General features: G+C 45.9%; 3 protein-coding genes and 1 long non-coding RNA gene across 7 annotated transcripts; 2 read left to right on the top strand and 2 right to left on the bottom strand.

Moving 5' to 3' along the window:
- Positions 1-826: 826 nt before the first annotated feature.
- Positions 827-12,687, bottom strand: TRIM45 (tripartite motif containing 45). 2 transcript variants are annotated; one of them, XM_079760732.1, is made up of 6 exons: positions 11,890-12,687; positions 9,526-10,259; positions 7,891-8,020; positions 7,197-7,311; positions 5,412-5,538; positions 827-4,043 (listed from the first exon to the last, which is right to left on the bottom strand). In XM_079760732.1, the coding sequence occupies exons 1-6, from the start codon at positions 12,375-12,377 to the stop codon at positions 3,895-3,897; spliced, it is 1,743 nt and encodes a 580-aa protein (XP_079616858.1). In that variant the 5' UTR covers positions 12,378-12,687; the 3' UTR covers positions 827-3,894. The 2 variants fall into 2 exon arrangements, with proteins under 2 accessions (XP_079616858.1, XP_079616859.1); XM_079760733.1 differs by having other exon boundaries at positions 3,824-4,043; positions 5,412-5,572; positions 11,890-12,546.
- Positions 12,688-13,280: 593 nt separating this feature from the next.
- Positions 13,281-111,580, top strand: LOC307093202. 2 transcript variants are annotated; one of them, XR_013812946.1, is made up of 4 exons: positions 13,281-13,582; positions 23,506-23,638; positions 107,550-107,712; positions 111,299-111,580. It is a non-coding gene; the product is annotated as an uncharacterized lncRNA (long non-coding RNA). The 2 variants fall into 2 exon arrangements; XR_013812947.1 differs by lacking the exons at positions 107,550-107,712; positions 111,299-111,580 and adding an exon at positions 67,177-67,359.
- Positions 28,900-64,052, bottom strand: VTCN1 (V-set domain containing T cell activation inhibitor 1). 2 transcript variants are annotated; one of them, XM_079761642.1, is made up of 6 exons: positions 63,938-64,052; positions 41,854-41,918; positions 34,844-35,191; positions 33,861-34,139; positions 31,010-31,179; positions 28,900-30,707 (listed from the first exon to the last, which is right to left on the bottom strand). In XM_079761642.1, the coding sequence occupies exons 1-5, from the start codon at positions 63,967-63,969 to the stop codon at positions 31,055-31,057; spliced, it is 849 nt and encodes a 282-aa protein (XP_079617768.1). In that variant the 5' UTR covers positions 63,970-64,052; the 3' UTR covers positions 28,900-30,707; positions 31,010-31,054. The 2 variants fall into 2 exon arrangements, with proteins under 2 accessions (XP_079617768.1, XP_079617769.1); XM_079761643.1 differs by lacking the exon at positions 31,010-31,179.
- A 23,735-nt stretch (positions 111,581-135,315) lies between the features above and the next one.
- Positions 135,316-136,018, top strand: LOC307093736 (10 kDa heat shock protein, mitochondrial-like; the record flags this gene model as incomplete). Its single annotated transcript, XM_079762029.1, has 1 exon — positions 135,316-136,018. The coding sequence occupies one exon, from the start codon at positions 135,316-135,318 to the stop codon at positions 135,739-135,741; it is 426 nt and encodes a 141-aa protein (XP_079618155.1). The 3' UTR covers positions 135,742-136,018.
- Between the last annotated feature and the right edge of the window lie 7,695 nt (positions 136,019-143,713).

Consider the following 143,713-nt stretch of genomic DNA (forward strand, 5'->3'; position numbering starts at 1 on the left):
TGGAGTGATACCTTTGTGGGACGCGACCCATTTCTCTAGCAGTGGTGATGTAGAATGACTATTAGGAGCGCTGGGTGGTTCCCTCCCTGATGGTCTGTGTTGCCCAATGAAGTGGCTGTTAGCAGGCCTCAGGTGAAGCCAGATTCACCTGTGCTAATGGGAGGACCATGGAGACACCAGTGCTCAGTGTGGCCTTTGGGTTGTCTGAAGTCTTGCTGTCTACCATAATGTCTGGAGAGAATTGGGTTTACAAAGTGGGACATTGTACTATGCTATGCAGCATCTAGCCCTAGGAGAAGACAGAATTAAGAAGCGTAACTGCAGTCACAAAGTGAGTTATAGTAGGAATTTAGAATTCCTAGGCATATAGCTTAGATTAAAATGTTTTCATAAAAATGAAGTGCGGGTCAGTTCTAGACCAAGTACCACAGGACTCGGTAGCTAGGGGACAAAACTAGCCCCTAGGGAAGGAACGGGGACACACACGTGCAGCTACACGGGGTCTTTGCTAGCTTGAGTCCCTTTTTCCAGAATCTACAGCTGAATCTGAATGTAGGTAGAGATTATATGTGAAAGAAAAGGTGGGGAGAAGACTCTTACTGCTTAATTATTTATACATTAATTAAAAATGTATATTAAATGTGTCAGGCACTGCTGGGCATTGAAAACATAAAACCGAAACCAATCCCCATCCTCCTGCGGCTACAGTCTAGGAGGGGGACAGGCGTTACTCAGATCCCCATGGATGACTGTGATGTGCAATGGTGAGATCCGCATGAAGAGGTCTGTGTAGCTGGGCGGCGGGGGCGGGGGCTAAAAACTAGGATTTGACCTGCTTAGGGAAGACTTCTCCGAGGAAGTGATGAAGGAATTGGAATCAGTATGTAGAAGGTAACAAGGCCAAGAGGGAAAAGCCTCTTCCCTATTCTGCTTTTAATTCGCATTCCCTTCACCCAACCGCCTCTTCACTGAGACAGACCTAACACACGGGTGTACAGCCTCTGCTCTGGAGTGAAGCTGAGCGACTTGCACTTCAGAGATTCGAGAATGGGTGGGCTGGCAGGTGTAATGTGTATGCTTGTTACCCAAGACAGCCGAGGTGTTTATCCTGTTACAGTACCCCAGGGGACGAAGGCTGTAATTAGGGCTCTTTTTTCTGACCTGTTAACACCAGAGGTATAACTTACATCATAATACTGCATCGTGTGGATGCTTCAGTGCTCACAACTCAAAGGTGACTTCTGAAGCCCTTTGTTACACTTGGGGACAATTCCTAAATGCTCAGGCTTCTTTTTCTCCTTACCTTGGAGTCTTGGGCTCTGCAGCTCACTCATCCTTTGCCAGGTTTCTCAGCTGGCAGGGCAGCTAAATTAAATTGAGTGTAGATTCCACTGTAGTGTAGGCCAAGGAACACCCCCGCCCCCACCTGCACAAACTTTCTTAATATTTGTAATGGAACTGTTGCCATTAATATTGCTTAAGGGCTAGGGCATTGGCCAAAACCTAGGTATATTATAGAAGTTTTCTGTTGCTCATCTACGGTAGTGTTATCCAATTATTGAAATCTTTCCAACTGAAATATATAAGCTTTTTATCCTCATTTCTGAAATCTGATTCATTAACAGACCGTGGGGGGAAGTGGGGAGAGGGAATGATATAAATACAATAAGTTTCTTCGTGGCAAGCAATTCCCTACATGTCTGAGGTCATTAGAAAATTCAAGGCTGGTCCCTAAGGTGCATTTAATTTATCCAATGTGTTTGAGAGAGGCTGAGATTTTTTTCTAAGTGGTATTTGATTAAATGGCAAATATTGGAGTTTGGGGAAGGGAAGTCTGGCTTGTAAAAAGATATGAAGGAGATCCAGACTAAAAATTCTATCAATCACATTTTTATTCAACAAAATATTGATTAAGCTCTACTGTGTGCCAGGAACAACGTAAAATACACAGGGACAATATAGTAGTTAATAAATGCCAAATCTCTGCCTTCATAGAGCTTACAGTCTAGTATAAGAGGACAGACAATAAACAAATAGAATATATATGATAGTGATTAAGCCGAGTAAGGGTAACATGGAGTCCTGGTGAGGGGAGGGTTGCTCTTTTATATGATGTACTTAGGGTCCTCTCCAAAGAGACACTTGACAAAGCAGAAACCTGGTGGTGGTGGTGGGGTGATAAGGCTGCAAGACAGAGTACTTGGAGGGTTTGAGAGCACCAGGCAGGCCAGTGTGGCTGCAATAGAGTGATGGGCGGTGGGGCGGGCAGGTAGGGAATGAGAGCAGGTCCTGCAGGGTCCTACATGCTGATGTAAGGACTGGCTTTGTTCTGAGTACCATGGGAATCCATCGGAAGGTGTGGAGCAGAAGCGTGATTGTCTGGCAGGAGCAGGACTGCAGTAAAGGTATGAGGTTCTATTTCAACACCACTTCCCTTTATCTACTTACTACTTGTGTGCCCTTACCAAGTAGTTATCTTCTAGGCTCTGGGGGTACGAGATGAACGTGGTGTGGAGGGGGAGGAAGGGGACTTCCATCTAAACAGCAAGATCACATTATAATCCATTGAAATTGTGCTAGTGAAAAGTGGATACGATAAAAGGAGGTGTGTGTTTCTGTGGAAAATATCTATATAAAATGTACCTCGGAGAAATAAAAAAAGGTTAATTACCAAAAAGTAAGGAACAAGGTTATCGGTGGGGTGTCCTCCCTGTCCCCACTGGTTGCCAGTGGAAATGGGCTTCTTGTAATGTAACCAGAAAAGGAATTTTCTAAGACTTGCATGGGAGAATGAGGGATACTTATTGGCGTGGAATTAAACCCCTGAGTTTTCAAGGTCCCATCTCCCTCTATCCCGCCAAGAAAAAAGTCCATTTTGTCTTCAGCAGAGCTAAGATTAAAGCCAGTGTCCAGAATTTCCACTTCATATTTGCACAGACCAATCCAGCATCAGGCTAGCTGAGCTCGTATTCCCAGCTGCAGTCCATTGCGTGTGGGGTCCCATGGCCACAGCAACTAGGGCCACATGGCTATGGAGGGAACATGGGAGAGTGCAGGGAAGCAGGAACGAAGCAAAAGAAACAAGAGGAATAAGAAAGAGAATTCCTGCCGAAACCGGTTTGGCTCAGTGGATAGAGCTTCAGCCTGCGGACTGAAGGGTCCCAGGTTCGATTCCGGTCAAGGGCAGGTACCTTGGTTGCAGGCACATCCCCAGTAGGGGGCGTGCAGGAGGCAGCTGATCGATGTTTCTAACTTTCCCTCTCTATTCCTCTCTGTAAAAAATCAATAAAATATATTTTTTAAAAAAAAGAGAGAGAGAGAATTCCTTTCAGTTTAACCTTCTTAAGATTTTGTGCACTCGCAGTGATTTCACCCTCTAGCCAAGGATTCTGTTCCGAGGTTTGACTGACAGGCAAGCATCTTTCCTGCATCACCCCGACTTTACTGTGCATGTGTCCATCTTCCCCTCCCCCCAGTGATCTGCAGGGAATGGAACGGTGGTCCCTGGAGAGTGTGAAATTGCAGCTTCCTGGCGAAGCTGCCCAGATGACCATGCTTACAATGTCTGCCCTCCCTTTTGCTCCTTTCCTGTTATTAACTAGCTGGTGACAAGAGTAGCAACTGTCCCCATGATCTTGAAGTTTAATGGCATCGGTACCTTCATACCCATAGAAACAGAAGACAGCCTCCTTTGACATATAGTGGTGGCGTCTTGTGCTCAACCATCCACACATACCATCAGTGAGTAACTCACAAAAAGTATTTGCGCTCGAGCATCTAGGTAAGGCACTTTGTGTTTAATTCTATCAGTTTCTTCAGAATTAATCGAGGTCCGGGGTCTGGTGATCTGAAGCCGTGCTGGCCGCAGCTTTAGCGGGTTGACCTAGGAAACCGTCAGAGTGCCACCGTCCTGAGGAGACTCCTTGCTGTGCTCTGCCCACCTGTCCACGTGCATTCTGACTTCTCAGTAAACTTCCCGCAGCATGACCAGTGGGGACGACCTGGGTGGCCTTTGTGTCCATGGCCACAGCCTAGGTACCCACCTGTGTCACACAAAGAGGAGAGGGGGAAACACCATCAGAGTGAAGTCCAGCAGATCCCATGGACATTAAAGCTGGCAACATTCCAACTCCTGGATGTGAAAACATCTAACAAAAACCCAGTGAGAGGAACAAACTATCAGATGGCCCTATAGTCAGGAGGACTCCCAGGACTGATGACAGCAAGTCAATTAAGGTTAGCTGATGTTCTGAGAAGAGTGTTATTTTAACATTGTGCTAACTCAAGGAGATGATCTGGTTTGGATTTTAATTCTGAAATAATACAAATAAAAGAGTAGTGGAGCCCTGACCAGTTTGGCTCAGTGGATAGAGCGTCGGCCTGTGGACTCAAGGGTCCCAGGTTCAATTCCAGTCAAGGGCATGTACCTTGGTTGCGGGCACATACCCAGTAGGGAGTGTACAGGAGGAGGCAGCTGATTGATGTTTCTCTCTCATCGATGTTTCTAACTCTCTATCCCTCACCCTTCCTCTCTGTAAAAAAATCAATAAAATATATATATTTTAAAAAGAGTAGTGGAAATAAAAAAGAAGATAGATCCTAAAATGTTTATAGCAAAGGGTGCAAAAGCCACACTTGAGGTCCACCATTGGAGTAAGGACACAATAGAATGCTTTTAAAAACAATTAGATCTCTTGCCTGAGCTGACTGACCCCTTTCCCCAGAGAAGAGTCAGACCTGGTTCAGTTGGTTTAATCATCCATGCACCCATCCCTGCCTCGCTTGGAACTTCTTTAACCTTTTACTAGTAAAAGGAACAGGATGGGTTAACATTTGTTATCCTGCCAGGTTGCTGGAAAGAGCAGAAACGGGAAACCAAGCTTCCAGGGAGAAGCAGGGCTCATGGGATTGGTGAACTGTATCAAAATGAAAAGAGCTCAGAACTTGTAAGCTTGCTGTTTCAGTGTTCAGAACAAAGAAGCTTTAAATGAAAGTTTTAGAACTGTGGTACTTGTACCCACAGACTATATTCTTTTTGTTTTGTTAATCCTCACCCAAGGATATTCCTCCATTGATTCTCAGGGAGAGTGGAAGAGAGAGGGGAAGACAGAGAAACTTCGATGTGAGAGAGACACATCGATTGGCTGCCTCCCACATGCCCCCTGCTAGGGCCCAGGCCAGAGAGGAGCCTGCAACCAAGGTAAGTGCCCTTGACCGGAATCGAACCTGGGACCCTGAGGTCCACAGGCCACGCTCCATCCACTGAGCCAAACCAGCCAGGGCCACAGCCTATATTTCTTAGAAACAAAGCCTAAGGCGGAATATCCCAAACGTAGTGTCTGTGCTAATTCCCACTGCTGGGAGACGGTCCCAGAGGGGAAGGACTTTCAAGAGCGACTGGCCCTCCTTACCTGGCATGGTGCCCCCACAGGCACAGCGAGCTGTTTTCTGGCCTCCACTGGAGCAGAACGTGCAGCAGTGAAACACGCCTGGGTGCGGGTGGTGCCTTTTCCTCACGGTCACAGTGAATGGCGAGCCCTTCGGTGTTCAGACCAAGAGCAAAGAACAGCACCTTATGTATGAGCCAACAGGGATGTGCTGAGCATCCCATGTGCTAAATGGAGTGTAAGTCACAGGGCCTGCCCTGAGAGGGAAGCACTAGGGGACAAGAGCTAGCTGGGTGCTTAGCTGGGTGGGCCAGATACAAAGGCAGGGACAGCCAGGAGTCTGCGCTGCCCTCCTAACACCTGGACCACGTGACACACTGGTAAACCCTGCCTGTGCTTTCATGCCACTGACTCGGTCTTAGCTTCTCCGTTCTTGAGGAATCTCGGGTAATTAGTGGAGCGCCACAACCACAGGCCCGGACATCCTGTGATTCTTTCTCCAGTTTCTCAGCCTCACACGTCCTCCCCTCATATACTGAGCTACCTCCTTCCCTTCCACCTCTCCATCCTGGACATATTTGTGTACCTATCCTTTTATTCTGGGACAGTGAAGAGATTTGCAAGGGAGAAAGGTTAAGAGCGTGGTTAATAATTCTCAAGTTAGAAACTCTACCTGCCCCCTTTCCTTCAAGGATAACTTCCATTCTCCAGTTGCTAGCCTATGTTAAGCAACAAATATTCAGTAAGTGTTGCTATGTGCCTACCCCTATGTGAACCATGCAGTCAGAAAGTACAAAGTCGAGAGTCTGGCACATTAAAGCCTTTCAGATGTTAAGTCTCTCTGCCTTTAGAGAATTTACAATCTATCTTAAAAATAACTTGGAGTTTAAAAAAATGGGGTCAAATTCTGGTTTTGCTATGCAGGTACTGTACGCTTTGACACGTTTGGTGTCTCAGTCTAATCAGATGATGATCTCCATACCTAAAAATGGTTCGGAGGAAAAATGAAATAAATGTATGCAAAAACACTTAACCCACTCTGGCACACTGGTTAGGCAATCAACGTGTGGCTAGTGAACAATGAATCTTCTAGTACGCAGACCACAGGCCTGACATGTCATGACTCTATGTATTCGTGTCCCTGTCAGTGTTGATTTCTGGTTGGGGGGGAACCTCTGATTACTCAAATGTCAGCAGAGAGATTCTGCTGGACATGTTGAGTATGGCCCAAGTTTTTAAAAATTCATAATCTCTAGCCAGAAACTGTTACACTTGTCTGTGGAGGTGGTATAGTAACCATGGTAACAGTTAAGCATATATGTCAACAGAGAATCACATGGGCAGCAGACAGATGACTAGGCAGTTGAAAGGAGAGGGTGTATGTCGCCCAATCGTATTCCAGTAAGTCCACCATCTGGTCATCGTCTGAGCAAAGCTGGAAAACCCTGAGCCAGATTATATTTCTTGGGTGTGTATTCTTGTCTGCTAGTAGATTGTCCCCTGTGATTAAGGCATCTTTCCCAAATTCAGAGTTCCAACAAGCCAACTGGGAGAATGAGAAAATACAAGCATCACTGCCCAGAGGTAAAACAGGGCTCCAGAATTCTTAGGCACCAGCATCCTCTGGTAAGAATGAGTCACAAAATCTGGGGCATTTCTAAAGGGAAGGACAGCAAGAAAGAAGAGAATCCTATTCGGTCCCTCTGTACAGCGGATGCTATGGGAAAGGACTCCATATCCGAAGGTGACAGAACCCACGAGGGCCAGGTGAAAGGAGCTCAGGGAAGCGTCCGCACAGGTCTTACTCACCTGCACGTGCTGCTCTTTGACGCAGACCAACACCTTGTAGATGCCAGGTTCCTTGGGGGTGTAGGAAACGCCGTAGGTCCCATCCTTGTTGTCTTGCACCATTGTTCGGACTGGACTGGACGGAGAGAAGAGTTCCAAAAAGCCACTCACTCTCACAGCCTGCTTCCTTGCCCACTATTTTAGGATGGAAACTACACCATGAAATTCAATCAACTTTTACATGTCCCCCAAACAAGATGCTGCTCCCACTTGTCTCAGAAACTAATTTCACAACAGAGGGAAGCAAAATAAACGCTGACTTCATCTGCTGCGTGGGTGAGTTCCTTGAAGACCTTATGGCTCTGCTGTGCCCTCCTGTACATTGTCCTTCCCTTCCCTCACCGGAGCCACATAGCTCGGCTCCCAGTACCATTCAGTAGCCAAGTGGGGCTGAATTTTGAGAAGGGCACCATTCAGTCAAATATAGACTATTTTTCACTCTATTCAAAGCTTGGGGGTGAAGACAATCAGGCAGATCAGACCTTTGGGAGAGAACTGCATATAGGCATAAAGCCCAGAAGAGACATCTGGTCCAATTGGTCGTATTTTTAGTAGCACCATGGGGAGGCAGATAGTAACCACTGCCGTTACCACTCCACCATTACTTCAAGCTTCCAGTTTCATCACCCAGGACATGTGACTGTGTGGTACAAACCTGTCTTTCTTATCTTTAGGGACAACTGCGACTTGAATGTTGTCTCCTCCCCTGCCCATGCTCTCTCCCGCTGCGTCCTTACAAAGCAGGGTGAAAGAGGCCGTCTGTCTCTCCCGGGCTCGGTGGAGATCTGCAAGAGAAACGCGCCGTCCTCACCTTCATGGCCGATGCAGTGACTCCCTCCCCAGGTCACACAACCATCTTGCTTTTTCTCTCCAGAACAAAAGGTTGTGCTTCCTGTGCATGGTGGTCACCCTGTCCCCTTTCTTCTCTTCCCGTTTGTCTCCCAGCGCATGCTCCTGGGAGTCTCCTAGTTCTCTCGCAGCAGCTGCTTTTGGGTCACAGGATCCTGGACATTAACGTCAGCCCCAAAGAAGCTTTTGAAAATATTCAGGATTGGCCTAAGTATTCAGAGAAGAAAACCTCTAGACCGTGGGAGGGCAGCTGGTAACCCCAACACTACCCTTTCTCAGCTGCAGATACTGCCGGAATGGGCTTGGACTCCATGCTAAGGGCCTCCACAATGCGGTAGCTCGTGCCAAGGTGCTGGGATATTCAATAGCAAGGACACAATAGAATACTTAAAAAAAAAAATTGGACCTCTTGCCTGAGTTAATCCCCTCCCCCCCCCAAAAAGCGCCAGACCTGTTTCTGTTAGTTTAATCATCCACCCCCCACCCCCCAATCGCTGCAGCCCCTAGTCCAGTAGTCAGATGAATGGGTTCAGGAACTACTGTGAGGTCTATGGAGGGTCTAAGAATCTCCTCAAATTGCCCGAGGTAGTGGGTGTCTCTTGGGAAAAGAGCATTCTCAAAGGGATCTGTGACCTCCAAACAGTTCCCAGTTCCTGTGCCCGAGTCAGGAGGACTCCAGGATACAGCCTTCCTGTCAGGGCTGATCTATGACATACGTGTGAACATCATGTTTCTTCTAGAACAGAACATTGTGGTCGATGATTGTCTTCCCCTACTGAGTGAAATGCCTACTGTCTTCTTTTAAATGCCAATGGGAACCAAAAAGGATCTAGAAAGTAAACCATAATCCCTCCCTCCCTCCTCTGAAACTCTTCAGAACTTGATCCAAGCAACCTGCTCCCTTCTGAGCACTCCAGAGTCCACCTGCCCTGAAGTCTATGCTGTTATCCAGGCGTCCTCAAACTACGGCCCGCGGGCCACATGCAGGTGTTTTTGCCGTTTTGTTTTTTTACTTCAAAATAAGATATGTGCAGTGTGCATAGGAGTTTGTTCATAGTTTTTTTTAAACTATAGTTCGGCCCTCCAACAGTCTGAGGGACAGTAAACTGGCCCCGTTTAAACAATTTGAGGACCCCAGCTGTTATCTCTGAGGGCTGCCATCTCGGCTTTGTCTTCTAATAGAAAGAGCGTGATCCTCGAGTTCCTAGGTGGTTACTACATTTCTCAACTGGAAAAGGACCAAGCCTCACGCCTGCAAACTGTACCCTGACCAGAACGAATCGAAGGATAAAGGCAAGAAAGGGGGTCATTGTCCTTTAGTAAACTGGCCAGGAGGGAGCTCCTCCTAGCTGAACAGAGGCCACGCTGAAAAGCTACACATCTTGAAACACCCTGTCCCTGCCCACTGCCCCCTCGGTGCCGGCGGGCAGTGCTTTCCTACCTTTTCCTTGAAGGACACATTGGGCTGGATCGACCTCTTTGGTATTGATGGCCCCATAAACTTCATAGCCACGGCACCGGCCTGCTTTCTCCTGAGGAGAGAAGCATATCTTATCGTTGACTCTGGGACGGGTGCTGTACTCGACTTGGTTCAGCTTCGTGAGCCGCTCCACTACCACCCCCTTGGTGATGAGGATCTCCAAGTCAGTGCCGCTGGTCAGCAGGTGCTCGGTGAACTCCACTCCAGTGCGCATGTCCGCCAGCAGCTGCTCCAGCTGTGCCTTCTGCAGCTGCAGGGAGTTCTCCTGCTGGAGCCGTAAGTCTTCCAGCTGCTTCAGCAGCCTGTCCCGGTGCTCTTCGATGGCCTTGATGTAGCCCTCGGAGAAGGTCCGGATATCGGCCGCCACGGCCTCCACTCGCTGCTGGAGGGCACTGTTTGTGCCTTTGACCTGAGCCAGGGCTTCCTCCAGGGCCTCCACACGGGGCTGGGTGTCTCTGAGGAGCTCCCGCACGGAGTCCCCGTGCTTGTGGATAACGTTGCTGGTGAAGTCACAGGGGTGCTCCCGGTGCGCCCCCACCACGCAGTCTCGGCACACGGGCTGGTCACACAGCTCACAGAACAGCCTCAGCTCCTCCGCAGGGTGAGCAGGACACAGAATGGCCTTCCCAATCCGGCTGCAGCCCTTCAGGTCTTTGAGGTCCACCATGGTGTGGTAAGTCGTTCTCTTCTGCCTCCTGGGGGCAAGCAGAGTCAGGAACAGGAAATGAGGGGACATTCTAGTGGGGAAACAGCCCAGCAGTTGTAAGAGCATGGTCTCTGACGTCAAACAAACCTGAGATCAGTTCCTCGCTCTAACCTCTGAATAGCTACATCATCCTCTCTGATCCCAGTCCCTCACCTGTGCAGTGGGGATAGCATGTACCTGAGAGGGCTGTTGTACAGAATACATGGTAAACTAGGGCTCTCTGGCTCAGGACATGGCATTGCAAAAGGTTGCGGCACTAAGTCTACATCTTAGAACTTTCCCCAAAGAGTTAAATTGGCAAGTTTAGACAAGAGCCACAGCCTCCTCCTCCAGCAAGCTAGAGGTGAGAGCACGGTGAAAACCCAGCCCCAAGAAACAACTGAGCCGAATGGCACAGCGGTAAACCCCGGGCCACCGAAAAGCAGCCAGCTGGCCCCCGAAGTCTCCCTCAGCTTTTATCTAAGGTGTTGGTAGAGCATTTCCTTGGACCAGTGCCTACATCACCCAAAGCAGCAAGCTAGAATTTTCCTCAAGAGTTATCAACATTAGAAAGAGTAAGATCAATGATCAGACGCAAAGCTCTTTGAACTCCTCTTCTCTGTAGCTCTCCAGAGACTCAGGGGAACCCCTGGGAAGCCATGGTGCCTGTTGGGGCAGAGGAGTGGCTGTAGAGAAAACAGGGTCAGCTGTTCAACTGACAGCAAGACAGTCAGAGTTACAAGTTAAAAATAGACCGAAGACTACTAACTTGTTCTGTGGGTGAGGCCAGAGAATAAATGGAAGGCAGAACTTAAAAACTACCTGAAGCTAACCATAAAACCTTGGTTATTTTTTATTCTGATGTGTTGGAATGAGCACCTGTGACTTCACCTTACACTGGGAAGGCAGCATGGACTAGCAGAAAGCAAATCTGGATTTAAAAGTCAGTTGTTATATATTACTTACCAACTGTGGGGCTGTGGCAAGTCATATATTGAGGAGCTAGTTTCCCCAATAAATAGGGGTGGAAGCAGTGCATACTCTTTTTTTTTTTTTTTTTTTTTTACAAGAGGTGCAAGGATCAAATGAGATTGAGGCAGGAGCTATGCCAGGGGTCCTCAAACTTTTTAAACAGGGGGCCAGTTCACTGTCCCTCAGACCATTGGAGGGCCGGACTATAGTTAAAAAAAAACTATGAACAAGTTCCTATGCACACTGCACATATCTTATTTTGAAGTAAAAAAACAAAACGGCAAAAACACCCGCATGTGGCCCGCGGGCCGTAGTTTGAGGATGCCTGAGCTATGCTACTCTATTCATTCTCTTTCTCCAGCAGCACCCAGTACCATTACCCAGTATACAAATAACTGATGAGCCAAGGACCCCGTGAATGTGCTTTGCAAACGAAAAAGGACTATGCAGGCCTCTGATGCTGTTACTGCTGTGGGTATTGTCTAAGGCTGCAGGAAGATACTACCACTCGAGAGTATTTGCTCTCAGATTGTCGGTGGCTCTTTGACCTCCCATGGCATTTGAGAAAGCTCTCCTTCCCATCTGCTCACCAAGGAGGGATGTCTGTCTCCACACCTCTTTCTCCTCTGCTCACAAGCCACACCAGGTAGGGGTAATCCCGTCGTTACCTATGCGCCTGGCAGCAGAAATGGCAGAGGTTGGCTTTGCAGGTCTGACACCTCTTCTCCACGTCCCTGTCGCTGCACAGGTCACACACCAGGCCCTGGCCTTCCCCACGCAGACTCTCCAGCATCACATCATTCATGGCCAGGTGGTCTATGGTTAAAGCTTTCACTCCACCCATGGGCAGGTCCACCTGAGCATCACATACTGGGCAGAGGATGCCGGTCTGCGGCTGCAGGCAGGGAGGCTTGAGTTCCTGGAATAGTGACCCCTCAGAGCTTGTGTCAGAGTCTCCCCCTCGGATGTCCACTACTGAGAAGGGTTCCAGCTGCTCCAAACAGGTGGTGCAAACTGTGTGCAAACAAGGCAGGAGCCTGGGGGCTTGGAAAAGCCCCATGCACGAAGGGCAGTGCGTCTTGCCGGAGTTCCCAAGGGCAGGCCCACTGGGGAGTTTGCCCATGAAGCCCAGCAGCGGCTTCCTCTTTTCTGACATATTCCCCACGTTTATGCCCAGTATCAGAAAAGGCCCCGGGCAGTTCTGTAAGGAAGTAGTTGATTAAGCCCACCCAAAGAGAAAGCTCCCAGAGCGTGAACAGAGACCATGGGGAACCGCTCTCCAGCAAATCAAAGGGCAAACGGGGAGAGGATTCCTCCGAGGAAGGACCCACAGCTCTGCTCAGGAGTGCCCCCTCCTTTCCACGGCATCCCATGCCAGACACGCCCACGCCCGCCTCTGCCCCCCAAATCCTCCCCGGAAGCGCTTCCAGGTCTAGGTCTGGCACTAGTCTCGCTGCTTCCTCCTGAACCCCTCCCTGCACCTCTCTACCCCACCCCTCCCTCCCGCCCCACTGGTCCTGCGCCCGACACGCGACAAGCGCCCCCCAAGCCCCCGTGATGAGGTAGGGGGCCTCCTGCTCCTCCCCCCGACCCGGTCCTGCGGGGAGGGCACACAGCGGGCCAGGACGTGGCGAGTCCGCACCAGCTCCTCAGCGGCCGCAGCCTCCCCAGGTTTGGACCCCAGGTGCTGAAAGACTCCGGCCCCTCTTCGCACCAATCCCAGCCCTCCACTCAGGAGCGTCCAATCACCGTCCGAGAGGGGCGGCCCGAGGCCCTCTAGATTGACACCACCAACACCCAATAAGCTTTGGAAATCCCACATCGCCTGTCCACTCAGGCGGGGAGGGGAGAACCAAACTGAAGGGCGGGGCGGTGGGAGGGCTCGGGCCTCGCTGGGAGGAAAAAAAAGCAAGGTGGGGAGTGAGCGGCATAGTAGAGCCAGCGTCACCATTTTACGGGGATTGTCCTCTTTATCCCTGTGGCGACAGAGCGGCCAGAGGACCACTTGATATGCCTCGGGGATGGCCTCCTTGGCGCTCTCAGGTTGGTCCCACAAGCCCAGACTGGGCCCTTCCATTGGTGGGTGGAGCTGTCAGTCAGTCCGGGCATGCTGGGAGTTGTAGGACGAGAAGTTTTCCTGTTTCCGGAAGTGGCGACGGAAGTTTCCCCTCAGGCCTGCTGTGCCCGCTCGTGGGCCCCTGTGGCTCGCTGGCACCGGGCACTTTCTGGGACGAAGGGCCCCTCCCCCTGGGGCTGGAGAAGCCGCTGTTTCACCCCGTACGGCCTGGGGTGAAAATGACCTAAGGAGTTGGGTGTTTGTCGCCCAGGACGCTACAGTTATGCATAACAGAAACGGAGCAGGTTTGTCCCGCCGTTTTTATCAGTCCCTCCAGGAGGGCCCGCGACTGGTCACAATGGGGTAGTGGAGGATGCCAGGGAGGGTAGAAATAAGCCCTTTGTGGGCTCACGAACTAATGGGGCAGATGGACTCATTGAACACCCCTTAAAATGTCTGTGTTTATTAGTGCCCTTACCAGTCGTCTCCTGGTTCGGCCATGTGGGGCCTTTGCTGTTCCTGGGATCTGGAATCTCTCTCCCCGAAACTCCACAAGTGGCAGCACTAGATCCTCACCTCCGCCTTCTCTCTGTCTCCAGTCGCTTAGGCCTGTCGAGTAGGTTCCATCTTATTTGCTTTGTTCATGGCCTTCCCTACATCGATTTGCGCCCAATGAACAGCTGTGTCATTGATGTCTTCCTTATCCATAGCTACTCGAGGCACAGTGCCTAGAGCACAAGCTTTTAAAAATAAGGTCATCTGAAAAACAAACAAACAAAAAAAACTTGTCGACTCCAAAATATGAAGAAGAAAAAAAAAATAACTATTTACAAAAATTCGAAATGTTTAGCCATTTCCAAAATAGATACAACGTGTCCATGAGTCCAATGCCACTTATACAGGGTGAGGCAAACGTAGGTTTACAGTTTGTATGGAAAAATAATACAATAATTAATAAGTAATAATACCAAAATAATTTTTCTATACTCATCTGTAAACCCCTCAAGACCTTTGCCCTCACCTTGTATATGAAAATTACACGTGATTTCCAAAAGTAAGCATGCCTACAAGAATTCTTACCTAGGTTTCTTCACCTACCCTGACTCCGAATCCGCTTTCTCCATCCCGGTGTGCTGGAGTTAAGTCACACAAACTGTGCAGACTTGGGTTTGCTATATATTCCAGCTTGAACTTCACCTTCACCTGATGCTTGGTGATGCTTCATCTCTTATTCATGCCCTATCCCATTTCCCAGGTGGGTGTTCTGAGCTTCTCTTGTTTAAGAAGTACTTTATAATTTACGTTAGCATTATCTTGTTTAACCCTTGAACAATTCTTTGAGGAAAATCTCAGCGAAGTCTGGTGGTCAGCCCAAGGTAATACATCTGAAGACTTGAACTCAGCCTTAAAATGCCTTTTCTAAGATTTTACTCCAACCACCTCTTTCTTTCCTTTCCCAGTTGGTTACGCATCTCAGCAGGTTCTTAAAATGTTTAATATTTTTAAGATAAAGTATTTAGCCTTTAATTGAGAAAAGCAAAGCTATTTGGAGAACGCCCTTGCCTTCTACTTAAAAACCTGATTTATCATACCTCCTTTCATACCCCTCCTGCTTGCCTTTCTTCTGTTGCAAGGTTAACCCCTCAAGACCTTTTTGCTCTTTTTTAAAAAAATATATATTTTATTGATTTTTTACAGAGAGGAAGGGAGAGGGATAGAGAGTTAGAAACATCCATGAGAGAGAAACATCGATCAGCCGCCTCCTGCACACTCCCTACTGGGTATGTGCCCGCAACCAAGGTACATGCCCTTGACCGGAATTGAACCTGGGACCCTTGAGTCCGCAGGCCAACGCTCTATCCACTGAGCCTTGACTTCTGAACTCCTCTCCTCTCCTGGCCTTCTAACCTCTTGGGCTGCTTCTCACACTCTCCCTCCTCCCTCCCCTACCTTATCCCCTACCTTTTCTCTCTGCATTTTTCTCTCATGCAGGTGACTCCCAGGTCCACACTCTCAGTACTGACTTCTCCCCTGAGCTTTGGTCACAACCATCTATTAGAACTCCGCACCCAAATGTGTCCCCATCACTTTAAGCCCCACATATTTTAAACTTCTATGAACTTTTCTGCTCACTAAACTGTGCTTTCTGAATTTTATTCTCTCAAGGATATCATCATTCTCCCTTCCCTCCAGCTTGAAACCTTATAGTGCTCCTGGCCTCCTTGATCTTTTTCCATATCCAGGCAGGTACCAATTTCTTTCCATCCTCACTGCCAACACCTTACTGTGTAGACTTTTAGGACCCGATCATCCTGACCTCAAGTATCACGATAGTCTCCGAATTATCCCTCCCCTCCGCTTTTTTTTCAAGCAATCCTACACAGCTTTTCCAAATTAATTGTAAACACATGGTACATGGTCAGCCTTTATTCTAAAAGCGTCAGTAGCTCCTTATCTCCACAGGATAAAATCTGGATTCCTTAATAGATCCATAAAACTGGCCTGTTAGTTATTCCCTGAACATTGCTAAGCACACTTCTTGGTCTTTGCCCATTTTTTTCTGCAGAATTTGTTCATCTTTATTTAAACCTCCCCTTCCTTCTGTGTCAGGCCTGTTTGAAACTTTTTCTATTACTTCAAGGCCTCAGATTTGAGCTCCAATAGCTCGTTGCTTATACTTTTCACTTTCAAGTTTGTGCTACATTGTAGTAGCAGGTGTTTTTATTTATTGTGTATAATGTATGCATGTGCATCTGTATTCACATGTATACACACATATATTCCTTATCTATTAATATGAAATGCCCTTGGTAACCAGCCCAGTGTTTCACAGGAGGCCTCTAGTAGAGTCCTGTTATTGAAGAGGCAGGGAACGATGACCTCACATAAAGGAGAACAGACAGGACTACCCTCAGCCGAAGGTTTTGTGGATTGTTGAGACCAGATGTGATATGGAGTGAGATCATGGGAGAGGATGAAGGATGAAGGATGAAGGATTCTGCTTGCTCAGAACAAAGTTCAGGGTGTTAGTCTACGCTCACGTACTGCTTCATCTTTCTGGGGACCCCAGGCAGCAAACAGTGCCAGGGAAGTACGAAAGCCATGGAATCGGAGGAACAGGATTGATGAAAATGGCCAGGTCCATCAAGGGGTCTGCAGGATTCAGCCCACTCTTGCAACCCCAGACAGGGCGAGTCCCCAAGGCAAGAAGGCCAGGAAGGGAGAACGACTCATCAGGAAGGCCGGCAGATCTGGACTGGACGTTGTGCTTGATCAGTACCACCAGAGGCTGAGTGAATAGAGAGCCGTGTCAGGTTTGTCTTGGACCTCTTAATCAGAATAGTCTCCACTTGCTCTCTAACTCCCCTCACATTTTGCTCCGAAACAGTACAGTCTGGCCTCTGCTCTCACCGTTCCTCTGAAATTGCTTTTGCTCAAGTCCCGGATAACTTCCTCCTTGCTAACTCCAGCGGATACTTTTCAGTTATTATTTAAGAGAATTTTCTATAGCTTTGACACTGACAAGTTTCTTCTCCTTGAAACCTTGTCCTCCCTTGATTGCCATAGCGCGATTTAACCTCTCCTTTTCTTTTTCCCACACTTCCTTCCACCTGGCTCTTAAACGTTGCTATTGCCCAGGGTCCTTAGCTCTCTCTCTCTTTTGGTAATAATTTTTAAAAACACACCAAACCCCCTCATCCTCCCTTGATTGTTGTGGGATTTGGAGGTGACGTATACAAACAACAGCCCCCTTTCTATATGGGGGGGCTCTTTTTATTATATTATTGCTCATATCAATTCTCTGAATTTACTCCCCTTTCTTCTGTACTATTTCTGCTTTAGCTCAGATTCTTTCTTTTTTTTTTAACTCAGGTTCTTATACTTTGTTTGGATTACTAATTAGGTTCCCCATTTCCAGTCAATACTCTCTAATCTTATGAGATACATTTCTGACATTTCAGTTTGATTAGGATCTCCAGTAGCTACTCAGCACCTTCATTTATTCGTCAAATATCCTTGAAGCACCTGGAATATGTTTTCCCCAAATGTCTTCATGGCTCGCTCCCCACTAGAATAGTAAGTTCCCGAGGGCAGGGCCTTTTGCCTATGTGCCAGGATCTGTCATTGTGCAGAACAAGCAAAGACCCCTGCTCGCATGGAAATGGTCTCCCAGGAGCGGCTTCCCCGGACCCTGCCTCTGCCAGCCCGGCCAGCCTCATTTCTCACCGCCCCACCCTGACCCCAGCATGCACCCTGAGCTCAGCCTTTTCTGTGATTGTCCCAGCCACTTGCTTTGCTTTGGGCTTCCTGCCTGCTCTCCTTTGCCTCCTTAGCCTCCACCCATTCTTCAGAGCTCATTTTCGAGACATTTTCTCTAGGAGTCCTCCATCGACCAAGTCTGTATTAGGCGCCCCTCTATGTGGTACTGGTGGTGCTCTGTGATAACCTCTACTAAGTCCTTAACATTGTACATTTCTTTTTGTAAAAAATATATTTCAATTGATTTCAGAGAGGAAGGGAGAGGGAGGGAGAGAAACATCAATAATGAGAGATAATCATTGATCAGCTGCCTCCTGCACGCCCCCTACTAGGGATGGAGCCTGCAACCCAGGCATGCACCTGACCTAGAATCGAACCGTGACCTCCTGGTTCTTAGGTTGATGCTCAACCACTGAGCCACACTGGCTGGGCAACATTCTCTATTTCAATTGTTTTTCTAGTTGTTCAATAAATATTTGTTGAATGAATAGGTCATTGCTGTTTTTTCTTCCTGTATTTTTTAAAGAAAAATAAAATCACACTAAAGTAAAAACTGGCATCTGTTCATTATAAAGAATTCAGTAAAACATGCTGAAATCCCAAAGATGGAAGTGAAAAAACAATCCCAATCCCACCATCCATAATAACCAATCACATTCGGTGAACATCATTTTGGACAACTTAATATGCAAATATAAGAAGAGAAGCATGGGTAATGAAAAGATGGGTAGAGATACTTTTTTAAAAACCAGAACAATCATAATTCGGATACAATTTTAAATTTAATTTTACTTGAATTTCACAAAAGAAAAAGAAAGAGAAGTTGATGGAATTGCTAATTCATATAAATATTTCCTCTAACCCTAGCTGGTTTGTCTCAGTGGATAGAGCGTTGGCCTGCAGACTAAAGGGTCCCAGGTTCGATTCCAGTCAAGGGCACATGCCCGGGTTGCGGGCTCCATCCCCAGTGGGGGGCTTGCAGGAGGCAGCCAATCAATGGTTCTCTCTCTTCATTGATGTTTCTCTCTCTCTCTCTCTCTCTCTCTCTTCCTTCCTCTCTGAAATCAATAAAAATAAAAACAAATAAATAAAATGAAAGCCCCAAAAGAGGGCTCTATTTCCTGAGGCTGCTGCTCCGATGACTACAGACCGGCCTAAACCAACAGGAACAAGTGCTGTCCCCGGCTGGGTGCCAGAATCTGAAATCAGGGCGTCTAGGCCTGTGCTCCATCAGAGGGCTCTAGGGCAGGGTCCTTCCTGCCCGGTCAGCTTCTGGGGCTCCTGGTGCTCCTGGCCCCATCCCTTCACTCTCCCCTGTCTTCACGTGGCTGTGGACGAAAGGGGCGACATGCTGACCCGACAAGCTCAGGGGAGGCCTGCATGGCGGTCTTGCAAACTCAGAGACCTAAAGTAACCACAAAGGATGGTCTGAAATTAAACTTTAACTAAACGCAGTGATGGTGGGCAGTTATGTCCTAGGCCGGTATCTTCACTGACAAGGTCAACCTTTACCTTAACTGAGCCTATCTGTCTTTTTGCATCTATGATAACATGCCCTTGAAATATCTGGGTAACTTGTAACTTCCCTTTTTCTGGAGCCCCTGGGACACAACCAAATGTGCTGGGTGCCAGGACAGATACCACAAATTCCTTCATTATCATGTTAATTGTTCCTGCACCCACCTAAGTATGTGTCCATCATTTCACTTTTTATCCAGTCCCAGGGGTTTCCCACCACTTTGCTTTATCCCACCTCCTTAATCTATCACCAATGAGTTTCATGTAACCCACCTATGTCCCTCCTTTGATTGCAATGTATAAATACAAATGTAACCCGCCATTCTCCGGAGCATTATCTCAATTCGTTGAGGTTCTGCTCCCCGGCATATGTCGACAGTTTGGCTCAAATAAACTCACAAAAATTCTTTACAGGTTTCAGTGGTTTTTATGTTAACATGGCCTCTCCTCTATCTTCAGTTGCCCCCTACTCCTTCCTAACAAAACCCCACACTGTGTTCACGTGCGCACTTCTGGCTGATCACGTGGCTCCGCCCCCCTGATCACGTGCATACTTCCGGCTGTCCACGTGGCCCCGCCCCCTGTTCACGTGCCCATCGTACAGGTGAGGCCACTGTAGCACAGAGGGGGCGAGTGGCTTCTTCCTTCGAGGGTACACAGCAGTGAAAGGACAGAGCTAAAAATGGAGCCCTCGGCAGCCCAGAGTCTCTGTCTCCGTGACCTGTGACCTCTGGGTAAGCGGCCCTTCACCCTGTGGCCATTTGCTCTGATGGGCGTCACCCTTCCCCTCACCCCCTCCTCCACCCCCAGAGGACAGGGGTCCTGCCATGGCACCAGTGCCTCCGGGCGGCTGCTCTCTGTCCCTCTGTCCCTCCCAGCTGGGAACCTTGGCGGAGTCCGCTGCCCTGGGGCGAGGGCCTTGCGTGGAGAACGTCCCGCCTCCCCTCGCCGTCTGTGGCTTTGATTACAGAGTGCCATGATTTTTCCCGTCTGGCTTACGCCGCCTGCCTCTCCTGGCAGATTTTGTTTTCCCTCAAAATGAAGTTGATTCCGGGTCTGCAAACCAGCAGACTTCCTGCATTCGCTCTGAGACGTGGCTCTGCCCCGGCGTCTCCTGGTCCAAGTCCCCGGTGCCACCTCACCTCCGAGGCAGCATCTCTCATCCCCTGGGCCCCCATTCAGCACACGGCACCCTCCGCGCTCCCCTGCAGCTCCCGGGACCTGCTGAGCCCGGGCCCCAGCGGGTCACCAGTTCCCCAGGTCCTGCCTGCAGCCCCAGGTCCTCAAACCAGTCTGTGAGGGGCCGGGGGGTTGACCCCTTAGGCAGAGGGGTGCAGACACCAGGTGGGCACTCCGCCCCCACACCCGCCTCCCCTCTTCCCAGAGGAAAAGCTGGGAGCACTGAGTCTGTGCTGACGTCCAGCTCCTGGAGGGCTCAGCCTGCGCAGTGCGGCCACCAGAGGGGACCTGTCTGCAGGGTGGTAGGCAGAACAGCCTCCCAGGGCAGCTGGGTGCCCACCTGGCTTCAAAGCCATCCTTCAGCCTCCCCCTTGCCCCTTCTGAAGGGGAACCAGGTGTGGTTTCCTCCCAGCCCAGCTGCCTGCCTTGGGAGGCGGCAGAGGCGGTCGCCCTCTGCTGGCCAGTTCCTGTTTCTGCAGAAAGTAAGAGTCACCCTGCCACCCAGCCCGTGCCCGCTGGGAGCCGGCCCAGCACATCATTCCCATTCCACAGGTCAGAACCAGGCCTCGGCGCTTCCCTCAGCTGGGATGGAGCAGAGCTGGATTGGGAACCAGGACGGTCTCTGCAGCTGACTGTGTGTGGTCCCCATTTTCACGAACCCAGGAGGCTCCGGGGCCCTCTGTGCATTTGTAACTGGGGCTATGTCGCTGTATTACCAGAGACCCCTTCAGGGCCCAAGTTGGGACGTGGTGGCCAGGACTTGTACACAGCCTCTAGGATTGGAGCCCTCTGCTGTTTCCTCCACACGCTGCAGGGACACCCTGCCAGGCGCTCCACTCAGATAGAAGAGGGTACCTTGCCTCCAAATGGGCAACAGACTCAGGCCTGCGGGTATGGAGACTGCTTCTGAGCTGCCATCTCCCTGGGACCCAGAGCTACAGAGGGTAGGGGACTCTGGTCCCCTCTCCCAGGCACCCTCAACATACACCACTTTGCCCCCAAGCAGCTTAGTTCCCATCTGTTTTATATAATGGCCATCAGGTAAGGCTTTGTTTGCAGAAAGTACTCAGTGTGAAAACCCTTTGAAATCCCTGCTCAAGGTCAGCCCTCGGGCCCTTGCAAGCTTGCATGGTCCTGGATTTGGGAGAATGGAGGCCTTTCTCCCAATTCTCCCAAACACACGGAGCTCCTGATGAAGTCAAGTGCACGTCTGCATCCTGGTGTGATGACCTTGCCTCCAAAGGGACAACAGACACAGGCCCGTGGGTATAGAGAGGACGCCTGAGCCGGCTCCAAATGGGATGAGGCAGAAGGTGCTGCAGCCCAGGCTCAAGTGGAGGCGGCAGGAAGGGAGTGGGCTTTGCTCCGTGCCCAGGCCTGTGCCAGGTGCTCACGGTCCAGATCCTCCAATCCTACGAGAGATGTTTCTTTGCTTCCTTCCTTCCCACCCTCCCTCCCTCCCTCCTTCCCTCCTTCTCTCCTTCTCTCCTCCTCTCCTCTTCCTTTTGGCTTTACTAGAGCACCTGTCTGTGCCAGGGGCTGGGGTACAAAGGCAAAGCTAGCATCCCAAGACCTCATCACCCCGGAGAGCATCAAAACGGCTGTGACTGGGATGGGTGCAGGATGCAGGGGGAGCCCCAAGGGACTCAGGGAAGAGTCTCCAGTGGAGTTAAAGCTGAGCTGGGATTTGAAGGCTGAGGAAGGGCATTCCAGGTGGAGGGAACTGCATGCGCGAAGGCATGGAGGCAGGAAACAGCCCACCTGGTCTGGGAACTGTGGGAGGGCGATGGAGCCCGGGTCCAGGGAATCTGCTGGGTGAGGTTGGGGTCCCAGAACCCACTCCCTGGAACCTCTGCCTCCTTAACCTCCTTTGCTCTCGGCTGCCTGGCCAGGAAGAGATCCCCGCCTACCTGCACAACAGGAGGCTTTGAAGCTGAGAGGAGTGAGGAAGAAGGGGCCAGCTGGTGTGCATTTTTGGATTGCTTCTCAGAAATCTCCTCCTCCTTCCTATATTTCAGTTTTATACTTGCTTAGCTGATTCTGCCCTTGACCCTCACAGTACCCCTAACCCCTTCCCACTGGGAACTCTTAAGGACAAGGAACCGTGTTTTATTTCTGCATCCCTAACATTGGGCACAGTGTCTGTAACATAGTAGGGTTAATAAATAAGTGAATAAACTGAGATTCATGTTAATTCCTAAGAAACTGGTCATAATGGCAGAGGACCTGGGAAATTTATTCTTTATTTCAAGATAGATAATTTTTGCCTTTTGATTTTTGAGTCTGATTCCTAAAACACAGAGTCTTTAGTGCCACCTAGTGGCAGTAGCTGCAATAAAAGGCTTATGTAATTAAAAAACGCTTGAACCTTGCATACTTCTGTTTTATTTATTTTGAAGCGAGACAGAGAAGGGAGAACTTGCATTGCATTATGGTACTTTGATTTTTTTATCTATAAATTCTCTGGACCATGAGATAATTCTAATTGTGAGACCTAAGAAGCATAAATAGTCCCTTATAACGGATATTTTGTGAAAAACAGGCAACTCTTCAATTTTGAGAAGGTGCAGGATGAAATGGGCAGAATGATCTGAACTTTGGAGCTCTGCTTGCGTAGCTCTTCTGGGTCAGAGTGGAACTAAATGAGACATAAGTTCCATTATTACTACCCTTTCCCAAAAGACTCTTCACTGTCTGATCCGAGGTCGTCTAACGCCTACTTTGTCTCTTCACTTGACTCCTAATTGCCGGACCAAACCCCTGCCATGACCCCAGACTTTCTGCAATTGATATAGTGAGGAAGCTGCCCCCAGTCTTAGTTGGTTTGGCATAAAGATATTCTTAGACTATTTACACTTTATTGTACACTCGATTCATCTCTTTCTGTGAATCCTTTTTTTCTGTTTGTCAAGTAATAAAGCTCATTATAACCTTTTTGAAATAAATATTTTAGGAAGCAACTGATACATTATATTAATGTGTTTATTTAAAAAATTATTTTGGATGAATGCTTTGTGATTACACGATCTTTTATATAATTTTATCTTCCCTATAAAATATACACTGTTAAATGGGTAATAATGTAAAGAAAATGGCACATTTATAGACTGGATTTTGTGGTGCAGATGGCAATAATTCCCGTGATTAAAATTAGCAGCAGTGTGGAGTGCTCTTACTGTTGCATTAAAGAATGGATCATAAAAGGCATGCTTTGCACTCTTCAGTAGTGCATTGTAATTTAACATACGCATTTTCTCTTTTTTCCTTTTAGGATTCTTCCATTCTTATACTTGATGAACATGTCATCTTGCAAGATTCATCATGAAAACGTTGACTTAGAAAAGACCCTTTGTCTGGACTACGTTGGCCCCTGGTATCTTCGTGGCTCGCCCCTAATCAGAATAGTAAGTCTATTGAATTCTCTGTGTATCATGGTATCTAGATGCATGCCTGGCCCAAAATTGGAGCCCAATAAATATTTGGTAAATGGATGTATGAGAAAATTGAGGCACAGCTAGGCTAGGGTGTTGGCCTAAGGTCACACATGAAGTTACTGGCAGAAGTGGGGCAAGAACCCATGACTTCAGACTCCTACTTTGTTGAGTGGTTTAATATAACATCTTGTCTCTCATCAGTACTGCTTTTCATCCAGGCACCTGAGTCTCCTGACCTGGGCCTTTTGCTTTGAAAGGACCCATTCTGGCCCTTTTCTAGTCACGGTTTTCCGCAGGGCCTACGGTATTCTAAGAGTATGTCTCCCCACTCTCCCCTGACACGCCACACACATTCCAGAGTAGTTTCTAGCAAGTCAGGGATTGTTGAAATTTCCTGACAAATAGCTGGAGCCCACTCCCAGGGGCTGGGCATGTTCTTCTTCAGGTATAGACAGGGTAAGTATATGCATGCCTAGGTCTCAGGAGTGGTCAAAGGGCAGTTGTTGGGGGTGGTGGGTATCTACACACATAAGTGGGAGGCCCCTCCGTTTGGAAAGAAGAACAGACCATAGGCTGGGTGTCTGTTTCTCCTCTTGCTTGTGGTGCCTGCAAATGTTAGGGGTGGGCCTACCTCCAAATAAATCTGGTTCTTCCATATATTGTCATTTTATCCAACACTAAATGAATACCGGTATTATGCCAGGCACTGTGCTAGGTATTTTCAAATGTATTTGTTCATTTAAATGTTATCCCTACTTAAGACTCAGAAGTAATTTCTGACTCTAACTGCAAAGGCTGGTAGATAAGTAGTGCGATTATCCCTTTTCCTTGATTGAGCAGACGTATATGGGGGAGTGGGAGGCGGGGCTGGAAGCCCTTGGTGAGAGAACAACCTAATACTAGCTCCTGAGCTTGGGGGGTCCTCTTCCTAACAAGGCCATTCCTTAACTGGGGGCTTCCACAGCCTCATAGTTGCCTACTCTTCTTTTTCCTTTTGTAATATATTTTTATTGATTTCAGAGAGGAAGAGAGAGGGAGAGAGAGATAGAAACATCAATGATGAGAGAGAATCACTGACTGGCTGCCTCCTGCAGGCCCCCCACTGGGGATTGAGCCTGCAACCCGGGCATGTGTCCTGACTGGGGAATCGAACCGTGACCTCCTGGTTCATAGGTCGACGCTCAACCACTGAGCCATGCCGGCAGGGCTACCTACTCTTCTTTTTCTACAAATATGTAGAGCATTGCTGTGGGGAAGGGCCACTCCCGGCTGTAACAGGGCGGGTGACCAGTCTCTACCTGAGCCCCGGTGAGTCCAATGCAGCATGCATGTCCTGAGCTGCCGCTCTCACAGGAGCTCAGGGGCCTGCCCTGCTCCTCCACACCTGCTCGGAAGCTTCCCCCAGGAAGGCCCTCTTTTATGTGTGCATCTTAGCACTAGAGGTGAGCGTGTTCGCGCCCCCCCCCCACTTGCATGACTTTGGCCAATCATAGATTTTTTTCAGTCTTTAAGAACTGCAAAGAGAATTTTAGTGAGAAGGAAAAAAAAGTAATAAGAGCTATTTTCTGTCCTGAGAGCCCCAGGACAGAAAAGATAGTAATCTACCTCTAGCCCAAAGGCAGACTTACTGCTCGGCATTTAGCTTAGTCACATAGAGCCAAACAGCCCCTATCCCTCAATCCTCCTCCTTTAAAGGTTGGACCCACACTGGTTTTATTTCCTATCCTTTCATGCTCTATGGTCTTTCGTAACATTTAAAAATAGTAGCCTGCAGTTTGGGAGGCCATTAGCCAATTCAGTTCCCTTAACAGTATCTACCTGCTGAGCCGTCCTGCACTGGTTTTCAAGTTTCCTCTGACCTGGTTTGACTTGGTAGCGAGGTTTTCATCGTGTGCCAACTGATGAAACAATAAACATTCTTGGTCAAATAGGGGGTAAAAAGCAAAGTTGTTCATCTTCTCTGTATGGTTGCCTTGGTATTCATTAGCCCTGCCCAATACATGTACTTAAAAATAGCTCATTTTTATTAGTTCCTTGATATACGCCAGTATTGTGAACTGAATTGTGTCCCCCAAAATTCGTATGCTGAGCCCTAACCTGAAGTATACCTCAGAATATGACTGTATTTGGAGAGAGGACTTTTAAAGCGGTAATTAAGGTTAAGTGAAGTAATATGGGTGGGCCCTAATCTAACATGACTAGTGTCCTTATAAGGAGAGGGATACCAGGGATGCCTGTGTACAAGGAAAAGGCCACGTGAGGACACAACAAGCAGGTGGCCATCTGCAAGCTAAGAAGAGAGGCCTCAGGAGAAAACAAACCTACTGACACTTGGGTCTTGGATCTCCAGTCCCAGAACAGGGGAAAAGAAATTTCTGTTGTTTAAGCCACCCAATCTATGGTATCTTGTTATGGCAGTCTTAGCAAACTGTTACAGCCAGGCAATGTAATAACTGCTTTTTATGAACTCTCTCTTTAATGGTCATAGTTACCAAATTGAGGCAGGTCCTGTTGAGACAGGGCCTGCAATAAAACGTTTGCCCATAGCAGGAACCCTCTTCAGTATGCTCAGACCTGGCCCTGAACAGAGGTCAGTACAATACTTTGGCTCCTAAGTGGATGAGGTGGGGAGAGAATGGAATGGGGCCACGCATTTTTTGACACGTGTATCTCTATCCTGATTGTGTTTGTGTTACTCTCTGTTCATTATATTAAGAGAGAATAGTAATATCTGGATTTACATCAGTGTAAGTTCTTATAAGGCTCTATTGATTGAACTGATAAGCCCCTTCTGATCATTCACTGTTCTTTTCTAATTTTGTCCTTTATTTTGGTCTCCCTCGCTGAGAATCACTGGTTTACACTCTGATACCCCAAGTACCTCTCACTGGTTTGATGTTTTTATATGATATTTTCACTTACAGCTTCATTTCCGTGAAATAAAGGTTTGCCTCCATGGGAGGGCCATACATTAAGCTAATGAAAAAGGTAGTTAATAAATTACCGTCCCATGTGTAGCTAGATGCTAGGGGGCAGTTCTTATTGGGAGGAGGGCAGAGTTTGATGGGAAGGATGGTAGAAACACTGAGAGTACCCAGGGCCTAGAGGAGGGTTGACTGGGCCACCTAGGAGAAGATGGGTAAAAGGAAAATGGAGAGGAATTGATGACAATAGTCACTTAGCAGGCTGTGACTTGGCTTCTGCTGGGAGCACCTACTGCCTCTCAATAGAAACGGCTGTCTCTGTGTTGTCACCCTGTCACACTTCCATCCTCACCTACCTGGGTATGATGGGACCTGGACCTGCCACTTGGGTCATGTATGGCTACTTGAACCATCTCATCAAAGTTGTATTAAGTACATAAGGTCCTGGAATTTTACCTGTCAAAACCTAAATAGTTCTCCCTAAAATAGCACATGAATGGTTACAAATAAAATTTGAAAACTGCAAATATGGGAGGCAAAGACAAAGAAAATGGTCTCAGTCTGCTATTGCTCACAGGCTAGATTAACCGAGCACCACTTTTGTCTTGTTCTAAAGAAGGGATATAGGACCAAGGTACCCATAAAGCTCTTATTTAGAGTATTATTTAGAGTTTTGAGTTAGGGACCTTATAATTGAAAATGCTAAAAATACTTCTTAGGCCAGGCAATTCGATTTGGACTGAAGAGATAAGATAATGCTGAAGGTCAAGTTTCGACTTTGAGAAGACACAGGTATATCATTATCTGGGGGAGCCATGCTTTTCCGTAGACACAGGGCCTCCTGTAGTGATAACTACAGACCCCTCTTCTAGGCTCTGACTTAACTGCTTTGGCCCAGCAGACACCGTCAGTAAACAAGGCTTCCTGGGAATATCTGCTTGGCCCTCTTTTAAGAGCAACTTCCAAGGACTGCCTGAGCTCCCACACCCATTTTGTCATCATCTTCCAAGGAGTCCAAGTATACAGCACAGAGCAACAGTCAACAAGACAGTGTGTGATTTTGTGCTAAATTGCATGTACAGATGAAGGACCGCTCAGAGACAGCTTCATGGGGGAAAGAAGAATTTTTGCTTAAGGGTAAATAGAAAAGAGAGCACAGCGAAGGCCCTGTTTTTGAGACTGTTAATTTTCTCTCCTGGCTGCCATACTGAAACTCCTGGAGATGATTGATGTGAAAGAGGATGCAAGACAAGGTTAAAAGGAGCAAGGAGCGCAGGTACATAGTGAGACAGTCTGAATTAGAGCTGCCAGTGGATGTATGGAGACTTCACCAGCTGGAGGGAGGTTGGGAATTATGTGTTTCATCAAGAGAATGAAAGCACACCACTGTGCCATCGGGCAGACGCCTCAGTAAGCAATAATATCCCCTGCATACCCCTCCCCAGTTAACAATGCGCACAGTAAAGTCACTGTGCTGTTAAGTCTCATACAACCTGAGAAGTACAGCTGGTAGCTGCTACTTCACTTTGAAGTTAGAATTGTTTGTCCCTTCAAGTGTGCTAATACTTCTGAAATGTCTTAGCCTTTGGCATCTAGATGTGAGCTTCCCCAGATGTTTGCGGTATACGTGATGTCCTGGTCCTTGCATTCAGCTGATCTGATGCATCTGGTGCCTAATGCATCCCTGTGTGCTCATGGACAAGGCCAAGGGGTTAACCTGGGTGGGGGTGAGCATGTTATGCTTTCACAGTTTGCTTTCTTGATTTGGCTTCAGAATGTTTTCTTTGTGCAAAAGGCCTATGGGAATTTGAAAATTAAATTTTCTATACATTTTACTCCTCCACCAACTACCAGTGTGATTTTGGGCAAGCTATAGACCAGTGATGGGCAACCTTTTGAGCTTGGTGTGTCAAACTTCGCCAAAAAACTGAGCATAACTCGGGTAGTGTGTCACTTTGAGGAAAAAACTAACTCCAAGACTCTAGTCGCAAATGTTTCATCCTCAGGAGCAGCAAATGTTTCATCCTTGGCATGCGGCTACGTGTCATCAGAAATGGCTACGTGTGTCAGTGCTGACACGCGTGTCATAGGTTCGCCATCACTGCTATAGAACCTAAAGATAGCCAGTTACCCACACTTCACCTCTGGGTCTTCATCTGAAAAGTAAAAAGCCTGGGAATGATGATTTTGAGGTCTTTCTTCTGAGATTTGAGAATTTGAAATTCCTGAGTAGTCAAAGTCAGATTTTTTTGGACACTCGAGCATTGGGTTTGTCCACCAACATATACCCTTCCACACTTATGTGCATCAAGCCCGCTGTCACCACTTACTTTCCTAGATGGAGACATGCCAGGTTGGTGAGCCTCGTGGAGTTTCTTTAAGGAACTAGACCCAGCGACCTGGCCCATGCTCACAGGCTCCTCTCGTGTCCTCCCATTCATTTATCCATTCACTCAACGGACATTCACTGAACGCCTGTCATATGCGCGGCACTAAGCTTTAGAAACTCATCTATGACTTTTTATTCATCTTCCCTTACACTCACTTTCTTTGACAAACCACGCAGGCAACAGTATAGGAAATGTATATTTAATCATTCTCATGAGTGATCAGAACTATACAATCAAGTTTCCTATAACAAAATGTAATACAGTCGTGGTGGGCCCCAAGTGCCAGGGAGGCAGTAGTCAACATGTGCAAGGTGTGGGTAGGGGGCTGGAAACAAAATATTCTTTCCTATCAAAGCCCTGTTCCTCAGGGCCTCCCTTCAAAAGTTTATTGTCCCTATTTCCAGATTTCTCTGTGCGCTTCAAGGAAGGTACATGTTTTTATTGTCTTAATTTAAATATGACGAGGCAGGGTTCTGAGATCTAAATTCAGAGCGGGAGAACTTGAGATGGAACTCAAGCAGCTCTCTCACATAACTTTATTTGTAGAGAAAAATTAAGGGAAAGGAACTCAGAAGCTCAACAGCTGCAGATAATCCATCAGAAAGTCCTGGTTGCACCAAACTGAGTTCTGGCTCTCTGGTCTGAGACAGCAGCCTACGCGACAGAGGCTAATGCCTATTTTTACGATCCTTTCCTATTCCGCATCAGGGTTTCTTAACCTCAGCATGAGCGACATACTGGGCTGGATAATTCTTTGTCGTGGGTGGATGTCCTGGGAATTGTAGGGTGCTGAGTTCTATTCACTAGATGCCAGTAGCACCCCTCCCCAAAAATTGTGACAGCTAAAGTCTCCAAACATTTCTAAATGTCCCTGGGCATTTGCAGAATGAGTCCGGTTTGAGTGAGTCTCACTGCTCTAGATGCTGTTGAGACCTGAGGCCCTCGCAGGCCACGCAGGCTGGAAAGCACAGGCCTGCGACCTTGTGGTGACTTAACGCCCATGTGGTCAAGACGGGAGGCCTTTCCGAGCCCACTCCAGGCTAAATGTCACCTGGGAAATAATATGACATGTTTGTTTTTGAAAAGAAGGTACTCAGATCATTTAGAAAATGTCACCCAATTGCGACTTTGACGTTAAAATGACAGTCACGTCCCACACTTCTTCAGCCTTTGTCAGGTGGGAAGAGGTGCCAGGGCACGTTTGGAAGCATCATAGTGACAAGCGAGTCATTTGACCCACCTCTTAAGATGCAGCCACCTCTGTTGTGAAGTGGCAGCTGATTAGCTGCTTCTTGCTGTTTCCACAGAAGTTTAAGCGTGGGCATACTGCAGCTGAAACTTTCTGGGAGCGACATTACAGCAGGATAACTGAAGATCCAGAGACGGGGAGCTGCAGCAGCCCACCCTCTCACTCCCCAAATGGGGATGGGCAAGGGGAGGTCCCTGAGATATGGGGGGGTACACTTGTCTCCACATGCATTTTGCTTAGCAGTCTTAACACACTTCTCGAGTTCAGATGAATTATTTTCCCAACTTTGAATACATGTCTTTGAAGACAGATTTATCTTGTTCATATTGGAGTCTTCAGTGGGTTGCTTTTGGCTTCTTTTTGCTTCTTGATCTTGTATGTTCACTCCAGGCTTTTAGGCATGAATTCATTTCCCCCAAGAAATAGAAAACTAGGTCATATCTTGTGGTGAAATCATTCTGCAGATTCCTGTGATTCTGAAAATAACAGCAATAAGATACCATTACAACCATTCAGCAAACATTTATTGAGAACAGAACCTCTCCCTGCCACTGGATGAGTGTATTTCTTATTCAGGAATGGCCTTGTTTTCTGTATTTTGATGATGTTCTATCAAGGCCACATGGTACCCTAGGTTGCTGAGGGAAAGGAGATGGCTTGAGTCTCTCCTTCAGGGAGGGGATCATCCTCAGAGATGATGCTGGAGCGGCTTGATCTTGTTAGGAACACAAGCACACATACACAATGGATCCCCCACACCATTCAGGACTCATCTCACCTGCTGTACTAATGACTTTGCATGTTTCTGTGTGGCCAAGGCACGTTATTTTAGGACCAGGTAAGAGGAGAGAGGTAGGAGTACCCAGCCGATGGCAAAGAAAGAAGGGACACACAGGGAGGCCTTTGAGTCCAGCAGCTCTAGGTGACTCCGCCTTCTAATCTCAGAGTCTGTAAAGGGAGAGAAAAAGTTCAGGGTCAGAGAGGGGGAAGCTGCATATCTTCTTCACGTGGCTGGTTAGCAAGGAACAGAACCTGGAAAACAGCAAGTTGTTCCTAATACAACTTGTGCCCAACTGGGGGGCAACTTTGTACCCCATTACCCACTTTCCCTTTCTTCAAAGCAAGCTCTGTTCCATGGTCCACTCCAGTAAGCACGCAGCCAAATGAAAAATGACACCAATAAAGAGATAATAATTGGTGACCAAATAAAGAATGTGCTGAACAAATAGCCATGGCCAGTCCTTGGTTTCAGACACATTTTCCCCCCCTCGGCAGTGACCTTTACAGGTTCTGATACTCGCTTTCTTGACATCATTGCAAAGTGATGAGAAAGTATTGTTCTCATTTTGAAGTGGGGAAGAGAAGTGAAGAAATTAAATTACTCTGTTTTTTCCCTCGACAGTCCAATCTCATTTAGTTCGTTTTCGCTCTGACTCTTACTAGCTGTGTGACTTTAGTTAATGTATATGTGTTTCCATTTCTTCATCTATAAAGGAGGACTAAAATAATAATAATCTACTTCTTAGGAGGATTAATGAGTTAATACATTAAAGAATGTGGGATGTAACTGGCACATAAGTAAGCTCTCAATAAGTATTAGCTGTAAAAACAACAACAGTAATCCTGCTCAAGCCCAGTTAATAAACATTACTTCCATTAAGTCGATCCTTTCCAAATCCATCTCCTTATTCTGAACTTTGTCGTGAGTTTCACATCGGGATTCACAGTTGCTACTGTGTCAGTTAAAAACATAATTATTGAGTAAATGTTTGAACACCTACTGTGTTCAAAGGAGCCCAATAAACAATGCCCCTTTTTACAGCTGAGTTCCGAATTAAAGAGTAGGACAAAAAGAGTGAGGCAATTGGAAGACCAAAATATCACTTTCATTACTAATCAGTCTGATACAGGATGGCGCTTTGTCTGCTCCGAAGTGAGCTGCAGCCCAGGCATCTCCCGGGACAGGCAGCACCAGACTGGGGCAGGCTTCCTCCCACCAAGCGGATTACACCCCTGAAAAACGGATGGCTGGGAAGAGCAGAGAAGAAATGATACTTCCTGAGGGTAGCCATAGAGATAAGAAAAAAAGAAGGAGCTGAGCTTCTTAATCCCGCTTCTTCTAATAAACTCACCCATCAGATAACTTAGTAACTCCTGCTTCTCTGATGAGGCATGAAAGAGGGGCGAACAGAGAGGCTAGAAGGGTGAGATTGGTGGGGATCTCTTCTCATGGAAGGAAGTATGTGGAATAGGGATGGAGCGTTCTCCCAAAACCCCTCGTTTGCTGGGTCCTGTGCCAACCCAGAAAACAATGGGCACTTTCAACTCAACATCTCTAAAATCCCCATCTCTTTTTCTGAACTGTTGCTTCTGTATTTTGATTGTTTGTTGGCAGTGTTATTAACCTCCTAAGCAAACAGGGTATAAGTATCACATTTGACTTGCTCTTGCTCTTCTCCTTCACAGTTGTGTCCCTAAGGCCTGTAGATGATTTTCTTCATTAACTTTTGATTCTTCCCCTTTCTTTCCCATTGCCACTGCCCCCATTAAGACGCTCATCATTTCTCCCTTGGACATTGACATAGGCTCCTGACTTCATGCCTTCCTATTCTAGCAAAACCATTCTTCTGCCCTGGCCGGTGTGGCTCAGTTGGGTGAGCATTGTCCCATGCACTGAAAGGTGACCGGTTCAATACTCAGTCAGGGCACATACCCAGGTTGCAGGTTCGATTCCTAGTCAGAGTGGGTACAGGAGGCATCCTATCAATGTTACTCTCCCTCTCCCTTCCTCTCTCTCTCAAAAATCAATAAAACTATAGTAAAGTAAATAAAGTATACCTATGAAAACCTATGGAATGAGATAAAATATTTGCAAATCATATGTCTGATAAATGTTTCCTATCCAGGATGCAAAAGAATTCCTACAACTCACTCAAATTGAATTCATTTTAGCCCCAAGAGGGATGGTTTTAAAAGTTATAATTCGGTCTGTGCATTTCTTTGATGCCAGCTCAACCCTAGGTTTTGTATGCACTAAAGCACTGCAGAGAGACCCGAGTGCTGGGCTCCCTGGGTCCTGGTCTTCCCAGCCTGGGAGGCCAGTTCAAACTAGAGCTGTCGGGTAATCCTGGGCCATGTGAGCGGGAGCATGAGCTGACCAAGGAGAGAAGGGCTGAATAATAAGACTAAGGCAGACTCTAAGACCTTTCGTCTTCAGATCGAAAGCCTTTTCAAAGGCAGGCTAGAACCAAACCAGTGTTGGAGGACTTGGCATATAGCTCACTAGCTGAATATATCAGAGATGTCAAGTAATCATCACATCCCACTGCTTCACCAAAGCAGTCCTGCTGAGTTAGGGCCTCAGAACCCTGAACACCGCTCTCCAAGCAGTCAGAAGGTGTATGAGATGAAGCTTAGTTGCTATCTTTGACCTATTATGCCATCAATATTGTTTTGTATTAGTCTTCTTCTTATGTAGTGTGATCCCAACTGGAATTGTGATCCAGGTCTCCGTGAAGAGAACTCCAGAGCTTTCTGTGCCCTCGTACATAATATATCAGTTATAGAAATTATATTTTAATTTGATTCTCAGCCCAGTAAACCCATACAAAAAGCATGAAGGGGCCCACCTGTCACTTTGATGTCCCCTGTGGCTTTGGCAATGTTGTTCTCAATCATACAGGAGTATGTGTTGTTGACTGTGACATTGTAGAGTACAGATATAACCTTCATGGTCACATTCTCAGAATCCAGCTCAAAGCTGGTATTGGAGACTTCTGAGAAGTTGGTTCTTCGGTCCACTTGGGATGTCCAGACCACTGTAGGCTGGGGGAACCATCGGGGAGCCTCACATCGAAAGCTCTCTGAGCTGGCATTATAGTCCACACCCATCTCTGGGATGCTGAAGGCTGCAGGGTTGAAGGTCAGAAAGGGCTGATGTCAAGGTCAGAAAGAGAAGACAATATAGCCTTTGAAGTACTAGGTCTTAAATACACCGTGATTCCTATCATTGAGGTGACTCAGAACTTCACTTCCCCAGAGGGCTGTCTGTGTAATGGCCCATTGTACTGTAGATGCAAATAATGATCTGCTCATGATATTGTTGTACATCACAGTTCTGGCCAATATCACAAACTCCACAGACCTAAGTTCCAAGTTTAATTGTTACAACAGGCAAATTCTCCAAGTAAGAGGAGTTCCAGTGATTACGAATAAAGTTTATCCATTAGGGAAATTGGGTGTTTCCCCAGGGACCTGTGAAGCCTCCTGGACTTTATATCTTTTTGCTACCTGGAGAAAATAGTTAGGGGAGGGAGAGAGAGAAGGAAGAAACAGTATCCACCTGTCACTACAATGTATTATTTAAATAACATATGTGAAAATTCAGAAGAAGCTAGAGTTCAGAACAAAAGATTTTAAGACCTAATATAAGGGGCTACTTTTGGAGTTGGTGTGGGTCTTGGACAGCAAGGATGGCTGCTAACAGACTTTGAGGGGCTTGTCTAATATTAATCACTCATGAGCGTAAAAGCATGATATTTCATCAGCTAACCGCTCTTTAGCCTCAAATAGCTTTTGGCCCTTTCTTTCCCTCTCCCTAAAAATAACTTACCTCCAGTTTTATACTCAAGGTTAGCATTCCCCCTGCCTTTGGAAGTGATGATGTAACATGTATAGGTGCCAGCATCTGTGAGTTGCACATTTTTCAGCCTCAGAGAAGCATTGCCAACTCTCACTTGATCAGCAAACACTGCTGTCCGGCCTCTGAACATCTCATTCTGGTCTGACAAGTCATCTTTGCCTTCTTTGAACTCGTGGACCAAGCCCATAACACCTTCCTTTAGCCACTGTATCACGATATCAGAAAGCTTGATGTCGGGTTCGAAAGTGCAGCTCAGGATTCCATCCTCCCCGATGTTCCCAGCCGAGGTGAGAGTCGTGACTGAGATGGAGTGTGTGCCTGCAATTTAGGAAGCAAGGGTCAATGCCAAGGAAAGCTTTGGAACTTCTGTCACCAAACCCTTCATTACCAAAAGCCAAACAGAGACTTCTGTAACAAATCAGAAAGACAGAAGAAGGATAGAAAGAGCAGGAAGACATAGTTTGTTTTTATAGCTACAGAGATCTAAAATAAATAATAGCTTTTTAGGACCCAGTAACCCAAGCCTGGGGAGACAATGAGAGGAGAACATATTGGATTTGGGGTTTAAAGGTGAGAACTCAAGTCCTGGCACTGCCATTTAGTATCTGTGTGACCTTGAATAAGTCATGTAACCTCTCTGGATCTCGGAAAAATGGAGGTAATGATATCTATCTTGCCTGTCTTAAAAGGTTCCTGTAAGGATCAAATCAAATGATTATGAACTTGACTTGAAAAGTGTAATGACACATATAAGGTATTGTTATTCTTAGTTAACCAGAAATGTTGTAGGAGTGAAACCTCATGTTAGCCAAATGTGACTAGGAATTCTGAAGAATGTTAGATTCTGAAGCGCTGTTACTTTTATCTCCATTTGAATGATGAAGGAGCTAAGCGGAGAGAAGATAAGTGACTCGGTCAAGGTTATAGTGCCAGCTGTGGCATAATGAAGAATGGTACTTAATTAAATTATTTTTTTGGCCTAAGATAGAAGATATACCCTCCTCTCCAAACACACCACCGATAAAATAGGAATCACGCTGCCAGCTGTGTCCACTGCCTTTTCTGCACTTGCCCAGCTGATAGCCCACTCAGTCTATGAAGGACCGACCAGCTCTTCTTTCTGCACTGGGGCTGCTGACGCCTGTAGGACTGATTTAATGAACTGAATCTTCTTGAGAGGCTCCTTCTGGGGTATGGATGTGAAGCCGAGGTGAGGATGGGTCTTTGAGCCCAAGAGGACAGTGGGCCAGACACAAAAAGTAGGGGGGAGGGGGAGACCATGAAAGAAAGATGAAGGGAGTGCTCCCATCCCCAGAGCTGTCTTAGATCCTGAGGATTTTCAGGTCGAGTTCCATCCCAATCTCTGAATATCCTTTAATACCTTATATTAAAATGGTCGTCACTAACCGCTCCTCCTTAAAGCCAGAAAAATGTGTGCTGAGCGCTTCCCAGCTTCCTTATTTCTATTCCTTCCTCTTACCTTTGCCTCCATCCAATATATTTTACATGCATTAGTCTTATAGGTAGAGCTTAAAGAATATTATGAACATGTTAGTTTCCTAATCATTAGTCTTCTATGTCTCCCAAGGACTGTGGAGTCAAGTTCAGACTACCCAGCATGGCCTTCAGACCTAAATACTGCATGGCACATAGGAAATGCTCATTAATTGTTACCTTTCCACCCTCATTTCCCACTGCATTCTTTCATAGTCTATATTGTCTGTTCATATCAAGTGATTTATTGATTTTCTGCTTTCAATGGAAAAATACACAAGCATACTTGGTATTTTTCAAATGTCAGAGGTAACATTATGAACATAAGGATATTCTCTCTTGCCCACAAGGGGTTGGAATTGTCTAGTTGGGCCCTAGGCCTTTATAAAGTAGTTGAAGGTAATGGATGAGGGACAGACCTGAAGAAGCTAAGTTAGATGGGTTTATATTAGAAAGAACAGAGAGCTACTGATGGAAGAAAAATGATAAGTAGCCCTAACCGGTTTGGCTCAGTGGATAGAGCGTCGGCCTGCGGACTCAAGAGTCCCAGCTGCGATTCCGGTCAAGGGCATGTACCTTGGTTGCGGGCACATCCCCAGTAGGGGGTGTGCAGGAGGCAGCTGATCGATGTTTCTCTCTCATCAATGTTTTTAACTCTCTGTTCCTCTCCCTTCCTCTCTGTAAAAAAAAAATCAATAAAATATATTTTTAAAAAAATGATAATTAAAAAAGGCAGAGGAAACACAGGTGCATAGGCTGGATTGAGGGGATGTTTGGAGGCTTAAAGTGCATGGGGATAGAGCGGGAACAGCTGCCATGCATGGCCACGCAGGTGGGAGGTTTGGGAGAGAAGTCATGAGAGAGGATGGTGCGAAGCTTTGCTGTGTGATATGAATGCGAAACACCCCTTTCCCCGCTTTGGCACTGCTTTAAAGATTTAACTTGTTTTCAATGATTTTTTTTTTTTACTTGCCAGACTAATATCCCAAACATCCCAGGCTAGTACTGGTTATACCAATTATACTGTTATTCTCACACCCCTGTTCATCTTCACCTCCAATTTATAGTTCCCTCCTCTCTTATCAGCAGCTATCCAAGATCTGCTTATATTCAAGGCTGTTTAAACGGCAGCCCTCATGAAACCCTCCTTTGATCTACCAAGACAAAATGAGTAGACTCTCTCTTTACTCTCCCTGAACACTTTTCTGTGCCTTTATTACAGCAGCTGTCTCCCCTCTATCTTGTCTCCGGTTTCTATCGGGCACTGATCTGTAGGCTTTTCAAGGGCAGAAACTGTTTAAATCATATGTGTGATTCCTATACTGCTGTGATGATTAATTTTGTGTGTCACCTTTACTGGGCCACAGAGCGCTCAGACATTTTGTCAGATCCTTTGGGTGTGTCTGTGAGGATGTTTCTGGGTGAGATTAATATTTGAATGAGTAAACGGAGCAAAGCAGATCACCCTCCCTCTGACGGAAGCCTTAGAGATGGGCCACCTGGGGCCTGAGAGGACTTCCCCGCCTCCAGATCTGTGAGAACATAAACTTCTGCCATTTAAACACCAGGTCTATGGTATTTTGTTATGGCAGCCTGAGCAAAAAATATATATTTGTTCAGTGAATGAATAAATGAATGGAAGTCAGAAGAAATCAAGGGACTGTTTAATAGTTCTATCCAAAATGCTGATAGGAGTGAGGAACATTTGGCAGGATTACCGCATCTAAATTTGGGGGTAATGTGAGCCAGTGAAAAAGAAGGCAATGAGCCTGGCCGGTGTGGCTCCGTGGTTGAGCATTGACCTATGAACCAGGAGGTCATGGTTCAATTCCTGGTCATGGCACATGCCCGGGTTATGGGCTTGATCCCCAATGTGGGGTGTGCAGAAGGCAGTTGATCAATGATTCTCTCTCATCATTGATGTTTCTATCTCCCTCTCCCTCTCCCTTCCTCTCTGAAATCAATTATATATATATATATATTAAAAGCAATGAAAATACACAGAGATTCTCAATAAAACCATGAGGCAAATGTAACTATATTAGAGCAAAGGTAAATTTGACTGTAGTTTATAAAGTGCCATTAAAGTTGATTTGAAAAATCACTTTTCAGGAAAAATACATAATTAGCACAGTTTATGGAGAGAATGAAATGGTAATGACATATCTTAGTTCGGTAATTGTGTTACCGAATTAATTGTAACGCGTTGGCCTTGAGCCCACGGTGGAGAACTTGTTGAACTCTCTCTTAGAGAACTTAATGAGCAAAAGTAGCGGCCGTGGGAGCCCCAGGGACCACTGTGGGCTCCAGACCATTTAAGGCTGCATTGCAGATGTGGCAGATGGAACGAGTGTAATGTTGATTAAATCCCACCCTCCCCATGTCAAATCAAGAGGAGGAATAAAGGCCCGTGAGATCTTCAAAAACGATGAGGACCAAGCCATTGCTTTGTACCCAGAAAGCAGTCAATAAATACTTCCTTGTTAGCTGAATAAATGATGATAAAAAGGGATAAAAGAAAATTTAATATGCCAACAACAGGGAATAAATATTGCTTCTCACAAAAATAAATCTATATACAAACTTGCAAACAAATGCTGGCTCAAGGAGCTGTGCTCTAGGAAACACAGACCGGTCTGATATGACTCTCCAGGCCTCAGAGCCACCAGGGGCTCTTGTGTGATTTGGTGAGCCACAGGGCTGTAGGGGATGAGTTAAAAGCAGCTATTTTTTAAAAACATGTTTTCATTGATTTTCAGAGAGAGAGGAAGAGAGAGAGAGAGAAACATCAATGATGAGAGAATCATTGATTGGCTGCCTCCTGTATGCCCCCTACTGGGGATCGAGCCCTCAATCCCGGGCATCTATCCCAACCAGGAACCGCACCGTGACCTTCTGGCTCATGGGTCAACGTTCAACCACCAAGCTATCCCGGCTGGGCAAAGCAGCTATCTATTAATAGAGAATTCTGTTCATTTAAACAGGCACATATTTTAAGGATTTCATTGGCCTCTAAGAGCCCATCAAATTCCTTTCAAGTTGGAAGACCCGTCACTTACTGAAAATGAATGACTATCACAGGGGAGCAAGTGAAATCTGAGCCCTATTCAGTTGCCCTCTGATGTAGGAGCAGGAATCTCTGGGAAAATGAGGTTTCAGGTAACACAAGGCAAGGATTCTTTACAGAAACGATGATTCTGGGATGCCCAACAACACTGGATAAAACCTAAGAAATGAACTTCCCTTTGAAAGGACTCAGTAAGACAGGTTCTGTAGCGTCCAGTAGCACAGAGAGCATACTGGAAGCCTTCAGCAGACGGTCACTCAGCATCTGCTGGAACCCAGCTGTCCAGGTGGGCACCACGGCACATGGCTTAAAGGTGGAAACACATAGGTTTACGCCTGTGCCCGTGGAGCCTGGGGTGGCACCTGTGAGACCCACTCTTGCCAGAGAAGAGGGCAGGGTTGGTGGTAGCAATTGCTTCTGTGAGAAGAAACCAGAAAGGATGCCGGGCCGGACTAGATGCAGGCCCACGGTAGGGAAGTGGCAGCAGAGCATGGTGTTTGAGAACAAGGCGCAGGTATCAGGCTGTCTGGGTTCAAATCCCAGCTCTGCCACTTACTTGCACAAGTTTTCTAACTTCTTTATCCCGTAGCTTTTTCATCTATAAAATGGGGATGTTTAATAACAGCAGTTCCCTCAATGGCCTAAATGATACCACGCAGGTAAGGAGCTTCGTATAGTACCTGATTTGCCACATGTTAAACCTTCAATCATGGTATTGATAACTATTCTTAGCTAGAACCATTTGGAAAGATTGCAGATTAGAGTACCAAGAGGAAAGAAACAGTTTACTAAGTACTCTACTTACAGTCACTCATTTTAAGCCTGATAAAACCATGGGAAGTAAGGATGGTCATTTTGTGAATGAGGATTAGGAGGCTCTGTGGGATTAAATGGCTTTCCTAAAGCCCTTTAAGTAGCGAGTGGTAGAGCTAGTGTCAAGCTCCATCTTATCTGGTGCTAAGCCTGTGTGATATCCAGGGCCACACTGAGATATGTAGAGAGCCTACTCACCTCTTTTAAATATAGAAACAATTAAAAACTATAAAACAAGTGTAAGAAAAGCCAATAGCTGTTCATTTTGTCAGATGACTACATTTTTAAAAAATATCAATTTTGTTCCAAACAATTTGTTTACTGCTCCTGTTTTGGTGCCACAAGCACATACCTGACTGGCTTACTGAGTAACTTTCACCCAGTGTCCAAAGATGGAGAATTTGTGTCCTGCGGCTTCCTGCCCTGGCCTCCCTAACTTCAGAGGGGGCCTGCCTTGGTGTGGCCAGGAAATGGTGCAAGTCTCAGGAGGTGGTATATGAATGCATCAATACCAGCAAACTCTGAATAGCACTGATGGTGTCACCATAAATAATAATGGCAGTCACCTATTACACACACAAGCCAGGCACTGTACAAATACTTGTCATTTAGTCCCCACAACTACTCTGACTGCCTTACCAGTGAGGAAACTGTCTGGAAAGTTAAGTTATACCCAAATGGACACCCACCATTGGTGTCAGACCAGAGATTAGAGCGTCTCCATCTGATTCCCAGCTCTCCCACCACACAGAGCCGCTCCAAGTCATCCAGTGAGTGAGTGAGCGATAGCACAGGGACCAAGTAGGGTCAGGGGCCTTTCCCCTGCCGCTCCCTCCTTAAACGGCCACCCGGGATGGCAGCACGCCCACAGTGGAGAAGAGTGACAGAGAAAAGGCGGCTGAAACTATAAAGTTCTGAAGTGACAGCTCTGGCCACAGACTGAGTTCCCTGTGTTGGCCTGAGTCAGACAGCTGCAGGGAAACGGAGCAAAGCATCGCCTCAGCGCAGACAGCTGCTGGCCAGCTCACCCAGGGTCTTAATTAATGTGGCTTCAATAACAGATGCTTTTGAGACACAGAAGAGGAAGAAAAAGACCGTTCCTCGCAGCTGCCAGCAGTTAGCTGCCTTCCGAAACGCACCATCCATGTTTCCTACATGAGACTACATGGAATGACAGCCATAGCCAGTCTTCTCTCTCCCTGAGACCCCTGTGTGCAAAGACTTGATATTCTTTAACAGGTCAGCTGAGGCTTCATTGCAAAGGAATCATCCACCCAGGCCAGCCATTGATAGAGCGACTCAGCCCTGCAGCACTTCACCTATGACCCCAGAACCCCCAATCGCTGTCTGATAGATAGAACACTGATAAACGTTCCATTTGGTTCTCTCAGCCACCTGGTGACGCAGACACTGCTCCCTCCACTCCGTAAATGGGGAAACTGAGGCCCACAGAGGTGGGTGACTAATGCGGAGAGAATACAGTCAACAAGGAGGAGGCCCAGTGCTCTACTCCGAGGCTTTCTGGGTCCACGAGCTTCTGCCACACTAAGTGAGGGGCTCAATGGTGAGGGGTGAACGGCTTGTGGTGGTGCAGGAAATCACATACCTGAAATACCAAAACCGATGATAAGGGCAATTGCTCCAGCCAACACAATGATGATGCCAATAATGCTAGGGAGAGATAGAGAAACAGGAAATTATTTAATTCTGTGTGACATGCCGATTTGCAATCTGGGCTCATATCTATCCTAGGAGGTGCTACCTAAAGCCCCTCAACTTTCTCTTCAACATATCCCTAGAAATAGGCACCTTAGAAGGGAATCTCAGACTTCTGTCCCGTCCCCCTGGGGCACGAGGTAGGTTAAAGAAGTGACCCTTTTATTTGACTGTTGTGTCATCTTTCTTTCCTGTGTCCAGACCAGGGAAGACCATGCACAAAGACTGTTGGGACAAGACTGACGAAATCTCTGTAGTGCAGGTGCCACCTGGGGGGCACTGGTCACACACCCAGCCCACCCTGAGCATTGCTGTCCATCCATTCCTCTTGGAGCATTCACCTACCTGTTTCGTCTCCTGCCATAGACTTCAAACTTTGACCGTGGTCACGTTCACTTTGTACTCACTATTCCCTACTCCACTGCGTCCCATAGGTCCTCAGCGGGACCTTATTTCCTCTTATTAACAATTAATACATATTTATTACTGAAAGGTTAGAAAATACAAACAAGCAAATATCCCATCAGCCAGACATAACCACTGTTAACTTCTTACTATGTCTCCTGCCAATTTTCAGTGACCAGATTAACAAATGACATCTGGGAAACAAACAAGGAAGTATTGCTTACATTTACCGAGTGCTAGAATTATGTGGCAGGCGTGTTCTAGGCACCATCTGTGGGTTATATCATTTATCCACATGCCAACCCTGTGAGGTAAACGAAGTTATCGGCTCCGTTTCACCGATGAGGCCGTGACAGGGAGGTTAAGCATCTTCCCTAAATTCACACGGTTGGAAAGTGGCAGAGCTCCGATTGGACTCTCTCTCTGGAATCTGCACTTGACTACTTCCTACACTGTCTCCCAAGGGTGGGGGCTCACAAATGGGGTGTGTCGCTCCTCTCTGTTCAGGGGAGCCCAGGGGCCACCAGCTTTAGCTGTGGAGAGTGACAGGCAGAGCAGGAGGTGGGCGTCAGAGCTGGTGTGTGGCAGATCAGTTCCTGGGAAACTTGCCCATCGCTGCCCACCCCGGTGCAGAGGTCATCAGGCCGATGTCCCCAGCCACTCCCTCTCGCTGCTGGCAACTCACACTGCCCACACCCACACGGATGTTACTCAACAGGCAGGACGAAAGAAAGGCACAAGGAGGCAAAGCACAATGCTACAGAGAGGAGGGGAAGCTCGGGCATTTTACTTCCTGCCCTGAATAGGCTCGTTGTACCCAGCTCCCATTGGCTCAGGGATGGGCCCCCAGGGAGAAACAACAATGTACAAGGAACAGTCTGGGTAAACAGTTCCCCTGGAGGTCAGGCCCTCAGGAGGTCCAGCCAGAGGGGCAGCACTTGAAGAAGCAGAATGGAGCATTAACACCAGGGCATCTGCAATCGATTCCAAGAGGAGACCGCATATGACCACTTCTCCTCCGTTTACACAGCTTGCTGCAGCCTCGGTTCTTACTGGACCACGTGTGTGAGAGCAGCTAGACGAACTCACAGCAAGAGGCCCTGTCTGGCTCTCTCAGCCACTGAGTTAGGCAACAGACTTGCATTTGTGACCCTGGGATTGACCTGCCTTGGGAAAATGACTTCAACTCTTTGAGACTCAGTTTCTTGATCTTTAAAATGGGAATAAGAGTAATTCCTGCTTTACCTGCTATAAAGGTGTTATGGGTTGAAGTGTGTCCCCCCAAAATTCTTATTTTGAAGTCCTAACTCCAAAGTGCCTCAGAAAGTGACTCTACTTGGAAATAGGTTTGTTGCAGATGTAATTAGTTAAGATGAGATCATGCTGGAGTAGAGTGGGCCCCTGATCCAATATGACGGGTGTTCTTGTAAAAAGGGGAGACTTGGACACAGACTTGCACACACAGGGAAAACACCATGTGAAGAGGAAAGCAGAGATTTGGAAGTCAAGGGACATCAAAGATGGCTGGCAGGTCACCAGAAGCCAAGGGACAGGCATGGAACAGATGCTCCCTCACGGCCCTTCGGAACCAACCCAGGCGACACCCGGACTGCTCGTCTCCAGAACTGCGAGACAGCAAATTTCTGTTGTTTAAGCCACCCAGTTGGCAGTACCTTGTTACAGCAGCGCCAGCAAACTAATACAGGAGGGTTGCTTTAAGACCTAATGAAGTAGTTGACAATGAATGTTGCATGATCCACAAAGGGCTATTCATATATTACTTTTTATTATTAAAAAAGCTGAGTTGGCTCTGGCCAGGTAGCTCAGTGGGTTAGGGTGTCACCCCGATATGGGAGGTTGCAGGGGCATGTGCGGGAGGCAGCCAATTGGTGTGCCTCTCTCACATTGATCCCCTGTCAGGGCACATACAGGAATCAATGAATGAATGCATAAATAAGTGGAACAACAAATTGATGCCTCTCTCTAGCTCTCTCTCAAATCAATTAAAAAATTTTAAAAGAGCTTAATTGCACCTACCTGATTGAATTTATTAGGAAAAGCTAATGACTTAAACCTGGAGAATAATCCAACTGATAATAATAAAAATATCGTAGTATTTGGAGACATCAAAGTAGCAGGTCCCAGCCTTGGTGCTCAGGGTTCAGTGTGCATTTTCACATCTGTTTGAATCATCCCGTCCTGTTACCTCCTTCCTTTCTCTTTCGTCCCCTCCCTGCGCCTGCTCCCCCCGTGCCTCCCCAGCATCAGTGCACCACTCCTGTCGGCTATCCCCGCGTGCAGTCTGTCCACATTGCCAGGGTCAGCAGTGACTTCAGCATTTCTCTATGGCAGCAGCTTAGGGGCAACAGCCTAGATGAAAGTGGGAAATGGGGTGATCACTGAGGCTTCCGGACCCAGCCTGCACAGTTCCAGTCCCAGCACCACCACTTACTAATTGAGGGACCTCAACTTCCGGTCTTGTGAAGACTGAGTCAACACATTTTAACAGATCACTTAGCATAGTGCCCGGCACATAGGAAGTGTCTGTAAGTATTAGCTAGTCTCATTCTTGCTTTTCTGCTACGGTTACCTAACAAGCACGTGTTTCTTTTTCTTTTCTTTTTTTAAAAAAATATATTTTATTGATTTTTTACAGAGAGGAAGGGAGAGAGATAGAGAGTTAGAAACATTGATGAGAGAGAAACATCGATCAGCTGCCTCCTACACACCCCCCACCAGAGATGTGCCCGCAACCAAGGTACATGCCCTTGACCAGAATTGAACCTGGGACCTTTCACTCCACAGGCCGACGCTCTATCCACTGAGCCAAACCGGTTTTGACAAGCACGTGTTTCTAACTGAGTGTGGGTTTCCTTGGTGGGGCTGATGGATATTGTTGTGGGGACTACCCTGTGGGTCAGCTACTGAGCTATTGGCAAGAATGATTGCAACACCGATGATCATGTAGTCCTCGTGATCGTCTGAAAACTTCCAGTGCCTTCCTATTTTCCTCCTGATAAGACTCCACTCTGTGATGTAGCCCACAGGGTCTTTCAGAGGGGTTCTCGTCCTCTCTCTCCAGACTGTCTCTCCCCACACTTCCCCCGGGGCCCCCCTGGCATCCTGCACTCCAGCCATGTTAATCATCATAGACCCCACCCCCACCACAGATATGCCGTCCCCCACCCTCTCTGTGGGGGGCTGGACAGCAAGGACACGGAGCAGATACCTGCACATTCACCGGTAGGAATGGGATAGTGGAGGTTGGGAGCTCATCTCCCTCCCCCAGACCCACGCTTCCCCTGCTGTGGAGGCAGAACCCCATCTGTCAGCAGGTTCCCTGTCTAAGCAGGATCACCCTGAGCTTTGTTCTGAACTGCTGTTCCCTCGGGGAACCGCTCAACTTGCAGAACCTTGGAAAGCGAAGCAGCAACTATCAGAGCAGCCAAATTAAGTGATTCCTGCTGCTGATTAATTTTTTAAAACGATGAATAAAATATTTCACATAAGGTGTTCTTACACTGCTTTTTGGTTTTCACTTCCCCAGCATAATTTCCAGTAACTATGCTACAGGACATTTTTAATGCAAAACTTGGTGTACAGGACGACGCTCAACCAACTGAGCCACCCGGCCAGGGCTCTGTGCATTGGCATTCACAGGGCACAGTTGTTACTCTGCATTCACAGGGCACAGCTGTTACTCTGCACAGAAGGGCCTAGATGCGAGTCAGTGCTTCTGGAGGGTTTGTCCACGTAGTGGGTACTTATTAGTGCTTACCGTGCGAAAGACACTGTGCGGGCAAAGGGGAGGAGGCACAGGGAGCAAGCAAACAAGCGCCTGCCCTCAGGAATTAGAGTGCAATTGAGGTGAAACACACACACACACACACACACACACACACACACACACACACACAGAGTGTACACGGACACACACGCACATGCACACACACGCCACTGTAATAGCACAAGACAGAATGCGGTCGGGGCTTCAGTAAAGAGAGGAGCATGTTCTCACAGGAACTCAAAGTGCATTTCCATGAACTAGTTTCAAAGCAAGTAAAGAGACAGGCATTATTCAGGGATATATTTAGCAATTCATGCCGCTACACCCTCTCTCCAAAGCAGACACACAGAGAGCAGGGTTATTCTGCTGCACTGGACCGGTCAGGGCCAAGCAGCACACGTTAGTGTTCTGGGCTGGGAAGAGGTGCTTTCCAGGGACACAGAGCTCGGAGCCACCAGGGAGGGACCGGCCTTGCACCCCGGACTCTGGCCCTTCTCGCTTCCTTTTTGTGTCTTTCTGCAGCACTTGAAAGAAATTAGGCTTTCAGTTACGAACTGGTATATTGTGCTTCTGAAAAGCCTCACATCCTATGAAATCGCACTATGAAGGTAGCAGGGCTGACGGGAAAACAAGGTTAAGGTCAGGGCAGATCACGGAAATCCGATGTGACTCTGTAACGGGTCTCTCACGGAAACAGTAACTGGTATCTCGGGATAACTTGCACAGCCAAGGTAGGCAGTGCAGTGGGGCCAGAAGCTGCTTCAGAAATGTTCAAAATGCACAGAGCCCTGGCCGGGTGGCTCAGCTGGTTGAGCGTCGTCCTGTACACCAAAAAGTTGTGGGTTTGATCCCTGATCGAGTGTGTACAGGAGGCGAATGATCAATGTTTCTCTCTCACATCGATGTTTCTCTCTCTCTCTCTCTCTCTCTCTCTCTCTCTCTCTCTCTCTCTCAATAAAAATATATCCTTAGGTAAGGATTTAAAAAATGCACAGAAACAACTGAGCAGAAACTCTGACTTAGGGTGCTGTGAGCCAGTGAAGTTGGGGTACAGAGAGAAGTACACCCTGGGATGTGCAAGGCCAGGATGTGCTTCTCTGGGGAGAGTGCTCCCAAAGCAGGTGCTCATTTAAAATGGAAAGAAACAAAGAACTGAAAGCCACACGGAGCCCTTCCCAGCAAAGCTGACGTTCTCCTCTGCTGCTTCAGCTCCCTTGCGTTGGGGAAGATGCATGTGAATCAACACAACTTCCATGATATAACTGTCCTCATTCCCCTGTGTCCCAACCATGTATGAGCTAATCGGTGCTATAGAAACACATACTGCCGCAGACAGGCAGTGTTACTGGGTTACCAAGAAATAAACTAGGATAGAGATACCTATCTTTTAAGGACAAGCTTTCATTGTCCCTGAGGTCCATGAGGATGATAAAAAACGCCAATGCTGATCGGCACGTTGTGGGTGCCAGTGCTACATATACATACAGTGTCTCATTCATTCCTTCATTCAGCAATGTTATGAGTAAGCATCTCTATCATTGCCTTTTTACATGTGGGGAAACTGAGGCTTAGCCTAAATAACAGACCAAACTCTCACAGCTAGGAAGTGGGAGAGCCAGGTCTCAAACCCAGGAGTCTAATGGATGAGCCTGTGCTCCTAAGAACCATACTTCTAGAAAAAGCCCCATGTGGCAGGCAGGAGGCCAGCAGTTCAGAAGGCTTCCCTCATCCGCATCCCTGCATAGCTCCCGTAGCTCCATTTCAGAAAACAAGGGCTTTTTGGATCTGCTTCAGTACGTAGCGCTCTCGTTCTGGAAGACATAGAGCCTCTTTGTTCCATTCAAACATGAATGGTTTCTACGTTCTCTAGTTTCTGCCTCCGTCTCAAATACTGACAGAACCGAGAGGTACCACATTCCTATAGATCATCAGCCTTCTTCCACTGTGTATCCCATAAAGGATTAACGCTCTGAAAACTAGATGAAGTGAGCAAATGTGTGATTAATCTGAATAAGTTCTACTTTAAAATTAAATATACCAAGCAGAATATTTGAGTAAATCAAGTAAATGTTTGAAAAACAAACATATTACTTTATTCGTAAACTGACGAAGTGACTAGGTTTATAAAGGAATGCTGAGAGTGAAGGCATTGATTTCAGCCTGTCCAAAAAGTTTCTCTCTCTCTCTCTATTTTTCCCCATAAAAGGAGAAAAGGCATTATTTTTAAACACTATGTGGAACAGAGCATGTGTTCTGTAACCATTTTTAAAAATATTGATTAGTATGGGTTTTAGGTTTCTGAGACGCTTAGATTATTGTCTCTTCAGTATTTTTCCCCTGAAGAATCTTTTATTTTCTGTAGAGAATGTTACCTCATCTCTACATGCCTCTCCCTTTTCTCTTTGTGTGGGTGAAATCAAGGCCAGCTTTGATCCAGGGGCAGGGGAACATGAGCATGAAGGGTAGTAACTGGAGGGTCAGGAAGAGATTGACAAGGCGGTGCCATATGGGCCTGTTCTCCATCACTCTGTAAGGACTGAAGCCAGTAGGTGCAAGTTCTAGGACAGGCGTCCTCAAACTACGGCCCGCGGGCCACATGCAGGTGTTTTTGCCGTTTTGTTTTTTTACTTCAAAATAAGATATGTGCAGTGTGCATAGGAATTTGTTCATAGTTTTTTTTAAACTATAGTCCGGCCCTCCAACGGTCTGAGGGACGGTGAACTGGCCCCCTGTTTAAAAAGTTTGAGGACCCCTGGTCTAGGAGGTTCGATTGAGCTTTATGGACAGAGAAACTTTCCAACAGAGCTCTCTGGTACTTGCCCGAGACCAAAGAGTTACATCCTGAGACGATTGTGTACAAACAAGGGCTGAGAAACCGCTTAGGGAGAGATGTGGGCAGGGGAGAGTTTCTGGCACCAGGTAAGGTTGGGACGATTTTGAAAGTCCCTTTCTAATGCCGCAAGTTGCATGATTCTGTACTGATATTCTCTGGGATTGCCTCTGGCCTTGGCCTTGTCATGGTTAGGTATTCTGATATGGTGCCTAAAACCTTGGTTAATAACGTAACAGTGAGAGCTGATATTAATTGAGAACATGACCTCGTTTAGCTCATTTATTCCCCACAACAACCCTATGAGATAGGTACTGTTATCTTTGCTTTATGGATGGGGAAACTGAGGCCTAATATTAAGGAACTTATCCCAGGGCTCATCCCCAGAGAAATCAGAGCAGGATTGGACTTGGGTCTGAGACTCCCTTGTCCATGGCTTTCAATATTACGCTGTATTTTATGTAAATCCAAAGCTTTGTAAATCCCAGGATTCAGGTCAGTTTTCCAGGCTCATGTTCTGTACAGCTGCACCTGTGCAAGGACAACTCGTCCCATTTTACACTGATTGAAGAAGTCCATCTCTGTCAGGAGGGATCTTTTGTCTGAGACTCTGGAAGGAAAGCTAGAAGGAGTGTCTCAGCCGGAAAAACACAGAATATTAATAAATAGGCACCTTTCCCTGAACAGTATTTGAGTTTGCAGCAGAGCCATTCCATTATTTTCTTAAGCCTGCTCCGTGTGTAACTGCTCCCCCGATGTCCATGCAGCACACACCGGCATTCCATCAGCCTCGTTCACTGCTGCCCAGAAGCACAAGCAAAGCGAGACAGAAGTCCACGCAAGGGTGGTTACTCGTCCTTTTCCTAATCATACCTGCATTTCCCCGTCCTCCTGATTCTCACTGCAGAGAAAAAAACATTTCCAGAAGATTCCTTCTGCAGTCTGACATCCCGTTGTGTTTAATAGCACACACGCTTTAAACCCTTTCTGAACCTCCCACGGAGTGTCCGTCCTGTTAGAAGAGCCGGGTAGCCCCTAAGCAGCCTGTGTGGTCTGGACTGAAGCAGCCTAATTGTAAGTCTTCCAAACTGGGGTTGAGGAGAGATTGCCAGGGGTGCTCCCAGCACCTGCAGTGCGGTTTGGCTGCTAATGAGCACTTCCTTTTCAAACTGGCTGCCGTCACACACAGCCCCCTCCCACCTGTCTCACCTTGTCCCCTCAGCCCTGCCCACCCGCCTCCTCAGGCCCATAGGGGCACTGCTCAGTGACAGCCTGGTCATTTCCGGAATGGACGAAACAAAGAGAAGGCACTGCTATCCCCCTCTGCCCCGCCCTCATCCACTCCCCAGAGAGCCTGGCGTTCTCCTAATGAAGCCTCCGTGGGAGCAGGGGGCTTGCACAGCTGAGCAGCGCTGCGATTCGCCCCAGACCTGTGTCCAGATTAAACACTGCTGTCTCCACAGGACCGTGGTAAGGGTCCAAAGAAACTACTAAGGTATAAATATTAGCTGCTATTTTGAATTGTAAATGTTGATTCTTATTTTTACCCCTTCTCCCTATCCCAAATTTAAATGACTTCTTACTGCTTACAGATTCAAGTTCAAACTAAGCCTAGGAGTTAAGACTCTCCCCAGATACCGCAAGCTGTCTATCCAATGCTTCTCCCCTTCTGGAACGCTGTGTTCTGGTCAAACTGACCTGTGTTGTCCCCTGTCACCTTCTGCCTAGAACATTCTTCCACCTCCTCTCTGGCCACCCAAAGTGGGCCCCATTCACAGCCTGGCTTGGCTCCGACTTGCCTCTGACATCACTCCTGAACCCAGCCTGGAGCTTGCTCCTTCTCTTTCCTTGGTGGATGAAAGGGGGTGGGGCCAGAAGGTGAATCTGAGAAGGCTGGGCTCAACTGAGAGAGGAGAGCCAGGCACTGGGGTTTGGGATGGGAGCTGGGAGGCGGGAGGTGGAACTGAGAAGCTCTGATGGGGAAGGACAGGACAGGTTGTCTCTGGGGAGAGCACGTCTCCATGAAATCTCTCTCCCCATCAGTCACTGTGATCTGGGCCGCAGGCAGGTGGACGGCCGGCAGAGTCCCAGTGATCTATAATCTAGATGACTCAGCAGCACCCTAAAGCACAGTGACTGCTTGACTTGTCGCCCTTTTGGTGCCTATAGGAGGCCCGTGCTGTCACTGATGACGTTCAAAGACATGCTCGGGCTGTCTCCTCTCAGGAAGCCTAGCCCTGGGTCAGTTCTGTGTACTCATTAATAAAGCTGGAAACAAGCACATGTCACCCTCAGACTCTTCCCTACCAAAGCACCTATCCCTGTCTCAGCAGTCTGATGCCTGTGTTCTGAAACGGGAGACAGGGTCCTATTTGTACGCCCAAGGCTTCTGTCACTCACTCTATTCACTTCAGTGACACCAGAAAATCTCCCCACTGGAAAGCAGACCAGCGAATCTCGGAACCACAGGGATACGTTTGCAGTCTTCCCAAGGTCGTACCCGGAGTTCCATGGCAAACCCTCATCTGCTGGGGCACACGTTCTCGTCTTTTAGACGTGGGCCCAGTTCTGCAGGGGTGGCCGGGTAAAGCTGGTGAGGACAGAGGAGTGGAAGTCGGGCTGCCAGGCCCCGCCCTCCAGGGCCTGGACCGCCTGAGCCGCCCTCATCCACAGACCCTGGGCTGTCCTCTCACGTGACAAGCCTTGGCTGCCCACACACACCAAGAATGGTTCTGAGACCCGAGGCAGGGGAGACACCCCCTGTCCCAGGTCCACAGTCGTCCTTAAGTTGAACTCCTCCGTGGACCTGTCCATCTGTAACAAACACAAAGGAAGTTCCTCTGGCCTTCCTGGAGTCTGTACCTGCCTCTGCCCTGGAGTGAACTTGAACCCAGGGCCTCCTTCTGATTTCACACCCTGCTGCTTGGTCCTTTCCCTCTGGTCCTGTCTGAGTTTCAGAGCGCCAGTCTCAACTCTCCTGTAGATTTGTGGTTTCTGCAACCCCCTCATAGGGACTCCCAGCCGGTTACTGCATGCAGGAAGGTGCTATTGTGCTCTCCCGTAGGCACCCCAATTCCTGTCCTGGACCCTGTGGGCCCTCTAACCCACTGTGGCCCAGGGCCTGGCGATACCCAGGGATTGGTTACAGGGCTATTATAAAACACAGAATTCTGTTGTATCTTTTATACATCCAGATATCATATGTTAGTGAAAGCTCAAGATTTAAATGTAAAGTATTGATTTGAGCATAAAAAGTGAAGAATGCATAGTAATTCCAAAAGTTTAAAGAGTTTGAATACATATATAAGCTCAAGAAAAGTTTACATAAATTTGTAATTACTTTACCCCATTTTTCCCCCCATTTCTGGCCCCCTACCTCCATGCTCTATCTAATTTTAACTGCTTTGGGCCCCTAAATATATCAGGCTGTTTCTTGCCTCTAAGCTTTGTTTATGCTCTTTTTCCATGGTAGGAACTTAGTAAATGTCTGTTGAATAAATGCTCCACCTTAGAGAATGCTTCCCAGTGTGTCTAGCAGATAGTATTTAAAACTTTTTGAATTAATGAAGAAATTAAATGGCCATACAGTGTTACTAAGAGCAACGAACACATTTGTAACTTTTACGTAGCCATTTATGGGAGGAATTCTCATTTATCTTCCTTCTTAAAGGAAAATAATATTTTATAAAACTGTGGTGTGTGAAATCTTGCTGACACCATGAATTATTACAGAATGCCCTGGAGAGTTGGAAATGGAAGACCTGGTTGGCTGGGGTCAAGAAGGGAACCTGGAGAAGGAATTAATTGATAACAGCTGTGCTTGAGTCCTTGCTAAACTTCAGCCATTTCAGTCATTACTCTCGACAAATGACTTTCAAAATAGAGATACCCTTCTAAAGAAAAAAGGAACTTTGCAGGGAATGAAAATTTAAATTTTTAGCAATAATGCATAGAAATATCCTTAAAAAAAGTAATAATCTTACTAAAAATGTTTAAAATGCTGAATAAAACAAAACCACACGTACTTTTGAACACCTGGTTTTGCTGGCAAGAACAACAAGGAGATTTGCAGAGGCTAAAAGTGAAGCAAAAAACATGACTCTCGACAGATAAGAGGGAACTGAACACAGTGTCTGTCTACGAATTCCAGTGACAAAAGAGCCATCAGAACGTCAGTGACACAGCCAAGGGCCCACACAGGCTGGAGAATCTAATTGGAGAATCACATAAGCTAGAACCCTCCACGCCCCTGAAGGCACCAGCCAAGTCAGATCTTGGCTTACATTTCACCAACCTCATTTGGTCTCAGTTCTGGGTGAGGAGAAGAACGCTCCCTGAGATTCATGGTCTGAATTTCCAGTGCCTCCAGTCCTGAAGAACCCCAAACCAAAAATTAAGTCTAAAGGGTTCCTAGTTGGTATAGTTCCAATGCTTAATAGAAGCAAAAGCAAAGGATCTCTGAAGAAATGCATTCTCTACCCAGGCCTCAAAGAATTTCAGCAAATGAAACTTCCCAAAATACAAGCTTATAATAAAAAAACCCTAAGGGTACAAGAAAAAGGCACCATGCACAGAATAACTGAAAAGGCTTCAGATATTGAAACCACTAGGTACAGAATATAAAATAAGCCTTCTTAATGTGTTAAAATAAATGAATAAGGGAATGGAAAGCTTGAATAAGGAACAAAAGATTTAAAAAACTGACCAGATAAAGATTTGAAAAAGAGCCAAATAGAACATCTAAGAAATGAAAAATAAATAATTGAAACTTAAAACTGACTGGACACATTAACTAGTAGATTGAATACAACTGAAAGAGAGAATTGGTTAAGCAAAAGAGTTGAAATATTAAATATTAAAGAGAGGGTAAGACACATGAAGACCAAAATAAGAAATTTTAATATTTATATCTAATCAGAGGTTCAGAAAGACAGAACACAGAGTGAGAGAGAAGCAATGAAGAGAAAAAGACTGAGTATTTTTTAGTATTTATGAAATATCCCAATCTTCAGACTCAGGAAGCTCAATGAATCATAAGTAGGTAAATAAAAAGAAAACTATGAGACACTTCATAGTGCAACTGAAGAAGAACAAAGCAAAAGTCTTAAAAGCAGTGAGAGAGAGAAGACAGATTGCCTTGAAAAGAATGACAAGTAGACTAATAGCTTACTTTTCAAAGTAACAAGGGAGGCCAGAAAAATTATGGAATTATGTCTTCAAAGAAAAGGAAATGCGAGACATAGAGTATATCTACAGAACCCAGCAGGTATTATAGACTCTGATGTGACATGGAGAGAATACAGCCCCCACCAGTAAGGCTTCATGCCCAGTAGACTACTAGGTGCTGCTATAAAAACTGGAGAGTAAGATGTATAATTTCACCATGGGGTAGAGTCAGCCTTAATGGTCATCCAAAGGATTTGTTTCAGGCATATTAACCACTTGGAGAAACAAGTCATGGACAAAGCTGTGCTGTCCAGAGGTCTAAGCTATCAGGAACTTCAAGAGATAGACCAAAGGAAGCTTTGCTGGCCAGCATAGTGTGCCCTGAAGCCAGGCAGCACTGGGCGATCCACTAGGCCAGTGGTCGGCAAACTCATTAGTCAACAGAGCCAAACATCAACAGGACAACGATTGAAATTTCTTTTAAGAGCCAAATTATTTAAACTTAAACATCTTCTAACGCCACTTCTTCAAAATAGACTCACCCAGGCCATGGTATTTTGTGGAAGAGCCACACTCAAGGGGCCAAAGAGCCGCATGTGGCTCGCGAGCCGCAGTTTGCCGACCACGGCACTAGGCAAACTCAGCTTGCCCCATGGCATTAGAAAGGCAGGGATGGCAACCCGCCATTCCCACACCGGACCAACAGACTCACAAACAAGGGGACAGAGATCCAAGTTAAGGTTCAATGAACTTATCTAGAAATTTATAATCAGGAAACTAGAAAGAAGTGTTTTCTATTTTGACTTGTGTATAGTTTTTTTTTTTTTAATGGTTTTGTATTCTTTATACTTTGAATTACATGCTAGCTGGTAGGGACATTTGGTGGGTACCACTACTATTTTTTTAATGCTTACGGCATTATTTCTGAATTTGAAGTCAGAAATATTTGAGGGTCAGCGAGGGAACTACCTTCTTTACTTGGTGCCTTTCTTTATGATGTGTACAATTTCTGTTACACAGTGCTGGCAAATGCACTAAAATGTTAGTGTCCTCTCCTGCTACCAAGAGGCTAAGGCCCCATCCAGAACCAGGGTGATTGTGGATACATGTGATTTATTTCAAGGTCAGAGAGATGAAGGGTAAGGTCTCCCTCAGAGACACTTAGAGGCAGATTGTGTTACAGACTGAGACCCCTACTAGGCCTGAGAGCAGTGCCTCCCCACTTCTCCATTGTTCCAGAAACTGGATAGCTCTGCCTCTCATAACATACCGGGAAGAACAAGGCAACAATCTTTAGAGCTGTAAGAGAGAAAAGAATGGAGATGAGAACCAAGGCTGGTGCCCATGAAGCTGCACCAGCCACATCAAATCTTGGCTTAGATTTAAGAAGTTAGGATAAGAGGCTTTGTTAGTTTCATATTCACAATGTTTCTTAGTTTCCTCCTCCTTTATGGGTATATTTGATGCAAAAGCAAGGACAGAAACATGGTAGTGCTGGCAGCTATCGGAGCTGAGAAAGCCAGGGAAGGCCAGGAAATGGTGGCACACAGACAGGCGCCCCGAGAAAAGAGGGGAGAACGAACCCTGGGCAGTGCCAGTGTGGCATTTCCTGCAGGAAAGGCTGCTTCGTTGCTCTGGAGTGGTCTCTGCTTACCGGAGCGCTCTTTCCAAACACAGGAAATGTGGTTTGACAAAGGCCACACGTGCTACTTCAGGGGTCAGAGGTCTGAAGGGCGTATTTTGGGTTCCTGACTATTTGAATTTCTGGGATATGTCCATGGCTTGCTGGGACAATAGGGAAAAGGACTGAAATTACACAGTCCTGTGACTTGGAGGCACGCAGCCATGGTACGGTTGTCTCCGTGTGGACAGTGGACTGTACCTGCAGGGGCATCTCTAGGGGCCTGAGGCCCAGCTGCAGAAACTTGAGTCAGAGTCCTAACTGGTCACAGCTCCCGTCTTCCCTGCCTTAGCAGCACTAGAGGAGCAAGCTCTTTGCTAGAGTTTTTCAGTATGCTCCTTGCAGTTTTATGATGCCCTGTTTCATTGGGGGCTGGGAGAGTGCAGTGGATATATGTTGCAAAGGAAAAGAAAGCACTGGATAGGAGATAGGATACAGAGAATGAGAAGCGAGGTGTAGTGGATGGGGCCCCTTACCCTCCTTCTCCACTGCTCATGTCTGGGGCGGTGTCTGTCCAGATGTCAAGAGCACAGTGGTGAGACTCGGAGTCTCTGCCCTACCTCCAGGCAGGCTCAGGGAGGGTTACCATTGTTGCGTTTGGCTGTCTCTTTGCCGACCCCTGTATTTTTACGATGATTTCACTTTTATGACAAATGAGATGTGAGGATCTGAAAGATGACATGGCTTGTTCAGGGTGGATCAGTGTTTGCTCTTCCCCTGAGCCTGACGCCGAGGCTTCGTTTCTGCATACATCATGAGAAACCTAAAAGGCTCGCTCTCACCCTTCCTGGCCATTGCCTGTTGTAGCAACATGCCTGCGGGGACAGGAGTGTCTTTTGTAGGCAAGCTCCCTCTAGGCAGTGCTTCCCACTGCAGGCACAAAGCCACCAGGGTCCCATTTTATGTCATTTAAATTCCACCCAGTTACAATGACCAACTAATTAAATGAACTCTGTGCTCTCACAGGAAGCAACACCCTACCTTCCAACTCCTATCTCCACTTCCCCGGAGTATTACCTAATTCCTACCCACACCTCACACCTGCTAGAGGAGGGGAGGCGCTGCGCCATGTCCAAATGCCTAGTCCCTCCACAGAGAATCAGTTACACTGATGACCATTAAGTAGCATGGAGTGACAGACAGCCCTGTTCAAGGCTTTGTCATGGGAAGGAGTCCAGAGAGTGGGGTGGGGTGGGGTGGGGTGGGGTGGAAGCACCGAGGATTTAGTCGTGGCCCAGCCACTGCCTCACTGTACTCGCCCTGAATCTAACCTGTCCAACAGTTCCATTCTCTGTCTCTGACTGTGGCTCTGGGGCCGGGAGAACAAATTCAAACTGGACTATGTGTCTAGGTTCCTTATAAAGCCTGTGAGACGCTCCCTGAGGCTCCTGCAGCCTCACCTCAGGGTGAGTCTCCTCCCTGCTCCAGACTAGCTTAGCTCGCCTCCAAGTTGTAAGCAAATTAGATGAGCACCTATGAACTAGGAAGATAATAATACCCTGAAAGGATGAACTAATTAATAATTATAATAATGAGAGGGCAGTCATAATAATACACTGTGTTTATTTAGTATCTGTCACTTGAGGAATATGGGGTGAGCCACTGATGCCACCTTATGAACCCTCCCTTCATGTTTATAAGAGAGAAAAGGGCAGAGATTCGTTACCAAAAAAGCCTTTTTGGAGGAAGGTTAATCAGGGAAGGATTACTGTAGAAGGGGAAGCTCTGAAAACTCTGATGACTTTGGACAGCAGAGATGAGCGGGCGTCCCGGGAAGGAGACTACAGTCTGCCCTTCTCCCCTGGGCTCAGCCCTTCCTGCTGCCCCGGCCCCCTCATTACTGTGCTTTCTTTCTGTTCATGCCCTCTGTTTTTTTTTGTAATTACTCCAGCCCCTAGTATCCAAAAGTGTGCCCTGTATATAAATAAGTATTATGTTTAAAAGAATTACATTTTCATAACATTGGGTCAACCACAATCAAATAGATTCCTTTGACTTTAGGACTTTAATATGCTCATTGCATAGTGAATGTCCCAAGGGAGTATATACTAGGTTGAACCGTTTGAAATAATCATTTCTGTAGGTCAAAATCAATCAAATGTTGGCAATTTCATATGGTCCAACCAATTACTATTCAGGTCTTCCAGCCTCGCTTGACTACAGAGCTCTTGGAAAAAATTCTGTTGCAGAGGCGGTGTCCCTGAACTCACCTTGGGAAACAGGCTTAGATGCTTAAATACAGACTGTCAGGTGCTTGGACCCATGATGTTCAGATGCAACAGGATAACGGACTGAGCAGAATGCGAGAGATGGAGGAATCCTGCCAGGCCCCGGGCGGAGATTCCAGGAATTTCCCACCCCATTGTATAGAGTTACACCTGTTGCAGTGGTAAGGTGCAAGGATGTTTTTAGCTATAAAATTGCTTTAAAATATTTAGTTTAGTACACCTAGGTTCCATAGAAAAAGCAGATTATGAAAGGATACACACTCTACTAATAACTATGTAAAATGATTTGCAGTTGGGTTTGAAAAGGGCAGAACCAAAAAATAGTCATTTCCTCTTTTTTAAAATTTTCTTAAATGTTATTATATAGCTTCACAGTGAAAAAAAAAATCATACCAGTTGCTCCTTAAGCTTTGAGTCCATACCAGGATATCGTCTGGGAAAATCCCACTGTACCCCCTCCTCTTCCTTGCAGCTGGGAGAATAGCATCAAGGAGCAGATGACCTCCCAGCCAGGACTTTGGTAAATTATGTTCCTCTGGCCACCTCATTGAGCTGGCTGGGGTCAGTTACCTAAGAGATGGGCACCTCTACCTGCCCATCCAGATGAAGGACCGGCCCACCCACTTAGTCCCAAAATCTACAGGCCTTCCCAGTCCCCAGCGGTTGCTTTGTGAAGTCTGCATTTAACTTGGTTATGTGAAGTTTTGAACAGGATCCTATAGCAACACTGTTTATAAATGATGATTGGATTTTTTCAGCAAGGCTTCAAAAACCTGTTCAATCCTAATGTTTCAGAAATACTGCACATTTATAATGGGAAAGGAAAATAGCAGAAAACATTGCTGTCATAACTACACAATTACAGCTGAGTATGGAGGACACGGACTTGTGTGGGCTAATGTGGGACTCTAGCTCTCATTTATAAAGCTGCGTCCATGGGAAAATGTTGTCCTAGTCTTGCTGAGGATGTTGCCCTGAGAGTGCCTCAGCAGCTGGAGGTAGAGGGTGAGGTTGTCATTTTCAGGGAATCCCTCTGCCCAGGCTCAGGTAGAAGCTGCCCTGCGGGAGAGGCTTCCGGGCCAGCTGCTGTGTGGAGCTGCCTCTGCTCCACCAGGCCTGGGGGAGCCCCCCTGAAGTCCTGCTTCCTCTTCACCAAGGTCAGGGGAGGGGAAATCAGGAGAGTGCGTCGTGTCATGGAAACCAAGAGAAGAACGTGTTTCAAGGAGGGGGTGGGACAGCTGTGTTGCATGCTACTGTGAAAACAAGAACAGCGATGTCAACATTAGATTTGACATGGACAGGAGCAATATCTCGGTATAGTGGGGACAAAATTCAACTAAAGTTGAGGAGAGAATCATAATAGTAGAATACATGGTTTACAATGAGTATCTGCTAAGTGCTTTGTATGTATTAACTCCCATAATTCTTATACTGCTACGATGTACATTCTAATAGCATTCCTATGGTACAGCTGAGGAACATAGAGGGTAACTAACCCACCCAAGGCGGCCTGGCTAGAAAGTGGCAGAGCTGAGATTGCACCCAGGCAGCCTGGCTGCAGACTGTGCTGGGAACCTCATCACCTCCCTCTGCCCTGCCCAGGAAGATCAGAGCTCAGACAGCTCTTTCAACAAGCAAGTTTGCCGAGAAGGAAGAGATGGGGAGGGAGCTGGAGAGGTTGTGGGGCTGCGAGAGGGTTATTCTTTTAAGATAGAAAACACTGACATATGGGTTGCATGTTGACGGGGATAATAGAGTAGCAAAAGAGAGATTGATGACGCCGCTGGAGGAGGTGAGGTGGGGTGGACCAGGACACAGAGGGGTCACCCATTGATAGGAGTGAGGTTTGTCCTCTGCAGCCGGGAAGGGAGGCAGGGAAAAAGGGCCCGGATGAGGGCAGCAGGTAGTTTTGGAAGGGAACAGATGAAGGAGCACCTGTCTGCAGGCTCCCGCTTTCTCAGTGAAGAATAAAGCAAGATCGTCACCTGAGACTGCGGTGGGGGAGGAAGAGAAGAACACTGTGAAATGGCCATTTGGGGGTGGGGGTGGGGGTGGTGGTGGAGAAGAGTCCATGAGCAGCTCATAGGAAGCTAAAAGAGACAATTTAAGACCCTTGAATTTTATGGATGCTGTCTGTGTTTCCTAAGTCTTTCAGGGTTTTTATTCTCTGAAGATTTTTATTTAAAATCTGCAGAGAAAGGAAGAGGGAGAGTGCCTGTCTTCCCCATCACTGCGGCACTGGGCACGGTAGGAAGGGATGTCAGTCTGAAACATCCCAGGCGGGTGGTTTGGGATTGTGGAGCACCTCTACAAAGAGAGATACAACCTGCATTTCGTACCTGCAGGAACGTCATGCTTCTTCCTTGTCCTCAAGGCTCATCTGTTCCCTCCTTAGGACATTTCTGAAGGAGAAATGTGGACTGAGGATGATCCCGGGTGAAATGTATCCCTCTATGGATTACATCCTGTGCTTCCCCTGAGGAGTCAGAGAACGCTAATGCCGTTGACCCCCGACCCTTCGCTGTGCCCCTCAGTTTCCGATGCAGTGGGTCCAGAGGGCGGGCCTGAGAATGTGCATTTCTAACAGGCTCAGGTGGTGCTCCTGCTGCCGGCCAGGAGACTGCACTTCGAGTTTTGAGTGAGTTGCCACCTCAGTCAGCCAAAGATTTCCCCTTCTGTCACAGAACAAGGACTAGAAAGTCCACTGAAACCCCTGAATTTGGGCACACAGGTCCCTTAAACCGAGCTTCTCCTGTTGGACTTGTCATCCCTCTCCCTCCCACCAAGTCACTTTGTTATTCTGTAAAAACCAGTGGAAGGGAATAATTGAATAAGCATAACTAACACATAAAGGCCAACGAGGTACAAGGTGCTGCTCTGAGCTCTTTACATGTATTAACTAATTTAGTTTCCACAGCAACTCTAGGAGGGAGGTATGATGAACCACATTTCACTGTGGAGGACATGAAGACGTAGGTTAAGTAGCTTACCTGAGGCCAGCCAGCTAGGAAGTGGAGAGCTGGGATAGGAACACAGGTCAGACTAACTCCAGTATCCACATTATCCCCACTTCTGCATATGTCACAGGTAAATGTGGATGGAGCTTTGGTCTCTCAGATCTAGGGATCCTGGATGTTTGGGTAAATCGTGGTCAGTTGGGGTCCAGCACCGTTTTGAGGTAGGGTCACCAGGCAGTATGCGTATGATCCTTGACAGAGCTCTGTTCTGCCCACTTGTAACTATATGACCGTTGAGCAAGTTGCACAATTTATTTTAATTAACCCTATCCTATTCTGTCCCATTCCTTGGCCTTCCCGCCCTTCTTTATCTGGATCACGCTAACTCATCTTTCAAGACTTAGCCCAGCCCTCACCTGGCTCAGGAAACCTTCTCTAAAGCCTCAAGTTAGGGAAGTTGCATCCTGCCCTGATGTCTCATGATTTATGAACCACATTATGGAATTATCTGTTTAGTAGCCTTTCTCCCCATTAGCCTATAATCTTGTCCATGTCTTAATCATCTTTGCTCTAGTATCTAGTGCAAGGCCAGCACATAGTAAGTGCTCAGTTAATGTTGTTTACCAGAATGTAACCCCTTCAGAGCAGAGATCATGACTCTTCCACCCTGGGACTCCTAGCAGATACTCCACAAGTGTCCCATGGGAGAGTGCTGTGCCCTCTGAAAAGGGGATGATGAAAAGGGGAGTATAGTTTTCACCACACAGCTCATAAATGTACCACAAAGGTCAGGCACAGTGGAAACTGCCCTCCAGCATTCCAACCCGAAGTGGCATGCATGTGAGCATGAGGTCTGGAGGTAGTGAGCTCTCTAGTAATTATTTAAGAGAACGATCCACTGGGTCTGCAGAGCACGCAGGCCCTCTCATGAGCTCTCCCACACCACCAATGGTCACCGTCACCTCAACAATAAGTATCGCTATGGATTAAGGAAATTATGGCAAAGACAGAGGGTTTGTTAGGGCCAAGAGTGGATACCAGGTTCCCTCAGGACGAGCTTTCTTGATCCAGCTTCCCACCAAGCCTGCCCATGGACCCTCTTCCTGGGGGCCTCTTTGCACAAGGGATCTGCTGCCCCTGTGGCTTAGCTCTGCCTTTGCAACTATAGAGCCCGAATAGCTGACCTAGGGCCAACAAGATGAGCCTCTGTCTATTCCAGTGGTCTCCTAATCCTCCTGCCAAACCAGTCAGGCTGGTTGCAGTGTGTTATTAGAAAGCCCACATATCTGTCCCTGGAACAACAGAGCCGCTTGTTGAAGGGGGAGTGTGCACATCTATGAGACTGTGGTATAGTGTAGAGGGAAGGAGCTGGGATGGGCAGGGAGGGGGCGAGCAGGGCACCCGGGAGAGAGCTTGGGTTTCAGAGTTCAGTAGAGTGGGTTTCAAAGCTGCCCTGCCTCTTACAGGCTGTGTGGCCCTGAGCACATGACTTAACCTCTCTGAATGATAATTAACCCTCACAGGCTGCTGTGCGGAGTGAAGGAGGCTACTGTACTAGTCCGGCATCTAGCCCAGGGCATGGAGATAGAAGTGCTGGCACAACACTGGCTCCTCTGATGTGGGTGCTTTTGGGGACATTCTTGCAGGTAGAAGAGTCCAAATGACACCCCCCCCACACACACACACCTGCTGCTTCTCCAGTGAGCGGCGTCCTTGCAGCGCACAGAAAGGGGAGTGCTGCCCCCCAGCCCTGCCCGCCATGCAGTCCCCCAGCACCTGCTGCAGGACTGGCCACTTCAGGTGGACACAGTGAGGGAGCCGACCTTTTGTTTTGAGAGAGAATTCTCTAGGCTGCCTCTGGGAAGCAGTGTCCTCTCAGTCTCTTCACAGACTTCTCTGTGAATCTGAGGTTTTCTCTCCTCTCTCCCTTTTTCTTCCTTTCGCTGGAAAAGACACTAAACGACCCTTAGAACCAACGAGCACCAGCCTTCCTACACCCCGGCAGGAGTTGGGATGACGTGGAATCACTACCGTTTCAGGAAAACCCTTCCTTTCCTTTCCTTCTCTTTCCTCCCAGAAAGGGGAACAGAGGCAACTAGAGGTGGCTGGGGCATGGGAGCCACAGCTGGGGATGGGGCTTCCCTCATCCTTCCTCTCCAGGGAGTTAGGCTGGGCCCAGGAATCCTCCTCCTCCGGCCCGCGTGGGCTCTGCATCCTCAGCTCTGCAGCTCTGCCTGCACAGCAGCATTGCACACGCCCGCTCCTCTCCCGCTGCTTTCTCGTCACCCCTAACCGCGTCCCAGCCCCAGGGTGTGCTGGCTCTAGCCTCTTACAAAGGCCTTTTTTCTCAGCAGCAGCAGGGTCCCCTCTCCAGAGAGCCCCCAGGAAGACCAGAGACCCCCTCCTGGAGCGGGGAGTGGAGGAGGGTTGGAGTGAATTCCTCAGCAGTGCAGGGACATCACACCCAGAGAAGCGGCAAAGCATATGCAGCCCCGTCCTTTATCCTGGGGGCTATGTACAGGGTCCTGTCCCCCCCCCCACACACACACCTCACCCATCATCAGCCATCGATTCTCTTCCTTCCCACCAAGCATCTGTGCCATCCTGCGCGGTGCCCCCGTAAGAGCCTCGGTGCTCCCAGAAGTGCCAGTCAGGCACACACACTCCTCTGTCCAGAGCTGTCCCAGCAGGTGTCAGCCCTTCATGGCAGAAAACCAACCCAACCCTGAACAGGTGCCCCAAGTGTCTGGGGTGTAATGTTAAGTCAAGTTCAGTTAGCTTCTTGTCCAGCCAGGCTCCTGTCAGCCCAGTGCTGGCTCAGATACGGATGGGGACCTATGGGGCAGCCTGGCCATCTCAGCACCCCCCAAAGCTCCAGCCCTGTCCCCTCCACCTGTAGAGACAGAGAAGTGTGCACTACCTCCAGAAGATGATCTGCCCCAGGGACGCCATGGCGAGGGGAGGGTCCCTTCCCCGTGCTGGTGCCGGGAGACGCAGCTGCCTCTGCCCTCCTGGTGTGTGACTCGCAGCCAGCGGGCGGGCGCTGGCCTTAAATAATGAGCTCAGGCCGGGAGTGTGCGTGCGGCGGTGGAGGCTCAGGTATGAGGAAGCGGCGCTGCTGTGCAGACACCCCTGCAGGCACACAGGCTGCTGCTCCCAGCCGCCAGGGAGGCCAGGCCTGCCGAGCGGCCTTTCCAGGCCTTGACCCGGGAGACAGCAAAGCTTCCCAGACCCCCTGCTTCAGGGCTGGTATTCGGCACAGGCCTGCTCCTCCTGACCCTCTGGAGGGGAGCGCCAGGGATGGAGATTTAATCTCCAAGTGAGAAAGGACTGGGACCACTCAAGGAGTCAGGGCTATGCCGAGAAGCTGGAGGCTGGCGTCGCCAGGCCGGCTGGGTCCCCATGTGGGGCCTCTCGTGGAGGAGGGTCGTGCTGAGGGACCTCAGGAAGGCTGTGGGTCAGAAACGACGAATGCTGGCTGAGTTTGTCCCCCAAGACTGAACTCGCCTCAGGCACAGAGACTGCCCAGCGGGTTTTACTCAGCGAAAGGGTGGGAGGGCCTGCCCTGCTCACCTCACAGCTGTCTTGAGACTCAGAAAGACACCGAATGGGCACTGCACAGGAGCCGCTGCTGTCGGGTTAGGTTAGAACAGCTCGTCTCTGACATCCCTAGCACCCAGACTTCCAGCGGGGACATTCTTGAGGCATAAAGCTGGCTCCCTTCGTATAGTCCCGCCCCCCGCCCCCCGCCCACATCCCCAGGAGGAAGAGGACCCGGATAGTAAACCTCCACCGACTGGACTGGCTAACCTGCTTGGAAAACAGCTGCCTCACATGCCACAGTGCCCCAGTCCAACACCTGTATGTCATTGCCCTCTCGCCCCTACATCCCCATGCTCCCCAAGTCTCCCAATTCTTCCTCCTTGTACTAGTTTGCTCTGGCTCCCATAACAGAGTCCTGCAGACGGGGTACCTTAAGCAACAGAAAGTTATTTCCTCACAGCTCTGAAGGCTGGAAGTCCAAGATGACCGTGTCGGCAGGGTCAGTTTCTCCTGAGGCCTCTCTGCTTGGCTGGTAGACGGCCGTCTTTCCGGTGTTGTCACGTGGTCTTCCTCCTGTATGTCTCTGTGTCCAAATCTTATAAGCAGAGCAGTCATATAGCATTAGAGCCCACCCTAATGATCTTCAACTTATTCACCTCCTTAAAGACTATCTCCCGTACAGCCACAGTCTGAGGTACTGGCGGTGAGGACTTCAACATAAGAATTTTTTTAGAGGAGGACACAATTCTGCCCATAATACTCCTTTATGCCTCCCAAAGCCACCCCCTTCTCTCTATCCCCACTAGTACCACCTACATTCAATCTCTCATCATTTCCCATTTGAAGTGAATTATTAACGAGTCTCCTGTTTCATTGTCCTGCTCCCAGTCTGCCCCTCTATGTGTCAGTCTACCCACTTCTGCTGGAACTATCTTCCTAAACTGCAAATCTGATCATTCGGACCACTTCCCAGGTTAAAGTGAGCGGTGGTCCTCCAGCGCCTGTGGCCTGGCCCCTGCCTGCCTCTCCCGATTTCACTCCCCCCCCCCCCCCTTCTCACTCTGCATCCCAGGCATGCTGAGCTGCTGTGGGTTTCTCCAAAACGTCACTCTCTGCCAAGCCAGTCTGCCTTTGCTCATGCTGTTCTGTCTGCCTGAAATCCATCGCTCACCCATTTCCGGTTTTATATAAATTCTATGGGAAACCTTTCGCCACCACTTCAGCCTGACAGGTGCTGCACTCTGGGCTCCCAAGGGAACCTCGTGTCTACTTCTGTGTACCTAAATGGTGCTTGTTGACTTGTCCAACCCCTTCACTGGACACTCTTTAGCAATAGAAAGGCGTTTTATTCGTTTTTGTATTTCACACCATAAGGCATGCATGGAGTAAGGGATCGTTAACATGTTTGTTGAATAAATGTACATTTTTCTTTCATAGCACACCGTAATTGTCCTATTTCCTGTTGATGCATCTATCTCATCACTAGGCTCTGAGCTTCTAGAGGATAAAAACTATGCCTCATTCATCTTCGTGTCACCAAGTCCTAGCACCATGCCAGATACATAAAAATGACTTGGTAATGTTTGATGGATGGGTGAGCAGGGATCAACTTGGAGTGTAATCCATCAAACCCTTGTAAGCTGAGACATCTCGGAAACTGGATTGAGGCTATTAGAAGCAGGAGAGAACAAGTTGCATCTGAGATAGAGAAACAGTGTAGGGCTAGAACAAAAGGTAAAGCAGATGTATGAAACATACAAAATCTGTTTTCTCTTTGTTGGTCTTGGGGAGGGGCGGGGAGGAAGGAGAGAGGGAGAGAGAGAGAGAGAGAGAGAGAGAGAGAGAGAGAGAGAGAGAGAGAAGAGAAAGAAAGGAAGGGAGAGACTAAGTTAATGTTATCTGGAACCAAAAGGTCTTTTCATGAATTTAAAAAAAAATGATTTAAACAGCCCACTCACCTGGAACTCTGTGTTCTCCTTGAATATCTGTGCCGTCCCCCTGTGCACCAGCCTAAAGTTTCCCTCGTAGCCTATCCTGGCTGATAGAAGAGCATCTGTTTCCATGTGGAGCTTTGCACTTTTCACAAAAGGCTAGGGAGCTCATGTGATCCTCTCCATAACCCTATGGGTTGTGTTTTGCAAATGGGAAACTGAGTCTCAGAGATGAAGGGATTAGTTCAAGGTCAATGATTTTAGTTTCCCCAGACCTACTTGCTGTGTGTACAGACGGGAGCATAGTAATGAAAATAACAAAGATCTCACCAGCTCTTGAACCTACCTCCTAAGGTAGAACCTCCGGCTGCCGGCAGTTTTACCTTTGAGAGTCTCAGGACAGTTTACAAAGGTTCTCAGAAAAGCAAACTGGAAGATTCTTTACACTTGAAGGCTCCCAAGGAATCATGCCTTTGTGTCTGTACCACGCCTTTGTGCAGTCCCCTCCCACACTGACTCTGTGCTTGACCTTGGGACATTAGCAAGTGTGATGTAAACAGAGGCCTGAAAGGACGTGTGCATTTGGGCTTGCCCTCTCTGGCTGCTGAGGACTCTTCCACCACCTTGTGATAAAGCCTGTGGAGCAGAGATGAGTGTCCTGACTGAGTGTCCCCTCCATAACTAGGTCCTTGGCCACCTGACAGCTAACTGCAGCCACGTGCATGACCTTGGATGAATGGAAGAATCACCCAGCTGAGCCCAGCCCAAATTACTGACCAGCATCATCATGGGCAAGTAAAATGATTGTTGCTTTGAGCCACTACTTTGGGGTGTTGCTTACATAAACAATAGATACACTGTCCTTTCATTTTACTCTGCTCCAAGTTTCTCTCTGAAGGTCACTGCCTCTGAAATCACTTCAGATGACATCTCACGATGACATCTCACGTTACTACTACTGCTGGGCGCCTGCTACATGAACCCTAGTACCTGTAGCGAAAGTGTTCTCTTGCTTCCAGATTGGAATGGTGTTCCATGGAGCTCCCAGTAAAACATTTACACAAGTACACACACACACACACACACACACACACACACACACACACACACACGCATACATGCATACACATGCACACACACTAGTGCCTCAGAGTTTAAATTTTAAAAAAAGGTTTATTGTTGAATCTGCCCTCAGGAAGGAAATAAAGAGAGCCCTCACCTGCTGAAAGCAGCGACTACACCCACACGTCTGGGCCTTTCATCAATATTTCTCTAGTGCACTCTGAGACCTGCTCTGAGAAATGCCTTGTAGTTAGCAAGGCTTTGGAACCTTATGATACTCTGCTAGAGCCGAAGAAATCTCATAATACTCAGCAGAGCTGGGAAGAGCAGACCTTGTGGTCTTAATACAGCACATTTCAAAAAGGCTAATTGAAAGGGAGGTTGACATCGTGTAAAATATTCAGGAGCTGTCATTTTGTTTGAGACTTTGACTTCTTTGGCCAGTTGCTAGAGCTCTATTATTGGGGCGGGACTGATTGCTTCATCTGCAGACAGGCTGGGGACCAGTATCCAGGCAGGTGCCATCCTTGCTCTCCATTCCCCTCCCTCATCCTTCAGCAAAGCCCTCAGGTATGGACTCCTGGCAGCCCTGCCCATCAGTTCACCTGTTCAGAAGTTTGTGGGACCCCTGGTGCCCTCACACAGTCACAATGTGCTAGAGCCTGCATGCATGATCTGGTCAGCGGACTCTAAATTTAATACTGTCCCAACCTCACATTCATGGAAGACTTTACCAGTTGATCATGGGTCTCTTTCCTGCTAGTCTTGTGTTGCTATAGAAACCCTTTCAAAATAGCATCCAGACAGCCCCTAGTAAGCAATTGGAGATGTTCCCGGTATTAGTTTGCTAAGGGCTGCTGTAACAAAGTACCACAAACTGGGTGGCTTAAGCAGCAGGCATTCATTGTCTCCAAGTACTAGAAGCTGGAAGTCTGAAATCACAGGGTTAGTTTCTTTCGAGGGCTGTGAGGGAGGGATCTGTCCCAGGCCTCCTTCCTTGGCTTATAGATGGCTGTGTTTCCCCGGTGTCTTCTTAGCATCTTCCCTCTGAATGTGTCTGTGTCCAAATTTCCCCTTTTTGTAAGGATACCAATCATACTGGGTCAGGACCCATCCTAATGACCTCATTGTAACTTGATTACCTCCGTAAAGACCCTGTCTCCAAATTAGATAACATTCTGAGGTACTAGAGGATTAGGGCTGTAATATATTTTTTGTGGGAGACACAATTCAACCCATAACAGTCTGTAGGTGAAGCCTGTTCCCCCTTCCTTTCTGTGCTCTGCTACTCCAAACTTTATGCGTGCCTCTAGCATTCTAGTCCGAGTAGAATGCAAGACCTGGGGAGAAAGGTTGGGGGTGGGGCTGTTTTGGCTCTGACATGCGTAACCCCAGGCCAGTGATGATATTCCAGACCCAGCTGGTGAGATGAGGTCCCTAGCCTACTTCAGGCTCCCTGTGTGTCCTTTCCCAAAGCTGCACATTAACAGAAAGGACGATGATGGAAGATTGAAATGTTGGTCCCAAATATTTATCGTTTCTCCTCAGAGGAGGATTGTACGTCTCGATCCCATTGGCATCAGGACTGCTTGTGTGATTCACCTTAGCCAGTGAACGTGACTGAAAGGGACACGTGTGACTTCTGGAGGCTTGGTCATGGTCTCTCTCCTGTGTGAGAAAGGCAGTGTTCTAGATGGGCGGTGGCTCATCAGCCTGGGCCCCGGGGTAAAGCTGATGCGGAACAGAGCTTATGCTGAACCATGATGGACATGTAGCACGAGCTTGAAAGAAACCTTTCTTGCTAAAACCACTAAGATTTAGGAGTTGTTTGTTATTGGATATAACTTTGCCTCTCCTGTCTGATCTAACAACCTTCCCAATAGAAGAGGGCTGTATGTTAGAAATGTAAGTGTGACGTGAACACAAGGATACATTCCAGATGGGTCAGCGTTTAAGTGTAATGAAGGCTCAAATGTACTAGAAGAACAATAGGACTTATTTCCTTAAAAAATTAAAAAAAAAATCTTTATTGTTGAAAGTATTACACATGTCCCCCTTTTTCCCCATTGAACCCTTCTAGCCCGCCCACCCCTCCCCCTCCCCCACCCTAGGCCTTCACCACCTTATTGTCTATGTCCATGGGTTATGCTTTAAAATTATTTTAAAATTAATTTTGAGAGAGCGATAGAGAAAGAGAGAGAGAGAGAGAGAGAGAGAGAGAGAGAGAGAGAGAGAGAGAAAGAAGGATCGATTTGTTTTTCTACTTATTTATGCATTCATTGGTTGATTCTTGTATGTGCCCTGACCAGGAATTGAACCTGCTGTGACCAGTGTTGGCACCCAGTCCTCATTTTTGTCCCTGGTGTGGTCACAAGATATCCCACATTCCAACATAAAGTGTGAGATTGCCATTGAACAAAAGGATCTAGTTACTTAAGAAATAGTGGATCCACTTATAGTAAAGGAGGGGGAGACGGGACTGTTTTAGAAGCAGATGAGGAAGTTGCTATTCAGGTTGATTAGGTCATGCAAACAGAAATTGGTTAGCTGTCAGGAAAACACAGGCCAGGCAGGAATCTCAGGCTGGGACTGTGGTTTCAAGTGACTCCTTTTTTGCTCTCAGAAATCACAACCTTATTTTCTTTTTTCCACCAGAGCCAAGTCTAGCGACCTCTGCCAGGGCCTTGTAAATCATCTCTTATCCAACAATAAAACCCATGGCTGTTTATTTCTCAGCTGGCCATTCACGAACACAAGTAAACAGACTCCTAGCTAACTCAGCTAATGTCATTCTCTTGCTGGTGGAAGTGAGGTCCTTTATTGGGATCGTAAGGAAAGCATTCCGAGAGACCCACATATGGGAGGTTGTGGCGTGGTAAGATTTATTTGAGTGGAAATACAGGCTGCCCCCAGGTTCCTGATGTCTCATCTCCTTCCATCCCGCAATGGAAAAAGTCCAGCCTTGTCTTCATCAAGCCCAGAACGAAGACCAGTGTGCAGAGATTCTGTGCTTTATTAAAGCTTAGTCCTTTGGAGCCTGCGCAGTCTGCCGTGGGCGCCAGGTGGCTGCTAGACCTACATGTGTGCTACAAAACATACAAGCAAACAGGGCGAGCATGAGAAGGAGAGAGAGAGAGAGAGAGAGAGAGAGAGAGAGAGAGAGAGAGAGAGAGAGAGCCCTTCTTTGTTAACCTGACTATGTCATATGTTATCTTGGGCTTGGGAAGACCAAGTGCCCTTTCAAATGAACCAATCCACTTCCCACGCTTTTGCAGGCTAGTGCTGCCCCCCCCCCACCCCGCAACCAATCTCTTTCCTAGGTCCTCGGGGATACTGTGTCCCTGATCCTGTTGGATCCTTTTCCCAGGCTGGGCACTCCATCTTAGTTCCTACTGCTCTTGCCTCAAAGTGGAAGTGCTTCCCCCTGCACCATGTTGACTTCTAATGGGTATGTATGTGCCCAGCAGAGGACTTTCTCCTGTTTTCAGTCCGCCCCCATTATGCCAGCTTTGGGGGATTAGGTTCCAAGGGCGGAGGATGACCTGGGGAGTGTGTGACGCGGTAACTTCCTAGGGAAGCAAGCCTGTGCTCACTAGTTGATTATACTTAAATAATGCCCGATTTCCTTCACTCCCTTCCTTTATTAATATCTAGCTACCAATGCTAACCATTCTTCCTCGCAGTGGTTACAATTAGGTGAGAACTGCCACTTGACCAAGTGCCTGGGTTGGCCAGTGGCTCCTGTTGCTATTCATTAAATAAGGGGGGAAACAGGCATCCTTTGAGGAGCCCCGGTCAAAGATCTAGGCCCTAGATTCTAGGGGGTCATTCTAGGGGGTGTTTATTGTTGGGTTTTACCTCTGACACTGATCTGATGTGTGACCTTGAGGAAGGCCTTTCACCTTTCTGTGCTCAGTTTCCTCATCTGTAAGGTTACATTAGTGAAGCTCTTGACACCTATTTGATTCTAAGCTTTTAAAACCAGGGACTCAGCTACCCACTCCACTGGTTTCTCTTGAGAAAGGTGTTTTTGTTTTTTTTTTTTTCTTTATATATTACACTCTGTTTCCCAAATACAATGGACAGTGTAATAGCTTGGATGATTAGATTTACTGGCTCATTACAGTTTTAGAAATAGAACAAGTCACTGAGAACTCTTACTAATCGCCCCCTTGAGGCTGATAGAATCAGTGGGTAAAGAGGCAACACTTTCCTCTTTTAAGATTTAACTTGAAACTCACATGTTGTGTGACATTGGAGGGATTAATGTGCAATGAAGATGCCAACTGGAAGTATCAGAGGAGAGGAGAGAGGGTCGTTGACCCCATGGCTCAGGATTCTTACATCTGAGCCCTTGACCTACCTCTTAGGCAGCCAGACGCCTTTCCTCTTGCTTGGCTCTGCCAAACCTACCCCCTTTCAAGGCTTCAGAAGCTTCTCCCGTGTGGCCTTCAACCTTTCTCCTCATCCCCTAGCTGGAAGGGGCCTCCCTCTTTCCCTCTATAAGCACTACTTTGTGTAGCACACTGCTCTGTACCGTGGATGTTTGTGTCTAGGCTCCATTCTCCTGGAGGGCAGGGGTCACATAGCCTGCAATACTATCTCCCATAGAGCACACACACAAGGCAGGCAAATGGAGGACATGGAGCATGAGGATTCACTCACCCGGTTCTCATTTCCTTCCTCTGTTGCATGTCCTGAATCCTTACCCCTTCTGTTCTGTTCTTGAATCTCAATACGTTCACTTTTTCAACCACTTTCCTAAGTGCTATTGAGGGGTTAGACACAGGGGCCTATATACCACTTTAACAGAGTGATAAGTCATGGAGTAGTGACTGGACGATAGAACACACTGTGATGTGCCTCTCAGATCTCCCTTCAGAAATGAAGGAATTTCCACCTCAGAGCCTGCTAACAGTACTAACCTGCAACAGTACTATGTACCAGAAACTATTCTAGGTTGTGGCCTTAGAGTGGTGAACAAGTCCAGGTTCTTGCTCCAATGGAACATTCATTCTGTTGGGAGGAGACAGACAATAAGCAAATGCAGACAAAAATTAAAGGGAATAATGGACAGAATATGGGAGTTGGAAAGTGACTCGGGAAATGAAGGATGGACATTATTCTTTTTACATAATATCAGCCAGTTTGTGCTTTATTGAAGTCGTCATGCTCAGGCCTTGAACATAGACTTCTGCGGTGGTTATTGTCGTCCCATTTGCCGCTGCTTCTTGGTCTTCGGGTTCTTTTCATGCTTGTTGAGCCAGCGGCACATGGGACCCCTTTTCTTGGGCCCTAGATCCAGGGGCTTGCATTTCTTGCCCTTATAGAACTTCCTGAGAAGGAGCAAAGTCTCAAGTAGGCAGAAGCTGGATGGGATGCAGTGTACAATTGGGGGAGTCAGCTGTAGTTTGGAGCGAGGGAAAACTGTCCTTTGTGATAAATGGGAAGAAGCAAATGTGAGAAAGCTTGCAAGGGGGGTGGTTGCCTTTGTTGTGGGAGGACATGGATATTCTCCTCAGATTAATCTATTTTCTCAGTAAAATAAGTAGCAAGGTCAACAGCCGAATGTAAATTGCAATGAAAGTGTTTGAGGTCTTTGAAAAGAGAAGAAAGTGTGAAATGCTTGTCCATAACATTCACTGTACATGCTATGTGCCAGGCACCATTCTAGGCTCTTGAAATAGACCAGCGAACAGAACAGAAATCCTTGACCACAGAGAGCTCACACTCCAGTGAATTTACTAGAGTAATGTATTCAGATTGCCCGGCAGCACTTAGGATCCACTTTAGATTTGGAATCAAGACTATAAATGGAAGTGGTCACATGATTGAGTATTGGTCAGTTGCTTGAAGGCATTGTTGAATGGTCAGTGTAGGGGAGGAAAAATTTTTCCTCTATCCTCTTGGGTTTAGTTCCCCAGAGACTGCTAATTAAACCGACAAAAGACAGGTAACAGGAGAAGGTTTCATTTTGCATGAAAGAGGGGGTTAGACTCAGGGGCCTATATGACACTTTAACGAAGAGTGATAAATCATGGAGTAGTGACTGGACAGGGGAAAGGTGGGGGTAGTTTGGGCTTCTAGGGACAGTACATTGTGGAAGGTGACTAGGGAAAGTATGGTAGATAAAGGTTGCTCAGTAAGGTTTGTTATGCTGCCTTCAGTGAGAGTCATCTCCAGTGATTAAAAGTGTTCTCTTCGTGGTGCTGGAGAAGGAGACACCTTTACAAATGGAAATTTTGCTGCCTTTAGAAAGGGAAATTTATGCCCTGCTTTTAGGCAGCAAGGGGGAGGCAGACAGTTTCTCCTATGTCTACTTCTTAATTGTCCTCAGCTCAAAATCATCCTGAGATGGCATGTTGTGGAGTAGCATATCCTGATCCCCTTCATCAGCTAAGGAGGTCCCGGTTTCCAACAGAGCGGTGTCTAGAACATATGAAATAGAAATAGATATTTAAACAGAAAAACTAACACTTTATAATGCTTCTCGAAAACTAATGAAAACCCAATTTTATCACTCCACCTCCTCCTCCCTCCTTCTCACATCCCCACTGCCACTGTTCTAGTTCACGTTCTCAGTTCTCAGCTGGACTCTCCCATTAGTCTCCTAACTTATTTTCCTTTTCCATTATTTTCTCCCTGGAAGCCAGTCTGTAAACCTGGTTAGATTACTTATCCGTAGCTCTAACTGTCAATGTGTCACTTTCCAACTCAGAAGCTGAGTTTCTCAATTCCTACAAGATAAAGTCTAAACTAATTTTTCTTTTCAATGCTTTTCCCCCCAATCTGGTTCCCAAGTTACCCGTGCCATTCTTGTACCCCCTCTTCCCTTGCTGAATATCATGTTGCATTTAGACTAATTTACTCGATGGTCCTTAGCCATTGCTTTTTCTTGGTATGCATCATGCTCTTCACTTGGAGAGCTACAGCCTGTCTCAGCTACCTCTTGTACTGCTCAAGTAGCATGGACTGCTCCAGTAGCGTCTCTCCCTACTCCCCCACCCCCATACCACCTAATGCCACCAATTCTTTCTATTACTCCTTGAGCTCTTACATGCTCCTAAATTGATAATTATCTTTTATGTGTCTATTTCTTACCTCCTCAGCTAGATTCTAAACTCTCAGCAAGCAAGCAGAAGCCATGCCTTATACCTCTCTGTCTGACTCTCAGCAGTTTTGCACTTGGAAAGTCAACCCTTTTTCAGCATTTAATTTTGTATGCTGACTTAGAGGCAAAAATCATTCCACCAGGGAGCCTTCACGCGACGCCTCTGATTGGTGGTTCCAATTACAGGAAGCTCACATGAGAAGCCACCCCCCATTTGTTTTCACTCCATTAGGAAATTCTTTGTGTTAATTCAACATTTTGTCCTATGACCCATTAAGTAGAGCGACTTTGAAAGCAATTTAATTAAAACCCGGTGATTTTTGCAAGATTGCCAAAATTTCTCGAACTATCTGTAGGCAAAACTATGGCATATAAAATACAGCATTTTCAAATATCACCGTAGCCATGGAGGAGCCCAGCAGCTCAGACTTATTCGAAGATGAAGTTCTGAGAATATCCTCCCACATTGTTGAGGTCACTTGGCTGCTAGATAGATTTTGCAAATGAATCTTAAGGTCCAAAAGCTGTAGCATAAAAATATAATAGCAACCTGGGTGTGCTGACACAGTCCCGGCAATTAAAGTTAAAACCAGCAATTACCACTTTATAGCATCAAAAGTAATTCGTTCCCCCAATGAAAAGTCACCCTCTTTGGAGCTAAGTCTTTTCTGCACTGAGAACTGTCATTTTCCCAGCAAAGATTTACTGAGAGCTTACAATTCACCAAATTGCAGTAAACAAACAATACAAAGAAAAATAATGCCTGGGTTCTTTACTCAAGGAGTTAATCTACTAACAGGGGGCAGGTAATATAAGGTTATTAAACTCAAGTTCAGGTGCTAGGAGAGATGTGTACATTGGAAAGAGTGGTAATACATAGAAGGAGGGCTATCTTGGGTGGAAGGGGAAAGAACAGGTCAAGAAAAACTTCAAAGAGGCTGTCTTAAAAGATGTGCAGTTGGCCCTGAAAGGGTGGCTCAGTTGGTAGGCCATACATCAAAAGATTGCAGGTTCAATTCCTGGTCAGGTTGCATACCTAGGTTGCAGGTTCGATCCCTGGTCAGGTTGCATATGAGAGGTGGCCGATTGATGTTTCTCTCTCTTTCCCTCTCTCTCTAAAAATCAATAAACATATCCTAGGGAGAGCATTAAAAAAAAAAAGATGCTCAGGTGGTTGGTAACACCTCAATAAGCTAAACATAAAATAAACATATGATTTAGCAAGTCCACTCCAAAGTTTATGTTTGCCCCCAAATTGAAGCAGGTGCAAACATAAACTTTGTACACAAATATTCATAGCAGCACTATTCACAACAGCCAAAAGGTTAAAACAACTCAAATGTTCATCAATGGATGAATGGATAAGCAAAATAAAACACATTCATACAATGGAATATTATTCATAATATGAAATGATGTGCTGATATGCTGTAACATGGATGAACCTTGAAAACATTATGTTAAGTGAATGGAGCTAGACATCAAAGGCCACAAATTGCATGATTCTATCTATATAAAATATCTAGAATAAGCAAATCCGTAAGACAGAAAGCAGATTAGTGGTTGTCAGAAGATTTGGGGGGAATCGGGAAGTAACTGCTTAATGGTTACAGGGTTTCCTTTTGGGGTGATGAAAATGTTCTGGAACTAGGTACTGATAATGGTTGCACAATTAGTGAATGTACTAAATACCACTGAATTGTACCCTTTAAAATAGTTAAAATGCTAAATTTTATATTATGTAAATAATAATAATAATAATAATAATAACAACAACAACAACAACTGACACAGGGGGACAGAACATTGTAGGAAGAGGCAACAAATGCATGTAGACCTGAAACCCCAGGTGGATGACTTTAAGAGATTTGATGTGACTGGTGCCAATTGCACCTCCTAGTCATTGTGACAACCATGGAGTCCCCACACATTTTTATAGCCAAGAACTGCTGACTTAGACATTGGGAACTTTCTAAATTAAATGTAAACACGCCCTTCTTGATTGCCAGGATATTTAAATTAGAACTTATTTCCAAGGGAGGATCTTAGCCAGCTGATTTGAGGTCATTAAAAACTGGTGAGGCACTACTCTGGCGTGGTTTTAGCTGCGCTACTGTAAGTCTGCATAGAGTAGGCAGGTTGTTTGATTAATTACAAGTCATTACTCTATTAGATATGCCATGTACTGAAATTCAGGAAATTTTATTAAACTATGGGCAGGAAGATAGTTTTTATGTCAAGACATAAAGTCTATGATATTTTATTTAAAGATAATTTTATAGCAACAGAGATTTGGAATGTAGCCTTGTTTTATGAGATACTTTAATGTAGCCGAAACCGGTTTGGCTCAGTGGATAGAGCGTCAGCCTTCGGACTCAAGGGTCCCAGGTTCGATTCCGGTCAAGGGCATGTACCTTGGTTGCGGGCACATCCCCGGTGGGGGGTGTGCAGGAGGCAGCTGATCGATGTTTCTCTCTCATCGGTGTTTCTAGCTCTCTATCCCTCTCTCTTCCTCTCTGTAAAAAATCAATAATAAAAAAAAAAGACTTGAGATACTTTAATGTAGTGGGCCACCCTGAAAAAGATTAAATGTTACACTTTTGAACTACTTTTTTAGGTTTCTATCCACTGAGTGATAATGGGTGCTGTTGATTGGGTTGGGGAAAGCCTTCTGAGACCATATTTTCTGATCAAATTAGTTCAAAGAGAGCACAGATGGAAGGGAAACCAAAGTTTGCTTTTGCTTAGAAGCACACTTCCAGGAAGGGCCGGCAACTTCTTGCCGGTGGGAATGGGATTCTTTCATGAATTAGCAAGGAAAGCATCCCAGGAGACCCACGAATGGGAGGAGAGGCGTGATAAGATTTATTTGGGTGGAAATAGAAGGTTGCCCCCAGGTTCCCCGTGTCTCATCTTCATTTGTTGTGCCATGGAAAAAGTTCAGCCTTGTCTTCATCAGGCCCAGAAATAGGCCTGTGTCCAGACACTTTGCGCCTTGGTTCAGTCCATGTCTCTGTCCCATCGGCTAGCTTAGTCTGTTTTCCTGGCCGTGCTCCAGCTGGTGCTGTGCCCAGGCCTGTGCTTAGTCCACCCGGCTGCCAGGGCACAGGCGGCTGCTAGGGCCACATGGTTGCTATGGAGAAAGAACACTTGAACAAACAGGGCTAGGTGTGTGTGTGTGTAAGCGGGGGGTGGGGGGAGGGAGAGAGAGAGAGAGAGAGAGAGAGAGAGAGAGAGAGAGAGAGCGCGAGCGAGCTTTGTTTTGTTAAGCTTGGATTGTATTACCTTGGGCTTGGGAAGCGCCAGGTGCTTCTTCAAAGTAACTGATCAATTTCCCAGTCTTTCCCATAACCAATCCATTCCCTAGATCCTCCAGGGTTCTATGTTCCTTATCCAATCCGATCCTTTTCCCAGTCTAGACACTCCCCTTTATGGTCACTATCTTAGTTCCTACTGTGCATGCCTCAACGTGGAAGTACCTCCCTCCGTGCCATTTTGGCTTCTGGTGGGTATGCACCCAGCAGGGGAATTTCCCCATTATTGTTCTTTCCCTACCCCCAGTAAGGACCAGTTCACGGTCCTTGCTGCCCACCTCAGGGACTCAGAGGTCCCCTGGGGAGTGTCTGAAGCTGCAGCTTCCTAGTTGATTATGCTTCTGAATGTCCCTTTCCCTTTGCTCCCTTCCTTTATTAATATCCAGCTGCCTACACTGACACACGGACGTATCAGTTGGAAAGTGGGTTCAGGCTCCTTTGAAAGACTCTACATCACCAATTCGGCTTGAAAACAACACCCACTCCCGTTCATCCCTGGGCCTTGTTAAGGTATGGCTTTGTCAAATTCCTTTACTCCCTTTTGATTACTAGGATATCTAAATTAGAACCTTTTGCAGGGAGTATCTTAGCCTGCTGAGTCAAGATGTTTAAAAATGGGTGGCAAAGAATGGGAGAAAGGAGGGAAGAAGAGAAGGAAGAAGAGAGGGAGAAAGTTGTTCAAGCAACCACAGTTTACTGGTACAAATATATATATCCTTGTAGATATAAAACCTATTTCCTTTTAACAAACACTACTCTCATGGATCCAAACCCCCACAAATGTGTAAGCACAAATACATCTACGCATACATAATCACACAGACATCCCTATAAGAGATTGAAAAAGAATCATTCAGCACATAATTGAAAGGTTAGCATGGGTGGTGCACACAGGCAGGCTAAAGAGCCATCTCAGATGGTGATTTCAGAACAATTTAATGTATTAAAAAAGAGGGGGATGGGGGATGGGATACCCAAAGGGAAAGGCTGCATAGCACCGAGCCAAGGGGATATTGGGTCGATGATGGCAGCACCCAGGAGGTGGAGTTTCATCCTTACTTGTAGTCATTTGCAGGAAGCTTTTGTCATCAGTGGGTTTGGGGGTGCTGAGGTGATGGGCTGGGAATGCGGATGGATGCAGGTGTGCGATCAGGTGTCTTTAGGACAGCTTCAATTCCTTATATGGTCTGACTCCTGGTGTTCAGCGAGATTTTCCTGGTCTTTTGTTCTCCTGTGGCAGGAAGCTTACAAATGGCCATTAAGGGTTGTTTTATATACTTCTAATAAATCATGGTGCTTCTTTTAGGTATCAGCCATTATTCACGTGTCTTAGTACCACCCTGGACACAAGCTCCTCCTCTCAGTCATCTGTATCAGGTCAGCCACACCAAAGTCCACTCTCCACTGCTGACTTTCCTAATTGCCACTGCACACTATTATCTTCTGGCTCCAAAGCACAAGTTCCTCCATGTCCCTGACCTGGTTAATAACCCCACCCTCCACCTCATCACCCAGCAACCTCTTAATTATACCACCTAATGGCTTTTCCCACTCCTTGACTTCTTAGTTATTTTGCAGCACTGAATCTTTCAATAATTCTTCCAAGAAATATTTGTTATGAGCTTACTATGTGCCATCATGGTTCGAGGTGTTAGGAACCAAGACAAATAAGACCCTTAAGCCCCCTTTCCCTTAGTTTCCAATGTGAGGGAGGGAAAAGTTTCCCCTCTTAGATCTTCTGGATCGTCTCAGAATTAAATTGACATGAGACAGATTAACAGGAGAAAATAACAAACTCACTACATATGTACACAATAGGGATTCTGCAAGAATATGGGACCCGGAGGACCCGGAGGGCATATAAAGCTTATATGCCACCTTGAGTGGAGGAGAAATGGGGCTGGTGGTTTGGACTTTAAAGGGGAGGAAGGCAACTCACAGGAAGATGAGAAAGAGCAGACATGTGGTAAACAAATTCTTGTTAGGCCACCCAGAAACAATGGGTCACAGAGGGGAGTCTAACAAACAGGCTTTGCTAGATTTTTTCCCTGTCTGCCACATGTAATTCATATATGCCAAGGTGAATATGCTAAAGTGAATACCTACAGTGAATGGCTCCTTTCCTTAAGGCAGGTTTTTCCATCTCGATTCCTTTATGTAGGTAAGGGAGGTCAAAGGTTCTGAATCTTTTGTTTCTTAAAAATAACCAGTTTAAAATAATATCCCAAAAGGCATATTTGGGGGGTAGCAAACTTTGGCCCCCCTCACTGTTCACACCAGTCTCATATGGTTCAAACATCTCCATTTCATTAGAATTACTACAGTCGTTATTGAGCTAGTACCTGCTTTCTAAATCACACAGCTTATCCCTGTCACTTCCTCTTTCTAAAATGACTAGAGGCCAGATGCATGAAATTCGTGCAAGGGGCTTGGCCCTCGCAGCCCCAGCTTCGTCTGGAAGGTTGTCTGGAAGGATGTCCGGAAGGTCGTTTGGCTGTCCAGTCTAATTCGCATATTACTCTTTTATTATTATAGACTAGAGGCCCAGTGCATGAAATTCATGCACTGGGGAGTGGGGGTCCTTCCGCCTGGCCTGGGCTCTCTCGCAGTCTGGGAGCCCCTCGATAGATTGCCCCGCAGAGGGAGGTCCTGCCCACCACTGCCAGCAGGGTAGCCTGAGCCTTCCTCTTTGGGGCAATCGCGGAGGCCCCTGCCCGTGGCCTGGGCCTCCCACTGCGGGGCAATCATGGGGTGATGGCAGGACCCCCCGACCAATTGCATCACACCTGCCTTGGTGGTGGCAGTCAGTGCTGGGTCACCGCGGCGCCCGTGACCTAGGAGGGACCAAGAAATCAGCAGTTCAGCTTGCTCGCCAGTCCCCGCCCACCCGAGCCTGCTGCACGCGCAGCCTGGTGTTCGGTCGTCCGTTTGGACGTTCTGGAAGTTATAAACCCTGGCTCTTTATATATTAGGATTGTTATCAGACTAAAGGGGTTTGTTTTAAAGCCCAGTCAAATTCAAGCAGGAGTTTGCAGTGAAGGGAGTAAGGGTTTATTGTTTGAGGAAATGATGCTAGGCCTGGCGTCACAGGTAAGCTGGTGCTTAAAGACCTGGCTCCCTGATGGCTTCTAGGGGATGGGTTATAGAGGGGACAAGAGGTTAGGGTCGTGGTTTCTATTGATGGGTTAGCGCTAGAGTAGGGGGTAGTTGATCATTGCAGCACCATGGCGTCACTTCGTCTGGTTTCTCAAGGATGTGGTCAGTGGGGATGTTCTGGAGCCAAAACACAGCTGAGGCCTAGATGCCATCTCTACTTTGACTGAAACTCTGTCTGTGGTCAACAGCTCAAGGCTTTGTTCCTAAGATTATTTGATGCTGACCAGAACCTTGTTGTCCTGAGGGCTTAATGATTGACAGAGTGGACGTGCAAGGGAGGGGGAGGCAGTAAGTCAGGGTGCTCTTAGGCAGGACAAGGCCAGTTTGAATCAAAAGGAAAGGAGAAAAGGTCATATTTAAGAAATGAAGTTTCTGCTCCGTTACACCATCCATCAGTGGTTTTCCATTCCCTCGCATCACTTTAGGGCCTGCCTCTAACAGGGGTCAGTTTATGCACCCATTTCTCCAGGGAATGTCTCTTGTCTCAGCTGGATGCCCTCTCCCCCTCCTTTGTTGCCCAAAGAACTCTGTCATTCCTTTCAGTACTTACTCATTTTACCTTTTGCAGAGTTATTTATTTATATGTCTTCTTTCCTGTAATTCATGACTTCCATGAGTGCAGGAAGTGTGATTTATTGTGTGCTCCATGGGACTCAGCCCAGTAGTTGGTACTCAATAAATATTTGTTGAATGAATGATTGAGCTCGAGTTTGGTTCAAAATATACTTTATCATTCCGTGTTTCTTTGTTTCTCCTCCATTAATTAAAAAAGAAACCCACAATGCATTCGATCATTTATTTCTGCTGAAAGAAGAACACTGATAGTCAAGTACTGACATTATTTGTGATAATGATCAATTTAGATATTATATTAAAATTTGAAAACAAATTTATCATAATCAAGGAACATAAGATCACTTACTAATTGTAACAAAGAGCAAAATAACCTTTTAAGTCCTCAATCATGGTCATAAAAGAGGATTCTAAATTAATGCAAAGATAAGCAATCCTTTGTGAATATTTGATTTATAAAATAATTTGAACAAGAAGTGGGGAGTTGACATTCAGAACTCCACCCTTTAAGGTAACTTTTTCTTGTTCCCCAGTTTGGAACAATGTTGTCTTCTCTTAGGCAGATACAGAGCTTGCATGAATCGGGGAGCTGGGACCATCTGCCCACAATTGTCCCCAACACTGCAGGTCTGTGTCTGCTGCTGGGCTAAGGGAGATATGTTCACAGCATTCTAGCAGGAAACACGAAATGGGTATTCCCCCCCTCCCCCCCAAAAAATGAGGCTATAAATGAGGCTAAATAGATCAAAGTAAAGTTCCTAATGGCTCTCTTATATTATATTTTGGGTTGAATGGCTCTTGGAATCAAGCCTGGTAACCTAACCGTAAAACCTTAATGGTCTGGGCAATTGCATTTTGAAACGCCCTCTTTCTGTACATTTTTAGCAGCTGAGGAAAGTCCTCTCCTGTTCTTACTCAGTCCCACTGACCTTGCATCGTGGCTCTCTGTCCTGTGGTCTCTGTCCTGGGGGAGTTCCTGGGGCGTCTGGAAGAGTTCACAAGTGGACATACCATTTGCTGAATCACACTTAAAACCCATGCCAGTGGCATTTGTTAGAAAGTAAAAAAATAATAAAAAAATGAAACTGTGCATGAAAGGAGACATTGAAGGTGATTCTTGAAATTTTTTTCCCTGAGATTTATTGCCATTAGATTGTATTCATTTGTTCAGAGAACAGTTTATTTCTTACACAATTCACCCCAAACCCACTCTAAGTCCTCATCTGCCCGGAAATCATAAACACACAAGGTTGGAGGAGCCCTGGGTGGTCATCTGGTCCAGTGCCCTCATTTATCCTACAAACACAGTGAAATTGCTTCAGTTTTATCTTTGTCATAAATTCTGTATGCCACACATGGTGTGAGTACTCCCTCCGGGTTCCCAGTGTCGCCAGCTGGGTCTTATATTGAACCACCTTTGTTTATAAAACTGCAGGGAGAATTAATACAAGACAAAAGAAAGTAATATCAGTTCTATAAAGTGAATCTCTGGAAATGAAGGAACACAGACTCAAAGTTTTAAATCAAGACTCTGCACGCAGGAAGAATAAATGAAAGAAGCACCAACAGCAATGGCTTAGCTCCCCGACTCCATGCTTCGGAGATAAACTTGTTCTTTCACGGAACTCTTTGGAAACTGGCTTGGTAATCTGAGCAAATAGCCAAGAGGCCTCTGTATAAGGACTGTCTTAGTGATTAGGGATGACTTTGCCCAACCCCGCCCCCCAACTGGGAATTCCTTATGACACAGGAAAGCTGTGAGCAAGGGTGCCTGGGAAAAGAGGGGAGTTGTCTTTTTGGGTCTCTTATGGGTACTTCTAGAGTGGGTGAGTGGAGAAGGTTGTGGAGCAGATGAGGACATGGAGGAAGTGGCATAAAAGCAAATCCCTTAAACATGGGTGCAGATAGAAAGAAAAACTATTGAAAACCAGAATGATAAAACAGCCTCTGGATCAAACCCATTTACTCTTCAACTAGATCTATTCCACCTTTATCTGACTTATATATTGAGATTCCTTGTAACATTTTCTTTTTAAAAAGAGTTGTATTAAAGGGTGTTCAAAAAGACTTAAAAACCATCGATCTATTTTGATTCCCCTCCATTTAAATCAATGAAAAGACATTAATTAAGCACCTGCTACATTTTGTGAATTATGGTGGTTCTGGGTTTGTAAAGATGAATTAAGACACACTTCCTGCTATTCAGAAGTTTATCATTTATGGGAAGGACAGACTCATCTATCACCACAACAGAGATGATAAGAGCTATGGGAACACGGATGAAGGAACAATTAATTCAGCCTGAGACGGCCAAATAAAGCTATAAAAAGGTAACATTTGAGTTAGACTTAAATATGTTAGAAGTTTGTCAGGTGGACAGATAGGATAGCTTTACTCAAGGGCAAGTATGCCTGTTGTGGTTGGAGTTAGATGCCTGCCAGGTCAGCAGAGAGTGCTGGCGATGCTCTGGGGAGGGGTGCTGGGAGGTGCATTTTGTTCAGTTCTGAAATGGAACCATCACCACAATCAGGATAGTGAACATCTATCGCACCCAGATTTTCCCTATGCCTGCTCATAATTCCTCTCTCCCACCTCCCCACCTCATACCTTTCTTGATCCTTCTCTTTGTGGCATTATCGGTCTGCTTTCTGTCACAGTAGATTAGTTTGCATTTTCAAGAGTTCTGTATAAATGGAATCACATAGGAAGTACTTATTTTTGTCTAGATCCTTTCACTCAGACTGATTTGCGTTGTTGTGTGTATCTACGGTGCATTCCTTTTTCATTGCTGAGGAGGATTCCATCGCTGCCTTTTTCTCGGAGGTAGTTTCACTCTTTCGTTGGTGCCTAGCTATCTTGTGTGGAAGGGAGCCTGGCCCATGGATGTTCCAAGATTTACCTTTATGGTTGCCTCCACTGAGAACTGATTTTCATTCTGATCCCAAGTCCTGAAATTCCTGGGAAGGGATCTGATTGACCTGTTGTGGGTCAGATACTCACCCCTGGACCGAAGGACTGTGGCTGAGTGGGCAGCGACACATGAAGAGCATGGCAAAGCCATGAGAATCTTCTCAGTGTGTTTGATTCCAGCCATCAGCCCACATGGGAACATCCTTCTGACCTGGCCCCACGCTTCAGATTCACACCGAATGTGGGAAGTGCATTATTATAGGCTCCATTCCAAATGCATCAATTATTAAATGCAAAGAAATAAACCCAAAAGGAAAGTTTCTTTATAAATTCAGTGTAAAGAAGACATTTTTAACTATGATACAAAATCTTGAAGTCATAAAGTAAAATATTTAAAGTAAATTCCAAAAATATCAAAATATTTGCTTGGCAAAAATACCCCTTGAGCAAAGTAATAAGACAAATTCCAAATTGGGAGCAAATTGTTGGTAACTCATTTCACACATAAAGCTTAATGTCCTTAATGTTTTAAGAGCGCCTGGCGGTCAGTAAGAAAAAGTTATCCGGAAGAAAATTGGGCATAAAAATGTGAAGAGACAGTTGACAGAAATAGGAAAAACAAACAGCTCTTAAGTACATGTATAGTCAACCTACAGTGAGATACCATTTTCCTCTCAAATTAGTAAAAACCTAAGTGTATGAATGCACAGTGTTGGTAGAGGATAGAGAAGAAAGTGGGCATTCTCCTATACTGCTGTTGCAAGTGTCAGTTGGTGCCACCCTTAGGAGAAAAGGTTAGTGATAACCATAAGAATTGGTTATTCATCGCAGTATTGTATGCTATGGCAAGAAATTGGCAGCAACTCAAATGCCCATCAATAGAGAGTTGGTTAAATACATTCTGGTACATCTATTCAGCAGAATACTGTGAAGCTGTAAAAAGAGAACAAGGACACTTCATATGCATTGCTGTTGAAAGATTTCCAAGATGGATTATGACATGAAAAAAAAAAAAGGAAGATGCAGAATGATATGCATAGCATGCTCTCATTTGTGTAGAAAAAAGAGATTGCATTTTAAATTTGTATTTGCTGGTATGTGTGTTTAAAGTCTGTGCAAGGAATTCACAGGAAATATCAACATGGCTGCCGGTGTGGGAAGGTGAAGTGGAAGTGAACACATGGGGACAGACATGGGAAACACATATATGTGTGTATGTGTGTGTGTGTGTGTGTGTGTGTGTGTGTGTGTGTGTGTATATAATTTTGAATCATGTAAATGTATCTACCTACAAATTGAATGACTTAAAAATGTATATTGCTTGTCTTAAATCAGTGATTTTCAGCCTTTTCCATCTCATGGCCCACAGATGATGAGGATACCCATGGGATGAAACCTACTTCCTCCGCTTCAGGAACTAATGTCTGCGCCGTAGCCTTTTCCCTGAGGGGAGGGTCCCCGCAATCTCTTAAGGAGTAGAGATGCTTCTAGAGCACAGACTTCTTTCCTCCGTCCCCAGACGTAAGCACAAGTTGCAAAACCAGGCAGCTTGGAAGGGAAAAACCAGCCCGTCACGCTGGTGCCCACAAAGCCCTTGTTATTGTTCCGGGTGGAAGGCAGAAGAGAGGGGAGCAGAGAAATGGCAGATGCAGCCTTTTAATTTGCTGGCAATTAATTCTTTCACTTACTTTAAATTAAAATGTTCAGCCCTTTCCCAGTCACTCATCAACAACTGTTAGCATCAGTGTCTTTTCGGCATGTGGAAGGCTCTGCGTGCAAACAGCCCATTACCTTGCAAGGAAAGATAAATTTGGAACCTTGATTAAGAAGAATCCTCTGGGAATGAGCTTTACTGGTTCATTGATTCTTCTACTTCCTGGAGATTTAGCCAGAAAACTCTTTTTAAACTTCAGCGTTTGTTCATTCCATCAATTAATCTACACGGCACGGGACAGTGGTGAAGAGCAGCCTCTGGAGGCAGGCGGCCTGGACGCAGTCTCAGCTCCATCACGTCGTCGCCTTGGGCGGCTTGCTTACCTCTCTGTACTTCTGTCTCCTCCTCTGTAAAATGGAGATGACGGTAGTTCTTATTTCATGGAATATGTATGAAAAATTGGATAGATTAACACATGTAAAATCCAAAGGACCGTGCCCAGCACATGGTAGGTACTCCGTGACTGACTGTTGTTATTGATCACTCTATAGTCTGTCCATGAAAGGACAATGAGCAGGATAGGCATGATCCCTGCCTCCCAGTGAATTCCTGCTACTATAAAAGCATTCAGGCAATATAGAATCATATAGACTAAAAAGGAAATCATACTCCATCTCCCCTAATTATACTCCTCAGAGGTAGCCATTATTAATAATTTTATGTCTATCCATCCAAGCTATTTTTCTACTTTGGAAGGATAGGCATAAAGAACCACCACCTGAGCAGCTTGAAATAACAAAATGCATTGACTACAGTTCTGGAGGCCAGAAGTTCAAAATCAAGGTGTTGGCAGTGCCTTGCTCCCTAGGCATATGAAAATATATACACAAATATCAGTTGTTGATTTTTATAAGAAGTATAATTATTTTTCTAAAAATATATCATGTACATTTTTGCAGGCCAGTCCACACAGCCCTGTCTCCTTTGCCTTATATAATAGAATAATCCATACTTTTTAATTTAATCTTCTTCCTTTTGATACATATTAGGTTGTTTCAAATGTTTAAATAATGCCAACAATGCCAAAATGAACATCCTTGTACAGTTAGCTATGTACATTTGTAGAATATTTTTGGCATAATATTCTTAAAATGGACATTGCATTTTAGAATTTTTTGTTTAATTGGACATTCCATATTATGAACACTTTCAATTTGACAACGCAGGAGTAAAACAGTATTGAAAAGAACCTCACAGCCATTATGACAAATCCCCAACCCCTCATACCAGGCTGTGGAGAGTAGTCATTGGAGTTGAAACAGATTATTTGGTTGCAGTTTTCTTCCTTCTAAAGATGTGGTAGAAACATTCTCATTAAGAGCTGTGATTAACCAAGTTCCAGGTGATTAAGGCTTTCACCTTCATCTCAGAATCTCATTCACATTCTCTTTCTCTGCTAGTTCATTCTCCCCGTGGTGACCTGGCAAAAAACACCCATGACTCTATGACTTCTGTTCTCCAAATATTTAGAGCACCTGACCAATGAAAGAAGGAGCAAGTGAGCAGAGAAAGAGGGAGGAAGAGTTAAAAGAAATGACAGCCAGATGGGGATCATGATATATTTATACTGGAAAAATCACTTAAGAGAATTCTCATGCTGTAACTATGTGCAGATTATGACCAATTGGGTAAATGCCTTTGTGGTCTTGAGCTAAGCCAAAGACAGGCCAAAAGGTGGGCCCTGGATACGAGTTAGGGTATAGGCTTAACTGTTCTGCAAAGAGACCAAAACATACAGTGGCTCAAGACAGAAGTTTCATTGCCCCTCTTGGGAGGGTAGGCTGGAGGTCCAGAGCGGACATGAAGGCTGTTCCCCAAGGTCACCCGAGAGACAGGCACTGGGGCAGCTCTTCCATCCTCATGGTGGCTCCCACCTTTGGTCTCAGGTGGCTGCTGCATTGCTGCCATTCCCCACACAGTAGGAGACAGAAAATGGAGCACAAGCCCTTTCCTCTGTAGGTAATATGGTACCGATGTTGCTCACATCACTTCTGCTCACATTCCAATAGCGGGAATTTAGTCCCATGTCCCTCCTTGTTGCCATAACAAAGTACCACAAACTGAGCAGCTTAAAATAACAAAAATGTATTGACTCACAGTTCTGGAGGCCAGAAGTTCAAAATCAAGGTGTTGGCAGTGCCTTGCTCCCTTTAAGCCATGCAGAAGATAATCCTGCTCTGCCTCTTGTAGCTTCTGTTTTTTGTTTTTTTTTCCTGGCCATCTTTGGCATTCCTTGGCTTATAGATGCATCACTTCAGTCTCTGCCACCACCATCACAGGCCATCTTCTCCCTGTGTATCTCTGTCTTCACATGGTTGTCATCTTTTTTATATATATATCCTATATAACAACAGGCTAATATGCAAATTGACTGAACGGCGGAATGACTGATCGCTATGATGCACACTGACCACCAGGGGGCAGACACTCAATGCAGGAGCTGCCTGGTGGTCAGTGTGCTCCCACAGGGGGAGCTCTGCTCAGCCAGAAGCTGGGCTTATGACTGGTGCGCGCAACTGCGGTGGCGGGCGCCTCTCCCACCTCCGCGGCAGGTGGACATCCCCCAAGGGATCCCAGACTGCAAGAGGGCGCAGGCCAGGCTGAGGGAAATGCCCCCACCCACCCCCCCTGCACAAATGTTGTGCACCGGGCCTCTATTGATTTCTGAGAGGACAGGAGAGATAGAAACAACAATGATGAGAGGGTCATTGTTGTGCACCGGGCCTCTATTGATTTCTGAGAGGACAGGAGAGATAGAAACAACAATTTCTGAGAGGGAGAGAGAGAGATAGAAACAACAATGATGAGAGGGTCATTGACCAGCTACCTTCTGCACGCCCCCTACTGGGGATGGAGTCCAAAACCCAGGCATGTGCCCTTGACTGGAATCAAACCTTGGACCCGTCAGTCTGCAGGCCGATGCTCTATCCACTGAGCCAAACCAGCTAGGGCATGGTCGTCATAAGGATATTTGTCATGTTGGACTTGGACCCACCCTAATGACTTCATCTTAACATGATTAAATCCACAGAGACTATTTCACAGGTATTGGAGGGTAAGATGTCAATATATCTTTTTGGGAGGACACAATTCAATCCATACAATTATGTATGTCAACAGTAGTTTTCAAACTCTAGCATGTACCAGAATCACCTAGAGGATTTGTTAGAATGTAGACTGCTGGGCCACATATCTGTATCTGATTCAGTAGGTCTGGGTGGGCCTAAGATTTGCATTTCTAGTAAGTTCCCAGGTGATGCTGTAGCTGCTGGTATTGGTGGAAAACCACTAGTGTAGGACCTTGCAACTCAAAATGCAGTCCATGGACCAGCAGCAGCAACATCAGCAGACCCTGTAGAAATGCAGACTCTCTTTTGGCCCATAACCCAGACCTACTGAATCCAAATCTTCATTTAGCAGGTGGTGTGTATGCATATTTAAGTCTGAGAAGCCTGCTCTATGAGACCCACTATTCCAGCACAAGCTGGACAGTCCTCTAGCTCCGGATACAGAGGCAAGGTTTTATGGGATCAAGGCGGTAGGCTCAGTCCAGGTTCAGTTGGCCTCACAGAGGCTTCTAAGAGCCTCCGTTGGTATCTGGCTCTCAGAAAGAGCCACATCTCTCCTATAGGTTCCCACCCCCACCCTCATACCTGCCCAAGCTTGGGGGATACTGGGAAGTCCAACCTGAGATCAAGTTTTCAGACAAGTTACTGACCTTCAGGTTGCAACCACCACCTCTGCCAAAGAGAAAATAGGGCTTACTCTAAGAAGCCGGTGAAACTCACACTCAGATGGTGAGAGGCCAGAGGGAATTGGGAGACCCACAGATGTATGAAGGAGCATATAAGGAAAATGTATTATGAGGGGTTTTCGCCGACCTGTGCCTGATCTCTGGACTTACCTTGATTTCTTTCAGTGCAGTCTTTTGGATAACTATTATCATGGCTACTCTAATATGAGAAACAGGTTCACTTTGTTGTGATAAGGTTTGTCCTTTAAAGAGAGAGTGGAAAACAATACAGTTCCTATGAGTTCCTCTGAATGTACTGAGAACTTGTGAAATTCTCTCTAATATGGTTCCCAGTGATACTGTTTGGGGTGAGATGTTTGCTCTGGCAAGAAATGTTTTTGGTTCCAAATAAAGAACCCAGCCCGACCTGACCCTGAACTCATGTAAAGGAAAGCGCTGGCATCCGAAACTGCTTCATTGACTCAGGCCACACCTCTCCTACCAGGCTGGGCCTGTGGCCCTCCGGTGCGCAGAACTTGAGCCAGCCACGGTGCTCGCTCCTTACTGCGCATGTACTCACTGAAGGCCGTTTGCAAAGACTTGTCCCCCTCGGAAAACATGCTCCCAAAGGCAGCCCCTCTCACATGAAAATCTGACCTCCAGGCAGTAGCATAGAATTTTAGAGCTGACATCTGCTTCAATCTCTTCGTCAACTTCAGTCTCTCCCTTTTATAGAGAGGAAGTGACTCAACCTGGCCCACACAACCAGCCTGCGGCAGAACCTGGAGGAAGTTCCAGGTCCGCAGTCCCTTCCCAGCACTTGCCATGTCACCCCCTCATCCTGCCGTTACCCTTGGAGATGAACTGACTTTGGAATCAACCATAAACTGCCATGTTGCTCCAAACCATCACCAGCTTACACTTGTGTTCTCTGTTCCTAACCAACCAGACACATGAGTGTTAGCCCCAAATTCCGTGTCCAGGACAATACAGGTCAGGGATGTACCCATCACCCAACATCATGGAACAGGGGCTATAGAGTAGGACTGGGCAACTCAGGAGCACATGGGAGTCAGGCAGGAATGTGATCAGGACCATCCTGCTGTACTGGGCTCTGTGGAAACTGGGGAGCACAGGCCCCATCTAATGGGGTGGCTAATACCTTGAGCAGATAAAAGTCTTTGGGATCAGAGACCCAAGGATGGCAGACATACGTATTTTTTAAGAGATGCTAGAATTTTGTATGTGTTTATAAGTGAAATAGCTTGCATTTTAATATTGGCTCAGATTTTTAAAGGTCTCTTAACACACTGGCAGGCTGAACACAGTCCAGCCCGTGGGCTGCCAGTACCGCCTCTGCAGCACGGCTCTGGGTGGAGAGTGGACGCTAAAGCCAGACAGACCAGTGGGAATCCTGGCTCAGCCCCTCTCTGTGACCTTGGGCAAGGCAGCTCTCTAACCTTCGCTCTCTTCATCCATAAAATGAAGATAATATTGGTCCTATCTCATAACATTTATGGGGAGATTAAGTGACATAATGTAGGTGAAGCATTTAGAATGCTGCCAGGCACATAATCAATATTCAATAAAAGGTGGCATTGCCATTATTATAACTCCGAATCCTGGAGGCCCAAGGGCCCTTAAGCTCTGCCCAGAAAGCTCTCTAAAGCAGAGCCAGTTTCGGAAACAGTGTCCTCCCTGGCTCCCTGACCCCTGCTGAGCATTCTGTGTGAGCATTCTGTGTGAGCATATAGCACAGCGCCGTGACCTGTCTCTGTGGGGCTGGAGAGATGGGAAGAGCAAACATGGCAAGCTGCTCAAACCACTGGAGAGTCTAGCAGGGTGCCAGGGCATGGCCAGGGGCTATGAGCGTGGGCAGAGGCAGGCATGGGGTAAATTCCACGTCCACAGTCACGTCCCAGCACTTCCCATGTCACCCCGTCATCCTGCCATCCCCCTTGGAGATGAACTGACTTCCAGTCGCGAGGCCGGGGCGTTTCTAGGTGATGAACACCCTTCCAGCAACAGCTCAGATGATCCGATGTCAGAATGTGGCCTGTGACCCAGGAGTTTTGTTCTGCTCTTGCTTAGCCAAGCCCGGTGTAGATGAATGATGTGGCTGAGATTGGGATCTGGCCTGCAGTGCCAGACAGCAGGACATGAGTTGTGAACATGTGGTTGAAAACTCTCTGGAATGCTGCCCGACGAGTGCTGTGGGTGATGCGTCAATTCCCAGCAAGGATGGAATGGAATTGGGAATGAGAGAGGCTAACCTGACCGTGTTGCTTGGGGCACCGGGTCTTAGAGCTCTTGTGGAAACGCAGGCAAATGCGCTACCCTTACTGAAGGGTCAGAGGTGGTTTCTTCAGCAGATCGAACAGCTGCTGGAGCGGCAGAGCTTCAGAGGGCAGAGCCACAGTGGGCACGGCTAGCATGGAGCGGGGAGGAACGTGTGCAGGGCGCGGAAGGAGGGGCTGAAACATTGAAAATGGCCTTGATAGAATCGAATCCTTCTCCTTTGAAGAGGTTAAAAAAAAAGATGCACTAAAAGTTAAAACCAAAGCGGTCATTGAAATTACAAATAGCCCCCCTCCCCACCTTTCGGGCAACAGATAGGGCCTGTTTTCTATGCACCCTACTGTCCTGAATATTTTGTAATTTTTAGAGTTGTTTTTTTTACTATTGAGAAATGTTTCTTGTTCTATTTCCACTTCTTTTCATGGACATGGAAGACAATAGACCAAGAGGAAGGATTTCATATTTATGCACTATCTGGTGTCCCTTCTTTTCTAGAAAATATAGCATATCCCCTCACCCCCTTTTTTTAGGAAAAGCCAAATCTCTTCTCAGTGCTGCAAAGGAATCCGTGGGCTGCAGGAATTGTAGGGGAAGCGGCTGTAGTGTAGTGTTAAGGGCTGGTATTGTGTTGTTGTTAATGAGCTGGTTTGCTGGAGTCAGAATTGGCTTTCAAAACTTCCTAGATGTGAACTTGGGCAAATGACTTAACCATTTTACCCCAAGTTTCCCACAGCTAGAGAGTGAAACTAAATGAGTATCTATCTACCTCGGAAGGTAATTCTGAGTCAAATGAGCCAATGGATAGAAAGCACGTACTAGGATCTGACACACATTCAGTGCTGAATGAATGGCAAATTTCTTTTCAATTTTAACTCTTTAAAAAAAATTCCACATCTTCAAAAACGCTGGTTTCTCTAAGTGAGGTTCATGTATACCAAAATGTGCTTAAGTTTCTGGAGGAAAAACATTGAAGAAAGAAACAATTCCCTTCTCTTCTAGCAGCTCCTGGGGCAGCCGGGCTCAGCTCCTCTGGGAGTTCTGAACCTAATGACCGGCAGGGTTTCCTGAGCTGGAACAGAATGACAAGACCTTTTTACCCTCTACCGATCCTCCGTCCCTGGGTATGGGCCACCCCGAGGCAGGGGCCAGCCTGGGGGGGAGGCTCCCTGCAGCCGAGGCAGCGGAGGGTCATCTGCCAACACTCGCAGCAGCTGGGCAGCCAGCCCGTCACTGAGAGGGAAGAGGCACCTGGTGGCAGGTCACAGTTTTCACTACAGCTCAGTTGTACTATTCTGTCTCTTTGTAAACTGCGTTTTCCTGCCAAACGGCTCCCAGCACTTCACAAACTCGCACACCCACTTGCAGGAGGCTCTTAAGAAGTGAGGCGCTCCCCGGCCTCACGTGATGAAAAGCGGCCTACGATACGTCAGTGACAGCGGCAGGCAGTCACACACAGGTCTTCTGCCATTCAGCCCGGGTTCCGCTGCTACAATATGGCCTGTTATTTTGCTGCCATATCCAGATGGCGCGAAGCCAAACCTGAACGTTGTGTTTGGTTTCATTTCATGGGGAATGATGACTACTCGGGGCTCTATCCCATCCCAAGGGCACTGTGAACTTTCTCAAGCATCTTCCCCGCCCACACCTCAGTCCCAGAACTGGGTTAGGTGGCAGTGGACGAGGATGCCCCAAACCACTGCCAACCGAACTGAGCAGGGGAGTCTGAGGACACCACACTCTGGCCCGGCGCCAGGTTTCCTGTACCTTGCCCCTTACCCTGGCTCCCTAGCTATGCTTAGGAACCTGTCTGGCTGTCTCAAATCATGGTCAACGCCAGGGACATCTTCAAAAAAGGGCCAATTACATAGTCCAGGGCGAATCCCAACTGCGGCCACTTTGGAGACAATCTTGAGGGGCCCTGTAGGACTTTTCTAAGCTTGTTGACAGGTATGCAATTTCTGGCTCTAGTAAAACTGTAATTTCTGCTCTGCTGAAGGATTCACCAACACATCCTTCTTTACTCCCTGTAAGAGAAGCATTTGAAATATGCAGGGTATTAAAGCCCCCTTTGATTCACTTGGCCCTCGGGGCAGCATTTTAACCTTTTGTTGTACATCAGGAAAGGGGCTTCTGGACCCATACAGGCTCCTAGATTCTGTCTTCTGACAAATGCAAACAAAAAAAGAGCTGGGGGTGGCTTATTTCAGACAAATAGAATTCATGTCAAAAAGGTTAAATGAGTCAAAGAAAAACATTTTATTCTGAATAAAGGCACAATCCACAACAAAGATCTAAGAGCTGGAACCTTTCTGTGACAAAAAGAAATATGTTAGAAATGTACGAAAAGGAATGCTTGAAATACAATCTTTGTGAGAGACTTAAACACACATCTCAAACTTTGACAGCTAAAATAAACAAAAATGGTCAGGAACATAGAAAATCCTCATAATAGAATTCGTTTTTTACAAAGAGGAAAAATGCCATCTTTTTCCGCTTCTGTTGAACATTTACAAAAAAGGTATCTTATGATAAAATACAAAGATGAATTCTAAATTTTAAAGCATAAAATTATATGAGCCATTTTATCGTATCACAAAGAGATAAAACTGGGAATTAAACAAACAAAGAAACCATCCACTTGTGGTGAAGGGCAAACTTGCAAATAGTTATTACAACAAAATAAAATTTATTTATTTATTTAAAAAACATTTTTTGTTGATTTTAGAGAGGGAGGGAGAAGGAGAGAGAGAAACATCGATGAGAGAGAATCATTGATTGGCTGCCTCTTGCACGCCCCTAGGGGAGATTGAGCTGGCAACCCAGGCATGTGCCCTGACCAGGACTTCCTGGTTCATAGGTCAATGCTCAACCACTGAGCCATGCAAACCAGGCAACAACAAAATTAAATTTAAATGATAGATATAGGCTATTTTAAAAATAATGACATTGTGAACACTTTCATGTACTCATGTAATAAACACTTATTGACCTCAACTAGATATGGGACATTGTTCTAAGAGCAAGATATACAGCACTAAAAAGATAAAGCCTGTTGTCATGGGCTTATATTGCTACCACTAGATTGGGGGCAGACAGCTCAGAAACAAGTACATGAATAAAACAAGAACATATCAGGGAGTGATATTTGCTTTAATAAAAATAAGAGAGAATGATGTGACTGAGAGTGATTGGCGGGGGGGTGGCACTACTGGTTGGAAAGGCCTCTCAGATGGCACTTAAGCTGAGCTCTGAACATTAGGAAGAATTTACCATCAGAAGACCTTGGAAATGCACATCACAGCAGAGCAACAACCTACACTGTGTATCAAAGTTAAGAAATTGGTGCAGCAAATGCAAAAATAAATAACTCCAAATTTTCTCACTATTGAAGAAAAAATGAAAATAATTGAATTGTTAATTTAATTCAGGAATTTAGAATAAGGATAAAAAGGTTTTTAAAAAGAAGAAAGGAACAATAAACAACCAAAATAAAGTAATGCAAAAACAAAAACAAAAAGAGAGCAGGATTGATTTGAAAATCCAGGTTTAGTTGTTTTGGAGGAAAAGTATAAAAGATAAGCATCTAATCAAGAATTTTTTTAAAACACATGAAAAAATATAGAAGGCAACCCAATTTTTTTTTTTTAGCAGAACTTAAATCACTCTGATACAAAATCTGACAAAAAAAGGAAGAAAAAAAAGCATGTCAAACTTTAAACCAATTGTATTTATGCATCTGGAATCATAAATCTACTAAATTGAATTCACAGTATATTAAATGAATCATGGTTCACAACCAAGAAAGCTTCATTCCAGAAATGCAAGGATAACTTAAAATTCGAGAAAAAAAATATAACATGATACATTTTTTTCAGTGAATAAGACCTATTTTATAATCACAATGGGTGAATAAAGACTTTTGATAAAATTCAACACTTCTGATTAAGAATTACTCTGGCAACTTGGAAGAATAAGCTAATTTGGACCCCTTGCTTCACTCAACATGGGGAAATGTCAGATGATATACACTGAGTGGCCAGATTATTATGATCTCTGAACCCATAATAATCTGGCCACTCAGTGTATATATATTAGAGGCCCGGTGCATGAATTCATGCATGGGTGGGGTCCAGCCAGCCTGGCCAGGGGGAGGGGGCATGGGCGGTTGGCCGGCCTTCCTGCTGGTCGAACTCCTGGTCGAGGGGACAATTTGCATATTAGCCTTTTATTATATAAGATATACACTGAGTGGTCAGATAATTATGCGTTCAGAGATCATAATAATCTGGCCACTCAGTGTATAATTCATACAATTTAAACAATAAGTAGGCTCCTAAGAAAGAAAGAAAAAAACAGTTACATAAACAATGAAGGAACTCAAAGCCAGAATTAAAGGCTGACATAGTGATGAGTTGGGGAGTGCAGGTGGGTGTATCAAATCCCAATATTGGCTCTAATGGCCAAAAATCAGCATTTGGTGGGGAGGAGGGTATCCATTAAAGGATGGGATATATAGCTTTGGGCTTCATAAAGTGAGAGGCTGTGACTAAGATTATTATATACAACTAGAGGCCTGATGCATGAAATTCGTGCAAGAGTAGGCCTTCCTTCCCCCTCTGCCGGCACAGGCTTCCCTCTGGCACCTGGGACCCCGGCTTCTCGTGCAGCCCCAGCTTCATCCGGAAGGTCATCTGGTCTAATTAGCATATTACACTTTTATTATTATAGATTGGCATCTCCAGGAGTGAACTAGGAACAATTTCACTCAGTGAAGTAGGAACAAGAAACAATCCATTCCCTGGACCAGAAAAGAGATAAGGAAATTTGAGTGTTCTTAGGACTCTGATTAGAGGAAAAACTCTTTTTTAGAAACCAAAACCTCAATCTTGTACTTTGCATGAGAGTGGAGCCCAAATGTTCCCTACCCAGATGGTGTAGGCCTCCCTCCCTCCCCCACCCCCCATTAATGTAAAACAGGTTTGGGGGAGCAAACCCAAGGACTCTCACCCGTGGCCTGTTTTTGTATATGACTTGCATCAAGACTTTTTTATTTTTGCATTTTCAAAGGGTGGTAAGAGAAGGAGAAGGAGAGGAGAAGACGAGATAAAGACTGCATGACTGTATGTGGCCTGCAAAGACTAAAATATTTACTAGCTGGCTTTTTTTTGAGAAAGAGAAGCTTGCCAACACTGATCAAGAGCACAAACAAAGCCCAAAGGAAAATATGGCCCATTAAAGATAACCTTACAAGAAAAAAAATTACTATGTGACAAAACTATCCACAAGTTAGGATCCGCAATCTGAAGAAACTATAAAAATAAGTATTTTTTAAATGATTAAGTGCTAAAAGGAGGTAGATGGTAAAAAGATTGAAATTAAAATTCATAGGAAAAATTAAATAGCAGATTTAAACACAATTTAAAAAAGTAAATCTGAGAAAACTGGATTGTAACACCAAGTGTAATGGGGTAGGAAATATGACAAAGAAATTAAGAGGCAGGAAAGATAGACTGAGGAGGAACAATTAGTTTTAGCTCCAAAAGAAAAGATTAAATAAAATGACAGATAAAATATTTGAAAATTATTGATATTTTCAGAATTGATAAAAACATAAATCCTTAGATTCAAGAAGCTCACTAAGTCTTCAGCAGGATAAAAAAAATAAATCAATTAGATACATTATGGTAAATTATAAAACACACACAAAAAAAGAGAAAAAATTAAAAGTAAACAGAGAGAAAACACAAATTACCACTGTGGCAAAGGTTGCTGTATGTCTACCTAAATATATTCTAAATCTTCTGGGAAAACACAGTTGTAATTGGGCATATGGGTACTGCTGATAGACTTGTATAAATAAAGCATAGTTCTAGACTGGACTTTAGAACCATGTCATCTTACCTTATAATAGACAAATATGCAAATTGACCGCACCTTCACTACGCCCAAGCCACGCCCACCAACCGAGCCACGCCCACCAACCACGCCCACCAGGAAACCGTTGCAGGGACGTTGGGGTGAGGCGGAGCCCAAGGCCGGGAAACCCTCGGGGCGGAGGCTTTCCCGGCCTTGGGCACCAGCAGGGAGCCTGCACGGATCGCAGGCAACGACCAGGGGGTCGGCTCCTACGATCCGTAGCAGGGACGCTGGGTGCGGCCGAGCCCAAGGCCGGAAAAGCCGCCCGAGGCTTTCCCGGCCTTGGGCACCAGCGGGGAGCCTGAAAGGATCGCAGGAAACCACTGGTGGTTGGCTCCTTCGATCCTTAGCAGGGATGTTGGGTGCGGCCGAGCCCAAGGCCACTGCCCGGGGCCAAGCCCCGACCCTGAAAGAAGGCAGAAGGCGGTGGCCACAGCCAAGGCCTGGGTCCCCGGTGCCGGCAGAAAACTGGTGCAGGCAGCCAGGTGAATGAAGGTCTATTGCACGAATCTTCGTGCAAACGGGCTACTAGTATTTACATAATTATGAAACAAAATTAAAAATTTAAAAAGCAACTACTAAAAGCAAAAAGTAAAAGACCCTAACTTGTATAACTACATGGAGAGAAATTAGTCAAAGTGACTTTAAGATATAGTAATTTGATTGTATATCTCTGATAGTATATACTGTAAGGACAAAAGAAATTATAGAATTAAAAAAACTATAGTAATTATATTATTAGTGGGTAGCGATGGTATTATTGTGTGTGCATTTGGGATAAAGCAAATAAGTAATTATGGTACTGCATTAGTTTGCTAGGGCTGCCATAACAAAATACCGCAGACTGGGTGACTTAGCAACAGACATGTATTTTCTCACAGTTTCTACACTAGAAAGACCAAGATCAAGGTGCCATCAGAGTTGGTTTCTGGTGAGGCACCTCTTCCTGGCTGGTGGACAGCCACTGGGCCCTCCATGGCCTTTCCTCTGTGTACACACACACACACACACACACACACACACACACACACACACCTTGTGTCTCTTACTCATCTTACAAGGACACTAGTACTATCAGATTAGGGTGCCACTCTTATGACCTCATTTAACCTTAATAACCTCTGCAAAGGTCCTATCTCTCAACACAATCACATTTGGTCTAGGGCTTCAGTATATGAATTTGAGGCAGACACATTTCAGTCCCTAAAACCCTGCATTGAGAATTATCAGGCGCTAACTCAGCTATTGATTCTCATTTGCTGCTGTTCCTTGCTGCGCAGGACTCCTTGGGAAACTAGTGGCAAGAAGGGACACTTGAGAGGGCAGAGCTCAGGTATTCCTGGGTTCCCTGGGGGAGGAGGGAGGGAGAAGAGAGGTAACACCATCTAGTACAGAACCCCTCTCATTCTTACAGAACCACCAAGAGATGGAAAGCAGAAAGTACAGGAGAACACAGTGTGGGTGTTGACATTTCAACACAGTGACCCTCAAGCGTATTAAAGGGGCTCTGACAGGTGAGAATAGAATAGAAAGAAAGAGAGGAGGTGGCAGGTGGGAGGGGAAAGAAGGAAGAGTAAGAAAATGGCCTCCTCTGTGTTCCCCACTCCACTTTCCTGACCTCACCCCCTCCCACACATTAGTTCCCACCTACACATCTAAGGAAGACAGCGATAATAAGGGTGATGAGGATGAGTCAAGTTCAAAGGGATTTTATTGACCACGTCATTCTCATGAATGTACATGTCTTGGGAATTTCTCTGTGTGCTCAGCAGGTTTGCAGTTACTGGCTTACATCTCTGCTCCAGGTCTTTAGGAGAAATTGCTTTCTCTCTCAGTTCCTTAGCATGCTTGGATTCATCTCTTCTTGCCATCAAAGTTAAAATATAGAAGCCCAAGAAAGAGGTATAAACTTAGGGGGAAAGGTGTCAAGGAGGTTACTCAGTCTACGTATAATGTTGAGTTTTGCCTTTAGAGTAACCCTTCAGTGGCTTAGAGTAAGTTTGAGGCCAAAATACCATAGTGAAATGCATGCATTTGTTTGGCCCTGTCCTCTGAGCATGATGCTCTCTGTGGGCAAAGGCATAGCTCTGGCAGAATGGATTTGATGTTCAGAACCTTGGACCCAAGCCTCATACTACCCCAAAAGAATACCATGTCACCCAAAACAGCAACAGAGGTGATCATAGGTCTGCCATTTAAGACTACTATGGCTAATGCCCTGGCAGGTGACTGCTCTGCTCTGAGCCCCGCTGAGCAGAGGCTTCTCATAGGGGTCAGTGGGAGCAAACACACCACTGTGAGGAGGACTCAGCTCTTGAGAACTGTTGCTGTGACTTCCAGGTCTGCTCCTTTGCTGGCTGTGCCTCAGGGTTTTCTGCTGCCTCTCTCAGTCTCCTCCTGGTGCTCCCCAACTTTAAGGAAACCTGTTTCCTATGGAAGCTCTGGGAAATACACAATGGTGTGAGATGGTGGTGTCCCACAATGGGGCCTCGCTTTCTGCAGAGGGTATGATTGAAATGTGAATGGCCCACTCTGAGTGGGAGATGAATAAGTCAAGGCAAGCTCTGAGAGACAGGGGCCTCAGATACCATCCCAGATCCTCTGCTTCCCTCTTCTGGTCAACTGAAGAGAATCTTTATAGCCATTGAGAGTTCAGGGAGAGGAGTAATACGATGCTTCCTAGTAATAAAACCAAATCACAATCTCCAAACAATCACTTTTCAATTCACAAAAAGCTACACCCAGGAAGTGGGACAATTAAAGACAACATCATTACATTTCATGTACACTTAACACTAAGGAGTCATGACGTCTACTCTACTGTATAGACCTAGAGGGGAGGTGTTAAATCAGCAGTTCCCAAAATGGGATGTTAATGTGCATTTTTTGCAAAAAGAGAATTTTGTGACCAAATACGTTTGGAAAATCTTAGGGTAAAGTAGGTTACACAGGTTTCTTTACAAACATTTCTCATAGCTTTTACATTGTGCGTCCCCGTGGGGGATCGAACATACATTTGATCAATAAATCCATTGTCAATGAGCATTCCAAGGGCTAGTGTTCCATCCTGCAGAACACTGCAGAGGGCAGGAGGATGAGGGACTAGATATGGAAGAGGTGAACTAGGAAAGAGAGATCTCCACACTATGAAATGACAGGCATTATCTCTTCCAAGCCAGCAACAAGACCAATGAAGCAAACGATGACCAATACCTCTGAGTTAATATTAGATTCAGTTTCAATGACCAAGCTCAGAGTTGGAAAGGACACCAAAGGTGCTTAAGGTCCCTTGCATTTCTTTAACATATATTTTTATTGATTTCAGAGAAAAGGAGAGGGAGAGAAAGATAGAGACATCAATGATTAGAGAGAATCATTGATTGGCTGCCTCCTGCACACACACACACCCCCACCACCACTGGGGATCGAGTCTGCAACCCAGGCAAGTGCCCTGACTGGAAATAGAACTGTGACTTCCTGTTTCATGGGTCGATGCTCAACCATTGAGCCACAACCAGCTGGGTTTCCTTGCATTTTGTAAATAAGGTGACTGAGACTCAGCTATAAAGAAAGTAAAGAATAGTCTCAAAAACCCAGTGAAGAGAGATAACCATCATATCTATTTGTGGGAGTTCAGGACTCATGACCATTTTGCCCAGAAGAGCTATTGCAGAGTCCCCATTTTGACATATTAGATCAGCAGGTAGAAAACACACACAACTTAGTTTAAAAGAATATTTAGAAGAGCATATCTCAGGCCACCCCCTTCACTGGAAAGAGTTACAAAGATGTTGCAGCATCTGACAAAACAAGATCAGACTTATTATTCATTTATAAGCCCACAGAGGGCACTTTTATAAAGGTCACCATCTCCATTCATGCACCAAATGGAAAGTCAGGAAACACAGCTTGTGTTAAACTCCAAAGTGCTTTGATGCTTTGGGTGAACACCCCAGCCTTCTCTATTAGTTAGATTATTCTGGTTGCCAGTGGCAAGAACCCCGATTGAACTAGCTTAGGCAGAATACAAAGGAGTAATGGGAGTAATTTATTGAAAAGTTCTCACAACAGAAGGAAGAACTGGAGAGTGAGAGCAAGAGCCACGAGAATTCTTACTCTTTCTGTCTGTGTGCTTTTCTCTGCCAGCCAGCTTCACTCTCCTATGGCAGATGGATCTGCCACCCCATGGCGTTATGGCTGTCATTGGCTCATAGCCTCACAACGTCCCTCACCAGAAAGGAATAGTCTCAAGTTCAAAAATTCCAGAGAAGGGCTCTAACTGACCTTGCTTATTGAGGTGTTTCTTTCTGAGACAAGGGATAGAGGGTCTTAGGAGAGGCAGATAGCATGGTGGGTAACAGGTTCAAACAGTGAGTCCCCTGCCTACTAGCTTACGACCTTGGGAAAATTAATTAAGCTCTTTTAATTCAGTTTCCTTGTATGTAAAATGGGGATAATAATGGTGCCTACTTTATAGGTTTTTTATATGATGGTTAAATGTGATAAAACATGTAAAGAATTTTATGTGGTACATGCAACAATAATCATTAGCTACTGTCATTACTGGTTCAGCTTGGAACCTTGAAAACCTTGCAATGTAGTTTCAAGGAATAAGTGATATGATAAATGTCAATCATTTACCATCTTGTCTACCACATAGTAAGTATGCAACAAAAGTTATTATCATTAAGGATATGTAGGTAGCCTTATAAAAATGATAGCTCCAGTTTGAACCATGGTATTAGAAGGAGTATTTCATTCATTCATTCGACAAACATTTATTGAGTATGTGTGCTGTGCTAGGCACTGTGCCAAATGTGGAGAAGACAGAGTAATGAACAAGACCAACTTGGCCCTGATCTCATGAAGCAAACATTTGAGTGAGGCTTTAAGAGGAGGCTTCTTGTTCTGTTCAGGAAAAACAATTGACATCCACTGCACCTACCAAATGTTAGACCCCTGACATTTCTGTCAACAACCAGTCCTTCAGATTTCTTGTCTCTTGCCTTCTCTTAAAACAGCATCATTTGCCCTGACTGGTTTGGCTCAGTGGATAGAGCGTCGGCCTGCGGACTCAAGGGTCCCAGGTTCGATTCTGTCAAGGGTGTGTACCTTGGTTGTGGGCACATCCCCAGTGGGGGGTGTGCAGGAGGCAGCTGATCGATGTTTCTGACTCTCTATCCTTCTCCCTTCCTCTCTGTAAAAAAATCAATAATATATATATATATATATATATATATATATATATATATATATATATTTTTTTTATAAAATATATTTCTTTATTGATTTCAGAGAGGAAGGGAGAAGGAGAGAGAGATAGAAACATCAATGATGAGAGAGAATCATTGATCAGCTGCCTCCTGCACGCCCCCTACTGGGGATCAAGCCCGCAACCCAGGCATGTGCCCTTGGCCGGAATCGAACCTGGGACCCTTCAGTCCGCAGGCTGATGCTCTATCCACTGAGCCAAGCCGGCCAGGGCAAAATATATATATTTTTTAAAAAAACAGCATCATTCTCACCATCATATCTTTCTATCTCCTTGTAAAAGGATACCCTTTTCTATTCTTTTTTTTAAAGTATATTTTTATTGATTTCAGAGAGGAAAGGAGAGGGAGCAAGAGATAGAAACATCAATGATGATAGAGAATCAATGATTGGCTGCCTCCTGCATGCCCCACACTTGGGCTCAAGTTGCAATCCGAGCCTGTGCCCTGACTGGGAATCGAACTGTGACCTGGTTCATAGGTTGATACTCAATCCCTGAGCCATGTTGGCTGGGCCCTTTTTCTATTCTTGATAGATGACTATCACTGTTATTTGTGTGTGTGTGTGTGTGTGTGTGTGTGTGTGTGTGTGTGTGTGTGTGTTGCATGTATAAATTGTGTTATATATATAAATTCTTTTGATATTTTAAAGACCTGGTAGATCACTGCATTGTCTAGGTGTCTGGTGGACTTGCCACCTTGGTTAACCTCAAATTTAAGGCATGTAGAACCAAGGGTGCAGAAGCTCAACTTCAGCAAAAATGGAAGAATCCTTTAAAAATTGATCAATAAATTCTTACAGTGCACTATATACAGAAATCATTCCCAGGTGATCCAATGGGAAAAGCAAATCAATAAAGCTTCTAGCAGATAATATAGGAGAATATCTTTATGAATTCTGGATCAGGAAAGATTTCTCAAACAAGATATTGGAGCACTTGCCATTAAAAAACATTTTAAAAAGGTGACTGTGTCTAAATTGAGGACATATTTTTATTAAAGTTTATCACTAAAGAGAGAAAACACAAGATTCAAAATGGGAACAATTTTTTGCAATGAGTCTAAACAACAAAGGGGTATGTATCCAGAATACATAAAAAAAGTCCTACAAACCTGTAAGTCAACAAGAAAACAAACAACACAATAAAAGAATGGGCAGAGAATCTGAACAGGCATTCCACAGAAGAGAAACCCAGGTAGACAATAAGCACAGAAAGGTGCTCAGCCCCATTGGTGAGCAGGGATTTGCACACGAAAATCACACTCATAAACACTGAGAGCCAGCACCGGGCATTGCAAGGACATTGAACTCCAAGAGCTCTGATACTCCGCTGGCGGGACTGTAAATCGGCATAATTCCTACAGAAAGCAGGTTGACATTATCTAGTAAACGACAAGAAATGCATAATTTATGTCCCAGCAATTCCCTTTTAAGGTATAAGTTCCCATAAAACATGCTTATGTGCATCAGGATCCATATTTAAGAATGTTCATAGCAGTATGGAATAATAGCTGCAAACCAGAAACAACCCTAAAATATCTATCAAGAGTGGAGTAAGTAACCAATTATGGCATGTTCAGACCATGAAATGTTGTACTGTGAGAAATAGGAGGGGAAAAGTGCAGCTAAATGATGCATAGAACATGAATCTTAGCCATAATATTGAGTGGAAAGAGCCTAGCAGTACAGGACACATACTGCATGATGTAATTGGCACTAAAATGTTTAAAAGGCAAAATTAGACATTTTTTAGAACTTAAATTATAAAGTAAATTAAGGAAGTAAATACTATAAAAACCCAGTAAGTATTTGCCTGTAGGGAAGGGAGGGACTTACAAATCAGAAAAGGTTTTTAGGATGTTAGTGAAGTTCTATGTCTCGACAGGTAGGTTACACAGGGGTTTGCTTTACTAATTGTTAAATCACATCTTTATTTTAAAAACCCTTCTGTATGTTTGTTATATTGTACACACACACACAAATGAATATACTGAGGACATACTAGATAGAGGTAGAAATTAATACAGTGGGATAAAGAAGAGCATTGTTCAAGTTCAAAGTTACAGCTCTCTAAGAGAGCTGCAGGTTAAGGATGATCACCAACCTCGAGCAAGCACGGATGCGACTTGCTGCTAAATGGGGCAAGCAGTGCCTTGCCCTACCACCTGACACATTCTATTAGTATAACTGTAGGCAGGGCTTGTTACAGGTAAAATGTATAGCAAACATTCAATCCAGAGGCTACAAATAATCAAGGCTAAAAGTCTCCCAGAACCCCCATCTCAGAGTGAATGTGTAGCTCCACAAATTTACACTTGGTGGAGGGGGAACTCACGTGATGGAGGGAGAGTGCTGCTGGGACCCCCCTCTACTGGTGTCCTCTTTACTGGTCCCTGAGCAACTGACTTGCTTCCCAGCTGCGATAGATATACCAGCAGGAACCGCAGCCATTTCTGCCCTGCACCTTCCGCATCCTTGTAACGCTGCTATTCCCCACGACTCTCTTACTATGGGGGTGTGGGGACTTGCTGGTTGGTTTAGCTCTGGCTGAGAATGAAAAACTTCCTATTATGAACATGCTCCCCACATCTTCCCCAAGATGTCTAGTGTATGGACTCTTCCTCTATCACATGGCCCTTTACATCCCCCCTCCCCCAGGGTACTTTCTAGGAAGATGGCAGAGTTTGGAGAAGAGAGAACAAATTATATGAAGCTAGGTGCCAAAGTATTCAGTGAATTTGAGGTAACCATCAGGATTTTGGTGGGGGTAGCAGCAATGAAGCACAGGACAAAATAGGCACATGGCGTAATGTTGAGTGGTACTGGTCTGGGAGCAGGGTGGGGCACTGGGAGAGTACTGATCACCCACCTTCTTGCTCTTTGGTGCATGGGACTAAGAAACATCTTCAGCCTCTATTCAGGAGGCTAAGAGCCAAAGTGTATGTCAGGGGGGAGTTGGGCGTCATACCAAACTAGGAAGTAGAAGAAACAGGTCTATGAAGTGGTGAGAGAGTCTTGTTATCACAAAGGTAACTCTGCTTGAAACAGAACAACAGACAGCAGTTCTCTCCGCCCGGATGCTTAAGCTTCACCTCTTGCAGTCTGAATGGTGAACCTGGGTGCACAGTTATCCTTGTGTCCTCTGGTAACAGATTCCTCTCCTCTCCTCTCTGTCTGAGAACTTTCCCTGTCCCTGGTTGTTCAATCTTTTTATTATTCTTGCAATTCCCAATCTTTTTCTCAATCTAAACATTTTCTTTCTTGAGCCTCAAACTTCTGATTCCTCTTGGAAAGACCTCATTTAATTTTGTCTGCGCTACCAATAAGAACACGAGAAATGCTACACTAGGTTATGGGAATGAATGAGTCCTCTCAGCATCACAGACTGAGATGGCTGAGGGAGGTACCAGTGGAGCTCTGTGGGTGGACGCTCTCAAAAGGCTACAAATATGTATTTTCCCCACAAACACCTCTAACTCTCCTAAAGTATAACCCATTAACACCATTATATCCATTAGTCTTATGACCCTTTGATTTGAGGATTTGGGGCAAGGACTCTGGCCATTATATTTTCTGCTCAAATGCTGGAAAAGGCAAGGCTTCCATCCATAATTGAGAGTGGTCAGTGGTACATTCATGAAGTCCTTACCAAGCAATCCCAGGGTTAGGTCCCAGTCAGCACAAGCTTTGTCCAGGTGACAGTTTATTTCCTGTTGCTCTCTGCTGTTGAGAACAACGTGAGCTCTCCCAGGGACCAGCATATTCTGCCACCTCCGATTGTAATGGTGCCGGCTGAATTAACCTCTCTGTGATTTAGAAGCTGGTGGGTCTGAAATTCATTACAGATATGATTTCCATGCTCTTCTCCTCCGCTGCAGCACGGGGATTCACTTGGAGGGGTGTTGTAATTACTATGCAGATTGCTTCCTTATCATTTGATTGAACCTCCAGGAAGAAGGGAGGCCATTAACGTAACTTCTCCCTCAATCTCTCAATTTAGGAAATCCGGCAGGAGCGCCAGGCATAATGCAGCCCACAGAGCCACCCTTCACAGAAAGTATTAGAAGTTCTGAAATGGGTCGTAACCATAGAGGATTCTCAAAAGATCCATCTCATGGAAATAGGTTCGCCAAGCGGAACTTGGTCCACAGCTGCTCCTCAAGGTCTGTATTCAGTGCTGTTCTGGCAACTTCACCTGCCTTGTCGTCCATCCAGTGGGGTAAATAGAGGGAGGGCTTTCTCCATCCCATGACTGGTGTGAGGGTGGGCACTGCAGGGGTGAGCTCTGTGCCACCTATGCATCTCTTTAGAAAAGGACCTGCAGACTGAGGCAGACACACGAGAAACAAGATATGCGTTTCCAATGCACCGCCCATATTGTTCTGTCCTCAGAGCCCACTGAGCACTTAGCACCAGCTACTATCTGTAAGTCAGGTTTGAGGAAGGCCAGGGATCTGTCAGGCCGGCTTCCCACCTTGGCTGCTAGGTCACAGCGCCCTAAAGTGGGCAGAGCACCGTGATTCCATTTCATTCTCCTCATCCAGCAGTATACCAAGAGAGATATAACAGACATTTGCTGAAGTACCAAAATAGTAAGAGACCAGAAAGAGTCCACATAGCCAATAACAAAACACTGGTTAGACAAGAGTACATCTCTGTGGTGGGATACCATGTAGCCGTAAAAAGAAAGGAGTTGGTCAACATACACTGATAGGAAATTATTTCAAAATACATGAAGTGGAAAAACAAGGTGCAGAAAGTATGTATAATAGGACACTGTGTAAATTCAAAATATGTGATGAGGACGATTAGACACACAGTCATAAATTTTATTACATTCATAATTTTTTTTCTAGAATGTTTATGAAAGTATCAAAAGTGGTTACTTTTGTGATATATATATATATATATATATATATATATATATATATATATTTTTTTTTTTTTCCTCACCCAAGGACATGCTTAGAGAGAAAGAGAGAGAGAAGAACATTGTTGTGAGAGAGAAACATTGATCAGTTGCCTTCCATACGTGCCCTGACCGGGAATCCAACCAGCAACCTTTCAGGGCACAGGATGGCACTCAACCAATGAAGCACTCTGGCTAGGCTCTTCCTATATGTTTTTAATGCTACATATATATTTCTCTTAATTTTATTTTTATAACATTTTCCCAAAGTTCCCAAGGCCATCCCTCAGAGGATCTCTCCAGGCTTTTTCTGGCTGCCCCGGTTGTATCCTGAACACAAGCACCCAGCCCAGGGGACACGAGGGGCCCGAGATCCAGCTGAGGTGGGAACCCTGGCACAGGTTGCATACACACATCTTTTTCCAGTTCCCACCGTGCCGCCACGGGGGCTGGTGGCAGCTCTGCACGGCTGTTCGTTTTACCTTTCCCTGCCGCAGCCCTTTATATCCAGCACAGATTTGGTTCTTGCGCCTCACCTTCCCCCCTCAGTCTACCTCTTCAGACCATCCCTCACATCCTGGCCCCCACCCCGAGTCTAGGACTCAGTCAAACTCCAGACGCATCTACCACCACAGAGGTCTGAACTCAAGCCACCACCTGACTTACGTGAAGTGAAGTCAGGCAAACATTCACCTCTCCCTCACCTCTGCATGTGCATGCCAGTACTTACCAGTGTGACCTGTGGGCAGTCAGCTCTGGATGAGTCACACACATGGCAGTGATTACGGGCAGATATCATTCAGAAGAGCAGATGATCACAAAACGAGGGCTGCAGATAGTTGTGCAGAATGTAATTGGTGATTTTTTCCACCATAGATTTGTTTGAATGGAAATAACTTGTGTTCTTCATCTACTGAATGATGTAGACTGAAGGAAGGTAGAGCAACTCCACAGAGACTAGAGATTTGTTCTGGATAATCTGCACGGAGGGGCTGAGTTCACTGTGTTTAAAACCACACTTAGGCTTCTCTTTCTGCTATAACATAGCAGCCTTTCTGCAAAATGAAATATTCAAAGTAATGTCAAACTAGCCGTTCTTCTCAATGTCTTGTCTTTCATAAAATTAGTTTGTATGTGTGCAGTATTAGTGAGTTTGATTTTACAAAGCATCCCAAAATCTTCCCTTATTTTAGTAGTAACCACTTGAATCTTGAAGTCAGCTTCAAGCCACTTTCTCTGGCCTCACCTTCAGAGGGAAGCATCATTAGTTTATGAATTTCTAGGGTTGGCACTAAAATGCCATTTATTTTTTAGTTTTAAATATATTTTTATTGATTTCAGAGAGGAAGGGAGAGGGAGAGAGAGCTAGAAACATCAATGATGAGAGAAAATCATTGATCGACTACCTCCTGCACATCCCCTACTGGGATCGAGTCTTGAACGTGGGCATGTGCCCTTGACCAGAATCAAACCATGACCTCCTGGTTCATATATCGATACTCAACCACTGAGCCACACCGGCTGGGCCTAAATGCCATTTAGAAAGGCTTGTGGCATGATCATTGCTACAAACATAGATGGAATTTCACATTTTGACAATTGATTTTTAGGATTAGGGTACCAGGAGAATGGGGTTTTCCAAGATATTAATTTTATGCACTTACTCTGTGTGTGTGTGTGTGTGTGTGTGTGTGTGTGTGTGTGTGTGTTTGTGTGTTCATCTTTTGTAATGGTTGTGCCTGATCTAGAATATCGGCACATTTTATCAGAGTAACATAGATCCATAGAACAATACCTCTCCTCGTATGACAGAATTAAGTCCACATGTTCCTGAATGGGCCTGTCCATATGACCTCCTCCTCTAAAATATAAAGCAAAAAATAAAATAAAAAACAAAAAATAAAAACATAAAGTATAAAGCAGGTCATTGTTTCCTACTCCTGGAGCAATGAGAAGCAGGACGTATTCTTTCTCTTTTTCTCATCTTCACGGGTCCTCCAGTGCCCCGCACTTGGCCGTCTGTATTCTACAAGTGGCCCCAGAGATATAGCTGAAGAAGGGACAGGAAGAATCGGCCTAGCTCACCAGATAAATTTGTCAGGATAGAAATGTCAATTTGAGCAGATGTGTTTTCTGTTTGTATAATATAATTTGGAAAGACAGAATGGTTGTCATAGTGTAGGCGTTTTAGTGAGAGCTTTAAATTCAATAGAGAAGGAACCAGGAGGTACATATACACGCAGGGAATGAGAAGGGCATTTCATAATTTAGAAGAAGCTGATGCCGCCCCCTCATCCTTGGCTGCGAAGATTTGGAGAATCATTGATGATGGCTCCCCGTGCTAACAGCCCTGCCATGCAGAGGCCACAGGGCTGTTTTGTGATTCGAGGACCCTCAAACTTGAGAGCCAGAGGCCGAGGCAGGTTTGCTGGGTTTAGAGCCAGGACCTGCCACCTCCTGGCTGGGTGACCTTGGACAAGAGGCCCATTTCCTTGCCTGTAAAATGGGGTTGAGAACAGTGCCTGTCGACTAAGGTGAGCAAAGGGGTCATGGGTAATAATACAGGTACAGTGTTTGGCACAGCGCCCAGCACAGAATAAGCGCTCAATAAAAATGTCCTTATCATTATGCTTACGTATCTGAGAACAGCATGTCCTCTTAAGTAGGCTAATAATCCACCTTGGATATTTTCAACAAATGCTTCCTTCATAAAATACATACAAGTAAACTCCAATCAGGCCTCGGGGAAAGGATCCTATGTTCCAAATTAGTGGCGGCTTAAATCAACGCGGTGTTGCTGTTTCCATCACCTGTGCTCACACTCCCCTCCGCTTGTACAGATGACTGAGAGCTGCGTGTAGTCAAAATAAAACGGGAGCGCTATCATGCCCACGTGGAACTTACTTAAGGAGAGATTATGGCGAGAAAATGGTCCATAAAAATAGCTCTCGTCCTTACATCACCTCACTCGTTCCCAGCGGCGCTTTCAAGACTTCCCGCAAACAGGCCTGCCCTCCTGCAGACCTGGGATTCTGCTCTGCCTCGCACGTCCCCACCACAACTGCCAGCTGAGTTCTAATTGCAGAATCTTCATTACCACGGATGATTGAAACTATAAAAAGAACGCAGCTGAATTTTTCACATCCTGCCGGGTGAGCACAAGGACCGGCCTGCTCCGGCCCCCTCCTCCCCTAGCAATTATCCTGGGTACCTGTGTGGTCTGGCTTCTGCAGGAAGCCCTGAGCAGCTGGTAGATGCTACCTCCCTTCTCCTCTGAACCTCGCTCCTTGGGGGGTGGGCTGATGACCGTGATGGACATGCCTGGCCTTCCTTGACCGCTGCAGCGACAGAAATTGCACTTCTTCTCCCCCCCCCCTGCCCCCCATCTAAGTATCTGCCTACAGTCACCTAGAAATGTGTGACTGGAGAGAGAACAGGCATTTCTCCCGGCCCCTTAGCCTTGGTGACAACCTACTGGTAACTGTATCTGCACTTGGCCTGTTTCAGTTGCATCCTTTGTGTTTTAGTCCATCAATAAGCATCTATAATGCACCTGCTAAGTGCTCAGCCCTGAGTTCATTGCAGTGAAGGGAGATATCCAGAAGCAGGAGGCCACCAAGGAATTTAAAATCTAATTGGAAGGCGAACTGGACAGGACTGCTCCTGGTTCTATAGCTAATAACTTTCAGAAGCAAGGGAGTGACTTACGCAAATTTTACATAAAATTTATGCAAAACTTTTTTACCTTTTTCTGTGTGTGTGTGAAAGAGAGAGGAAGGGGATGAATGCATTTCTAAAAAGTGAAAGAAATGTCTGGAAGGATGTTCACTAAAAAAATTAACAGCTGCCATCTCTCAGACCTGTGCAGCAAAATGATGGAGAGCATTCTCTGAAGACACAAGATAGGTTTAAATCCCAATTCTGCCACCAGGCGACCTTGTCCTTGTTATATTTAGCCTCTAAGTTTCAGTTTTCTTAAAATGAGTAATTGTAGTGGCTCACAGTGTTCTTGCCAGGATTGACTAGGATAATGTATGTAGAGCATTTTGCAGAGCCTGGTATTTAAATATAAGTGCTCGATAAATGTAACTTCACGGTGATGAGGTGTGGAGAGGGGAGAGGACGGGAGGGGCAGGCTGGGGAAAGGCAAGCCTTGAACCGGGCCCTGAGAATGGTGCCGATGCGGACCGCTAGAGGGGAAGGCTGGGATGGGCTATGGAGACATGCTGGGCAGAGGCAGGGGCAGGAAGGAGCCTCACCTGTCCTCCTGTGTGTGACATGAGAAACAAGGTTGCATAAGAAGGGGCCCCAAATAGTGGAGGGTCTCTGGGATTTCGTTGTTGTCCAACAGGGAAAAGAAAGCTCTGGACTGTATTTGAGCGAGGAATCATCTCATTTGTTTCGTGTTAGAGAACTGACCTGTAGATAAGATTTTTTTTTTTATTGGAGCTAGAAGGAGAATAGAGGCAAGATGGTGGCTATGATGGTGTGGTTTTTAATCTCCCAGATGCCCCCCAACAGAAATAGAGACAACAACTAACAGCAAAATGAGCCAACAAGAGGGAAGCCACCAGGCAGACGCCTACAGAGGGAAGACAACAGATGACAGTTCTAAGAGCCATAGACTTTAATTGCTAATAAGTATTTGCCCTCAAACGGAGGGAATTTCACAGAGGTGTTGAAGCTGAGACTGGGAGGGGTCTGCTCAGGCTCCAGACGGTGGTGCCTGGTGACATGTAGCCAGCCCCCCTTCAGAGGGAGAGTCAGGAGTGAAGAGAACCTTTTCAAGATTTAAAAAGAGAAGCTCACTTCTCTTTTTTGGATGGCTCCCTGACTGCCCTGACGTTACTGAGAGACAGGGGGGATAGAATCCAGGCCACAGAGGGTTTGGTGTGTAAATGTTATGTGAGTCTAGAAGCCTGTTTTGAGGAGGCGTGAAATGGATAGTCACAGAAGCAAAGGTTATGGTGCCTCTTCTTCCTGCTTCCTGTCCAGGAAGTAACCCCCCATACAACAGTGCGGAGGCCAGAAGCTGGGATGACCAGCGTGTCTCTCTCTCTCTCTCTCTCTCTCTCTCTCTCTCTCTCTCGGGCCTTCATCCTCAAGAAGGCTGGACCAGGTTTCCTCACATGGTCCGGGAAGTGTGCCCAAGTGCTTGTTAAGTCTCTGCTTGCTTCAAATGTACTGATGTTACATTAGTTAGAATGAGTCACATGGTCATATATGTACCCCTCCCTCCCCCCCGCCAAAGGCACATGAACTTAGCACATCTCAGCTTGCTTCATTTTTATTGACGTTCCATTGGTCAAAGTAAGGCTCGCAATCAAGCTCAGCGTCCATGTGAGAGGGGACTACCAATACATTGTGAGGTGTGATTCACTGGGACCCAGGTACACCCACCACCTCTCCCTCTGCTAACCTGTTTTCTTTCCTCTGGGACCCCTAATATTGGATGTTAAAATTTCTATTTTTGGCTTTCATTACTTTTACCTTTTCCAGTTCTTTCTCCCCCCCCCCGCCCCCCTCACTTTATTTCTTCCTGATACCTTGTGAGATATTCCTCAACCTAATCTTTTGTTCACTAATTCAAATTTGTATGTATCTGTTCTGTGATCTCTTCAATTGAGTTCCTTAATTAAACGGTTATACTTTTCCTAACTGGTATTTTTACTTGATATTTTAAAAAAAATTGTTATATTTACCTCATGATAACAATATCCTATGTGTTCCTCTTTGGTAGTATTATACTTACTTTAAGTTTTTTATCTGTATATGGGTAGTATGGGTAGCTCAGTTTATTACCTTTCTTTTATTAGCAGTGGCTTTCCTCAGCTGTCTGGGTACTTTTATCTCTGATTTTTTTTTTCTTTTTGCCTTAGAGGTTTCCGCTGTTTGTCTATTTACGTGCCTCTATTGGGGTGAAGTCCAAACTCAGCCCCTCATTTGTGTCATTCCTGCTGCTTTAGAGGGAAGTGGGGCGAGCACCTCACGGAAGAGAGTCAGTGGGTCAGAGTCTGGGTTTGACCATCCCTGATTGCTGCCTTCTCATAAGGCAATCCTTGTCCATCAGTCCCCATCTATAATAATAAAAGCATAATATGCTAATTAGACTGGATGTCCTTCCGGACGTCCTTCTGGACAACCTTCCAGACAAAACCGGGGCTGCGAGGGAAACCTGAGTCCCAGGTGCCAGAGGGAAGCTGGTGCCGGCAGCCGGGAGAAGGAAGGCCTACTCTTGCACGAATTTCATGCATCGGGCCTCTAGTAGTCTAAGTAATTAAAAATGTGAGTCTGGAACTTAAGAGAAAGGATAGGGAGGAGGACACAGAACTGAGAATCACCAGAGTTTGGGAAAGGGATTGGAGCCCTGGGTATGCCTAAGATTTCACAGAAAATGAGCCTGGAAGTAAAATGTCAAGTTCTCCAGGAGTCTGGGATCCAAAGGGAGAGTCCAGCTCTGCCTCCGAGAGGGGCAGGGAGTGCTGGGGAGAGGGAGAGCCCTGCTTCGGGAACTGTCAGATCACATCTGCTGTCTGTGGCATTGGTTTCCTCACAGGCTGACAATCAAAATGCATAAATACATGCACCACATCAAACAGACATCACATCCAGTCTGTACAGATCTGCCTAAATATTTAGACATAACCAAGCAGGGACAGAAATTGAAATTCCAATCGCTAAAGGTGATCAGTGAAAGAGAACAGCTCTCATTCCAACCTGACTGCCATCGTCAGGCTGTGGCTGACTCGTCACTTCTGGAACGCGGAAAGGACAGCTCAACAATGTGGAGGCTTCTCTCTGTTTAACCTACTGCGTGTACCGTATCCCTTACTTCTCCTCTGGCGAAGCCTCTTCTCATGGCATCCCACCATGAGAGGGTAGACTGGGAAGTGAGCGAAGGCAGGGTTTACATTTAGGTGGAATATTGTATCTGGCATCAGAAGATCGAGTTCAAGTTCCAGCTCCACTGGTTACTACCTGTGTGACGCAGCCTCCCTGAACCTGTTCTTATCTGTAAAGTAAGGAAGTCGATCGCTGACGTGTCTACCTCACAAGGCATGTGAGAGTCAGGAGCTAAGGTATGTCAGTGGTTCTCAAACTGTGTTCCTGGGGCTCCAGACTTCCATGGCAGTTCCTCAGGAGCCACAGCTACAAGGGGGAGGAAGGTAGGTGTACCCCGGGGGCTCTGCACCCTCCTGGCTATACCAGGGCAGCTCCTCTTTTATCTGCTTTATCTACTGAGGTTCCAAAGGAAGTTTTGTTTGAAACTACTAGAATGTATCTGATGCTAAAAAACATCCTTGAAACCACTGATGTATATGAAAGGGCCATGCATAAACACCAATGTTATTATGAGGTACAATCGACATATATGACATTATACCAATTTCAGGTGTACAACATAATGATTGACATTTGTATACACTGTGAAATGGTCACCACATATGTCTAGTTACCACCCGTTATCATACACAGTTTACAAAATTTTTGTTCTTGTGATGACAAATATGAATTGTTATTATCATTAGAGAGTAACTTCACTGCCCTGGATGAATGCGGGATGAAAAAGAGCATACATCTGAAATGAGCTCTTGGTATTATCTGTGCTCTGCCATTGCTGGTGTCCTCTCTTGAACTTCGTTTTCAGCTAATTAAGAATTCATTGTACGCGAATTTCTATTCTAATAATTATAACCGGGCTCCAAGTACTACACTGAATTACAAGCTCCTCCTGTAGGACCACAGCCTTACTTACCTTAATTACATCTCTGGACTGGGTGCCGAGCAGTCAGTGAGGTGATGCGTCCTACTATCCCGGGTTCAATCATGTTCCCCATCCTTCCTGCTGCCCCGTGGAATTGTTGGGCGGGGCAGTGTCCCAGGCGGTCCCCACTGCAGAGACACCAAGAGAGAGAAGTGCCCCTTCATCCCAGAGAGCCTGTGGGAGAACTCAGGTTCCTTCCATGTTTCGGCACATTATTTCACGCCGTTAGACAAGGCCCTGTCACAGAGGAGGGGACTGGGGAGGAGAGGCAGAGCCTGGATTTTCTGCAGGCAGATCATTACCGAGCTCGCTCTGGTCTTAATAGGATTCCCAGGAGCTCAGGACTTGAATGGTCTGTAGTGCTGATCTTCCAAGTAAAGGGAAATGGGTTAAAAAGGGTAAGTTTCAGACCTGCTCTGTTTTTGAAAAGAGCGGGGTAAGTCCTGATCAGGTGTTGTAACCATGGAAGCTGGAGGTAGTTAATTATTACTCATGTATGAGAATATCATGTATTAGCCACAAGCCCCTGCTTTTCAGCATTAACACCCAAGAAATGTCAGTCAGAAAGAAATAAAGGGGACATTTCATTTAACAAAGCTCTTAAATTCTTAATTAGCGTCTGATGACTGCAGGCCTTTCAGTCGGCATCTCTGGAGGCATAGCTTTGCAGTCAACTTACTTTCTCCAAAGTCTGCTTCTGCCTTCTCAGGGCATGTCACACAGCAGCTAGTCTCTCTTCAAATGTTGTTGTCTCTAATGCTACCTGGCCCTCCACCCAGGACACTGGGAGAAAACATTGCAGATTTGGTTTTTCCATTTCAACTCAACCAGGGAAAAGGGAGGGTTGGAATAGTGTTTTCTAAAGGCATGTTTAAGGCCTAGGTGACCTCTGTCATGGGAGGAAAACGAGAAAAGTTTTGGGATCTTATGTAGGGGCCAAAGGAAAATTCCAGAATCCTTAATCTGTTCTAAGCAGAAGGAGCATAGAGCCCTGTTGGCTCCTGGGAGAGCCAGGGCATCCTAGTTCCCATCAGCTTGTATCAGAGAGGTTTCGAGGGAGGACACTGTAAACTAAAGGGCAGGGATCAGAAACATGGTTCATGCTGTTGGACTTTATTTGGAAACTTCAGGAACTCCTAGTTGCTTCTACAGACACTTAAGAACATAGAGTTGCCACATGAACCCCAAACATGATCCACCAGCCCAGAAGTTGCTTTATCATGAAAATTCTGGAGATGTATTAAGGGAGGGCATGCTCCCCGCCTGATCCCCCAAAACCCAAATGTTCTTAGTGTCCAGCAGAAGTATCTCGAAGAGCAAAGTCTCTATAATTTGGAAGAGCCCTCAGGGTATGGCTGATTGTATTTCTCTGCTGCTTAGAAACCTTCCATGACTCTGACATCTACAGGATAAAGACCAAACTCCTTTGTGTGACTTTGAGGCCCTCCATGGCCTGGTTCCTGCCAGCTTCTCCAGTCTCTCCTCTGGCCACATGGATTCTAACCATGTTACACTCTCTTGCAATTCTCCAACCTGATATGATGTTTCTCTGTGAAGCCTGCTCTTATACAGCCTTAGACGCTCCTCCCCACCCCCTTAAAACTCCCCCCCCCCCCACCCCAGTGTGGTACCTTGTAAACAGGTCCTTTAGAGCTTTGATGACATCATATCCTAATTGACTCTTTAAGGGTGTGTCTGTAACCTCACCAGACTCAGCTTTTTGTGGACAGGAATTGTGTGTCTCTTTTTATTCCTTCACTCCCACACTTAACACTGTGTTGCTCATAGTAGGGACTCAATAAAGACTTCTTGAATAAAGTTAATGAATTGAGTGAAATTTATAAAAACTAATGGAATGAAAGAAATGAATAAATGATATTTTAAAAAAGGTAGCTGACTCACAAGCTGCACTAATAAAGGAATCTTGAATCATTGCTAGAATGTTAACATTTCTGTTGTAAACATAGAAGGAACAAGAAAAATAATTATAGCATAAACTTGATATGTAAAAATTGAATTTAAAATAGATTAAGTAATATTGCTCATTTCAGTTTGCAAAAAAAGTACACACAGAACTGAGATAAATTATCTATAATAATAAAAGCCTAAGCGACTATCACAACCAAACAGACGACCAAACAGGCTGCATGGGGCGACTAGGCCAGCAGGGGGGTTAGTGAGAGGCGACCCAATGCCTGAGCAGCAGGCTGCGTGGAGCGACCAGGCCGGCAGGGAGGTTAGTGAGGGGAGCAAACGACCAAACAGCAGGCTGTGTGGGGAGACCAGGCCCACAGGGGGGGCAGTTGGGGGTGACCAGGCTGGCAAGGTGGGGGGGCAGTTAGGGGCAACCAGGCTGGCGGGAGGGGGGCAGTTGGGGGCAACCAGGCCAGCAGGGGGGCAGTAAGGGGCAACCAGGCCAGCGGGGGTGGGGGGCGGCAGTTAGAGGCGATCAATCAGGCAGGCAGGTGAGCAGTTAGGAGCCAGTGGTCCCGGATTGTGAGAGGGATGTCCAACTGCCCGTATAGGCTGGATCCTTAGAATCGGGCCTATACAGGCAGTTGAACATCCCCCGAGGGGTCCCGGATTGGAGAGGGTGCAGGTTGGGCTGAGGGGACCCCCACCCATGCATGATTTTCATGCACCAGGCCTCTAGTATTTACATAATATTTCATAGTTTTCAAAGGATACCTATATACTTTATTTCATTTTAATTTAACAGCAATCCACTGGGGTAAAGTAGACGAAGTATCTATTATCCCCATTTTTCAGATGGTGCAACCAAGGATCAGAGAGGTTAAGGTGACACACCAAGAGTCATACAGAGACAGAGATGAAACAGAACCAAAGAATTCTGAGGGCAAGTGCAGCATTCTTTCCTCTCTACCACGTGACCTCTGATAGCAGGCTTTGATTATTCCACTGAAGTGAGAAGGTACTGTGATTTTCTAGTTCAACATTGACAGACTTCTCAACTCCCTTTCTGATAGTAGGCAACCACTATCAGCTTTCTATCTCTATGGATCTGCCTATTCTGGACATTTCATATGAGTCATATAATCTACTAGAGGCCCGGTGCATGACATTCATGCACTGGTGGTGGTGTGGGGGAGTCCCTCAGCCCTCCCTGTACCCTCTTGCAGTCAGGGACCCCTCAGGGGGTGTCCACTGAGGGGTCCTTAGTGCTGCCACAGAGGCGAGAGAGGCTCCCGCCATTGCCACTGCACTCGCCAGCCGTGAGCCCGGCTTTTGGCTGAGCGACGCTCCCCCTGTGGGAGCTCACTGACCACCAGGCGACAGCTCCTGTGTTGAGCATCCGCTCCCTGGTGGTCAGTGCGCGTCATAGTGACTGGTCGTTCCGCAGTTCAGTTGATTTGCATATTAGCCTTTTATTATATAGGATGGCCTTTTGTGTCTGGCTTCTTTCACTTAGCACAGTGTTTTCAAGGTTTATCCATGTTGTACCATTTATCAGTATGTCTTTCCTCTTAATATACCACATTTTCTTTACTTGTTCATCTGTTGGTGTACATTGGGTTGTTTTCATCATTTAGCTATTATAAATAGTGTTGCTATGAACACTGATGTGCAAGTTTTTGTTTCAACACCTGTTTCCAGTTCTTTGGGGCATATACCCAGGAGTGGAATTGCTGAATTATATGGTGATTCCAAGTTTAACTTATTGAGGAGATGCCAAACTGTTTTCCCTCATCAGGTTATTTTCAGGATCAAATGAGCTGACACATTTGTAAAGCTGTTAGTATAGTGCTTGGCACAAAGGACTTAATAAATCATTTCTAAGAGATAAAATTCAAATTACTTACAAGGTACTGGCAATAGGGGACATCTGTTGTAAAATGTCATATATTGACAGGAACAATTAGTTCCTGCTCTTCATTGTTTTGTGTGGAGGGACCACCCTTAGAGTAACATTTCCAGACCCTTTCCTTCATATTCCAGGAAAGAGGAGTGACTTTCTATCTGGAAGACCAAACTGGGTGTGCGCATGTCTGCCCATCTCACTCTTCCCCTGAGATCTGCCTGCCTGCAGGCAGCATGCACTCCGTCTCCTCTGTTCTGCCCTGCCTTCCAGTTTTAAGAGTCAGGCCCTTACATCAGCGGTAAGAGGATGGTGGGGGGCGGGGGAGCGCAAATGTAATCTGGGCCAGGCTACTAGCAAGCACACTTGCTAACAGATCTAAACCACTTTCTCCAAACACCTTCCTCATGAATAATAAAGATTATATTTTTGCTTCACACCTGCCTGACCCCATGTGCCTCAGATAATTGGTTCTGTCAGTGGGAAGGACAGGGATATGATATATTGCTTGTGAATGGGGGCATTCTCTCCCCCCGCCCCCCAGCCAAAACCCTGAACAGATCCAGAAAATATAACAAGCCTACTTCTAATTCCCAATTTCTCCTACCTCAAATATAAATAGGTTAAACGACAAACTTTTTGAGATCAAATATCATGAGTGACTATTTGTGGTTTTTAGAGAGTTTTTTATCCTTTGATCCTGGAAAAGTTGGGATTAAAATAGCAAGGCTTTGGGCTATTCTGTGGTATTGTAACAGCAAACCTTGATATAGAAAGTGCTTGGTAAGCAGCTCTCCTTTGTGGAGAGGCTTCACTCCCGAGTCCCCGTATTCTTAAATTACCAGCCTTGCGATGGCATTTGTCCTCATTTTTGCACTTAATAGAGCATGACTTCGCACTCATACTTTTCTCTCCTGGGACGAGGGCAGAATTGGTAAGCAGTGAATGTTTTCTTTTTCGTTTAATTCAATAAACATTTATTGAGCATTTGTTATGTGCCAGGCATTTTGGAGGAGACCAAGACGAGTAACCTTCAGTTTCATACACAAGGGGCTTTTAGTCTAGTGCCGTGGTCAGCAAACTGCGGCTCTCGAGCCACATGTGGCTCTTTGGCCCCTTGAGTGTGGCTCTTCCACAAAATACCACGGCCTGGGCGAGTCTATTTTGAAGAAGTGGTGTGAGAAGAAGTTTAAGTTTAAAAAATTGGGCTCTCAAAAGAAATTTCAATCGTTGTGCTGTTGATATTTGGCTCTGTTGACTAATGAGTTTGCCGACCACTGGTCTAGTGGCAAATGAAGGAAGAGATTACATAAGCAAATACACCGCAAAATTTAGCTGATCCGGTTTTAAATGGGTTTCAGCCATTTGGTTTAGATAATTAAAATCTAATACATCTCACCAAAGGAAATTGGATTCCGAATTTTTATTTCATTACTATTCCCATGTTGGTTATCCTCCCTTCTGTCAGCTAGATTCCTCTCTCCCTTTGGAAAACAACACGTTTCCTAGGGTTGCCAACTTACCATGGTTTATTCAACAAATAGTTTATTTCATCATTAGGCACCGATCCTTTAAGTAGCTTCATTGTTTAGTTTGTGTTGTTGTTGCTGCTGCTTCTTAAGTAGGTAGCAGGCAACATCAGGCTGATGAATGAACAAACCAATGAATAAATAGAATCCTAGACTGAGACTCAGAAAACCTGAATTTTAATTTCATCTCAGCGCAGAGAATCTTAGACCTTGGAAATTCCTTTCCCCTAAGCCACTTCCCAAGGTCCCAGCTCACACTGTCTACATTTACACGACAGGTAGATTCAAAGGAGTAGAAAACAGTGACATTCAGAACATCCATGTCACGCAAACCTAGGTATGAAGGCCCATGCGAGAGGCAGTTGTCGCTACATGATTAAGGATGGGGCTTTGAAGTCAGACTGCTCGGCCTTGGATCTTGGCTCTTTCCGCTGCTCTCTGTGTGACCTTGGGCCAGTGAGGTGACTTGGTTTCCTCATTTGTACAATGAGGATAATCACAGTGTCTGCCAAATAGGTTTGTTGTGGGAAATAAAAGTGAGCTAAAGTTGGCATGCATGTGGACTGGTACCTGGCATATGGTAAGGACTCCGGCACACAAATTGAAACACAACCATGAGTGTGGAACCCAGGAGGGATCGAAACAGAGCCCCCACAGCACACACAGGATGAATGCGATAGGATGGAGTGAAACAAAGGAATGGGCAGAATGAAGGGAAACAGAAGGTGGACGAGAATATGAGGCAAATACCTGGCTCAGGGTGAGGCGATGACCTCATTGCAGAGTGGGAAAGAGGACCGATCTAGGTGACCCTGTGCAAATCACGTGAAACCCCATGTACCTCTGACTCCTTCCCTGCATAACAGAGGAAAGGCAGTCGAATATACTGGTTAAGTACCAGCATCACCATGGACCAGCTAGCTATGTGACCTTGGGCAAGTCACTTAACCTCGCTGAGCCTTAGTTTCAAGTGTCCCATAGGGACACTAACAGTTCCTACCTAGTACGGACTAGGGGGTCAGGGAGTGTATGTTTAACTCAAGAGGTCTCAGGATATCAGTTTGCATGCTAAAGCATTGTATAAACTTCAAAGGAAACCACCTCCATAAATATTAGGGATTATTATATGGCTTTCAGATTTATTTAGTGTTTTTCATTTAGAGAGTGATATAGCCTAAACATTTTCTTTTTCTCCCCATCCAACTGATTTTAAAACAAATTGAGAATCTCGGTCAGTGGAGAGATTTCCTATCTTCGCTCTCTCCTCTCAGTGGGCTGACTTCCTAGCTAATCCTCCCCCTCTGGATAGCTGTAAAAGCAAGAACCACTGCCAGGACAGCTCCTATCAAAATATTTTAGCACTTCTGCAGCTGGTCCTGGCCATAAAATAGAAGTGAAGGAACACTTATGTAAAGCTTTCAGAACCGCAAAGGAAAAAGGAGAGCGCTTGTTTTATTGGCTCCCGTCATATATCTCCAGGACAGGAAGGAAAAAAATAACTTAAAGATTTAAACCAAAAAGACATTCAGTGGAAGAAACGTCAAAATGTGACATGAGTACCAGCAACTAAGATAAACAAGAGCGGAAAAAGGAGTGAATGTTGTGGAGCAAATGATCTTTCCCTTGGGCTCTGTTTAGCTCTGTGCACCAAGTAAACTAATGAGCCGGGCCAGTGGGAGACCGCAATGATCCATATGCTAACACATCAGCTCTCCACGCAGTCCTCCCCGCCCTGGCCCCACCGCTGTGCTGGCGGCCCACATCCACACCAGCCGGTCTCCCCAGCCCCAGGCCTCTTCCTCCCGTTTTCTTCTGCAGCCCAGTTCTTTCTGTCCCAACCCTTCTTGGGATCAAATAGAAAATGGATCAGAAAGACAACATTCATTTAATATGTATCCGGAATTCTGCCATGTTCCAGAGACTAAGCTGGGATCTGGGTGTGAAGATAAATAAGACAAGAACCCCCACACTGGAGGAGTGATGGGAAAGCTGTGTGCCTGAGCTCACGTGGGGGGTGCTCTGAGGCCCACAGAGGGGTTGTCACTCTCTCTGAGGGCCACGGGAAAGACAAAAGCTTTAACTCGGCATTCCTTCTATCTGCTGTCTCATGTCGTCCTCATGATATCCCTTAGGAGGGAGGCATTGTTTTGATCACTTTATAGATTAGCAAACCAGGGCTCAACAGGATTAAGTAAATGACACAAGTGCCTGCATGTAATTTGTCCCAGTTACCTTGCGTTGTTGGCATCGGACAGGAAGGGAAGGCTGGTGGGACGCAGGGGAAAGAAGAAAGGGTGGTCGGTGGGAAACCCTAGGTGGAGCTGTGCATAGTACTTGGCATGGCGGAATGAAGAGAGAGATTCTACGGAGAAAGAGGGGGAAGCAGTGGGTGCTGAAGGCTCCCTTACCCACTCCCAGATTCTGGAATTTTCTAGCTGGTTTTCAGACCATTGGTAGCTCCATATGCCATGGTAAAAAAAATTTAGAGAACAGAAATTGCTAAATGTTACATCAGCATTCCCACTCCCACCCCCAAAAGCCAGTTTACCAGCATACCCTGGAGGGGAGGCATGGGCGAGTGTGGATGGTCAGTGAAGCATCCTATATAATAAAAGGCTAATATGCAAATCGACAGAACAGTGGGACGACCGGTCACTATAATGTGCACTGACCACGAGGGGGCAGACGCTCAATACAGGAGCTTCCTTCCCCCTGGTGGTCAGTGTGTTCCCACAGCGGGAGTGCCGCTCAGCCAGAAGCCGGGCTCATGGGTGGCAAGCGCAGCAGCCGTGGCGGAAGCCTCTCCTGCCTCTGCAGCAGTTGGACATCCCCCAAGAGGTCCCGGACTGCAAGAGGGCACAGGCTGGGCTGAGGGACCCCCCTGAGTGCACGAATTTCATGCACCGGGCCTGTAGTTTACGCATGATACATTTCTTTGTGGTGGTGGTGTGGGGAGGTCTGAAGTCTCAGCAACACACATCCCATCCATTCACATACCTCTGCTTCTAGAGATGAAAGAGAGTTCTGGGTGGAGGCCCTGGTGTGTCAGTGTGAACTGACTTTTCTTCCTGCTCCTTAACATGCTGTAGTAGCCAGGCTTCTTTGGATTTCAGATTGCGAGTGACAGAAACCAAACTCACACTCCCTTGAGCAAAAAGGAGCCTTTGTTTGATCAGGCACTCTAACCAGGACGCGCAGGAAGGAGTTGGCCTCAGGGATCCCTGAGAGTCAGAAAGTGCTGTCAGTTGCCAGCTCTGGATCCTTTTCTCCCTCTTTATTCTTCAACTTTGTTCTAGGTTTTTGCCTTATTCTTTCCAATTTGCACAGAGGGTTTCTATGCAGAGGAGGTGGGAGTGGTCGAATCTCAAGTGGGAAAGGGAGGAAATGGCCACAGATATTGTCAAGCTGTATCTTCCCACCTTGGTGACTCTGGAGGAAAGAGACAGCTTCTTTCTTCCAGTCTCTTTAGGGAACAACTGTGATGGTTCTGGCTTAAGTCATGCACTCATGTCTTGGCCAATTGCTGTGGTCAGAGGAATGGGATACTCTGACTGCCTAAACCTAGGTGATGTGCATACCCCTGAGGCCAGGGAGAGCGAGGTTCTGTTTGGTGGACCCACCGGGTTTGGAGTAGCTTTTAAAAAAATAAGGTGTAAAGTTCTGCATAAAGGAGGTCACGGGTTGTCCATCCTCATTTAAAGAGAGTGAAATAACTGTATTTACACTATGGCATTGTGCAACGGACGTCCAGGGTGTAGGAGGGAGTGGCAGGGTAAAACATAGAATCAACTGTTAACATTTCTGTCAGTGAAATTTGGCTTTGTTTAATTAAAGAAGGGGATTGTTTGCCAATAGTGATTTCCTGCTTTTTACATGCAAGCCTCACAGTGAGAAAACAACTGAAATTAGAGGTGATGGGATGAATATTTAATAGACATGAAGAGCTGATATGTCGAAAATGGGATGCTGATTCATAAATTGAAATACACAATTTAATTTATTAGAGGTAATCAGTAAATCTTTATATCCACTAATGGAATAAAATACAAATTGCATAGTCAGCACAATTCAGAGCATATGAACTCTGAGAATAATGCAAAACAATAAAGAACAACAGCTAAGTTAATTGACCATTTCCATTTTTATTAATTGGAGACCTACATGGCAATTACTTAAATAGGAAAGAACTGTATCTTGTGGATAACATATTTAACCATACCAGATATTGGTAACACTTGTTTTTATCCTGTTTATATTCTACTAGGAGCCCAGCGCGCGAAATCGCGCAGCGCCGCCCATCCACCTGCAGCCCTGCCTTGACACCCGAACCTGTCCACGCAGAGCTCCCGCGTGCCTGGCCCAGCCCCCAAACCCTCTGGCCTTCTCTGGCCCCTTCAAGCCCCGCCCTCAGTCCTTCGAGTCGCCTCGGGCTGGTCCTGCCTTCTCTGGGCACTTCCCAGCTTCCTCCCTGTCTCCGGAGCAATGCGGCGGCTCTGCCCCATCATAGCGCCGGAGGAGAGTGTGGAAGCCTCCCGCCTGCTGCACTGTGCTCCTTCCCCTGGCAGGTGGGCCGCAGGGCACTTAGAGTGTGAGCGGTGGGTGGCAAAGGACTGGTGAGGGGGGCACTAGGGGCTCTCACCTCCGCCCTCCCCGGCACGGGATGGTCCCGCCTCCTCCGGGCACCTCCCTGCTTCCACCCTGTCTCCAGAGCAACGCCCCAGCTACTATGCTAATGACCTGGTCATTACCCGTTATGGCGTATCGACCATTAGCATATTAGCTCTTTATAATTTTTATTATTGTGACTTTCAATATTATAAGCCCAAGCAGTACGCAACATCTCTGGGCCTTCATTTTGTCATCTGTACAATAAGGGTGCTGGAATGCTGGTCCTAATACTTCATTCATCGGTAGTGGGGCTACAGGATTTCATGAACATTTTATTCCATTTCATGGAAGCTGATGTTGACCATAAAAGTGTGATTATCATCCATATGGTTGGAGTTCTAATTTTTCTTAATCAAACAGCCTTAATCATCATGTTGATAAGTTTTATAGCATGCAAATATTATTCATTTGAACTTATGAAATAAGTTTACTCATTTTAAAAATTGTTTTGCCTATTGGGTAGAACTCCATGAAAGATTTTGTTGGAGGGAACATGGTTTTACTGCTTAAACAGCAGCAATAAAATATTTGAAAACTGTTGAGCTAGAGGAGCTTCAAGGTTATGCTCAGTGCTCAGACTCTAAGATTATATACAAGCAGCATCCCCAAGCTTCTCGTTCCAAGATGTGGCAGATCCAGGCCTTGCCCTAACCTAGCTCATCATCTTGAATTAAGACCCTCAAAAGACGAAGGCCCATTTTGTACACTACTTTTCACTTTTGAAAAATCACTCAAAGGATCTAATGGTCTCTTTGCACGTTTAAAACTGTCAAACAAGTGGGAAAGTTCTTGCTATATTAATAAATTAAAAAAACAGGCTACAAAGAAATATGAATACTTACCATTTTATAAAAATAGATAGCTGGGTCTAAATAGTAAATGCCAGATAGATATAAATAATACTTCTTTTTATTGACCTTACTATGCACCATTACTATTTGAAGAATTTTGTGTATATTAACCCACATTTTGCCCCAATCACTCTATGAGATAGATAATGTTATTATCTTCATCTTACAGATGAGGAAACTGAGGCACCACAATTAATTAGATAACTTACCCGAGGTTATATAAATGCATTGAAGGAAATTTCTGGCAATATCTGTTCCCAAAATTCTTGTTCCAAAAGACTACGGGGTGATATTTGTTCTTTTGTCTGTGTGTAATCTCTAAAAAAGGAATTTATGTACTTAGGTAAGAACATGAAAGGGGAGGCTATCAGAGTCCCCATGCTCTTTTTTCATGGAAAGGGTCTCACTTGGACTCTGAGGGGTAGAGATGCCAGAATCATAGGCCCAGCTCTGTTTGGGAATGGGGCAATGATCTATTAGGACTCACAGATGATGTTTTCTGTACAAATGTGGGACAGTAGCAATTCAGTTGGAGGGAAGAAACGGTTATGATAAATGTCCTTGGGAAAAGCCCTTGCCCTGACAGGCTGTCTCCCTCTTACAGAGGGTGAGTCTTCAACTTGTCCTACCAGGCTGTCAGCACCCAGCCCCAGGATTGCAGAAATTAAGTCTCCATTCACTTGGCTCAATGAGAATCAAAGATTTGGCACCAGCCCATGCCAGTGTTGTGTTGAACTGTTTTTATTTGTGTTATTCATCTGTTTTAAGTCTCTGTGTTTAATTTCCCCAGTGAGATTGTAAACTCCTGGATATCAGTGACACTGTGGGACACACTCTCATTTCCCCCCAGAATGCATTAAGTACAGAAAGTGCTTGATGAATGGTAGTTGAATGGAATGGAATCAAATCTGTATGTAATGGTAGATTTGGGCAATTTGGAGTATTATTTTTCTGCTTTAGACCAATGGACAGCACATTGATAATTCAATCCATCACATCAAGGTAGTCTCCCATTGAAAACAGGTCACTTAGGTACATGTTCTAAACAACAACAACATCAAAAAGGCCTGGCTAGACTGCCGGGGTTGTGCCAGGTCATACTACAGTGTTATAAACTACCTTAGAGAACTCACACTACAAACAACAGAAGGGTCTTCTCTTTCTCTTCCATTCCCTCTCTTCCTCTTTTCTTTTGCTTTCTGAACAGTTCAGTACTAAAGCCATTATATGGGGCAGAGCAAGGTGGACATCTGTTCAGATGGGTGGTCTGGTGTGGGGTGTCAGAGCCCAAGCAGGATGAAGATGGCAATGGATCTATTTATGGAAGGGGATAGTGGCAATGCTAGGAAACTGGCTACATACAGGGGATGTGGTTGAATAAATAAATATATTAAAAGTAATGGGCGCCAAGTCTCTCACTGTTGTATAAGGGAAAAATAAGGAAAGGGAGAAAATGAGAATGAACATTATGGTGTTAAATTGATATTGGAGGTATCAGGGTAAGTTTACAGAATTCAATAAATATATATAGATGTGAAAGAAATTTAGATGTAAATATGTTTATGTATATCTATGTCTAATATATGTCTCTATATCTCTGCATGTGTTTGTATATACTTACATACACACATATGCTTTTCCTAAATATTTTCCTGACTTTTTAATATTTTCAATTTCACATTTACTTCACCTGGCATTTATTTTTGTGTGCAGCTTGAGATGGGCACCACTTTTTTTTTTTTTTAACCAAATAGCCAGTCAATTTCCCCAGCACTATTTATTGAATAATTTATCTCTCCCATTGATCTGAGATACTTCCATTTCCATATGTTATGTTGACTGCAAACATCTTAAAAAAGCAACCCTGATTGTCTAATTGTCTCATTAGTGACAGAGAAAATGCTGGCATATCTCTGCTGCCTCTCCTCTGACATCTTGCTGGGCACCAATGGCCTATTTCCAACCCAGTGTCCCATAAAGCGTCCTTAAGCTCAACTCTTCCCAGACTCACCTGGTCCCTGTTTGTCCTCAGGTATTCCTGACCTCAGGAAACAGCACCCTCAGCCTGACTGCCCAATAGCAGACTGGGCGGACCCTACACCCCCCCCGCTCCCTATTAAGCCTCTCCCTCCCTCCCTTTCCTCTGCCGCTCCTTAGTTTAGACTGTCATGACTTTTCCCCTGAGCTATTGCAAAGGCTTTTTCATGTTACTCCTTCTACTCCATGTCTCATACTGATTTCTGAATAATGAATATAAATAATAAATAATATATGATATTAATAATAATCTGAGCCTGCCCCTTTGACTGCAGTTCAAAAGCTCATGTTTGTGCATAGCAGAATCATGGCCACTGTAATTGAACTTCCGGCTGCTCTTTCCCCTACTTGACTCACACTCTTGTCCCTTGTACTCAGCTCCAGGCCTGGGATATGCCAAATACTCCCCAATTTTGTACTTTTTTTCTGCACAGCCTAGTAAATTTATTCTTTTTTTTTTTTTTTTAAGAAAATCAATTCTTTCAAGGTCCAGCTTCAACACAGCCCCTTTCCAGGCAGTGTTTCCCTAACCCTCCAGTTGGAACTCACTACTTCCCACTTATCTCCAAAGCACTGAGCTTGTCTTATACCACGTGTTTCATTATGCTGCACACCTTAGCTTTCAGATCAGGAGCCTAACCCTGAAGGCAGGACCACATCTTTGTTACGTCTGAGCTCTGCCTGTAGCTAACCACTTCCTTGGGCAGCTTGCTAAGTGCTTTAACTCCCTCCCTCCCTCCCTCTCTCCCTTCCTCCTTCCCTAATAAATGGCAATTGGACCCCAGGCTCTGTTCTAACACTGAGGATATTGTGACTAACAAGACAAGGTTCTTGTCCTCATAGAGCTTGCATTCCTTTGGGATTCTTATTTAATCTTATCAAGACTCTAGGACGTAAGAGCTATTACTCTCTCCCTTTAAATTATATATATGTATATATAAAAGCCTAATATGCAAGTGTCCTCTCAGGAGTTCGACCGACTGGGAGTTCGATCACTCATTATGATGTGTACTGACCACCAGGGGGTGGCATGGAATGAAGGAAGACCCTGGCCAGCAGCCAGCAGCCACTAGGGACCCTACCCATGCACGAATTTTGTGCACTGGGCCTCTAGTCCCTCAAGAATGGCCACATATTTGATAAGTGGCAGAACTGGAATTCCGATTTGCATGATACTAGCTGTCCCCAACACCATGCCTTGCAGAAACATATGTGGAACTGAAAAGGAGAGAGGAAAACAATTTTGTGTCCCTATTTAAAAACCATGACCACCACCACCCCCTTGGCTATCTCTATATACTTAGGAAGTAATTAGAAAACCGAGTCTTACACCCAAGTTGGATCTGTATTCTGAGGGCCCATATTGCTTTATTACAGAAAAGTGAACAGAAAGAAACTCACATTTACTGAGGTAGACATATCTGCATACTTTGCTTTTTAAAATCTTCACAAGAACACTGGGAGGTATACACTGTTGTCTCCATTTTTATAGGTGAAGAAACAGACTCGGGGAGGCGGTTGAAACAACTATCCATAATCACATAGCTATTTCTCACATTATCTTTTAAATAGAATTTTTATCAATGCATATATAGAACTTATATAAACTAAATCATGTTTAAAATGTAAACAGGGAAGTTGCTATTTAAAGGATTCCTATAAAAAGCAGAGTATTCAATAAATGGTAATTGGATTTACTCATTTGCCATCTTGGGGGAGAAAGACAAGTAAAACTGGATTCGGATCTCACTTCTTATGGCAAAATAAGTTCCAGATGGACCAAAGATTTACATGTAAAACATGAAATCACAGACATACTAGAAGAACACATGGATGCATATTTTTATAATCCTAGAATGGGCAAGACTTTTAAAAATATAACACAAAACCCAGAAGTCATAAAGGAAAAGATGATACATTTGATTACATAAAAATTAGAGTTTTCTATAGCAAATTTCAATCTCAAAAGTAAAAGGTAAAGTGTAGACCTCACCAGAGGACTGCATAGGGTGTTGGAACTAAATCCCTGTTAGCAATACAGGACTGCGTGTCCCACCCGTAGATTTTGCTTGACAACTTCGTTAGTAGACAGCCAATCAAAACCAGGATCAGGGTCCGTATTCTATATCCTGGACTATCTGTTTCCTCCCAGTCTCAAATTACAACTACAGTTGATCCTTGAACAACATGGGTTTGAACTGCACAGGTCAATTGGAAAAAAAACCTCTGAATTACACTCAACTGTAATTCACAAATTACTAGTTGGGGACCTGAAGTAGGGAAATACGTGATGTGCTTTCTGAGGCTTTAAAATGGAAGGAATGGATGTGAAACTGAAACCTGTGGCCTGTTTGACAGGGCAGATTTGATGGCTCGGCGTGACCAGATCCCCAGCATCCCCGCCCCTCCTTGAAGCTGGGTCTCAGTCATAGGAGAAGAAAGAAAAGCGAGTGTGAAAAGGCAGATGACATCTATTTGATTCCTGTCGGAAATGGATTTTCTGTGCAAGGTACTACTTTGCTATTTTTAAAAGAAATTTGGTTGAAGGGAAGCCGTGACTGAGTTTATGTGACTTCCCTTAGAAAACTTACGGAATGTATTAATTTAGAAAACGTTAGGAACTGGGTTAGAGGTCTGTGGTGGTGGGGGGGGGGGATATCTGTGTATTTGTGTTACATTTAAATTGGCAAAGTGCATATCTTCTAGTAAGCTATTTGTTAGACATGACAAACCTGGGCTTATTGGGGATGAGCAATGGACATTTTTTTTTAATAGCCATGTTATTTTCCATAGTCATTTAAGTTATATCATAATGAGACTTTTTGAATAATGATGAAGCTTTACAATAGAAGATAGGTGTTTAGAAAGGCCATTAACCTGTCCCAGTCTAGTAATTTTTGCTTTATAATGGAATCTCAGTGGTGTGTGTGTGTGTGTGTGTGTGTGTGTGAAAGAGAGAGAGAGAGAGAGAGAGAGAGAGAGAGAGAGAGAGAGAGAGAGAGAGAGAGAGAGTTGAAAGAGCAGCACAATTAAAGAGCTATAGCACCTTGGGGCCCAGACAGCTTTGTTGTGACCCTGGGAAGATGGTTGAGGAAACCTCCTTCCTAGTTGAAAAATTATTCCTGAGCTGTCATAGAACCCTGAGAATGAGACATGACACAGGAGGTGACAGTGAGATCAGGGCGAATCATCACACCTGGATCCTTGAGTAGAGGGCAAGGGAGGGAGAGTGCCAAGCACGCATGATTGAGGTGGGCAGTTTCAGGGTGCCAGCTTCAGTGGCAAGCCGGAGGGGATGTGTACACACATTCTCAGGAATTCATGGGAACAGTTAGAGCGGAGCCCAGGAAAGACTGGACTTCATGGCACATGAGCCAGGAGAGGGAGTGAGGGCAGGACGTGTGCTCACAGCCATTGCAAGGTGGGTGCAAATGCCCGTGAGGCCCCACAGGTTGGTGAAGTCTGAATATTGCTGCGCGTTAGGGTTCCATCCAGGGTTTTTGTGAATCCCAGTAATACGTACATATGCAGCAAGGACTGTTCTTCCCTCTAAGCGTTGTAATTGGTTGGTACTTGGAAATGGCAATGGTATTACAGGAGGCCTAACGCTCGGAAATGGGTGTGGGTCCTCAGTTTGGCTGTGAGTGCCAATGAAGAGTGAAGAACCTGGACTTGAAAACACCCGACAAGCTTCTTTAAAGACCCTGGAAAGGGAGAAAGTGCTTGGCAAGTTTTTCAGAAAGGGAGAAACAGCAACTGCAGCCTCACTACAACTTAATTACTTTGCATCCCCTGGCGAGATAAGTGCCTAGAGAGTGGTTTTTTCAGCCCTGCCTTCCCTACCTTAGAGACTGAGTTTCTGTAGAGACTGAACCTCTTCCTAGATCAAGGCAATGAATGTCAGACATGACCAGAGGCCTTGGGCCAGCGATCACCCAGTGGGTCTAAACCTCTGCAGGCCACCGGCCGTATGCACATAGCTCATGTTCTGGGACACAAGGGTGGAAACCATGGGGGTCAGAGGCCAAAGCTGGTGTGTTCCTCAAGAGTGTTGCCACATGCCCTGGACGGGTAGTTCAGTTGGTTAGAACATCGTCCCAATATGCCAGGGTTGAGGGTTTGATCCCCAGTCAGGGCACTTACAGGAATCAACCAATGAATGCATCAATAAGTGGAACAACAAACCAATTTCTCTCTCTCTCTCTCCTTTCTTCCCTCTCTCAAAAATCAATCAATAAAACTTTAAAAAAAAAACACACATGTAAACTCTGGCTAAGGAAGACCACGTGGACACTGCAAAAATAGCAGATGCAGAGGTAAAATAATAACAGCACCAACACAACCGTGCCAATAGCTCACATTTACTGGTTGCTTACTAGGCGTCAGGCACTGCGCAAAGCACTTGACAGGAATTCTCTCATTTAGGAAATTGAGGCAGGTGAATGGAGAGCCTTAGAAGCTTGACATTTGAGGTCACATATACCTTAAGCCATGTGGTACTTCAGTAAGCGTGGCTAAATGTTTGAGAACTCTTGAGCAGTTATTTGGGAGTGTTATCAGCTGTAGAGCTATACAAGCAAAATTGCTAAATCAGTAGTGGGCTGAAAAATAAAACAAGAAGTTTTATAAAAACGGGAGACCCTGTGATGGTAGAGAAGAAAATATAGATCAGGCCCACTGTGAACAGGCTATTATTGGGGCTGCCTTGAGCAGAGTACTTCAATTAAAACTCCAGCAGCCGGTCTAAGAACAGGCTCCTACTTCCTTCCAACTGCTCAAACCAGGGACAGGAAGCCAGGAGTCACTCAGACCCTGGCACAGCCACGGAACTGCTAGGAAGGCCAGGGCCTTACCTCAGATCCTGCAGGTGGCCTCTTGCCCAGCCCCAAGGCTGTCTCCCAAGAAACAACGCGGGGAGTGGTACCCAGAAAACTGTGAAGCAAAACTGCCCTTAGATGGGTTATCAAGACTGCATACAGAAAGACTGTGATCAAGAAGAAAACCCATGCTTAGTACTCCCACGGAGAGTCAGACATGGCAGAGTGGCCCACGACATGAATTGGCTCTGTGCTTCACCATGGCAGTCACGAGCGTGAAGGAGGGGCTTGGTGTGCAAGTGGTGCAGGACAGTGGGTCACGTGCAATTATTACTCCCTGACCACTCCATGACCCACACCTGACCCACTCCTTCTGCAAGGATGGATAGGATGATGTGGTTTTAGCATAAAGGCTTTCCCCTCGGCACTTGAACTGTGGGTGCAAGGCTTGAGGTTTTCTGAAGGAAAGGAAGAGGTGGGTGTGGGTGGCAGTGACCGTGTGCCTGAAACCAAAGGGCAGGAACAAAGAGCAGCTGCAGGGTAAGAACCTGCTCCAGTTTATTCAAAGTGCTCGATTCACTCTGTGGGCTGCAGGCTGGAGCCGAGATCTGGAATCCACCTCCCAGCCTCCACCTGTGCAGACTGAAGCCCAGAAGACAGGCGTGGGAAGGAGCCAAAGGCTTCTACTCTTGAGGTGGTTCCAACTGGACCCCCAAGAATAAACTGAAAAATCGCAGAGAGTGCCACTGCCAGGTGACAAGAGAGGGTTAGGAGAATGTCCTTCCCTGGGACCAAATTTCCGCTCTCTGTGAATGGGACTGAGTGGCCTTCGGGGGAAATAGCATAGAAGGGAGCCGCATGACCCTTTGCCCTGTAGGAGGATGTTTGCGAAGACCGCATGGCTTGGGAAGAATGAGATCACCTTGAAGAAGTCCTAATTAATAAAATAGCAAAGTCTTGAGGTCCCATGACCTATATGCTTCCTCATGGCTGAGGCAGGCAAATGGGATTAACAAAAGGTATAGATTTTAGCATTCTGCATAGATTAATTAAACCAGACCACTGTCCACAATACTGGCCCCAGACTGCCGGCTGGAACATTCAGTGTCTGTCTGAGGAGAGGATTGTCAAAATCCTACGATTGAAAGGAATAAAATGAGACCATGAAATAATCTGCATAAAATTTCAATTGGAGAAATGTGGAAGCGGCATGACTCGTGTTTAGGCCTAGACGTTGTTAACAAATATACTTTGAAAACTAACATATAATTCCATAAAGCAAGAAAAAAACAAAGGGAGCGGCCTGCCCACAGCCCTGGGAACCAATCCCAGCTGGTGCCACTGGGGTCGCCCTCTCTGGAGGGGAGGGGTGAATGGCCGGCCGGACTCGCTTGTGCACTGGGTGGCCTTTTCCCAAGTTCACGTGTCCAGAGGCAAGTCTCTCCTTGCAACCGCAGGAGAGCCGAGTACCAGCTGCCACAGCTGGAGTCACGGCAGGACAGGCCTTTAGGAAGTCTCTTCCCCTCGTTGGCCGAGTATTACTTGAAAGGAGTGCTGCGGAAACTGTAACCAAAGGAGGCATTATGCTTCCAGAAAAGTCTCCAGGAGAAGTATTGCAAGCAACAGTAATAGCTGTTGAATGGGGCTCCAAAGGAAAGGGTGGAGCGACTCAACCAGTTAAAGTACAAATGGGAGATAAACTTCTACCAGAATATGGAGCCATTAACGTAGTTCTAGACAACAAGGATTGTTTCTTATTTAGAAATGGGGACATTCTTGGAAAGTGCAGACTGAAATAATCACTTGAAATGGCATCATGTGAAGTCCATTCCACTGAAGCTCTGAACTCTTTCATCATGTAAATAATTTCTGTGTCTCTTTTACAATAAACTATTATTATAAAATACGCCCCCCCCCCCAAAAAAAAAAAAGGAAGAAGAAGAAAATAACCAAGGTTGATGGCATGAATCTAGGCTGGTATTTCCCTAACTTCAGTCATTCCCATGCTACCACCTTCAACATTTTGGCCATTTCTTTGTACTTAATGTTTTTCTTTAAACTGATGTGCACTTTAAACTTATACACACCCTTTTAAAGAAGAAAACTTTGTATCATGACTCTAAAAAGAAAACCAGTATTGCTTTGACATAAATCGGAGGTAACAATAAAAAGTACTTGTGTAATGAAAACCAAAAGAATGTTATAGAACACTAGCTTGATACTACATCCCGAAGTCTCAGCCTGAGACCAGCTCTCTCTTTTCAAAAGGGAGATTAGCAAGTGACAGACCACATGGAACGGTGTCAGCAGGCCCGAGAGAGAACTGGAAGTGAAAACTCATGTGTGACTCAGTGCCGTTTAATGCCAGTGTCTGGGCACCACTGAGAAGAGCCATCTCCACTTCCACTTATGCTCCAATCACGGTGGGTGTGCTGTCCATTTTGGGAAACACAGTTCCTGACCATCCTAAGGAGATGTAAACCTCATTCACCCTGAATAGAGAAGACATCAGATGGGGAAAGAAGAAGGCATTTAAAAAAGTCTAAAAAGCAGATTGGAAAAACTATGAAGCCAAAACAAAGCAAGCGCATGAAAGAAGCTGAGAGGATGAGCTTATGTTTGCATTAAACAAAGAACACTAACAAAAGAAGCAAAACGCTTTAAAGACCAAAAGTGGCTAGGAAGTGACCTCACCTCCAGTCAAGACCAGCATGAGCAGAAGTGCAGAAGGTTATCACATAAGCATGTGGGCAAACTGCAGGCCATAGAACGGTCACTCATTGAGGGGAAATGGCGGGGGGTGGGGTGGGGTGGGGGGAGGTGGTGGAGGGATGGCCGACAGACACCGCTGACTTGCTTACTCTCAGGTCATCACATGATTGAAACAGCTGGCTGAAGCAGCAGGACCTGTTTGTTGCTGAGTCAGGTATTTCAGCTCCTTTCGAACAAACACATTCTGTATCCCTGCCTCCCACCCCCACCGAGGAAAAAAATGGGAATTTGCTCCGCTGAGTTTTACTTCTCAGAAAGCTGTTTTGCATGTGGACTGTGACTTGCCCATCACTTAATTTGTTTTTCTAAAAGGAAATAAAAGGTGATTTATAACTGGTAGGTTCAGTGGCCAGTGAGAGGGATAAAATTCCAAACCCAAACCCGTTGGTATTCAGCACCTTTAGCTATTCTGCTATCTAATCTAGTTTACAGCAAAGCAAAGATGGGCCACTTGGGGCTCCTATGGTAGCCATTTATGCCTCAGAAAATAATTTTTAATCATTAGAGCAGGGTAAATAAATAAAGACCAATAAAGCTCAAGGTAAAAGCTATGTGGAGATCACATCAGAAGCTACACATATGCTAACTAACATAAAACTGTGTTGTGTTGCTTTTAAAATCCCACCATCTGGGTTATAACAGTGACTCAACATAATAAACATAAACATGTAATACTGTTCTTCATATATATATAATATAATATATGTAAATATATATTTTAAGCTTCAAAATAGTGTTTCTCAAGTACTGTTCCAAACGTGATTTTCTGAATTTTCGAAGTCCCTTCCAATTTTGGTTTGTCCTCACATTGACAGAATGAAGCAGAATTGTTAGGGGCAGAAATAGAATATTGGGGACCAGCTACAATCATAAGAAATTTTAATTATGCTCTGTTAACCATGATGGTTCTATTCTGCTTAGAAAGCACATGCTAACCTCGCCGAGAATTGTATGCCCTGGGACATGGGAGCTAGCATCGGAATGCAGTCCATCCCCCTGTCCGGAGAACTCTGTCATCATGGAAAGATTTACAACCTCGTGGCTGAAACAGTCTAGTCCAGGAGGCACCTGCTCTTTATAACCTCCAGCCCCTATTACCTGTAATTTGGTCCCAGGGTGCCCACCCTCCTGTGACACACCCCTGCCCAGCCCGCATGTCTTGTAACCTGTAATGATTATCCCATGCCCACTTCCCCATGCCTGTAATTCCTACCTTCCCACGTAATCTTCGTCCTTCTACCCGATATAAGCAGCTGGCTTATGGTGGGCTGCAGAGCAGATTTTTGTGGATGACCTGCTGCTCTCCCACACTGCCGGCAGGATTGGAATAAACGCTCATATATGATTTATCCCCGTTTCTGCTTAATCGGCTCAAGTAGTGACCGGCAGCCCGGACCCCTCGGTTGTCCCGTTACAAAAGCACTTACCAGGGACCTGCACTAAGCTCAGTGGTCTCTCTGTAGGCACCATTGTTTTTAATACTTATAACAGTCTTGTGGTTCATAAAATATGATTCTATTTGTTTTATAAATGATTAAAAGGCTCAGCAAGCATCTTGTCTGAGCTGGTCTTAGGGTACCTTTGTTTTTTGAAAATATATTTTATTGATTTTTTTACAGAGAGGAAGGGAGAGGGATAGAGAGTTAGAAACATCGATGAGAGAGAAACATCGATCAGCTGCCTCCTGCACACCTCCTACTGGGGATGTGCCTACAACCAAGGTACATGCCCTTAATCAGAATCGAACCTGGGACCTTTCAGTCCGCAGGCCGACCCTCTATCCACTGAGCCAAACCGGTTAGGGCTTAGGGTACCTTTGTCATAAAAATCTCAGAGATTTAGCTTAAAGGTTTTTTGATGCAAAGAGTAACTTTTTTATTTTTGAATCCTAGCCCCAGGCCCCCTGGACCCTCATGAGGAGGAAAGCATCTGTGTGATCGATCGCATTTCTGGGTGCTGCCTCCTGAGATGGTTTTCTCACATTTGAGCCAGAAGTAGCCTGCTCTGAACTACAGCAGAAAAAAGAGGGGAGAGAACTCCCACAGCAGGTCGGGCATCCAAGCGCGAAAGGAGGGGGTCTGCCTGTGGATAAACCCCTGTGAAGGGCCAGGCTGACTCCCTTTGAGTCCCGCCCCTTGATTGGCAGCATCAGGGAGTGTGTTTAGTGGAGCGCTTCATGCACAGCGGAAGACACTGCACTGAGCCTCTGAAATGCAGCCCTCGCTGGAGGTGCCCTTTCCTGGAGGGCAGGCCCGCCAGACAAGAAGCGATTCAGGGCTTGGATTTCAAGTTTTCAAAAAACGTCTTGAAATTCTTTTTCCAAGAGGGACATAAATACCCTATTACTGGCATATAATTTGATGAGCAGTAACAGGGACCCTAATCCCCTCTCCTTTTGTAACTTTATAGCTTCCACATTATTTTTTAGAGGTTTCAATATATCATCTCTTGAGGACCCCATAGATTTTAATTATCAGAGCCTCTACATCAGTTTTTGCCCGAAGCAGAGTGACCTTATTTTATAACTGAAACAAAGCCCAGAGCTTGGTCCCAGCGGCGGGCAGGTAGCAGGTCATTCCATAAAGATTTATATATACTTTGTGGACAGAGAAGAATTTCAAAGAGGGTGAGTCAAACTATGAACTCACTTATCTTTAATCACTTCAGGCAATTTAGGATTTACTTCAATTAGAGGCTGCATCCTGGCTAAATGGGGTTTGTTTTTGCGAAGGTTCCAGAAAACACTGTCATTAAACAATTTAGAGAATAGTAAATTCAGCAACTCATTTTAATCTACCTGCAGGGGGAACAAAAACAAAAACCAGGTTTCTTTTGTTTGAGCATGAAGGTAGCTTCCCTGTGGGCCTAGAGAATTAGGCAGTGTTTCATAATTGCATTTATACACCTGGCATAGGAAATATTATCCAAAGTGAAAGCAAAACCTTGGACAGAAATAGCTGGGTGTTGGAAAGAGGGGGATGTGTGTAGGAGAGGGTGTGCGGGCCCCCGATCTCATAGATTCACTGACAGCAGTATCAACCCAGCTCCCAGCCCACTTTGCTGCTGTGAGATTCTTGAGGGGGAAAAAAAAAAATCTGCAATTAAAATTCTCAAGCTCTATATCCCTGGTCCCACACCCACTATCCTCTTCCCTCAAAAAAATCTGTTGCCAGTGCTTTCGCTATGATCCTCTCTCGTGGGGGCTTTCTCTCTGGAATAGCAGCGAAATCAGGAAAATGCCTTGCCCACAGCTCACTGCTCCGGTGACCACCTTGAGGCCAGCCAGGGGCCCACAGAGGCCGTCGCTTTGAAAGGCAGCTTCCCACGTCACCATTAACCTCATGCAGAAAAATGAAAATGGGAAACGCAGTGATATTTTATTCCGTTTTCTGCTCCTCGTTCTAGAAAATAGAACCAAGGCAACATATGATTGGAATAAAACAAGGTTATTCTTAGCAAATAAACAGTCCCCAGGCAGAATCAGTACACAGTTTGGTTTAGAGAGTATTCTGAAAAGGCATTCCGTGACCATTCTTCACCTTGCTATCAGTGAGGCCCGGGATGGGGTGAGCAGAGAGGAAGGTCATAAATGATTGACATTTAGAGAATATTTTCGTTTTGAAAATAGCCTTGGGATGAATATAAGCTTTACAAATAAGTTTGTCATTGCGGAGAGAAGTATCCTTTAAGCATATTTGGGATGAGATATGAGGAAATGTGGTCGTTAGGATGTTTTGAGATGATTCGATTAAGACCACTAGCATTTTCTGCAAGATAGGATGTCCTTTGTCCACAATATAAAGCCCCGAGCACCTTTGCTCTTAGGGAGGGAGGTCAGGAGGGGCTGGGTCTCAACGTGAGACACACAGCAGGCACAATGGAATGGAAGTGACAGCCTGCCACCAAATAGAATGTCTTGGCCCGAGACAGTGAATACATGTCCCTAATCACCTGCCTTATTCCTCGCTCTTTTTCCCCCCAAGCTCATACTGTCGGTTAATAGTCTCTTGCACCTGCCTGAATGGCTGTGTCCCCTCAGTGGGGCAGTGTGCTGGGGCCGGCGTGCCTACAGGAGCAGAGAGAGGAGTCCCCCCGTCATGATCCTGCCATGACGTTACATTGCTCCCTTCACTGTGGGATGGTCCAGGGCCAGGCCCCCTACAATTCTGGCATCATGTGAATCAACAGTATCACCCAGCTCAGCACACCTCGAGGTGCTCCTTAGCTCAGGGACTAGAAAAGCTCAGCTTCAGAGGACGAGACTCCAGAATGCGACGGAAGGCAGATGGGGCTGGACCTGTCCGGCCAGTGGGAGAGAGGCTGGCGTCTTAGGTGGCAGTTCAGTGCAGTGGTTGTGAGTCCAGGCTGTGTGGTTCGACAGTCTGCTTCCTAACTAACCCATTCATGTTAGGCACATTTCTAAACCTCGACAGTTTCAGTGGCAGCACCGAGTTCCCTTATTTCAAAAATGGAAAAACTATGTTCTGGTAATTATAAGAGATAGCATGTACAGATGGTCTGGCATGTAGCAAGCACTCAATAAATGTTAGATATTGTCATCAAAAGCAAACTAGATTCACAATATATGTAAGTCAAACCATTATGCTGTATACCTTACACTTGTACAGTGATGTATGTCAATTATCCTACCTAATAAAAGGGTAATATGTAAATTACCATCACTCCGCTACGCCCACGATTGGGCCAGCGGGAGGCGCTGGGGGGCGGGACTCGGGGTGGCTGGGGTAGCCGATTGGGCCGGCGGGACGCTGAGCTCGTGTCACCAGCAGCAGTGCGAGCTCAGCGTCTGCACCATGGCTGTGCTGCGGCACAGAAGGGGCCTCTGGGGCAGTGAGCTCACGTCCCACCGCGGACCATCAAAAGCGGGGGAGCTGGGTGCCTGTCTGCTCCGGCACCAGGCCTTTCAGAAGCCTCCCCCGAGCCGGAGGCTTCTGAAAGGCCTGGTGCACCAGCGGACAGGCACCCAGCTCCCCCGCGATCGAAAGCAAAAGCGTGTAGGGGACCCTACACGTGCATGATTCAATCATGCACTGGGCCTCTAGTATCTCAATAAAACTGGAAACATTGGTTCTGGCCCATGTGGCTCAGTTGGCTGAGCATCCTCCTCCCATGCACTGAGAAGTTGCCAGTTCGATTCCAGGTCAGGGCATATGCCCAGTTTGTACAACCTGGGCTCAATATCCAATAGGGGATGTGCAGGAGGCAGCTGATCAAGGTTTCTCTCCCTCTCCCGCTCCCCGTTTATCTCTCTCTCAAATCAATAAAAACATATTTTAAAAAACTGGAAACATTGAGTAAAATAAATAAAAACAATAAGTATACATTAAGTTTTTTTAAAAGAGTGAACATACACAGAGTTTCCAAATGGCATCTGATGTATGGCTGATGTCTTTTTGTCCCTGAGCCCAGGTTCTCGGAGGGACAAGCAGAGGGGCACGTTTAGCTGGGCTTTCTATTATGTCTTAGCTTCAGTTCTGCAAATGTTGATTTTGTGTTGGATTAATTTCTGTGCAGAGGAGCTGGCATGAAAGCAGTCTGAGCTCTCAGTTGGCCATTTTCCCTTTATGCTCTACCTGGTCACTACAAGCTGTCTAATGAATATTAATGAAGCGGCATTAGTAAATGTCTACCTGAGAGAATTGCAGAGTGGTAACCTCTGACCTTTCATCCTGTCTCCCCCGTTGGCTGGGTTTTGAGAGTGACAATTATGGTTGTAACATCAATTTTTATTAATAAGGAAAGAGACGAAATTAGGAAAATGAAAGGCTTGGGTGCAATCGGCTGCGCTGCTTTGTAAAACGTGCATTAACTATTAACATTAACTTTGTTCTGGGCCCCGTGCCAGCTGCTTTCCTCATGCTCTGCCCTTTAGTCGTAGCAAGAGCCTCCGTAGAAGTTATTTGAGCCCTGCTCTCCTGAGGATCAGAGAAGTCGAGTAACCTACCCCAAGTTACACAGCTGCAAGTGGCAGGGTCCTACTCCATCATTAGCTACATCCAACTATCCATCCACTCCTGAAATATTTTTGGAGTGTCTGCTAGGTGTGATTCGCTGTTCTAGGTGCTGGGGACATAATGTGGAGCCAGAGAGGAGACCCAATCCCGGTCGTCACTGAGCTCCCAGCCTCCTGAGGGCGGCTGACAAACAGGCAATTGTGATTTGTTACAACAGAGAGTGTGGGGTGGTATAGGCATCCCAGGCAGGCAAACCCAGCCTCTGCTAAGGCCCAGGGACAAAGATGAACAAGGCACTTGGGGGAACTGCAAGGAATTCACTGAGGTGTTAAATGTTATATGATAAATAAAGGCACAGGCAGGGGGCTGAGGGTGCTCAGGGAAGGGGATCATATCTCTGCTCAGGCTGATTTGAGTTTACTTGACAGATTGTGCTGTCTGACTCTGGTGTTATCCAAAGCAGTAATAATAGGCTCTGAGGAGGAGGATGTGTTTTCTCTGATTATAATTGTCCACGACAGAACGGGACTGAAGGTTTCTTCAGGGTTGCTCCGTGCTCCTGTGCCGCAGCAGAAGACAGGGGCAGCCCTGCCTGGGCCACAGCACATCAGCTTCACCGGACGAGTGGCCGAAACAAGACACAGCATGCGTACGCAGGCCCAGGGCGAGGTCCTGATGTCCTGGAGGGGCAAAACATGTCTCCTAATCACATGGCCTGACCTTGCCCCCCCCCTAACACCGTGTGCCAGGCTGTGTTCTTGAGCTGCACTGGTTCCTACTCACTGAGTCTTCATAATAACCCTATGAGGGTGGAGCAATCACCCCTGATGCTTCAGTCGAGAAAGATGAGGCCCGGAGAGCTTAAGACGCCCATGCTTTCACACCAGTAGGAGCCAGAACCAGAATTTGAACCCCGGGTCGCATGGCCCTAGAGTCTGTGCTCTTATTCATGGTCCGGTATCCTCTTCCTCCAGCTGTCAGAAGTATATTCAAATTGCTAAAAGTTCATGCAATCATCTGTGGT

The sequence above is a fragment of the Cnephaeus nilssonii genome (genome assembly GCF_951640355.1).
Source record: "Cnephaeus nilssonii genome assembly, chromosome: 21".
Lineage (NCBI taxonomy): Eukaryota > Metazoa > Chordata > Mammalia > Chiroptera > Vespertilionidae > Cnephaeus > Cnephaeus nilssonii.

What these genes read in the sequence shown, in the direction of transcription:
- TRIM45 (XM_079760732.1), bottom strand. Translation starts at nt 12,377, where the DNA reads ATGTCAGAAAAGAGGAAGCCGCTGCTGGGCTTCATGGGCAAACTCCCC. An exon ending in CCTAAAGATAAGAAAGACAG is followed by an intron (nt 7,312 to 7,890) that starts GTTTGTACCACA and finishes CTCTCCGTCCAG; the next exon opens with TCCAGTCCGAACAATGGTGC. An exon ending in TCAAAGAGCAGCACGTGCAG is followed by an intron (nt 5,539 to 7,196) that starts GTGAGTAAGACC and finishes TGAACACCGAAG; the next exon opens with GGCTCGCCATTCACTGTGAC.
- VTCN1 (XM_079761642.1), bottom strand. Translation starts at nt 63,969, where the DNA reads ATGGCGTCCCTGGGGCAGATCATCTTCTGGAG. An exon ending in GGGCAGATCATCTTCTGGAG is followed by an intron (nt 41,919 to 63,937) that starts GTAGTGCACACT and finishes ATCTCTCCCTAG; the next exon opens with CATTATTGGCATCATCATTG. An exon ending in CCTTGAGTATAAAACTGGAG is followed by an intron (nt 34,140 to 34,843) that starts GTAAGTTATTTT and finishes TCAACCCTGCAG; the next exon opens with CCTTCAGCATCCCAGAGATG.